At 42.8% G+C, this 121896-nt stretch overlaps 11 protein-coding genes across 14 annotated transcripts; 7 read left to right on the top strand and 4 right to left on the bottom strand.

Annotated features, from left to right (window-relative positions):
• Positions 1–625: 625 nt before the first annotated feature.
• LOC122624780 (obg-like ATPase 1) lies at positions 626–3706 on the top strand. Of its 2 annotated transcripts, none has more exons than XM_043804479.1 (6): positions 626–725; positions 793–837; positions 968–1158; positions 2221–2281; positions 2434–2815; positions 2931–3706. In XM_043804479.1, exons 3-6 carry the CDS (start codon positions 978–980, stop codon positions 3498–3500), a joined length of 1194 nt encoding a protein of 397 aa, XP_043660414.1. In that variant the 5' UTR covers positions 626–725; positions 793–837; positions 968–977; the 3' UTR covers positions 3501–3706. The 2 variants fall into 2 exon arrangements, with proteins under 2 accessions (XP_043660414.1, XP_043660415.1); XM_043804480.1 differs by having other exon boundaries at positions 635–735.
• Positions 3707–26740: 23034 nt separating this feature from the next.
• LOC122624116 (carbonic anhydrase-related protein 10) lies at positions 26741–65980 on the top strand. Its single transcript, XM_043803558.1, has 8 exons — positions 26741–26798; positions 50075–50125; positions 53964–54100; positions 54215–54427; positions 62910–63005; positions 63176–63397; positions 65659–65842; positions 65958–65980. Exons 1-8 carry the CDS (start codon positions 26741–26743, stop codon positions 65978–65980), a joined length of 984 nt encoding a protein of 327 aa, XP_043659493.1.
• Positions 65981–82465: 16485 nt separating this feature from the next.
• On the top strand, positions 82466–84415 carry LOC122623838 (serine protease easter). 2 transcript variants are annotated; one of them, XM_043803194.1, is made up of 3 exons: positions 82466–82650; positions 82711–82856; positions 83294–84415. In XM_043803194.1, the coding sequence occupies exons 1-3, from the start codon at positions 82590–82592 to the stop codon at positions 84302–84304; spliced, it is 1218 nt and encodes a 405-aa protein (XP_043659129.1). In that variant the 5' UTR covers positions 82466–82589; the 3' UTR covers positions 84305–84415. The 2 variants fall into 2 exon arrangements, with proteins under 2 accessions (XP_043659129.1, XP_043659128.1); XM_043803193.1 differs by having other exon boundaries at positions 82708–82856.
• Positions 84416–85241: 826 nt separating this feature from the next.
• On the bottom strand, positions 85242–88609 carry LOC122624664. Of its 2 annotated transcripts, none has more exons than XM_043804333.1 (2): positions 88275–88609; positions 85242–85600 (listed from the first exon to the last, which is right to left on the bottom strand). In XM_043804333.1, the coding sequence occupies exons 1-2, from the start codon at positions 88495–88497 to the stop codon at positions 85377–85379; spliced, it is 447 nt and encodes a 148-aa protein (XP_043660268.1). In that variant the 5' UTR covers positions 88498–88609; the 3' UTR covers positions 85242–85376. The 2 variants fall into 2 exon arrangements, with proteins under 2 accessions (XP_043660268.1, XP_043660267.1); XM_043804332.1 differs by lacking the exon at positions 85242–85600 and adding an exon at positions 88023–88153.
• Positions 88610–90209: 1600 nt separating this feature from the next.
• LOC122624714 lies at positions 90210–90814 on the bottom strand. The gene is made up of 2 exons (XM_043804394.1): positions 90560–90814; positions 90210–90494 (listed from the first exon to the last, which is right to left on the bottom strand). Exons 1-2 carry the CDS (start codon positions 90773–90775, stop codon positions 90486–90488), a joined length of 225 nt encoding a protein of 74 aa, XP_043660329.1. The 5' UTR covers positions 90776–90814; the 3' UTR covers positions 90210–90485.
• A 443-nt stretch (positions 90815–91257) lies between these two features.
• On the bottom strand, positions 91258–93620 carry LOC122624008. Its single transcript, XM_043803426.1, has 2 exons — positions 91621–93620; positions 91258–91528 (listed from the first exon to the last, which is right to left on the bottom strand). Exons 1-2 carry the CDS (start codon positions 92603–92605, stop codon positions 91464–91466), a joined length of 1050 nt encoding a protein of 349 aa, XP_043659361.1. The 5' UTR covers positions 92606–93620; the 3' UTR covers positions 91258–91463.
• Positions 93621–95409: 1789 nt separating this feature from the next.
• LOC122624135 (zinc metalloproteinase nas-14) lies at positions 95410–96438 on the top strand. Its single transcript, XM_043803577.1, has 3 exons — positions 95410–95687; positions 95740–95934; positions 95995–96438. Exons 1-3 carry the CDS (start codon positions 95435–95437, stop codon positions 96336–96338), a joined length of 792 nt encoding a protein of 263 aa, XP_043659512.1. The 5' UTR covers positions 95410–95434; the 3' UTR covers positions 96339–96438.
• A 533-nt stretch (positions 96439–96971) lies between these two features.
• LOC122624136 lies at positions 96972–97603 on the top strand. Its single transcript, XM_043803578.1, has one exon. It carries the CDS (start codon positions 97062–97064, stop codon positions 97548–97550), a length of 489 nt encoding a protein of 162 aa, XP_043659513.1. The 5' UTR covers positions 96972–97061; the 3' UTR covers positions 97551–97603.
• Positions 97604–100109: 2506 nt separating this feature from the next.
• LOC122624640 lies at positions 100110–100878 on the top strand. Its single transcript, XM_043804299.1, has one exon. The coding sequence runs from the start codon at positions 100238–100240 to the stop codon at positions 100775–100777; it is 540 nt and encodes a 179-aa protein (XP_043660234.1). The 5' UTR covers positions 100110–100237; the 3' UTR covers positions 100778–100878.
• A 1823-nt stretch (positions 100879–102701) lies between these two features.
• On the top strand, positions 102702–103247 carry LOC122624567. Its single transcript, XM_043804206.1, has one exon. The coding sequence runs from the start codon at positions 102735–102737 to the stop codon at positions 103101–103103; it is 369 nt and encodes a 122-aa protein (XP_043660141.1). The 5' UTR covers positions 102702–102734; the 3' UTR covers positions 103104–103247.
• A 3092-nt stretch (positions 103248–106339) lies between these two features.
• Positions 106340–107372, bottom strand: LOC122624115. The gene is made up of 4 exons (XM_043803557.1): positions 107187–107372; positions 107000–107116; positions 106779–106931; positions 106340–106697 (listed from the first exon to the last, which is right to left on the bottom strand). Exons 1-4 carry the CDS (start codon positions 107370–107372, stop codon positions 106593–106595), a joined length of 561 nt encoding a protein of 186 aa, XP_043659492.1. The 3' UTR covers positions 106340–106592.
• Between the last annotated feature and the right edge of the window lie 14524 nt (positions 107373–121896).

Genomic DNA, 121896 nt, shown 5'->3' with positions numbered 1-121896 from the left:
ATCGATCCGCCGATCGGTTCGCTAATTATGCGAAATTATTGATTATTGCGGGCTTTTCACTAAACCGCCAAATTGCGTGTACGTGCGTCGGCCCGACGACCTTGACAGTTAACTTGATCGCTTTTACCTGAAGAGAGAAGGCCAGAAAAAGACGTTGCCATGAGGTAGATGGGTATCTAGACAAAATTAAACCATCAAATTGATCGAATTGTGGAAATACTTGGCAGCGTTATTGCATAGTTAACAATAAAAATATTGTACAAAATATAATAGAAAATATAGAAAACACACAGCAGTATTTTAAGCACAATATATTGGCTATTGTGTAATTGGAAGCATTTAATTAGTAAGTAATAAAACAATATAGTACTATAAATAGTATTCTTTTATTAACCCATTCATTTTAAGATAAGCGACTCTTCCGCAAAATGCATGCCCACATAATGATAATAATATAATAGGACCAAGCAAACCTGTTGTAAAATGCAGAAATGCCAGCACGATAATAATATAGCCCTCGAGCGAAATTCAAATTACGCGCCCTGCCCGCTGGCGCCCCCTACCGCCTGCGGTGCCAAGCCGCGCCGCCCATTTAATCCGCCCGGCGGCGCTAGTCAGCATGCAACCCTGCGCGCGGCGACAGCTGACTGCGCTCTAGCCATCTCGCTCGCTCTCTTTCCTTCCACGCCGTCAGCCGCAAAAACACAGCGGACGCCCAAATATTCGTAAATATTTGTAAATAACAGAGAGTAAAGTGCATTTGGCATTAACTAAATGAAACTTTATCCACAGCTGCAGCTGAGTTCAGCGGATAGCGTCCACGCGATTATTGAAAAGGTGCGTTAGCAGCCGGCAAAGTGAGGTTATGTCCGGCAGCATATAAATAGTTGCCACCTAAATGCATATATATACATATATATATATTTATTTGATTAATTGGATATAACTAACTAACTAATCACCGCAGATCAACGAAGATGCCGCCCAAGAAGCACGACGAGCCGGAGCGCAAGCCACTGATCGGCAGAATTGGAACGAACCTGAGAATCGGCATCGTTGGCGTTCCCAACGTGGGCAAGTCCACTTTTTTCAACGTTCTCACCCAAAGTGCCGCCCCCGCGGAGAACTTCCCCTTCTGCACCATCAAGCCGAATGAGAATAAGTATTCCCCAATATCTATATACCACATATATATATATATATATATATATACATATATATATATGGCCAATTATCAGGCGAAGCTGCAGGCGGTGGCAATTTCCTCGATCATTGTAATCATCTCGTGGAATATAATTTTTATGCCGGCGATGCAGCGATGCAGCGATGGCCTCCAGGAGCAACCGCCGCCGCTTCTAATTCCAAATTGCTCTCTTGACTGGACCTTCTAAAATAGCCACAGTGGAGCCTCGCTAGCCTGTATCGTAGTCAGATATCTCAGAGAATCGCAGACTATATGGAGTTAGGAACTCAGTTCTAGACTATGCTCATTATAACTTCTGTATATCATGCAGTTTTCCATATACATTGTCGCAAATCAGAGATAATTCTTAGTTTGTAGCTTTGTAACTTTAATAAGCCATGCCACACTTGCAATCTCAGCAAACAGCGTGCTGTATCTTATAGATTATGTCTGTATCTTATAGATTATCCTTTCTATGCACCTAATACACTGTGCTCTCATGTTTCCCGTTGTTTTGGAGTATAGAACATAGAATAGTCTATCTGCATCTTTGCCATCTTTGCAACATCTTCCATTTAAGTCTACAGCTTAGTTAGGAAACCTTTATTTATTCATTAAAGGCACCTTTGTAGCTGTTGAGACAACCATGTTCCACTGTCTGTCGGTTTGGGGGCGTGTCGCGGCCTTAGCAATTTTATCAGATCCAGTTCCCAATATGCAAATTGCCTCCGCCTTCGGTTCGCTTCGGTTTCATTTTCCTGGGCTTTTTATTTGTGAGCGACTTCATTTTGGTTTCGCTGCCCCTTTTGCGGATGGCGCAAAATTATAGAAAATTGCCATGATTGGCCGCCGATGCTGCCGGGCTGCCAGCCAAGCCAGCCAGTCAGTCAGTCAATCGTTTTTGGCTTTTGGTTTTTGTTTTCATATTTTTGTATCTTTGCAACCAGCCAAGTCAAACCGACTAACATGCGTCTCACCTCTTCTTTTCATCTGCTCCTGCTGATGCTGATGCCTTCTGCCCTTTGCCTTACCCACACGTCGTGTTCCGGTGCCCGATGAGCGCTTCGATTACCTGGTGGAGTACCACAAGCCGGCCAGGTGAGTTGAAACATCCGAATGCCTTCCATTTTAGTTTGCCCTCGCTTGTAAATGACATGTACTTACATCAAAAGACACACTTAACACGCGTAACAAGTTGCATTCTTTGTTAAGTTCATTATTCATAAACAAACTTATATGTACGAATCTAGTGTGGTGCCTGCCTATTTGAACGTCGTGGACATTGCTGGCTTGGTGAAGGGAGCCGCCGAGGGTCAGGGACTTGGAAACGACTTCCTCTCGCACATCAGCGCCTGCGATGCCATTTTCCATTTGTGTCGCGCCTTCGAGGATCCGGATGTGACCCACGTGGAGGGCGAGGTGGATCCAGTGCGCGATCTGGAGATCATCTCCGAGGAGCTGCGCCTCAAGGACGAGGAGAATCTGCTCAAGAACTTGGACAAACTGGAGAAGGTGGTGGCCCGTGGCGGCGACAAGAAGCTCAAGCCCGAATACGATTCGATGCTGAAGATCAAGGAAATCCTCATCGATCAGAAGCGTCATCTGCGCTTCGAGGACTGGAATGCCCATGATGTAAGTACGAAAGCACAAAAGGGACAGAATCTGTGGATATTTTTTGTGTGACCTTGTGATTTTTCGATTTTCCCTCCCGTTCTTATTAACGCTGCCCACAACGTTGCTCTTTCAGATTGAGGCTTTGAACAAGTATCTGTTCCTGACCTCCAAGCCGGTCATCTACCTGGTGAACCTCTCTGACAAGGACTTTATCCGCAAGAAGAACAAGTGGCTGCCGAAGATCAAGGAGTGGATCGACAAGAACGATCCCGGTGCACTGCTCATTCCCTTCTCCGGCGCCTTCGAGCACCAGCTGAGCGAAAAGGACGAGCTGGAGCGCAAGGCCTACGAGACGGAGACCAAGTGCAAGAGCATGCTGGAGAAGATCGTTGTGACGGGCTACAAGGGCCTGCAGCTGGAGTACTTCTTCACCGCCGGACCGGATGAAGTGAAGGCCTGGACCATCCAGAAGGGCACCAAGGCACCGCAGGCGGCCGGTCGCATTCACACCGACTTCGAGAAGGGCTTCATTATGGCCGAGGTGATGCACTTCGAGGACTTCAAGGCGGAGGGCAGTGAGGTGAATGCCAAGGCCGCTGGCAAGTATCGCCAACAGGGACGCAACTACACCGTCGAGGACGGCGACATCATTTTCTTTAAGTTCAACGCCGGCGCTGGCCTCAAGGATGCCAAGAAGAAATGATACCATTTGGTCGTGATCATCGCCATGTCCACCGTTCTGTACATTAACTTGATCTTATACTCCCAGATGTTTTGCTTCGCCAGAGGCTAGCTCCTCATTACCAACACCCCTTGCGCCCCTCACTCTCATGTTCGAGGCCTGAAAATGCATTTTGAATTTCCTTTTTTTTTGTACGCTATGTAAACACGCTTATGACACACACACTATCAGTCGTTGTTGTTTGTTATGGCAGCAGGCGGGTTTTGAATCCGAAATGATACTTGTATTTTGTATACGAATGGATACTTATCTTTCTGGTCAAGAAAGTAATAAAATCAGTACGGAGTGCTATCCTTCTGGTCCTGGCTAGCAATAAACAATAAGCATTGTCACATCCCTGCCTGTCAGCCATTGGCATGTGCTGGTAGCCGAAGTCTCGGATTTCTATTGCTGCGCTGCGGTAAAAGTTTTTAATCATGCTGGCAAAGTTGCTGCTGGAAACACCTGTGCAAACCTCTTGTTGCCACCAGAGCCACCAGGAAAGGCGGCCAAGTGCAAGGAGCACTCAAAAGAGGAGGGGAGGTGCAGTGCGGTGCGGTGGGTGCTCTGTGCAAATGCAGCTGCATGCAGTGTGCACCACAAAGGATCGGGTGGCTGAGGTGGCTGGTTGGCTGCCTGGCTGGTTGCACTGACTCTGGTCGCAGCGGCAACTTGCTAAGCACATAATTTGGTTTACCACATGGCCAAACATGCGCCGCCAGAAACACGCACATCCCCATCCCCAACCCCCTAAATCCCTATCCCAAACCCTTTTTGGTTTTGGGCTCTGCGTTCTGTTAATCTTTGCCGAAAGAAACTTTTCTTGTGCACCGTGTGGCGATTTCGAAATGGTCTGCAATTAAAGTAAGTTTTTAAATCAGGGCTTGAAAATGTTCTCTACATGCTAGGATTATATTTCAAGTGCAGGAAGTATGCCTCAAAATGTATTTTATTATTATTTTATTATCATCTTATAGAGGAAGTGATTCATTAGTGAAAGCCTTTATGTTTACAACCAATTCATTAGGAAATGTACACATAAATGTATTCCCGAGCTATTCTTTACAAATAAATTGTATTTAGCAAATATATTCCATGTTTTCCGTGCCTTTTAATGGAGTAAATAATAAAATAAAAACAGTTCCACTGTGCGCCACTGCATTGCATCCTTGTGTGTGGGCAAAAGTTTTTTGCGTGAGCTCGACAACTTTTCATATGAAATGTGCAAAATTACACACTTCCCCGGTCCAAGAAACGAGCCGACAAAAATATTTTGAATGTTTTATTAGCTCACAACAAAAAAAACAACAAAAACTAGCCGAAATGTGGGCGTGGCAGTTGGAGTTGCGCTGGAAATGGAATGGAGAAATCCAATTGCACTGGCTGTGTAGTTAATTAAAGTGTAATGTCCTGCCCCACGAACGACGACATCCAAACGGAGGACTACCAGTCGAAGGAGGAGCAGGGGGAGCAGTAGCAGGAGCAGGGGGAGGAGCAGTAGCAGGAGCAGGGGGAGGAGCAGTAGCAGGAGCAGGAGGAGGAGCAGGGGGGGTGTCCACGTTGACAAGGCCCATCAGAGGAGCGTGAAATATGGCCACTTTGGAGTCCGGCCAAATGGCCCGTTTGCCGTGGAGCCGCTCTGTCCTCGACGTTCGTCAACAAAGGGGCCCAGAAAAAAAAAACACAAATCATTCGGAATAGAACCATTCGCAAAAATGGGTAACTACAGGTGAGCGAATGGGTAATACCCTATACAAACGAACGGATTCAAATTGAAATCTTCGATGCATCTTACTTGTGCCTAAAAGTATGCAGCACTATATGCTTAAGTTGCATATTCAAGGATTCACCGCAATGAATGGGTTTTCTTTATTGTGCTGCATACTTTTAGGCAGTTTATGCGAGTAGTTATGTGCCAACATCCATGGAATAGAACAATCGCCCGATCCTGTCAGGATAACGATAACAAAGCCAACTAGTCGCAGCGCCAGCGTCATTCATGCTGCACTCAATTCAGAAATTCATTCAATTCAATTGAAAAATGGCGCTTGAATATTTGACGCATGCTAAATGGGTGGCTGGAGGTGGGGGTGGGTGTGGTTCTTAGAGGGCGTTAGAGCGTTTTGAGTGGGCGGTGGGCGTGGCACGCCGTCAGCATCAACTGTCACTTGCAGGGCATCGTGGGCAGCAAAGCGTTAAAAATGACTGTCATAAATTAATGAGCGACGAATCCGGAGTGACGCATCGAAATTGAATTGAATATATTTTTCGCTGAATTGGCGTTCATTATTCATTTACAGCTGTCTCTAGACATTCGCCGATTTATCTATATATCTTTCTGTATATACATATGTACATACATACATACATATGTATCTATGCCGACTATCTTTAATTGCTTGTAAAAAGTGCATTGCACCGTAAGCTGCAACACCCACATTTAAGCCAAGCCCGTCGTCTCAATTTCAATCCCAATCTGGCCATAAACGTGACAATAATATAAATCAGCAGATTGCGCCGCACTCACTCACTCACTCGATGGGCTCCACCGGCAGATGCGGCGGAATGCGGAATAGGGAATCCGGAACCTTATCGTCATAATCACGTATTCGCCATCCGCCACCCCCCTTATTATCATCATTATCATGATGATGGGCAGAACCCATCATCATTGTTCCTGTCGTCTACGCCGGCATTTAACTTAATGCCCACATGCGGCGACAGCGTAAAACGATTTGAGTCCCCGGGATTAGATTCCCAGCTGCAGCAACAGGAGTTTCCAGTGGGTGTGGCAACCCAGATGGGTGTGGGCGGGCGGAGTGGGGGGAGTGAGGTCAGGGGTCAGGCGCGCAGTGGCGCTGCAGCCAAGGTAAAACGTGCCGTTCATGGAAATAAAGCGTGTAATTGTTTTGGCAGCTGCCGAAACGTTTTAACAGCTAATTAAGAAGCCATCCGACACAGCGAAATGGTTAGAGAAAGTAGAAAAAGCTGCTGGTTCTGAGAGAAAGTTGAAACCATGGCATCAAAATTTTAAACTGCAGACTAGCAGGAACTTGACTTACAATGACTTAATATACTCATTCTCATAACTTAGAACTTCCCATTAAAAACTGTACATTTTTGCCACATATAAGGCGTACTATTTTTTATTTAAGAATATAGACTTTAAATGGTACTTAAATGATCATAAGCATTGCTAGGTATGATGCATTTAATAAATGTTCTAATGGGTTATAGTTCTTTTTCTGCAGTTGTCACGACTTTCAGCACTTGAAAGTCGCAGCAAGCAAAGCAATTTCATCAACACCTTCGCTGGAGTAATTAAATTCGCTGGGCGGAAGTTGGTATCCGATGCTCCCGATGCTCCCGATGCTCGACTTTGCCTTTGACACTAATAAGCGAGAGATCATTTCGTGGTCTGCGAGTATTTTCGTCCTGGCCTCCTGGGAACCGAAACTCGAAATCAGAACGCTGAAATCCGTGAGTCAAAAGCTGAAAGTCGAGAGTCAGCGCTGGAAAACAATACATTAAGCGACTTTCCATCTCCCATCTTCCAACTCCCAGTGGGTGGTCTCAGTGTGACTCAGTGCGTCTCAGTGTGTGTGTGTGTGTGCTTCTCTCCCAGTGTGAGTGTGTGTGTGTGAGTGCAAACAGACTCACACACACACACACGGGTAGAGGCGCTCACGTATGGCACCGGAAAATGTGTTCATTTCCGGTGTCAGTGTCAGAAGCAACAATGGGGCAGCATCTCGCCAACTTTTGCCCGCCGTGACTTTGATGAAAAATCGCGAAGCTGACGCTGCCAGTCGACCTACGAAACGTGTGTGTAAGTATGTGAGTGTGTGTGTGTGTGTCCTTGGCGATGGCAGCGTGACACGAAGCGCAATAGGGTCAGCCGATGGTCAATGGCCTCCTTAGATGTTGTTTGGCATAATAAACAATAATTAATATTCAAACAATAACTTAAACAATGTAATTCATGTTTGTATGCATTTTTACTACTAAGAAATGTTGTTTACTTTAAATGACCTCAAAACAGATATTTCTGTGCCAGTTTCGAGGTTATTTTAACTGATGAGTTACAATAGTTTGGCATCTCTAGGACTTGCACATACACCCACACACCCACACACTCGACTCCCCTATGTGCGATGCACTTCATTCAGGCGAAAAGAGAAGAGACATCATAATAATGTGGCCCATGTGGAAAACAAAGCAAACAAGCAAACAAAACCCAACCAACAAGTGAGCAGACAAAAAGAGCCTGGCGAATGCCAAAAAGTAGGCAACACATCCTGTCCCACACACACCCATGCACACACACCCACACACACACATAGACACAGACACACTCAGGCAAACGAAAGAGAGCTGCCCAAATGCAGCATATATTTTTAATTTCCTCTTATACATATGCAACCTATGGAATAAAAGGATAGGTGGGGTCCAGCACGGCAACCGCAATCTATACTTACGAACCGCTCTAAGTCCACATGCACATATCATACATACATCATACATCCCATGTGTGTGTTTGTTTGTGGGTTAGGAACCCATAATTAAAAGCAGCACAGCTACCGACAAATGGGAATGATGGCAACAATGCGATTTGGCCTCGAGCGAAGTAAGTCGATAACTTATAAAGGGCGCATGTTGCAGGTTACATGTTGCATGAGAAGTCGTACGTTGCTTACGAGTATTTAAATGATATAAAACACTGCTGGCTTTTCTAAAATTTGTATTTGCAAACACAGGTAATCAATCTAGAACTGGGCAGTATAATCATTTGAACTAACGTACTTATTGCTTAGGTATAAATTACTGCCCAGTTAGCGAGGGCTACTTAAGTATTTTATAGGCTACTTTAAAGTAGCTGTTAATTCCATCTTTAATCGCATCATTTTCCCCTGCTTTCCTCCAGCTGGCCGCTTTAATTCGCTTTCCTCGACTTTCGATTGCATTTACCGCGAGTGTCGTCGGGCGATCTGAGGCATGACTAATAAGGAGCCAAGTGGGGGCTTTTCATGCCTGACTGGGCCATCGATGTGGAGTCTGCTCGGCCACGCCCCCAACTTGTGTCCTGCACTGCACTGCCCCGCCCCCCCCGATCCGCCCACCGTTTGGGCCGTTTCGCTTTGTCGAAACACACACACATCTGAGTGTGCGTGTGTGTGTGTGTGTGGCTGTAAAGTTATTTATGACCAACTCCCTTGGCTTCCATATGCCTGATTTATGGCTGTTATTGAAAAATTCGTAGTGCAGCTTTTAATTATGAGGCGAGGTGCAAACAGAAAATGGCGAAATATTACAACAACATACAAATAAAGAGCGCAAAAATAAACAACATGCATATATAACATATATACTATAGTGCAGAGTGAATAGTGCTGACTGCCAATCCCCTGGCAGACAAATAAAATTGGAAAGTGGGCAAAACTGAACCAGAAATTATGTGACTCCAGAGGCAATACTCCCAAAAAAAAACCAAAAAATAAAAAAAAATGAAAACTTCGAGTGTCACGACTGCAAAATTAGTGTTCATTTCATTTTACTTGATATATATTTTGTACAATTTTTTTCATCGCCTCTCAGCGATCCAGCAGAATGTTACTCGTGTGGTGCCGTATGCGTTTTAATTTGCCGGAAATGAAGCGGGCATAAAAAAGCTACCTTACCCCAAAAAAAAAGGAAAAAAAATGGAAAAAATAAAAAGGAAAAAGAAACGCTGAGAAAAGAAGCAAGGGAGCAAAGGAGCTGGGCGACAAAACGAGTTACATGGCAAAACACGCGCCATTGCACAAAAGAGGGTAGCAGGGGGTGGTGGGTGGCGAATTTCCCAAGGACGGGGTATGGGAAGGGGGGAGGGGGGCAGGTGCCGTGTGACATGCATGGCGCAAGTGTTTTAACACAATTTAATATGGCCCGACGATGACGACAGGGACAACGGGAGATGACACTGTGCAGAAAAGCGAGGGGAAAGCGGCGGGAAAAGCGGCGGGAAAAGCGGCGGGAGGGGTGAGACAACTTTTCCCAGCGATGACATGCACCAGAGCCAGATAATGTGAGCGCCCGACGAGGCCCAAGACGACAACAACGCCCAGACCAAAAACCAGCTCAAAAAAAGCACTGGAAAAAAATGGTGTTAATATCCTAAGAATGTTTTTAACCAGGAAAATAACAGAAAATGCTAGCAGCTAACATGCAACCTTCTTTTTGGCATATCAATAGAAATTGGTAAAAGAAAATAAAAATTAAAAAAAATGTAATTTAATTGAAAAGTAATTAGGTTTCTTGCTTACAAATTTCTTCTAGTTGCACCTTCTATATTTAACACATTTAAATAGTAATTTTAATTAGGCAACTCAAATGTGTCATGCAAATCATTTAGCATTTTCTCTGATACATGCTTCTAGTTGCACCTTCTATATTTATCACATTTAAATAGTAATTTTAATTAGGCAACTCAAATTTGTCATGCAAATCATTTAGCATTTTCTCTGATACATGCTTCTAGTTGCACCTTCTATATTTAACACATTTAAATAGTAATTTTAATTAGGCAACTCAAGTTTGTCATGCCAATTATTTAGCATTTTCTCTGATACATGCTCTTGATTTCTGCCAGTGCAACCAATTCAGCGCCCAGCCAACGAGCACGTTGTTGTTGGTAATGTGCATGGGTGGCTGTGGGGGCTGCGAAAAGGGGGTGAGAAGAAAGGGGGTCGCACACCCATGCAACGTTATTAAATCATAAAGCGCAAGCTGCCGCCGCCGTCTGATGTTCGTCCCCATATTAGGGTTCCTCGAAAAGAACAAATAACATATGATTGTAAGAAACCTTAGTACAATTTGTTAGGAACTGAGAATACCATATAAATGTAATTTGATTTAAAATTAATTGTATAAGATAACATCTTGGGAAGTGTAGGCAAGATGAGGAAAAGAGTACCAGTTTTTCCGAGTGTTAATCGAGTTCAGCAATACGAAATCGCAAAATACTGATAGCAGAACAATTATAAATTATATTAAATGGTAAAAATACAAACCATACACATTATTCTTCTTAATCATCTTTTTCGTGGTATATTTTTTTTAAAAAGCGTGTGTGGAGATTTTATTGCGTAAACAGTCGTAGTCTCTCTACATTCATCTCGCAATATGCACGCATTGCGTCTGGTTTTCTTGGCCATTTTCTTGGGACGGATGGCGGAACAAGACACAAAACCCATAGAGATCCCCAACTCGACTGGTCAAGTATCATTCATTGCATTGGGAAACCAAGCCAGCATATGGGAGGGACATGTTAAAAGTGCTCCTCGCAGAACTACACCGAAACCCGATTCAACGAACCCGATGAATAAAACAGAGCTGCAAAGTGCAATTTTCTTAGCTGGCAAACTGCTGTCTATACTGCTCTAAACTGTTTGTGATCCTAATTTTGGTGACAGGATTTTATTGTATTTTTACCACGATTCTTCTACTGTGGAGTCGGGATATGATGACCGCTTATTGATAACATTTATTCAACGACACAAGGCAGATAGCATATAATCCGCGATCCGCCTCGAAGGACTCGAAGGACCCTTGCTGGCAGCTTTGTGGATGCAGCCAAGATCAGAGGAGCATTTTGAAGGGAGTGTAGAAAGGAGTGGCCTCACGAGGCACCAAGATTTATACACCAATTTGCCAAGTTGTATTGTAAAACTAATAAATTGTCGCCGCTAACTTGAATAATGTGTGAGAAGGACTCTCGTTTTGTATATGTGTGTGTGTGTGTGTGTGTGTGTGCGGCAAGTGTCTGTGTGGGGAAAAGTATCTGTGTGGGGAAAAGTATCTGTGTGGGAAAAGTATCTGCGTCTGCCGCTTCAGAGGCGGCACAATTATTATCCTGCTTGGTTGGCTGGCTTTCCTGGCAGCCAAAAGAGCGGGCCGTGGCATAACTTTTAAATAAACTTTCATAATTTTGCATACTTGAGATAACAAATTGCATGTTGCAAGTCCTTTCCGCCTCGCCATATCCCTTTCTCTCGCTGCTCTCTTCACTCCTTGTCTCTCTCTCTCTCTCGCCCTGCCGCATCGCATCGCATCGCGTCGTCTCTTTCACTTTCTCGGCTGTGTACATTTGTTGTTTGGCTCGCAACTTGTAAACTTTAAATTAGATTGTTTCTTTCCTCAACGTTTCCATTTCAGTGTCCCTGCTGTGACTACTGTGACTGCTGTGACTGCGACTTGTGCACTAAGTTGTGTCTCACAGCTCGACTGACCTTTGATCTCCGATAAGACAGCCTGAAATCTATTCAATTGCCAGGTTTTGTGTAGCTAACGGGGTACATTAAAAGGAAATAATGAATAATACTAATACTAAATAATTCTAATTAGTAAATACTAAATAATACTAAGTAGTAAATACTAAATAATACTAAATACTAAATAATAGTAAGTAGTAAATACTAAATAATACTAAATACTAAATAATACTAAATACTTAATACTAAATAATACCAAAATACATGTGCCCTTCTCTGCGCTTCTCAAAAGTCCTACTTAAGCAAACCACTTATTCGATGTTTTTTTTAAAAAAACTAATTGTGAGTGAGTGGTGCAATGATATGTGATATTTCGACCTACTGGAGGAAGTGCCTGAGCTACCTATTTTCCAGGAGCTACAACCAGCTGTCAGCGCTGACGTGGAAAGAGCGGAAGAGAGGAAAGGGGTGAGTACCTGGGGGCAAGGGTATCTGATAGTCGGGTTTCTCTCTTCTTTTATTACCTTTTCGATTGGAATTAAGAATTGAGTGGGTTTTCCTATAATCCGCATTACCTTGTGCTACCCATTAGGCCGCCCTGCTTGATTCCAATTTGATTTCGAGACCATAGAACGCTTGCACGCATGTGTGTGTGTTGGTGTGTGTGCAATTGCTGGTGTGCGGTTGAAGTGTACTTAAATTCAGCAGATTGCAATTTAAACAGCAGCCGATTATATTAATTGCATATCATTGCTATCATTGCTACCAAAAACAGAAAACAGAAGGCAGACGCACACGAAAGGGGCGTGGCGGGGCGGGGCGGGGTCAAAGCAATTAGCAAACTGTGGGTGGTCCATTAGTTACACTACACGCCCGCCTTGAGGCCAGACAAAAAGGCAATTAACAAAGATTTTGTGGCCAATAGTTGTCAACAGATTGTTTAATTTGTGCCAAGTGCCGCAGCAGCATTACAAAGCAGTCCAGCTGCAGTACAGCAGCCCGCAGACCAAATGATCAAATGACCAAATGATCAAATGACCAAATGACCAAATGACCAAGTGACCAAATGACCAACTAACCAAACACATGCTGCGACACAGAGAATATAATGTCATATTTAACGCAGGTCCTGCGCTCCTTGCACTGCACGTGTGTGTCTGTATCCACATATATTCCTGTTTTTCAGCAGCTTTGTTTCAACAAAAGTGAAGGAAAAAAAAAGTAAATAAAAAGGATCAAAATATATAAGAAAATGCATAAATACCATTGGATTATGATTGGCAATTCGCATATATGCGAAATATATATGAAATATGTGGTTTTCCGCTTCCTCAGTGGCAGTGCAAATTTGGGTATTGAGTAAATTGACCCTCGTGGCTTACTCAATGGGAGTTTTGTTGTTCTTTGGAGGATCTCCACCCCCCGCCCCCCCTTTCCCCCCTCGGTGATATAGGGCTCCACATGACGTGGAACTCGCTGCACTTGGCAAAGTTTTTGGGGCCAGAAAACCGCAGCAAAAGTGGCCCAAAACCTCCAACCGCCTCTTCTCCACATGCACATGTTGTTGTAAACACACACATATATAGTACATACATATGCATAGAGCGGGAGAGAGGGAGAGAGGGTTGGGGGGGAACTTCAAGTGTCAAGTCGGAGACATGCATAACTGTATAGATATAGATAGTTAGATAGATATGGACAAAGACTGTGAAGTTCGTTGCTGTTCTCTTTCTGCTTCAGTTTCTGTTTCAGTTTCAGTTTCGGTTTTAGCCCCAGCATATGTCTTAATTTTTGACCGAACTTTGCTAAAAACCCCCGCAATCCCCCCTCCCCCCATTTTGTGCTGCTGTTGGTGTTTGAAATAAACTTTAATGAGTTTTCTGCTTTTCAGCCACAAAAACCACTTAACCGGCACATATGCAAGCAGAGGGCTGGAAAAACGGGAAAACGGGAAAACGGGGGGCGTGTTGGCCATCAGACGAGGCTGCCAGGGATGCTGCACAAACTTTAGCCGGCTCTCAACATTTTTGGCTAGCCAAGTTAACACTGCACACACATTTGTTGCCTTAAATATATTATGCACATATGTATATATATATATATGTATATATAGGCAATGACCAGCGGCTGGCAAAAGAACAGAAAAAAGCGGCGACTAAAAATTTGAGCGCATGTAAATTCTTGTGGTGCAGGAAAAACAGGGGCACTAAAAAAAAAGTAAAGAAAGGCTGCTGGTGTCTAACCGACATTTATGGCAAGCAAATTTCCCGCTTAGTGCTAACCAATCAACTGTGGCCAGTCCAGTTCCATTTTCTGGCCCAGCAGCCACCATCCGAGCCACTTGCTCCAAACCCAATCCCTACATGAATCCTAGCCCATGAATAACCCCAATCCCATTCCCAATCGCAATCTCGACCTGTCGATTCAGCCGGCGCTTCGTAAATGTAATTTTTGTCGTATGAGTAATGCATATTCTTGTAGGCCACTTTTTTTTATTACTTTTCTTCGCTTTTTTCCCTTCCTTGTTCTCTGTTAGCCAGGATTCAAATGTCACTTGGCTAATAAAGCGGTCATTCACTGGGGCGTAAAAAACAAGTGGGCACAGTGCGGGGGCGAAGGCGAAAGGGGCTGCTCCGGAAGGGGGCGTGGCTGGTGGGCATTGTCAAAGTTTTATGAGCGGTCAAGCTCGCGCATTTCAAGCGTCATTCGCTTAATTACATTTGCCGCACATTCACTGCGACTCGCTGAATACCCTATATAAATATATTAGGAGTATAAGGATGAGCTGAAAATTTTGTCAGATTTTTTAGCTTATGCGAATACCTTTTCTAAAGAATTCGTTGTAATATTTTTAATAGAATCGTTTGTAATATTTTTAATAGAATCGTTTGTAATATTTTTAATAGAATCGTTTGTAATATTTTTAATAGAATCGTTTGTAATATTTTTAATAGAGTCCTTTGTAATATACAGTATAATTGTAAAAGACCTAGATTTATCAGCAAAGTTCTGTACAAATTGTATTATTTTGTTTAATATTCAAATCAAATTTTGTTTTTATACAGGCAACAGTACAGGGTACTACTGACCTCCATTGGGCACCCCAAAAATCCAAATGCAATTTCTCGCTACCCAGTTTCATAACTCGCTCAATATGTGTGGCTGTGTGGCGCCGCAAGTCGCCGCATGGCAGACTGGCCATGTACAGACATCTGTCGTTTGGCTGGTCATTTCCCAAGCTATACACTGCTTCTGTTTTTTTTTCAGTGCTGGCCCTGCAATTACTTTGTGGCCAAAGCCAAAAACTAAATGTGAACGCGACGCAGCTGCCGTTAGCATAAAGTAATCAAAAAAGTTTTGCTTTATTGTGGGGCAGCCCACTCATCATCATCAGCATCATCATCGTAGAAGCTGCAGAAATGCCATAGCTTTCCACATTCGCTTCATCTCTATGTATGTAGGTATTTCGACATGTATTTTTGTGGCTGGTTTTTATTAATTTTCTTCATTTTTTGTTTTTCTTTTTTCTATTTTCCTTTCTTTGCCACGGCACGGAAAGTGCAACCTTGAGCGAACTTAATGCGGCACGGGAATGCAATAAAAAATTGATAAGTTTTGCTCACCGATATCTGGGGTTTGTCTTAGTTTTCCACTTGGCTGCTAAACTTAATTGTACACTGACTGGCAGCGACTGGAGGAAAATAGAAAAGCGCTACGGTAGATAGAGACGGGAATGGAGGGCACTTTCGTATTATTCGCACGTAATTCGATGAAATTTTAATAATCCAGCTACGAAGGTAATAAAGAACTTTTGGACATGTGGGGCTGAAGGCCGTTTCCTGTCTCACGTGTGCCACTTGCCACTTGCCAGGGTAGCCGCGGTAGCAGGGTATGCCGGCACAGTGGGGCAGTTCAACACAATAATGTTTGTAACATTTGCATTTATTTAATTAAACATACTACTATATATAACACGTCGTTCTTCTTTTACTTTATTATACCTATTTATCAAGTTAAAACTACAGGGTACTTTGCTTTTCCGCACCATTTTTTTCATGGGGCCCAACACCTGCAGTTCGCACCACTCTCAACCACTGAACCACCCAAATACTCAGCACCCCCCCAACTATTGCCCCACTATTGAAACAACTTGATTGGGCTTTTGACTTGATTTCGCATTGATTGCAATTGCAATTTTAGCTTTTGGCCGAACAGCAAAGGGGGGAGTGGGGGGGCGCGGGAAATTAATTAAAATTACTTACCGACTGGCAAACATTTTACTTGACTTCTCCATTATTATTGGGCGCCAATTAATTTGCTTTAAATTTCGTGCCAAACAAAACACGAGCAATGCTAAAAATTTAATTAAAATTGCGCAAACAAACAAACATTCGACGGCCAGCTAGTTAGACCAGTTCAGCTCAGTTCAGTTCAGTTCAGTTGAGTTCTGTTTGGTTCGTTTGGGTTCTCAGTTCAGTTTCGGTTTAGCTCAGTTGAGTTCGGTTTATGTAGCACTTTGTAGGGGGGAAATTGGGGGAAGGGGGGAGAGGGGGAAGTTCTTCAGAACTCATCCTACGCCACAGAGAACAAGTGGAGTGCAAACACATGACGCATACGCCGTGGCGGCCCAAAAAAGCGAATTTCACTTGTGGCAAATGGCAGCAAACTAAATTGCTCAAAAGAGCCAACAGGGGGCACACGAACAAACACTCACACACACACAGCCACACACACACACATAGCACAGAGTGTGGCAAGTTAAAAGCGTTTCTGGCCAAGACTGGCCAGAATCTCGGCGCTCGGCAGTCGGCACACCACTCGACACCTCCCCAAACCAAGTCCACTTACTTGCTCTTATTAAAAGTTGCCGGCATTCTTGTGTTTACCTAGCACAAATGTCAAATCAGATGGAAAAATGCGCACGAAATGCAGGCAGAACGGAAGCCGAGACTCACAACGCTGGACTCGGAACTCTGGACTCAGAAAACTCTGGACTCAGGACTCAGGAGTCCAAATCTAAGGGTAGCAGGAGCCGGGACTGAGGTTGCATCTGCCAGATACTTTTGCATTTTCCGGATGCGGAAGGAGCTGCAAAAAAATGCTCAGCCAAGTCTTAAACTGTCGGCGTGGGAGTTTAATTTTATTTAAAATTGTAGAGGTATGCTATTGTTGTATTATGCAATGCAAACGTAAAAACAACATACTTTAGTTACGAAATATTGCTTCTTAGTGCTCAAAAATATTCATAGCAAAATAACATTTTTTTTTTAATATTTAAACTATAAAAGATTTTTGCAATAACTCACCGAGTAAGTTATTAAACGTATTTCGAATTTAAGGCAATTTGGGCAAGGCCACTTCGTGTGAATCCTTAGAATTTAATCCTCTGTTTTGAAACTCGCTGCTCGGCTGCCAGTCAATAAAATCAGCTCCTCAATGGCACTTGCCAACATTCCATTTCCGTCTAACGACGCTGCGATTCAACGAACTCCTGAATTGAACTCCTGGCGTAACCCCATGCTTCGTCCTTTTTTTTATTGTGCTCCTTTTTCCATGGCAGCCACGTGTTTCCAGTTTCCAGTTGCCATCGTGGAATGTAAACACAAAACGTAAACAAACTCTCTCCGTCGCCGGCTAAATGAAATTCACCACGAGGTGGATGAGCACTCGTACTTCGGCTCGGCTGGCAAATCGTTTGCATTCGGCTCGAGTCCTTTCGTGCATTCGGCTGGCCGTCGGCCAGGAAATTGAGGATGGGGCGCAGGCGCCGATGGCCAGTTTTGTAAACAGGAAGCGATAGCAAGGGCCGCCGGACTGTTCCACAGCCAACGGCAGTCCTCAAGGATCCGATTGCCAGCCGAAGGACCCTTCGGCTGCCACTGTGGAGCCATCGGAGCCGAGGGCCGCCTGCCAAGTCCTGGCAAGGATTCGACTTTGTTGTGGCGTCTTCTTCAGCCGCGCAACAGTTTTGTTTGAAGCGTCAACACGTGCGGTAGTCACTCGTCCTTGGTCCTGCTGCCCGAATTTTGTCAAACTTTTGTGAAAGGACTCGCTGACTTTCGCGTAGCGCGAATTCAAATACACTTATTGCAATCGAATCGAATTGAATAAAGTCTCAAGTGCTGGGCTGAGTCAGAAATACAAACAAAAATAAGGAAAACACAAAGCTTCCAATTCAACCGATTTATTAATGATTTTTGTTGTTTTTGTTGCGTGCGCCGGCATTAATACAAAATAGAAAATAGAAAATAAATACAGAATCAGCCGAAGCAAAAGGGCAAGTCGGGCGGCTGTATTAATCAAATTAAAAGGTAAAGCCAATGAAATTCCTCGACCAACTAATGAGAGGCCCCACAAAAACACACAAAGCCACACACACTCACACACAGAGAGAAAAAGCTGGGGCTTGTGTCAAAAAACAAATTGCAACCGCAACCGAATCAAAGCGAACCCCAAAAAGGCAACGAATCAACGTAATTTGTGCTCATTATAATCAAGCAGGCAAAACAAACTCACATGCGTTTGCCGCGTTGCCTGGTAATTTTCATTAGCCAACTTAACGCCCACTTTTCAACTCCCCAAAAATATACCTACAGATGTACATATATATATATATATATATATATATATATGTAGTATGTAGCGATTTTGCCAATGGCAGGAAATCGAAGACAAAGCCAAACGTTTGTTGACTAATCGTTTCTCGATTGCATTTTAAATGGGAAACTTCGAGTGGCCGGAAACGGAAGTGCAGCCACCCCACAAACTCCGCCATTTTCTCGGCTCCAGAAAACTGGCATTCAAATCCAAGATTTCCGCTGCCCAGAGTGTTTGTTTGATGTGAAGTGAATGTTGCAAGTGTTTCCTCTGTCAACTATTTATGCAGATTTTGCATGAGCTAAGTTTGGTTTAATAATATTTATTAATAAAACCTAGACGTGTTTATAGCAAAATGTAGAAGAAAATTCGATTCATTTGCAGTACTCTAATAGTTAATAATAAATTAAAACCCCTAGCTAACTACATTTTGAAGATGTTTTCCAAATGTGTAATAAATTCAGTAACTTAAGTTGCAATTTATTGCATATGCAGCTTATCTTCCAATAACATAATCGCCTTTAATCGCAGTTACTACTTAAGAGTCGTGTTTATTTGCCATTTCAATTCGATTAGCCGAAATCAGGCAAATGCAACCTGATAAGCGCCCCACACTTGAGGCTTAATTTAATAATTGTAAAATATAAATGAGTGCCCTAATTACGAGTGATTATGATAAGCGGCCGGGTCGCAACTTCCCATAATGGCCATCGTAATGGTTTTATTGACGCGGATTAGTTGCCTCGGCGCGCTTTTGTAAGGAATGAAAGGCGGCGGGCGGCGGAGTGCTCTTCATGCGAATATTTATGGCAAATATATTCCATCAAATTTTCATCAATCAAATGGCCAATTTTTGAGCAAACAACCGTTTCGTTTTCCTCACACACACATGCGAGCAGCAATTTTGGGTAAAACAGCAAAACAAAAAGCAGCAAAATATAAAAAAAAAAGAAAGGAAATTTGCACAAATATTTGCCAACAATTTCGGCGAACAGCGTCGCGCCATCATCAACATCATCAGTCTGCCCGACAATAAAATCAAGCTGGCAATTTATTTTGGGATTTTTTCCCATGTTTTCCACGACGCTCACACTCCGAACATAGCCAAACGAAATCAAAACGAAATTAATAAAAAGAATTTTCATAACAATTTTGCCGCGCTGCATGCGCGTGTATGTAGAACTTCCTCTACTTCCATCTTCCTACCGTCGAAATGGAGCTATTGTCTGTCGCTGGAGTTGCCAATCAAGTTGCATTCACCATTCACCAGGAGCAAACGTATCCTGCAATCCGCCGTCACAGGCTTAGAGTCCTTTGTACCGACTGACTTGGCTACTCGACACAACAGCACTGCCATTTGTGATTTATCGTCGATTCATTGCCGCGTTTATTTTGCAGTTTTTTGAAGAAGTTAATGGCTGTTTTAATAGGATTTACATGTTGCGGTTAAACTCTGAATTATGCCTTTCTACAGTAAATATGCCTAAGAAATTTCGATTGGCTTGCTGTGTGTTATTTTTATCTATTTAAGTTCAAGTGCTGGTTTACCTTTTAACGCAATATTCAATTCAACGTAATCACCTTATTATAAAATATTAAAAAGAAAAGCTGTGCGAAAAATGTTGAAAAGCGTGTATGAAATTGATCAATTCAAAACATTGTGTGAATTTTGAAATTATTTTTTGATATAATATTTATGAAATATACTTTATAATTATCAACACAACATATTCTTTCAGCTTTTCACTCAGCTAAAGCATTATTTGTATGTATTGCGTTTGTTTTTTGTTTTGTTTTGTTTACGTAGAGATTTAATGTTTATAAATCAAATATTTTTGTTGGAACGGTGCTTGATTGAAAATTTCAACTAAAATTGCCATTTATCAAATTAAATGCTGCAGCCGCAGAAGGGATCAAATTTATTTGAACAACTGGCAACTGGAGTGCTTTCGATTCGCTATTTCAACCTGCTGTGATAATTTCGGGCTATATATTATATATTACAAATGTACTTCCAACGCAGAAATGGTAAAATGGTAAAATAGTAAAATGGTAAAATGGCTAAATGCCACCTTTTTTTACCCTTCGGCCCTTTTGTTCGCTCTTTTTGGCCATTTGCGTGTTCATGACGCAACGTTTGCGGTTGTTTATGTTTTTGAGGTCGCATATCGTGGTTGGCCAATTGTTATGCGCATTTCGTTTAATTGCACACACTCCCATACACACACTCACTCACACACACTCCCATACACACTCGCACACTCACTCACACACACAGGAGGGTTTTGTGGTGACATCCTCGTCGTCATCGTTATTTCGTCCGTTTAGGTGTTAATATTTCAATTAGCAGTCGTTTAGGTTTACGTATCGCCAGGAATTTGCCGTAATGCTTCACGCAACTGTTACGCCAAAAAAGCTCGTAACGCACACGCCATGTGCGGCTGTGAGTGGCTGTATATTTATTTATTTATTTATTTTTTATATATTTACGCTGAGATTTAGCTTAGGCAGTTAAGGCTGCCGCATTTTATGGTAGCACATCATCTGGGCGATCTGTGGCCAAGTGCTAAATCCAGCGTAAAATGGCCCAAAAAGTAAGTTGAAGCGAAGCCAACAAACTAGTTGGCTCAACTTGGCCGGAAAGCGAAGTTCTAAGGCTGCCGTCGGAAAATGTAATTAGTTGCGAAAAATCCTGGGAAAAACTGGTGGTGGAGTAAAGGATTCAGTTTTAAAAGTTTAACTGCAGATTTGCTTGGTAAATTTCTCGTTTTCTCGCAAAATAACCATATAAATTCATGGCAGGAATTCAATACTTTTCCAAAATAATTAAATCTCTAAATTATTTTCGAAGCAACGTGCAAAAGTATTTATGTAAATAATCTCCAAATAGGAATAATCGTAATTAATCCCCAAGCAAGTGTAAACTAACCAACCAAAGACAAGGCTCTTCGATATAATAGTTTGCTTTTGGGCTCAGCAGCAACAAAAAATGCAAAGAAATGAACAATTTATTTGCCATATAGCATTGTAATCTCTCTTTGCAACTAATAGTACGATCTCTTGAGGCCGTTCTTGCGGACAATGGTCTTCTGGTCGACTTATTTGCAAATAAATTGATTCCAAACTGAAATAATTGCGTGCGATGCGGGCGAACAAATAAATGCAATGAAATGCAATGCAATGCAATGGAATTATTTGATCCCTCAAGGAAATCGCCATGCATAGCCACTGTAATGCATATATATTTATATATATATAAACTATATATATAGTAGATTTTAAAACATTTGCTTATCACTTTTATTATGAGTTGTAGGCGGCGGGGACAGAAAAACTTTTCAATAATGAATATGCAACAGTAAATGGCCAGCGAGAGGTGGTTTCACTGTGTGTGTGTCTGTGTTTTTTGAACATTTTAATATGCATGGCAGGGCTCGACACATTGTGAAAATGAAAAGAACAAAAGCTGGCGGGGGGCGGGTGCGGGGGTTTGGATTTTCCAGGGGCTCGGAAAAACCAAGCGGGGGCGGGGGGGGGGGTGGCGGGTGGCGGGAAAGAAAAACCGCCGGCGGCAAACGAAATAAATTTGTCAGCCATTGCAATATTCTTCTTCGCGGGCCGCAAATGAAACTGGAATGGGTTGCTATGGTATGGAATGGAATGGAATGGCTGTGTGGAGCTGGTCAATAAATAAATATGCAAAAGTAAAATATATATATATATATGTATATATATATTTATATGGATATACATATAAATGCAGCGCACTGCAGGCAGATGAAAATGCAACGCATACAAGGCTGAAATTGTGCATGAAAAATATGAAAAGACATTTTCGGTTAACGTATTGCCCCTCCCCTTCCCTACCCCTCCATCCTGTCCCGCCCATTTTTCCCAACCTTTTGCCAAGCTGACAATAAATGTCATTTAGTTGCGGGGAAAAATGGTTCTGGAGATTCTGCAGCTGCTCAGCTGCATGGCAATGCCAATAAAATTTATTTAAAGCAAATTAAGGATCCAATGGCCTGCGAATGATTTGTGTCCTCCCCGTTTTGGAGTTCGAAGGACCTGCGTCCTGTGTGCTGTGTCCCCTGTCCTGCGTCCTGCGGCTAATCGGACACATGCAGATATCCCTGGGGATTAAGTTTCATTTACAAGTTAAGCCCAATTGTCAGTAATCCGAAATTAAATGTTTTCAATAATTCAGGGCTTTCATCGTGGCGTCTGCTGTTTGTTTGCCCACTCATTTGAGGCCAAGAAGAATGTCAAATTCCCAACGCTTTTATTGTTAAATATAAACATATATATATCTATATATATAATATATATATATATAAACAAAACATATGTGCAAATGCGGCGTAGACTTAAAGCCCCAAAAAGAGCGATACATTTAAGTCGGCAACTTCGGAAAACATCTCAATTATTTATGGAATAAATGCAGCTCGATTGTGCTTTAATTCTGGGGGATTTTCAATTCGTTTCTCTAGCATAAAAGCAACTTATTAAAATTCAAAATAAAATGTGTAAACTGTGCGACAAATGCCTGAAATGCTAGATAAGTCTGCATTCAAATTGCATAATCTGCTGCCATTGTTGTGCGTCTTCGTGTGTCTTCGAGTTTTTTGTTTTTTGTCTGTTTTTTTCTATTTGTTTGTTTGTTGCACAAAAAGTTAATTGAGAAGTGCAGTTTAATTTTTGGCCTACTCGTTTTCGGTGTGCCAAATCGTCGTACAGCAATAGTTGGCCAAATGAATTTCACTTATCGTAAGAGCCGGATCAAATGGAATGCCGAGTGTTTTGTTTTGTTTTGGTTTTGGTTTTGTTTCGTTTCGTTTTGTTTGGTGAAAAATGGACAATCTGGCAAACTAGTTTCAACGCAAAGTTGTTCAATAATAAAGACCTTTGGTTTTAATTTGTTTTCGTTGCACTTTATGAATTTCGATTTTATTTATAATATGTATTCACAACGAAAACGTTTTTGTTTATTTGCCATGCATTTCAAATTTACTAAATTGGCTTGCCAAAATATTTGTTTTCCACTTTTCTTGATTCGATTGCACGATATTTTCTGTAATATATTTTTTTTAATTATTTAATGGTAACATTATTATGGAATAAATAGTTAGGATATCTTTATAACTGAATATTACACCTATATTATTTTGCCAAACATTCAAGTGACTTATTTTCTCTATTGCAAAAATTAAAATTGTTGCTTTTTTTTCAAGTGACTTATTTTTCTTTGTTGGTAAAATTGTAATTATTTTTTTATATTTTAATTTCGCACAATGGCTTCATTAGCTTCGATCTGTGATTAGCTTGGTGCCCAGACGCAAACATCGCAGAGTTTGGGGTAAATTTCAATTACGTCCGTGACATGACGTAAATTAAGGCAGCAACGTCTAAAAGCCTGGTCAAAACAGGGGCGCCGAAAGGGGGTGGTTGGGGGGGTAACGCTTGATTTGCTCTGACATAAGTGGAGGTCCTGTTTGGAGTTGTTGGACTGGCTGGCTGGTCGCCTTATTGTTACGCCTACAACGAAGCCATTCCGGCCGGCATTCCTGGCATTCAGCATTCGCCATTTGCTGCTCGAGGTTTTTCCAGCCATGTCTGTGTGGTCTTTTGCCTCTTTATGTGTGCTGTGTGTGGCTGTGCCTCTGAGTGTGACAGTGTGTGTGTGTGTGAGAGTGTGTGTGTGTGAGAGAGAGTGTGTGTGTGTTGGCCAACAGCGACGAGTGCATGTTAAGTGCCTTATTATCCTGTTTATGTAACCGTGCAGTTTTGTCCGGGCGAAAGAGCGGTCACATGTCCCGCTGCCGTTTTCCCGCTGCCGTTTTCCCGCCGCCGTTGTCCCGTTGTTTTCCATTTTCATGTTTTATTCAGGCCTAGTTTACAAATTGTCGCAACGGCTCTGTGGAACGTGGCTAGCACGAAATGAATATTTTGAATACAAATAACTTAAAGGCGGACATTTCGAATGGCACAAGCACAAACTACGAACTCGGACTCCAAATGGCTCAATTCGCCAAACAAAATGAAAAAAATAAACAAAAAACTAAAAGCGAAGAGAGTACTTGTTGCCCAATGTTTTTCCGCCATCACAAAAGTGGACTTTTCGGTTAAATAATTCCGATGCCAGCATAGTTTCAAGTTCGCTTTCGACTCCATGGAGAGTAACTTCATCAGGCCGACCGAATTTTGAGGTTTCCGAAAATGTTTCTGCTTTTGCCGGCAAGTCTGTGGGCTTAATTAAAGTGTCTGCTTATTACACTTGCAGGAAGCTGAACAAGTTAAGCACATGGTAATAAAACTAACCGACATTTTCAAATTAACTGCAATGCCAGAAAAAAACGTTGCATTCATTCAAAGGCAATGCAATAGTTTCCAAAGGGTTTTTCATTTAGGGTTTTGCATTTTAAATGCCAACTTTAAACAGCTAATTACGTAACAGTTTTTGAAGCATTTGGGGAAATTAATTTTTGGATCAATTTTCATCAGCAAAATTGGCCACAAATTTGCAAAAAAATATAATTACCAATTTTGAACACGAAGTTGAGTACGAAGTTAGCGAGATATGTTTAAAGTTATGGCCAAAAAACTGCCAATTTTTGAAAAATCAGGATAATAAATTTGCACTATTTCCTAATCATGACTGAAACTGGTCAGTTAGCTAAGTGAATCACTGTTTTGATACGCTTGTATTTAAATAGTTTAATATTAATATCCATGATGTTGTTCTTTCTTCCCTTTGCCATGAATATGAAATCGAATTGGCATCTGAAGAAGTTCTTTTGTTGTTGCGCAAGCTCTTTGGGAAATCGCAGTTTGTTATACGGAAATCCTTAATCGTTGATCGATTGCAGTCCTCACCTTTTCCCATTTCGATTAGCAGCTGCTGTAAAGTTTTTACCCCCCAGCCAAGTTTCTAGGGGCAGCGTACTTTGCCGTAGTTTTCCGTACTTTTTCCGTACTTTTCCCGTACTTTTCCGTACTTTCCACCGCCCAGCCGAGTGTATTTATCATGATTTAGATCCGTACGTTGAGGAACTTCGCTTCAGTTGGGAGTTCTGTGTTCTGAGTTGGAATACTACGACCATTGGCATTTCTATCTCACTCACTCATTCACTTCTTCGACGGCGCTCTCTTTCAAGCACTTTAGTGCAGGCTAATTACAAAAAGTGAAAACACAATTCATTTTGCTTGTGGTTTATGCGATTTCCTTGCTGCCACCGTACACCATCCATTGGCCACTGGCCACGCCCACTTTTCCGCATTTTTCCGCCCCGCGCCGCCTTGCAGCGTTATAAAAATGTTTATGGCTGACGTTTGTTGCCATAAAAATGCGAAGTTGTCGGGGGAGGTGGGGGGTGGGGCTACCGCTGCTACCGTTGCGAATGCGATTACTTGACGACCAGAAAGGTCACTCAGCCGTGGCCATTGAAGCCATTGAAGCCATTGTGTTGTTCTGGTTGTTGTTCGCCGTGTCCTTGCTGCCACACCACCCACCATCTATCAACCGCCCACCGCCCACCGCCCACTCACTCATGCGTGTGTGTATGTCAGTCAGTGGGTGTGTGTATTTACGGCATTGTGTTTGTTAATAACATTTGCAGCGAGTGCATTCCATCTCTGACGTAATGCCCCCGAAGGACTAGACCCCGCACCGCGCATCCTGCGCCATTTAATGGCCAATACAAGTCCAACTTGATAGTTGTGATTAAAGGATATTAAAGAATATTTCACTTTAAACATAAAATTATATTTTTAAACCAATCAAACATCAAACAAAGTAATGAGTGCATCGTCCATATGCATATTACATAGATTTTTTATGAGGAGAAGTACTCTCTACAGGGTACACCCTTAGTCCGCAGACCACTCGAAACACTGCTCGTTGCCATGTTGTTCTAATTAATTTAAGTTCCTCCCCGCAATCTAGGCACCGTTCACTCATTTTCCATCGCTCTTCTGGTTTTCTTTGCAGCACTTGGCCGTGCAATTACGCAGAATGCCGTTTGCCTTTTAAGTTGCATATTGTTCGGCGATCGAAGGAGCAGTTGGAGCAGTGGGAGCAGACTGCAGCACAGCGGAGTGCACCGGACTGGACTGGAGTAGAGTGGAGAGAAGCGGAGTGGAGTGCAGCAGAGTGGAGTAGCGGAAAAGCGGAAAAACGAACGTTAAGCAGGCAAGGCGAGGCGAGGCGAGGCGAGGCGCTGTAAGGTGAGGTGCAGTGCGGAGCGGTGCGGTGAGGTGAAGTGAGGTGAGGTGCGGTGGAGAAGAAGTGCCACTGACAGTGGCAGTAAGTTACGGGCCAAGTTTCGCCGGAGTCGCCTTGTCGCTGGCGCAACTGGCATAACTCAGTGCTGATGAAATATGGAGCTGCTGCAGGCCCTCTGCTGTACGCTGCTCCTGCTTCTGGCCCGGATGCAAGGTGAGTCCAACTCCTCAGTCCGCAGTTCTCCATCCTCAGTCTTTAGTTTTCAGTCTTCAGTAGCGTAGTCTATTGCCGCATGGCAGCGTGACATGTAGCCTGCCATTTGGTTAATATTTGCCCGCTGTCAGCGCATCCGCTTTGATCTAGTCAAAAATTGAATAATTCGTGCCCATTCCCCTACCATTCCGAGCATTCTGCCATCTAACATCCACCATCTACCATCGTGCCATCCGCCCAGCTGCCACGCCCCTTTGGGGTCAGTGTCAACCGTGTCAACGATATGCGATATGCAAATTTTCCACATCAACCTGACACGAGCTTGCATAACTTGCAACACAGCAAGTTGGGAAAACAACAAGTAGAACATCGGCATGAGCAGCAGCAATAGCAACATTAATGCACTCAAAGAAAATAGTGCAACCATTAAAACATGCATCTTACATCTTAAAAGTATATTTTAAAGTGGCATTATAAAGTAGTACTGTTTTATATTAAATGTAACTAAAAGTTCGTTACATGATTTGTTGTTATGGTCACCACTTTTTCGTGCAGTGCAGTGCAACTTGCAGTCACGTCCTCCGATAAGCTTCCTGTGCATTTGAGGTTAGTTTCTGTGGTCTGGGAGTGCCGCCTGCTGTCTTATCAATGCCACAGATCTGTCATCGTAAATTTAACATTAATTGCGAAGCACTGTCCCTCAGTCCCCTTGCCACAGATAATGAGCAACAGAATAAATAAATAAATTGCACCTAAAATTCGCAGTAGCCAGCCCAGCTAACCCACCACCCCCCAAAAATTACCAGAAGCGGATGCAAGTGGCCCAAAAAGTTTGCACATTAATCGAGGCTACTTAGGTCAAGTTGCAGAAGGAAATCAGTGGGCATCTTCATTTGCATTCGGAAACTCAAATCGATAGATGCAAATGGCTAAAAGTTTTAACGGCGTCGCGAACCCAAAAAAAAAACCACATTTCGTTTTAAATTTGATCAAATTTGAAATCAAATGAATGGCAATTGGTCTATAGAAATAGTAAAAGAAATGCCATTTGGCAAATCATAAATTAAAGTGAGCGAACAATTATAAAACTCGTTGGGCAGACAGTAGATTTTTTTAGTTTTAGATTTAGTTTAGATTAAGGCAGTAGATAAAAATATATATATATGCATATATATTGTAGCTTACTTTCAGACAGCTTGGTGATTTCTCGATGCTGAAAAGGTGATTTAGAACTTGAACCATTGGCTATGACCTACAGACTCGCAACCGACACTCATAAAAGTTGCAGCTGCTAAATATTTACTTCCAGAGCCCGCCATAACTATGGGCCGACTTTAAGACATACATACATACATTTATACAATTGCATATATGTATATACAAATACAAGTGTATAGGTGTGCGCTGCATTTCATACTCCTGCGATATATAGACAACTATATAGCCGACGGCCGCACGAAAATTCAGCACGTTGAAAAAGCATAGAGCCAACAAAAAAAAAACTATATACTATTCTACTATAAGTATATATACATATATATATATATATGTATGTATATGGGAAAAACGAAAATATCACGAAGATGAGGAAAAGGAAAAAAATGCAAAAAACAGGAGGGAAAAAGAAATGTTCATGCAATAAATTCACGTTGAAATTTTGCAATAGTTGCGTCTGCGAGTTGCAGCAGTAAACGCTCGAGGAGAAGAGCAAGAGCGGCGGCTGGTGGAAATAAAAAGGGGGGGAGGGAGGGGGTGGGTGGCAAGGACCCCTTAAGCCCAGCCAGCCCCCTAAAAAATAAAACCCCCCACAGCCCCCCGAACAGCCCGCCGCACCGAGCCAAACCATCCGACTTTGAGTTGAGTGGTTCCTGCTGCTGCTTAATTTTGCAGCACCTCCTGTGCTTAAGTAAACTTTTCCATCCTTGCGGGTGGCAGGGGGCAGGGGGGGGGTTGGGAGGGTGTTGCCACCAAAAGAGGGCGGTGGGCGGTTGGGCGAATGGGCGTACTCGGCTGGCCAGCGATAAGCAGGCCGCTCTCTGCACAATTTTTGTTTGCCCCATTCGATTAAACTAAACATAAATTTCATGGACGATAAATCAGCCGTGAGCGTTGGGACAGTTGCACCTGCAGCTTGCAACCTGCCGCTGCCCCTTGCCCCCTTGCCCCCGCTCCACGCTTTACGCTCCTCGAAAAAGCTTGGTAGCTTAACCCATGACCTCCTCCTCTCCCCCCTCCTCCCTGTGCACGTGTGGGAAATCAAAAGAGTGCAGAAAGAGATGGAATCTGCTGCAGTTGAAGGAGAGCATCAGCCCCTCAAGGCTTAATAAATTAATTCGCTCTCGGCGAGATGCATCTAAATAATACCCTTTTATTGGGCATTTCACTAAACTGAAGCCCCTTTAGCGACGTCCCTGCTGATTTGCCGCGAAAATCAAATGGCAAACGCGAAATTGAGAGAACAATTTCTAAAATGATTTCTGCTGGAGTCGCAGCTGCCGCTGTCGGTTCGTGTCGGAAATAAACAAAATTCCAAAGTGGCAACAAGCTGCCGGCCAAAAGTTGAATGCCCCTTACAGTGCGTTGCGGCAGTGTAAGGCGCTGCTTGGGCGCAGCTTCGCCATCAAAATAGTAAAATTATACATTTGATTATTTTGATACTACAAAGAATAGCCACTTTTCTAAAATCTTAAAGCGTACTATATTACTGCGTTAATAACTTGTTATTTATTAATTTAAAAAATTAGCAAAAAAGCGAGCTTTGTTGAACTTCTAGATTACTTCATCTGTTAGTAGTTTTTGAGAGGCTATTGAACCGCTTTTAACCCTAAAGTGCCTCGGTATTGCCTACTATAAGCTTGCTTACTTTAACTTATTGCCGCTTGACTATAAATATGAGCAACACAAAAATAGTTGCTTCTTTTAGTGCAGCTAACCTGGTTTTTGTTTTGTTTTGTTTTTTTTTTTGGTTTATTCTGTAGTCCTATAAATTTGTGCACATTTTTGGGAGTCTGGCTCACCAGTCGGCTACGTAATGTGGCACGTAGCAAGCAGGGGCATGGATCTTCGGTCATTCAGAGGGGGCAGAGTGGAGGGGGGGATTGGGAGGTAGGCTCCAAAGTTTGTTAGCTCCTGTGCAATGGCTACAATAACAACAACAACAGCATTGCTACGCCTGTCTGTGTGTTTGTTTCTCTGTGTGTGAGTGTGTGTGTTAATGCTAAATTAAGTTGCTGCACGTCGAAACATATACGGTGTTTTCTACGTATATGTGTGTCTGCGAGAGGTTGGTTTTTCCAGTTGGAAAATGGGAAAATCGGTGGGTGGCTGGGTGGGTGGTTGGTTCTGGGGCTTGTACGCTCGACCGCCGGCAGGCTGTAATCCCAAAAACATTAAACTGGCCGCGTCAGGACATTGATTTTCGCTTTTGCCCAATATTTAGCCAGCTCTGCTCCTTATCTGTGCCTCGTAAGCTTCTCTCCGCCACATACCATATACATATATCTACTATATATGTATGTACATACATATATATGGACTTATGTATGTGTAGTATGTGTGGGAATGGTGCTGCTACTTTTTTTCATCTCCATTCTGCTTTTGTGCAAATGAAAATTCAATTTGAAATGGAAATTATACTTTTTCTTCACTTATTTTCGCATTGTTATACTTGTTGTTGCTTGTTTGTTATTCTCTCCCAGCCAGTGGTTCCTGTTTTTTGGCCTTACTTCAGATTTTCCAGATTTTTCACTGTGTGTGTGTGTTGCATTTGAAAATCGTTTTGATTTGCTGTTTGCGAGTGTGTGTGTGCTGAGCAGACTTCAAAATAGCAGATGGAAATATGATTGCGAAATGCTCTACACGGTGGGAAACCGGTTTGAAAGCTATCTCTAAAATCGTGATAGTTGCTTTTGCCTTTTTAATTGTTTAATGCTGTGCCGCAAACCAAATTGAAATTTATGTAACATACTTTCGTGGGCTGCGTATTCGCAATATTACGTAGCCGCCGTGTGGACAACTAAAAATACGAATATTTACATGTCTTGTAAGTTTTTAGCTTGTAATTGGTTTGAAAAGTATTATGGCGACTTTATGCTCACATAGATTAATCGGCTTAAGTCGCATTGCATTACACAAATTACGTATACGCAGTGTTGACATGTAAGAAATATTTTCTCGTTGTGTGCATTGCTCTTTCGTGTCTTTTATCTTGCAACATTTTTCCTTTTTAATAGTGCTCGTAGGAGTGCCAAACAGTTTTCTCGTTGTGGCAATTCAATTGCTGCCCAAACAATGTCCAGATATGCCTCTTCACTTTCGAAATTGTTTATTTATTAAGTTAATCAGGGAGTAACGGGGAGGGGCAGGGGAAGGGGGTGAATGATGGTTGAGTGGGTGGCTGGTGACTTCTCATGCATGGCCAATAATCCTCGAATGGAGACATAAAACAATGGCCGACGAGCATAACATAATTTCCAGCACTTAACCATGGCCAACTGCTGAACTGCTGAACTGTTGAACCCCGTCGCCAGCCCCTTTGCCCCCCCCCCCTTGTCCGCTCCCCCCCCTCCCCCTTTGTCCGCTCATCCGGTTTTTGGCCTCGGTCGAAGTCCAAGCGGGTCATGCATTTTTCCGCTTCGCTTGTTTTCAAACTGATTTCAATCTGTTTCTGCTGTCTTTCGATCTTCCTTCCTTCCGACTTTTCCGACTCCGTCTCTGCCACGCCCCCGCGGGACCACACCCCCACTTTTTGCCCACGTTTTTTCTCCTTTTGTTTCATTGTTGCCGAAAAGTCGTTGTTTTTCTGCTTCTGTTGTTACTGTCGCGCTTGGCCTGTCGGTCATCATCATCAGCCTCATCGTTGGCATTTTGCTTCCAATTTGTGGCCAGAATTGAAAGAGAAAACAACCCTTCAAGACGACCCCCCACCTCCACTGACCTCTCACCCCTTCTTCTACTTGTCCACAAATCGCTAAAGTTGCCACGCCTTGTGCGCTAATGAAAAGCTACTGCCAGTTGTTGCCCACGGATGGCATTTCGGTTTTTTTCTTTTCGAGCTATTGAAACATCCGTGTGGAGTTGGCTAAGAATAATACATTGTAGTCTTCGGTATACTGCCAACTTTAAGTACAAGTTATTTGAACTGAAAATCGAAATTTTTATAATTTAATATTTATACTCAATAATATTATTCCATAACCCACGATCAGCTCACGCACTTAGCCCATTAGTTATTATTAAATGCTCACATTTCCAGCAAGGGCATTTTGTGGACGGACTTTTCTTCAATGGCGTTTTGCTCATTCCTTTGCTTTCTTCATCATTTGGCATTTCTTTTTTTTTTTTTTTGATTCGGCTTGAACAATGAAAATTAGCAGGAGAAATAATCAAGTGCAGTTTTAATTTGCACAATGGCCCAGCTCTCCGTAGCTTTTCCAACTCTTTCCCCCTGGGCTTTTCTCCGCCATTTCGCCGCTCGCCTGCTACCCCTTTCCCCCCAGTTTTTCCTATAGTTTTTCCCATTTCCCCGCGGAACCAGCGTCATCTTCTGGTGCCGAAACAAAGGAATCGCAGAGACAAAGAGCCGCCAGGACGCTTCTTTCTTTCTCTTCTTGTCGCTTTTATTCCCCACTCTTGTTTTTTTTTTGTCCTTTTTTTTTTTACTTATTTTTTAACCCCACACTTTTTTTTGTATTTTTTTTTTGTGTTTTTGCTGTCTTTCTGTTTGGGGTCCAGTGCGGTCACAAATAATTGGCCCGATGCCGCTTTGACGTTTAAATTTTATTGAATGGCAGCTGCAATTGGCAGTTGGCAGTTGGCAGTTTGCTGGCCGAGAGTTTCCAGTTGAGTTCTAAGCTCGCTTAATTGTTCCCAATGGCTGGAACAATGGCATGGCAACAATGGCCGCCCCCAAAGTGGGCGCTTGTGCGGGGGCGTGGCTCTGAAGCCTGCATAATTCTTTTACGCCTCATCGATGGGGGGAGTGGGTGAGGGGAGGGTGAGGAGGGAGGTATGTTAGATTGTGCAAAGGAATGAACGAGCACTGAAAAACTTGGCTAATAAATGATCCCGGCCAGACATAATAATTTTCCCAACTCCCCATTAGCCTGCACTTGTGTGTGTGTGTATGTGTGAGCTATGTTATGTATGGCACACACATGCACACACACACATGTGCATTATTCACGCCTCATTTGGCCTGTTGCCTTGGGCTTCGGGGCTAATTTGCCTTTAAAAGTGCGACAGCATTTTACGCTTAATTTGGCATTGATAACATTTCGCCCAAGACACCTGTTGTATGCGTGTGTGGTGGTTTTTAGGCATTACTACGTGTGTGTGTGTGTGAGTGTGTGTGAGTGTGTGACCCTAAAAATGGCCTACACATTTTTCAACTCACAGTCAAGCTCACAAAAGCACTTCAGCTACAACAAAAAAAAAGAAGAAAAAAAAACAGCAGCAACAATCATAACAATAATCATAACAAAATGTGAGAGACAGTCTGAAGTGGCTCCCCTGTACAGTAGTAACCCCTCGTCGTTTAACGACCCCAAGCCAGTCCGTCGTAACAGTACAGTGGAGCGAAGCCAAGTGAAACCTACTGCAATTGGTGGTCTATTAATAATCTACTTTAATATCTAATAATTATGATTTTTATAATCATTTTGTATGTAAAGGATTTGTGAAAATATTTATATTTATTTTGATTAATTTTTATATTTAAATATATGTATATTACGCTGTTTGCCCCACTGTGCATGGAGTAAGGAATCTGGCATGCTGACATTGATACCTCGCCAGTGCGTGCTGCTAAAATTTTATGATGTGGGCCAGGCGCACTTACCGCCCTGGATTTTCCCCCTCTTTTCCCCCACGCGAAGCTTTCCCACGGGAAATGGGCCGCCCAGGTGGCGGCAAATTGATGCTGTTATTGTCAACGGGCGACGTCGTCTCCTTGGTCCTTCGTCCTGCGTCGTCCTTAGAGGGTAGGAAGAGTGCCAAAACGCCAAACGCTGTCAACTGTCATTTGGGGGCCTCCCTTATCGACGTCCCTTATGGAATTTCGGAATTTCCACCATTTCCACCTTCGCCACCATCTACACATTTCCACTGTGTCATGTCAGGCGGCCATAATCATCGACATTCATACATAATGGACTCATTGATATTCGCTGGCAACAACAAAAGGTCAAGTGGCTTTGCCCCGCCCACACTTTGCCACACTTCGCCCCACTCCCACTCCAACTTCAACTCCGAACTGCGACTTTATTGTTGTTCTCTCTCGCTGGGGTCATAACGGTAATTGCCAACAAAACGAGTGATTAACCTGACAATACGCTCGCACGCACACATGGCGGTCCATCTGCAATCACCCACCACCCACCGCCCGCTGGCCTTTTGACCTTGCCCATGGGTGATCCGCCCTTTACAGTTTTCCCACCCAAATGCACTTGCATCCCATGTGTGTGTGTGTGTGTGTGTGACTTTGACACGACACACTGGCACAATGGCACAGAACGGGAGCGGGGAGCGGTGGAGGGGGGGAAAAGCTATGCAGAGCGGGAAAGCTAGAGAGGAAAAGTCCCGGCAGGTCAAACACGAGTGCCAAGCCAAGCCAAGTCAAGTCAAGTCGAGTCGAGGGGACAAATTTCAGCGCATGTGGCTGGTCATGGAGTCAGCATTTAAACTGACCATTAAATAAGGCTGCCAGCCATAAAAATTTCGCAACAAAGCGAGCTGGAAAAACCGCAGACTAACCGGAAAAATTAGTGCTACAAGCCAAGGGACATTAAACAAAAAGTAAAAATTACATTTTACTATCAAGTGTGTGTGTGTGTGCGATGAATTGGTACTTTAACAACATTTTTTACGATACCTTATCTGAGCTTAAACTTAAACAAATAAGTTTTAAATTCGTTTAAAATGTAAGCTAAATTCCCACGAGAGTAAAAAAATGAAAATTTCATTCCGTGAAAAATACATGCACTCATGTTTTCTGCAGCTGCATTTGAATTTTGTGCATTTATGCCATTTTATCTTAGCCTTATTGCCCGCTGCTGGTTTTCATTTGCAGGCCAATTACGATTTGTTAGGGCCATCATTTATGAAACATTATGCTGCATTATTAACCGATTCAATTATTAAGTGAGCAGTGCAGTGCAGTAGTGCCCAAAATGGCCATCAGCTGGGCCCATTAATTATTCGTGGTGTGTGGAAATAAAAACGATTTGCCCCCTAATTGCCGGCTGAGTTTCACTCGCTTTTCCTCACCTGTCGACGCTTTCCCACCCTTTCGATTCCCTGCTTTTCCTGCTTTTCCTGCTTTTCCTGCGCTCCATTTCAAATGTCCGTGAGGCGGGCAAGCAAATCACTCAAAGGGGATCAGCAGCGGCTCGCTTTGATTTCCAGAGCCAACAAATTATTGAGCAGACAGCCGGAGGGATGGAAGAGCTTGGAAAATCTGAAAAAAAGCGGCAAGAAAAATCAGGGGTAAGGCGGCTGACTAAGATTGGCAGGCGATTGAAAGAAGTAGGGACTGAAAAAACACAAAAAACAAAGTTTGCACTCTCGCTCTTTGGGTTTTCCAGATTGGCCGAAAATGTGTTGAAGAAAATTCGGCAGAAAACTATTTCTAAAATATTTAAAGCGGTTAAAGGTTCAGCTTGCCAAATTGGCTAAACATGCAGATTTTCGACCAAATTTGTTGAAGCTTTTATTAGCAGTTTTACTTTGCCCATTTTATGTTTTCTCACAATTCTGTGCATAGGATTTTTAAAAAGAGCGCTTAGATTTCTTTACATCTATTATTTGTATAGACCAAATTAATTACGTTCTTCTGGATTACTTTCGCCAATTCTTGGCAGTAGTATTTTCTAAGAACTCTTGCCCTGCAAAGTTTGCATTTCTATATATTTCTCATAGGTTGTAAAACCATCTTATCAAAGGCTTATCGTTGTGTGCATCCGCATTTTGCATCGGATTCTTTGAATTTAATTTTCTCCGGTGGGCGAGCATAGGCGAGGCCAAAATGCAAATGAAATTCGTTTATTTAATTTGGGCTACCTAATTCTGTAGCCGTTTGACAACAAAAAAAAACAGAAAAAACCAAAACCAAGTTGCAGGTGCAGTGGCATGCGTGACGAGAGCAGGAGTCAAAGTTTTCCTCATTTTCCAGCCCCTCAGACGAACGTGCAACTTTGTGGCTTTTCAACGCCTTGGCTTGGACCTCTAAATCTGCCGCCCATTTTCCCATTTTCCGTGTGTGTGTGTCTTTGAAGCAGTTAGAGGCTAAATTAAAATTACAACTTTTCGACAGCACGTTGACGATGTTGCTGCTTTGCGTGTGCCCCCAAAAAACAGAAGACAGAAGAAAATCGGAGGGAAAGCCAAAACGGAAAATAAAAGAAAGAAAGCAGGCGAAAGGCTGCCTAATAAAATTGGCCCAAGTACGTTTTGTAAAATTGCCAAAAATTTGCTTGAGAAAATTTCCAACTTCCGGCACGAACGAAGTCGAGATGTTGTAGTATTTGTAGAAGTTTCCGTGTTTGTTTGGTGAGATTCGCATGCAAAACATGTGTAAAATTGAAGCATCGACTGACCAACAAAAAAAAAAACAAAAAAACAGAAAAAAAGGATTGGGTATTTTTCCTCCCAGCTTTTCCTTTTTGGCTTTTCCTTCGGCCAAGTGTGGACGTGCCAACGTCATCGTCATTGGCCACTTTGGTCAAGTCTTTTTAGTGTTTTTATTTTTTTTTTCTTGCCGATTTTTTGCCTCCTGGCCAAGATATGCTTGGCTGGTCAAATTTAATAGCAATGCGATTTGATTTCCAAGTGTCTTCAGTGCCTCTGATTCTTGGATTCTGAATGCGATTGCGAAGACGAAGACGACTCTGCTGTAAATGCACATAAAAAGTGATGACACGACAGTCCCCAAATAAATCGAAATTAAAAGCTAAGAAGTCCCTGAACTCAAATTGCACATTGTAGATAGCAATCATATTTTACAATTATTTTTAAATATTTTCCACAGCTTTCTAAAAAGTAATATTTAAAATCGCAGAAAAACAGAAAATCGATTTCCGCGAAAATTTCAAAATCATCATCAAAAATTGCAAAATAAATGGAAAAAAATCGAATTTTTTCTGTGAACACAGTTTTATTGGAAATTTAATTACGAACTCAACGAGGTATGACATTCCATATTTGGACCAATATTTCGAATGTTCTGATCAAAATAGTGATATTTAAATCGCAAAATAACAGAAAATCAGTTTTCTGCAAAAATCCAAAAATCATCATCAAAAATTGGAAAAAATTTGAAAAAAAATTTAATTTTTTCTGTGAACACAGTTTTATTGGAAATTTAATTACGAACTCAACGAGGTATGACATTCCATATTTGGACCAATATTTCGAATGTTCTGATCAAAATAGTGATATTTAAATCGCAAAATAACAGAAAATCAGTTTTCTGCAAAAATCCAAAAATCATCATCAAAAATTGGAAAAAATTTGAAAAAAAATTTAATTTTTTCTGTGAACACAGTTTTATTGGAAATTTAATTTCGAACTCATCGAGGTATGACATTCCATATTTGGATCAATATTTCGAATGTTCTGATCAAAATAGTTATATTTAAATCGCAAAAAAAGGGAAAATCGATTTTCTGCAAAAATTCCAATATCATCATCAAAAATTGGAAAAAATTTGACAAAAAAATCGACTTTTTTCTGTGAACACAGTTTTATTGGAAATTTAATTACGAACTCAACGAGGTATGACATTCCATATTTGGACCAATATTTCGAATGTTCTGATCAAAATAGTGATATTTATAATCGCAGAAAAACAGAAAATCGATTTTCGGCCAAAATCCAAAAATCATCATCAAAAATTGGAAAAAATTTGAAAAAAAATTTAATTTTTTCTGTGAACACAGTTTTATTGGAAATTTAATTTCGAACTCAACGAGGTATGACATTCCATATTTGGACCAATATTTCGAATGTTCTGATCAAAATAGTGATATTTAAATCGCAAGAAAACAGAAAATCAATTTTCTGCATAAATCCAAAAATCATCATCAAAAATTGAAAAAAATTTGAAAAAAAAATGAATTTTTTCTGTGAACACAGTTTTGTTGGAAATTTAATTACGAACTCAACGAGGTATGACATTCCATATTTGGACCAATATTTCGAATGTTCTGATCAAAATAGTGATATTTAAATCGCAAAATAACAGAAAATCAGTTTTCTGCAAAAATCCAAAAATCATCATCAAAAATTGGAAAAAATTTGAAAAAAAATTTAATTTTTTCTGTGAACACAGTTTTATTGGAAATTTAATTTCGAACTCAACGAGGTATGACATTCCATATTTGGACCAATATTTCGAATGTTCTGATCAAAATACTGATATTTAAATCGCAAAATAACAGAAAATCAGTTTTCTGCAAAAATCCAAAAATCATCATCAAAAATTGGAAAAAATTTGAAAAAAAATTTAATTTTTTCTGTGAACACAGTTTTATTGGAAATTTAATTTCGAACTCAACGAGGTATGACATTCCATATTTGGACCAATATTTCGAATGTTCTGATCAAAATAGTGATATTTAAATCGCAAAATAACAGAAAATCAGTTTTCTGCAAAAATCCAAAAATCATCATCAAAAATTGGAAAAAATTTGAAAAAAAATTTAATTTTTTCTGTGAACACAGTTTTATTGGAAATTTAATTACGAACTCAACGAGGTATGACATTCCATATTTGGACCAATATTTCGAAAGTTCTGATCAAAATAGTGATATTTTAATCGCAGAAAAACAGAAAATCGATTTTCGGCGAAAATTCCAAAATAATCATCAAAAATTGGAAAAAAACTTGAAAAAAAAATTGAATTTTTTCTGTGAACACAGTTTTATTGGAAATTTAATTACGAACTCAACGAGGTATGACATTCCATATTTGGACCAATATTTCGAATGTTCTGATCAAAATAGTGATATTTAAATCGCAAAAAAACAGAAAATCGATTTTCGGCCAAAATCCAAAAATCATCATCAAAAATTGGAAAAAATTTGAAAAAAAATTTAATTTTTTCTGTGAACACAGTTTTATTGGAAATTTAATTACGAACTCAACGAGGTATGACATTCCATATTTGGACCAATATTTCGAATGTTCTGATCAAAATAGTGATATTTAAATCGCAAAAAAACAGAAAATCGATTTTCGGCGAAAATTCCAAACTCATACTTACTTTTACCTTCAATTTTAAACACATATTTAATTCGCACAACGTTGAGCCAAAACTTGCAGCCACTCGTCGGTTATTTATACAGATCCCAAACCCTCTTTTTGTGTAAAATAACTAAGCCACAAGGTCGTGGCTTTCGCACGCCGATGGAATGGCAAAAAAAAAAGAAAAAGAAATTGGCATAATTTCCTTTGGCTCGGCAACAAATCAAGAGTGTTCAAGGTGCTGTGGCCACATTAGCGCCACCTGTACGCGCTTAGATGAACTAGCAGCAGACGCTTTCCTTTTCTTCTTTTGCTGCCGGAAAATGCGAAATGTAATTTTCAGTGGGCTGGCTGAAAAATCAGCAGACATCGATTTCTTGGGCAGCAAACCAAACGAAGTGAAACTGAAACGAAAATAAATGCCAATGGCTCATTTATCATGGCCAACACATGTACACACACACGCACTCACACACGCACACATACACATACACAAGGGCACACAAATACAGTTGCCCCTTTAGGCCCTTGAAAATGGTAGCATACTTTGCAGCGTTTGCCGCAGGAAAAAACCTCGGAGAAAAATGTGCCGCGCGGCTAATGAAGAATGTGTGTTCTTCGACGACGCTGCGGGAAACTTTGCACCACCCACCACTCCTGACACCACCCACCGACACTACCGACATAACCCAACCACAAAAGGCCACCCTTAACCCCTTGCCGCCCTAAACCATTTAAGCACCCCGTCCCTGGCGTAATGATGATTTCGAAAGAATTGCAAATGTTTGGCCAACAGTTTGTGGGTCTCCCGTTGGGAGATATTCAAGGTCTCCCCTCCATTTCATTCATTCCACACCCGCTGTTTATTCACATTCGTTTTTATTTTTGGTCTCTGGGTTTTTGGTGAGGGATGCCAGTTAACTGCATTATGAGTGGCCCCTCAAGGTGAAAGCAAAATCCGATTGCAGTGCAAAGTGAAAATTCATTCGGAAAACATTAGCTTAAATCGAAGCGATGGCATGTGTGTGAAATGTAATTCGAATACCCACACGGCAAGTGAATAATAATTTGAGTTACGCTACAAGACTAGTTTAAAACTTAGAAAATATCATATTTTGTGATAAATTTAAAATATTTGTATCAGCAAAAATTTAATGTTCGAAATCTAAAAGCAAATTCATGAGCTCATTTCAAATCTTGCGGATTTTCTTCGCCTTTGTGAGCACTCACTTGCAAGGCGACTCTAAAGAATACAAATGAATACACCCAGCTTGGATCCTTCAGCGGTCGAGTCCTCGAGAGTCCTTCTTCAATCCGCTTCAGTGTCTGAACCAGAGTTGAGGATAATAAAGGATAAGTACTGGTTGAGAGGAGGTCCTAGAATGGTGAAGAAAATTTGTACTGGTAACATAGTTTCCTTGATCGGCATTAATTAAGAAATTAAGTTTAACTAAAGGTTATGGGAAGGTGACACAAAATTAATTAGGGTCCCTGACAGATTCTAAAATTCTGATTTTTATTTAGCGGCATATTTTGTTTTTAAACTATTTGATACCCATACTTAGCTCTTTCAGTTGACGAAATCGTAGAAACTATTGATTTAGCTTACCCTGTAAAAACTTGAAGCCGCAACACGCTCACTGCCCATTTTAAATGGCAACAGCCGAAAAGTGAACAGCAATTGGCAGCAGCCACCAATTCAGCAGAGGCTTCACAGAATGGACACAGAAGTGCTGTGAAAGGGGTGGTGAGGGTGTGGGGGTGTGGAGAAGCTGGTGGAGAAAGCAGAAGAGCAGCTAGTGAAAGTAGCAATTGGGGGCAACAATGGAGAGTGGGGAGTGCTTGAAGTTTGTGCACCCAGTTCCACTTAGACTAATTAACTGCGCCGTCACTTGGCTGCTGCTATGCTGCCCTCTCTGTCCGTCCGTCCGTTCCGCTGTCCGCTGTCCGCTTGTCCGTTCGTTTCTCTGTCCGTCCGTTGGAGTTTCCGGCTATCAAAAGTGCACCAGGGCAAAAATGTTGCACCAAAGCTGGTTGAGCCTAGCAAATACATTTTATACATTAATTATTATTTATTTATTTATTTAAATAATAAACAAATAAAATGATAAAGAAATGCAATTTTGTATAGAGTTCTATTATATTTGTATTATTATCGCAGTTAGTAGAACTTTGAATATCAAAACTGAAAGCTTCTATAGCTACAAAATTACTTTTATATTAATGCAAATAATTTTCTTGTAAGATTTCCTCTTTCTTCGCCCGAAATGAGAGCAATGGAATTAGAGGCTATTCGCTAGAGTTAGCTGCTGCTTTCTCCCGCTACTTTCTCCTGCTACTTTCACCCCCATAGATTTCGCCCTGCTGATGCTGCGGTCATCCGGTCACTCAGCGGTGCAGCTGCAAGTGAAGCCGGAGACAGTCGAGCAACATCATTAAAAGTCCGGGAAAGTGGGGACGTTGGGAAAATGACACCAGAAATGAGCCCGCTTAACTTTTCACTGCTTGCTCTCTTGCTTGGCCATTTGGCCATTTGGCACTGGCAATTTGAGTGCCTTTCCCACCTACCAGAAGTTGGGGATGGCAACGTTTTTGGGTTGTAACTGCTATATCCACAGATTCGGGCCACATCTATGGATGCAGGCGCCCCCAAGTATGCAGCACAACATTTTTAGGCAGGCAGGTAGGCAGCAGCAGTAGCAGCAGCAGCAGCAAAAGCTTCATTTTCCAGGGGATTTTCATTGTCCTTTTCCCCGTGTGGTTGTGTCTGTGTAGTAGTGTAGTTGTGTAACCCAAATGAGTAGAATGTGTAAAAGGCAACTTGACAATAATGAGTGCACCAGCAGTAACAGCAGCAGCAGCAGCAGCAGCAGCAACAAACTCTTGCCGAAGTTTAAGTGCAAGAAAGGTGGGCAAAATGAGGAGGGTCCTGCGGCGGCAGGATGCCAAGTTACTGCTCTCGGAAGCAAACAAGCAATGTCAGTCAGTTGTTCAGCTATTTTTGGGCACTGCGCAAATTTAGTCAGTTATTTAAGTGGTATGAATATGAAATAACAATTATAAATTATCAATAATTTACAGAAAGAAATACTTACTATATATTTAAGATAATTTTTGGTTTTAATTCTCATTATGTTCCATATATTGAGAGTTATCTTTTCACCTCCGTTTGTAAGCAAAGGCAACAAATCAGTGTCAGTGGAAAATTTACGCTTAAGCCTGACAGTCTCGCCTTCTCTTTCTCTTTTTCTGCTTCCCTCTCTTTCTGGCTAGTGGTGAAAGCAAAACTTTTGCTAATAGTTAAGTGCAACCTTTTTTTGGCTATTCATTTTCCCTAAGCTCTTTTCTTCGTCTGAGGTGCGTTTTCTTTGGCCGCTCTTATATTTTTTCAGTTTGTTCTGTTTTTTGTTTTTTGTTGTTTTTTATTTTTCGGACGTTTGTTTTGTTTATTTGTGGGCTTAGCGAATGAGGAAGTCTGGCGGAGAACAGATCCCCAAAGACTAAGCCTCGCCACCTGTTGCCAAATGCAAGTGCCATTCCTCCCGATTTCTCGCAGTTTCCCATGCAACTACAACTTTCTTCCATCAACCATCACACACACACACACAGTCACACATATGCAGAGGAGCCCCCGGAAAAGCCAAGCTCACAAAAAATGCAAAGCCAAAGTGACTGTGGTTCCTCTCTGCAATACTGCTTTTCCCTTGGAAAGCTGAGCGGAAAATGGGACTGGAAAAGTGAGGTGAAGCGGGCTACGGTTACAAATGCACGTAACAGCTGAGTGCACGAAAGGCTGAGCCCAGCGCGATTTATCTGAGTCGATTCCGCTTTTGATACCCTATATTTGAGTATCTAAATAAAAGTATAGAAAACTAAATTCAATAAAAATTATATAACAAAATCATAAAAATCAAAAAATAAAATCATACTGATGTATTTTAAATTGTATTTATATATATTTATAGTTTCTTAAAGCTATTCATTTCATTAAACTGCTTTTCTATTTATTTCTGTTGTTAAAGGATAAAAGATCATTCTTATTTTCTTTAAATACTTTACAAATTGCCATAGATATTTTGATTTAATTTAAGGGTATTTTCCATGTCGTTCATTTCAAGGTATACATTTTTTCGTCGAAGTTCCTTTCGTGTTCGGTTATTGTTACTATTGCCGTTGTCGTCGCTGGTGACTTTTTGACTTGCTGGCGCGCCTATTGGCAGTTTGAGTAGTGACAAATGCAAAAAGAGGCAACAAAGGTGGCGAAAACAACGGGTAACGAAATGAGCTCACAAAGTTTTCGCTTTTTTTCGTCAACTTCTCTGTCTTGTTTTTATACCCGTTACTCGTAGAGTAAAAGGGTATACTAGATTCGTTGAAAAGTATGTAACAGGCAGAAGGAAGCGTTTCCGACCATATAAAGTATATATATTCATGATCAGGATCAATAGCCGAGTCGATCTGGCCATGTCCGTCTGTCCGTCCGTCTGTCCGTCTGTCCGTCTGTCCGTCTGTCCGTCTGTCCGTCTGTCCGTCCGTATGAACGTCGAGATCTCAGGAACTACAAAAGGTAGAAAGTTGAGATTAAGCATACTGACTCCTGAGACATAGACGCAGCGCAAGTTTGTCGATTCATGTTGCCACGCCCACTCTAACGCCCACAAACCGCCCAAAACTGCCACGCCCACACTATTGAAAAATGTTTTGATATTTTTTCATTTTTGTATTAGTCTTATAAATTTCTATCGATTTGCCAAAAAACCTTTTTGCCACGCCCACTCTAACGCCCACAAACCGCCCAAAGCTGCTACGCCCACACTTTTGAAAAATGTTTTGATATTTTTTCATTTTTGTATTAGTCTTATAAATTTCTATCGATTTGCTAAAAAACTTTTTGCCACGCCCACTCTAGCGCCCACAAACCGCCAAAAACTGTCAGTGCTGAAGACTCCTTTGCACTTTCACTAGCTGAGTAACGGGTATCAGATAGTCGGGGAACTCGACTATAGCGTTTTCTCTTGTTGTTTTTTGACAGGTGTTTTGCGTGCCATTTGTTTCCAACACACACACACACTTTCAAAAGGTGCAAGTGTCACTTGGCAGCGGAAAAAAAAGAAAAAAACAAAACAGGCATTTCAAAAGGCCAGAAAAAAAGGAAAACGAAAAAAAGGCAGATGAATTCTGATTTGTTTTCTTTGGTGCGGATGCGTTTTTTCATCCAAGGTTTTGCTCTAGTTTCTACAAATTTTTGCAAAAACGAAAGAAAATCAGCGGCTTTAGGTCACAATGTTGTTTAAGCACGCTTAAGTTTATATTGTGAATTTTATAATAGTAGAAAAACAGATAAGCATTGAAGGCTATTTGAAAGAGGCCATTTTTAAATGAATCATTTTCCCTGCGCTTGCCAGCATTTCTTGTAGCAATTGAGCTGGTTCTTTGCCATGGAAAAGCGGCCTCTATGGCGTCCGATTGATGATGTTTGATTATGGCCGCACCCCTCATATACCATATACCCATCCAAAGCCCCCACCACCCCACCAGCCCCATGAAAATCCACCCCTCGCATTGTGCAAATGCACTTAAAGCGCAAATGGAAATCGACAAAGCAAAAAACAGACGAACAACGTTGACTGGCCGCATAAAATTTTAGTACTGTGTACGTAATTGAAATGGCATTTACCATTAGCCTGGCGAAGGGCAATGGGAGTGGCAGCCGAGGAGGGGGCAGGGGGTTAAAGGTTACGGGGGCGTAGCAAGGCGTGGCCGCGGACAGGATATGGACAAACGGACACGAGCACCCGGACACACACACAAAAGCTAAAAACCCAGTCGACAAAACTTAATAAAAATCAAAGAACTAGGTGTGGCTATGTTATGCGAGGCCAGCGGGGGGGGCGGTGGGTGTTGTGTGTCCAAAAGGGGTGGTAAGTGGGTGGCGGAGGCGGCAAATGGAAATGGTTACTTGAGCTCGCAACAAGGCAAGCCAAACCAAACTGAAACGGAACTAAAAAATGAAATCGTAGCGATAGAAATTAAAAGCCAAAGCTGGACACAAAAACAGAGGCGTGTAAGCTCGCTTGTGGGGGGTGGGGAGGAGGGGCATGAAAAGTGGGTGGGGCAGGGGGGGGGGTGAGGTCGCCTGACGAGCAAACGACATTGATTGAAAGCTTTCACTTGCTTGCGCTTTTAAAAACAGAACCACCGTTCCATGTTCCTTCAGATCTCTCCCTCTCTCTCTCTCTCTCACTCACCCATTTTTCAGCATATCCTTCGATTTTTTGCTCCTGATTTGAGTGAACACGCCTTGGGCTATTTGCATATTACTATTCTACTCCTGTCCTCTGTGTCTTGGTTCATACAAATCAAATGAATTAGAAGCGGTGGGTAGCAAAGTGTGCGGAAGTCAGGGCATTTGCTACAATCAATTAAAACACAAATGAAATATTCCTCTTAAATCCTCTTATTCAAAGAAATATTCATCTGCATTATGTATCAATTTGTTTCTGTAATACCAAAAAAAACTTAAACACAAATTGTTTTAAAAAGTTAACAGTGCGTATACGTGATAACTTTATAAAGGTTTTCGGCAACGTTACGTATACTTAACATCTGGCTGGAAATGTATATAAAATAGTTCCCTAGAAAAAAATTACCACTTGAATTATTCACACGAATCACAGGCCCACGTAAACATGTGGGCAATTTACAAAAACCTCACCGCCCTTTACATACATACATACATATGTACATACATGTTCATTATAGCGCTCGTCATTTAATTCCATTTTGTAAGCATATCCTTTTGGTCCAATCTGTTGTGTTGACACTTGTTTTTCGGGCTGTTCTGCGGTTCGCCGGAAAATTTGCATATGTCTCAAAAGTGCTGGGTGTGCTAGCCGCCACATATGTACATATATTATGATAGTGATAGATATAATCAAGTTGGGCAAACATCAACAAAATATTAAGTTACCCGCGGGCAGAGTTTTGCACGCTGATGTCCCGATGTCCCGATGTCTGATGTCCTGATATGCTCGTGTCCCTCACACATGTCGTGCATGCAGACATACATATATCCTTTCGCTTCTCCTTACAACAACAACAACAGCAACAAGAACAACAGCAACAACAAAAACAATCAGCTAAAATGGCAAAAAGGCAAAAAAGCCGCGACAGCGTGACTAAAATGCGCACGTCAATCCTTTTCCCTCCCATATTTTTTCTCCACACTCACCCCCCCTCACCCATTACCACACCTCTTGGTCCTTTCACCATTTTTGTTGTTATTGTTTAATATTTTGTTGTTCTTGTTCTTCTTGTTCTTGTTGTTCTTGTTGTTGTTATTATTGTTGTTGTTGATTTGGGCGCGCCAGAAGTCGGCTATGTTTACGTGCTTTTTAAATAGACAAGCGACTACGACGACAGCAAACAAATAAAAAATAGCTCACAAAAAAAAACAAGAAAAGCCAGCGAGACCCACGAAAAGCGAACACAAAGCAAAGAAAACAGATGGAAAAAATGGAGCCGGAAAATGGGGATATATTACATGCATCGAAGTTCTTAAAACTCTTTAAGTCGACCAACAATTTACAAAAAAAAGAGAGAAAATATTGACCACGTGTGAAATGCTAGCAGTCAAACTTTCAAGCCATATAAAAGTTGCAATCAAAATGAGAGTGAAATTAAAGGTTGAAAACCAGAGTTCTCAGATTTCTCATTAATTTATAAAACATTTCCAGCCAGACGTTAAGTACTTAAAAATGCAATAAGGATTGGCATTGGCAACACATTGATTATTAAGGAAATACAACTATTTGGTTTAGGTATTTATTACCCAAATTCCAACTTGTTAGTCTACAGTGACAGAAATAGCAATAGATTCGGCTGACGGGAAAGTCAAAGCATATTGAGCGAAACTAAAGTGTGGCCATTAATTTGCTGCAGGAAACCCAATACGAAATACGAAAAACGAAATGAAATACTAAATACGAAATGAAACTCGGCGTTGAAGCTGAAATTGAAAACGTCGAGAAGGAAGCCCAAGGAGATGGCTGCTGACAATTAGCACGCATTGGCCATAACAATAAACGGCAAACAGCAATTAGCAGCAACTATTTTTGCTTATTGGCCCTAAACTAGACGAGGTCCTGCTGGGCAGTTGGGGCAGTGAGGGGAATGCGGGGGAAAATGACAAGGGGGGTGACCCAGACGGGCCAGCAGACAGAAAGTTGTCAACGGCAACAGAAATGATAAGAAAATTTCATTTGTAATTAATACTAAAAGGCGCGACGGCGAAAAACAGGGAGAGCAAATTTTAGGCGGGGCGGCAAATGGCAGGCAGCCACAAAAGCGACAACCACAAGCCGACAAACGAGCGTTGAGCGGGGGGAGGGGGGGATGGCGGGGGCGTCCAGACGACTGTGCTGCCATGACATTGCCTGCACTGAAAGAAATCAATGCCACTGCAATTGATGTCTGGAAGTTAATACAAACAAAGAAATTAAGCATCAGTTAAATGGAATGATACACACGCGACATAAAAAGTGCAGGTAAAGCCTAGCATATTATAAAAAGTGCAAGTAAAGCCTAGCATATTAAATATTCCGCAATGACTTTTGTTATTTAAAGTGAGGGAATATTTCTTGCAGTGCATCCTAGCGACTGGCGACTTTTTGCTCTGCTCTCTCGCTTTGTCACTCGCTGTTGCTTTGTGCAGCCATAAAAATTTGCTCAACATTTTGTTGCCTTTTATGATTGCGAATGCGAGACGCAGGCGGAGTGGCAGAGGGCCAAGAAGAAGCCAACGCAAGGATCAGGTGTAAAAGGGGGCGTGGCAAGGGGTGGGGGGGAGAGGAGAGCGTGCAGCCAGGTGAAAATTTATAAATAGAATTCAATGAACAAACAAAAACCGACGAGGGGCGAAGGGAAGGCGGCAGGAGAGCTAGCAAATTGAATAGAAATTATTCGAGATGTTTTCTCCTATTTTTTGTTCGTGTATATTTGAGAGAATTAAAAAAAACATCTCGAGCTGAATGGGATATTCGAGATAAGGTGATTAAATAAACTTGGCTTTGGGGGTGCTTTTAATCTCATGTAAAATCACTTAAAATATTAAAACGTATTTAAGCAATCAGCATTTACCTTAAGCTAATCTGCATTTTAGCTTTGCTGTGTTATTGCTGTTTTATAAATCAAAAAAATCCCCAAGTGCGCTGCAAAACTTATAAATGGCACAAGGGAATTCCATGAATCGCAGCGAGCAACATTCAGTCAAAGCCACAAATTGTTAACACCCAAACCCCCATTTGCCTTGAACCCCTACACACAGCTGCCAAAGGGTTAAGAGTCGAGTGCGGGCGACTGCAATGACGCTGAGCATTTAGAAATCCATTAATTTCAATCATTGCCCATGACTTTGCATTATTATTATTATTATTGTTATTACTCTCGTTGATGTTGCTCTTGTCGCTGCCTTTTACTTTTTACTTTCCGCTTTTCGCTTTTCCCTCGTCACAAATTTACAAGGTTTTTCTTTTTTGTTCGTCTCGACTTTTTGCACTTTTTATCAAGTATTTCAAAAGGGGTGAAACAAAAAGCAGCGAAGTCTGGGTTGTTTTGACCCAAAGTTCGGGTTGGCGAAATAGTTACGTGGGAAAGTTTAGATTTTAGTTAATTATAATTTTTATGCCATGATATATATATATAAATATCATTGAGAATTTTTTTATTTTATGTCTCAGATTCCTTGGTAAATATACCCTAGCCTAACTAATAACACACTCTGCAAACTTTCGCAAGAATATCTGGAGAGGAACTTGAGTTCGTTGAGGTTTTGCCCGTGTCTGAGGAACTCTTTGCCGGAAACTACAGTGCATTTCGCACTGCACTTTGTGGGGAAGCCCCAAGGAGTGGGGGGTGAGGAGATGAGGGGTGGTAACGCGTTTTAATGACTCAACATTTCTTGACTTTGATTCGAGTCGCGGAAGGAAGGAATGAGTGCAGTTTGCTGGTCGAAAAAGAAGGGGTTGCTTCTGGCCAAAAGGCATTGGCCCGCTTTTTGTCGGGCTGTCAAAATAACAAAGTGCTTCAGCTGCATTCCCCTTTTCGCCAAGCCAGAAAAAAGTGAGGTAGAACAAAAAAAAAAATAAAACAAAAACAGCAAAAAAAACAGGGCCAAAAGGCAAAAAGTGTCGATGAATGTTAAAGTTAACAAGTGACGGAAGTGAATTTACGGGGCGAGCAAAAAGAGCAAAGCAGCCGCCAAACAAAAACGAGCCAACGAACCGGCGAACAAAAAGGCAAAAACCAACTCGAACACGAAAAAATTAAAAGGCAAGTAAGCAAAAATCATTTTCACAAAGTGCAGGACACGAAGGACCTGCCAAAAAAGCGCAGGACCAAACTGTTGATGCTCTATCATTATTGCAGCAAAGCTGCAGTAAATAACTAACTCAGTAACTCAATAACCTAGCTTGTGAATTAGCAATTAAATAATCAATGAAATAATCAATGAAATATTCAAAAAAATAATCAATGAAATATTCAAAAAAATAATCAATGAAATAATCAATGAAATAATCAATGAAATAATCACTGAAATAATCAATGAAATAATCAATGAAATAATCAATTAAATAATCAATTAAATAATCAATTTAATATTTCTTTAACCAATTATAATGACATAAGTTCAAATTATAAAAGCGAAATGTGAATAATAATGGAGGTGGAAATCAATGAATTTTTCCATTAAGTTTTAAATTCCAAAGATGGGAAAAAATGTATTTGAAATGAATGTGAATGTTGCCCGTATACATACAAGTCATTAAAATGTGAAATCCACTACAATCTTTGTCACATTTTCACTGCTTGCATGTGCGCTTTTCCGACCGAAAAACATTATAAGGTATTAAAGCTCGGCATACGAATATATATTGACCCAATCAGATCCTTGACATTTTCGCGGCTTATATTCCATTTACCCAAAAACTGGAAATCTGATATCTGATGCACTTTCCATCTCGCCGTCTCTTTGCAGTTCTGCTCGCCGTCAGCTGGGAGGATTGGTGGACATACGATGGCATCTCAGGTAAGCTTTTCCGCCTGATCCGGCCCCGCCCACTTTTCAACGCCTCCGCTTAAGTTTCATAAATACCAACAACAAAGTAAATTTTAATCAAAGCTCAACAATAACCACGGACGGAAGCGGAAAGTAAAATTTCAGCCAACGAGCAGCACGCGTGGCTCCAGCAACAAAGTTGGTTTGAGTTCCAAATGGGGGAAAATTCAGCGGAGTGAGGGGTTTATTTTTCACCTGCTCGAGGGTCGCGGAAAAGCCAGGGCGATTGCCATTTGTTGTTGTTGCTGTTGCTGCTGGTGTAAAACGATTTTCTCAGCGACTGAAGCTGCACGCGTGAAATGCATGGAAAAAGTGCCAAAGGAAAATGGCTTTGAGGGAGGATGGGTTGGGAAACGGGAAATGGAAATGGGTGGGGAAAAAGGCAGAGACGAAGCCGATTTGCAGCTGTCAAATGGAAAGGCAGACAAAGTATTCAAAGAACCCTGGCGGAGAAAGAGAGCGAACTTTCCATTCCTTTCCTTTTTTTCTTTTCCATTGTCTGGCGTTGAAACGTGATAAGCAGGCGACCAGACGAGGAAAGCGAGAGAGAGAGAGAGAGAGAGAGAGCTGGCAGTGAGCGAAAGAGAGGGTAGATGGGAAATGGGAGCTCCGAAATGGAAAACAGTTCGCCATGTGTCACAACTGGCGGCGAAATCGGGGCAAAGGTCCATGGAGATTATGTCCAGACAGGACGGCAGACAGCCGATAAGCGTTGCTCCGTCTCCCTCACTCTCTCGCTTCTCACTCCCAGCCACGCCCACCGCCACTGACGCCCATGCCGCATTCCGCCTTCGGTGGCAGCATCTTTCTTAATCTTATTAGAGACACAACGGCGTCGCCATTTGCACAAGACAAATGCATAAATAAGTTCAAGTGCTTTGAATTTTGAATTGAATTCGGCGAGCGGGGAAAAAAAAAAGTGGAGAGTGCAAGTGCAAGATAGATCGCACAAAAATCAAACTGAAACTTAAAGTCAAAGAAAAGCGAGCAGGAAAATGTAGTGATTGAAAGAAGAAATGCTGAATTTGAAAGAAAAAGATGAGAATTTAATGTGTACACCTGCCTGTAAAGATGCATTTGAAATATTTTGCATAGACTGGTGGTCCAAGTCGATCATATTAAACATCAAATACAACATCGAGTTACACGATCATATTAAACATCAAATATGTATCCATTTCTCGCCGTGTAAGAGCCCGAAAGCAGGGGTATCTTGTAACACGTGTTGTCAACAAATTGCAACCGAAATCCGAGGCGAACTTTGTGTCTCTTTTGGCATAAATAAATTTACATAAGCATTGCATGCATGTCGGCTGAGGGACTTCAAATCCCTCGTCAGGGGAGCACCACTGAGTGTGGCTCAATGGGTTTGGGTTTGGGAAGGAGAAGGATCCATGGAATTGGCAAAAGGTTGCCCCGAAAAGACGGCTTAGCCTCAGCTGCAGTTGCAGTTGCAGCTGCAACGTGCCACTTGTTTAACGTGATTTGCACTCCCAACGAGCCAAATAAAGGCGGCCAAACGGAATGAAACGAAGCGTGCTTCATGCCACCGTCTTTTGCCATTGCCACCACCACCCAGCCACCCAACCACCCAACCACCAACGAGCTATTTGGCTTAAGAAAGGAGGAGGAAAAACCCCACCACCTGCACTGGTGGAAACATCAACCACCCACTGGGGCCCACAGATCCCGGATGCAGTCAGCCAAGCCACTAATGTTGTTAATGGCTGCTAAAATCGTTTGGCAATTGCCTCATTGACTCGACTCCAGACCGCAATTTAATAGACTCGACGCGACTGCAACATCCTTCGCGGCGTTATCTAGAGTCTTCAACTTGTATCCTCCGATTTTACTTATCCTTCTCAACGCGCAATGCTCTGGTGATGAGCACGTGACACGAGTGCAAAGTTCTCAATTTCTCATTCTCTCAATAATACTGACATTATTCAAAAGAATGTAGGTATTGGGGATACACTTAAGACGAAGGCTTCCAATCGAAAATTCATTATGTTAAATCCATTATGTTAAATCCATTATGTTAAATGCATTATGTTAAATCCATAATGTTAAATCCATTATGTTAAATCTAAAAAATAATTAAATTAAAAGTTTGTGCTTATAATTAAGCTATACCAATGAAAATGTAAATCTACATGACTAAGTGAAATTATTCCTTTTTAATTTAGCCGTATTTTCGCATTTCAACTTATCTTCTTGAGCGAATCGAAAAAAATGGAAAATTATAAGATCGCCACGCTCTGGAGAGTTAATTGCCTAACCCATTTAATGCCCGTAGCATCTCCAGTTTTTCATCGGGTTACTTTTTCCACTCGTGGGATTATTATTTTCGCCCCGTTCCTCATTTTTCCCCTTTATTTTTATCCGCTTTTCTTTTCTTTTTGGCTAATGCGATGGCGTCGTTGAGGTCAACAATCGCTTAAACGCGAGTACGTGGCATATCTATGATTGAAGCTCCTGATTGCGGCCTCGCAGCGAACGTGTTGATTCCCATGGCCCCCCTTTCCTTCCCCCCCTTTAACGCCGCCCCTGCCAGCCAGCCAGTTAGCCAGACGTACGTACTACGTGTCGTATACGCAATGCGACTGCAGGCGAAGCATTTTTATGGATACGTCAGAGAATGGAAAATGCAAGAGCGCAGGAGGAGGAGTGGTGGGGGAAAAACTTTCGGAATGTGTGCCATAAATGGGATTACAAGTGGCTGGAACGGAAAGCAACGGACTCGAATGGAATGCCCTAGAAGAGATTTTCATAATTGGCTGATCCTTGAGCAAGCAAGCAAATAACAAATAACAATGGGCAACGCAAGGATAAGCGAGGAATATAAATAAAAACCATAAACTCAATTAAGGCGCTGAAATGAAATGAAACACCTGGCACTAGGTGATATTTAACAACATGGATTAACCCCTGTTACTTGTTCTTCAACTGAAACAAGAAACAAGAACATCAAATAACTAGAATTGCTAGAATTTAGCACCACAGACTGCGACTTTGTTTCGAGGAAGATTTGGGTATTCACACTCACAGCCAGAACTCAAATGAAACACTTTCAATTGCTGAAAATACAACGGCCATAGATTAAATCAACTCAACAATAGCAGCAAACGTACTGGCCACTGGGCAATAAAAAAGCTGGCCTATTGTTTTTTCGGCTTCAGCTCGGCTTGATTTCATATTGCCATAAATTAAGCTGCCCGAGCTGCCAGATAAAGTTGCTCAAAGCCAGGAGCGAATGAGATAGCAGCACAGGGACGAGGGAGACGCCAGATAAAGCTGCAATTTTACTGTTACAGTGGGTGGTGATGGTGTTGCTGTTGCTGTGGGTGGGGGGGTTATAAAAATGGGGCTGTGATTGGGGGGAGGAAAACTAAGTAAACCGCACGAAATTAAACAAGTGTGGGGGACTTTTTGGGCAGCAGGGCTAGATGGCTTAGTTGTGTGTGGCCAGAATCAAACAGACGCAGAACCAACAAAAAAAAAAAGGAAATAAATGAACAAAAACCAAAACAGTGGCAGAGGCCAACACCTATGCAGATGCAGACAAATATTGTAATGGCCTCTGGCCCCCATGACTTTTTGCCACCACCCACCACCCACCAACCCGTTTGCCATTATGCAATTTGTGGCAGGTTTTTGCAGCACAGCCCACAATTGTGGTCGGCAAGGCAACTTTGGAAACAGTTTGAGGCGTTCACTGGGTTCATAAATCTCCTTGCCACCACCAGCACCAACAGCACCCATTTTTGGGGCATGAATCGATTGAAAGCATACTCACTCTTCGTTTCAGGTCCTGCCTTTTGGGGCCTCATCAATCCGGAGTGGTCGCTGTGCAACAAGGGTCGTCGCCAGTCGCCGGTCAATCTGGAGCCCCAACGCCTGCTATTTGATCCCAACTTGAGGCCCATGCACATAGACAAGCACAGGGTGAGTGCCAAATGCTTCACACTTACCTTTTGCCATATATAGGGTATATACCCTTACATATACCCTTACATTCAGCTTGTTATAAACTTGATTTACATTATCTTTCTTCGGCAGATTTCCGGACTGATCACTAATACGGGCCACAGCGTCATCTTCACGGCCGGCAACGATACGGTGGCCAACTACGACGGCATGCAGACGCCGGTGAACATCTCGGGCGGACCGCTGTCGTACCGCTACCGCTTCCACGAGATCCACATGCACTACGGCCTGAACGACCAATTTGGATCCGAGCACAGTGTCGAGGGCTACACGTTCCCCGCGGAGGTGAGTTATATACTATATACTACATACTACATACTATATACTATAGTATATCCATGGCCATGCCTACTTAGGCTGCCTACTTTCCACTGGTGTCACTCTCAATTTTCGGCGCCAGGGTGAGGCCCAAATTTGGCATGGGACACTTTGACACTTGCTCGGGCTCAAGGCGTCCCATGGATTCTATTTCGGTTCTTTTGCCTGTCAACAGATTTCCCTCTTTAACAATTCAATTGTGTATCTTGCCTCTTGTCTTCCTTCCTCTCTGGGCAATGGAATGTGAGGGGGAGTTTTTCAACTTTTCCTGCGTCATTTCATTGCCTGCGCCACTGGCTGTAAACTTGTTAGCCCGCCCGCTCAAATATTTACACAGATAAACGAGCGGAAGTGTATTTGATCAGCATTTAATGCAGCAAATGTCGATTTGTCGCTGACGAAAAAAAAACAACAAAAAAATCTCAAAAAACACAAAAAAAAAGAGAACATAAGAGTGGGAGTTATAAAATAAATAACAAAGTCAAAGAAGCCAAGAGCGTCGGCGTCTTTGTCTGCTGTTCACGACGTTATCATCAACGTCGCCAGGTTCAACATGTTGGAAACTCACCCCCTCACCCCCCCACTTCACTTGTCTGCCGCTTTGATTTGATGCCCCAGCCTCCCACTTTCCACCACTTTTCCGCTTTGCCGCCCCCGCGTTGGCGTCATTCACACTCTTGCGTTGCGGAATTTCCACACAGGCAGCTCTTCACAGCTCAGCTCAGGTTACCTATTTGTTTAACTAGAAATGTGGCTTGATTTGGCAGCGTGCAAATATTTTGTAAGTAATAATATATAATCTGAAATATTTGCAAGTCAAGGAGAGTGAATGATTTGCATAGGCGCGTTTCGCCTGGCCTTTCACAGCCTGCCGCTGATGGCTGATGATTTTGTATTGTTTTATTTGTACATTGTTCTCGGGAAGCAGGCGGGACATATTTATGTGTCATATGGCAGGCGTTGTTGCGACTCGCAGACACCTTGTCTGTGCCAGCTCCTCCCCCAAACTGCTTTTCCCACACACACTTTTCCCCCACCTCCATGCATTTTCCGGCCCTGCTTGTTTTACTGTTTGTCAAATATGATTTAACCTCTCGTGTTTTGTTCATTTTGATGTCAAGTTCACACACAGCTACTCGCTTCACTTGATTTGCGAGCACGTTATTAAAAATATGTAAATACCCACGACTTTCAACAAAGGATTTCTCTACTTCACTCGCTTCTTGGCTGCTTATTTATGGCCACAGATTTATAACTAAGTGGCTGGTGGTAGTGTGTTGTCCCATTGACTCAATGACTCAATGACTCCATGGACTTGTGGAGAGCATGTGGGTGGAATGCGTAATCTCTGACAAATTCCACTGCCCAGATGTTCATTAATTAAAGCACATTTCTTCTGGACCAGCTGTTGCTGTTACAAATTGGTTATTGTCTATGGTTAATGAACCCATAACTTTTATTTGACCTCAGTTGTCGGGGGGAGGATTTATTTGTCCAATTTATAACTAACTATGATATCATTTAAATTGGGAAACAGCACTTACATGTGCTAAACTCAAACATTGCGTTAGTAAAAGAAAAGTCAATTGAGTTAATAAATGCTATAATTTGTAGATATTAGCTCGTTTCCGAAATCACGAAGCTTAAGAATCTCTCTGGTGGCAAAGAGTCCTCCGTTCTCCGCTCCCAAAGGACTTATCCTGTCGTGCATCCTTCTGATCCTTGGCCACTTGACTTGACTTGAGTTGAGTTGAGTTGAGTTGAGTGGAGTTGGGTTGAGTCCGCGCTGCGATTTCCTGAGTGATGTGCGACACAGTTTTCATTTTCATTTTCATTTCTGCAGTTCCATTTCCATTTCCATGCCATTTGCCGTTTCGGTCGTGCGGCGCTTTTGTCTGCTTTTCCGCCCGATTTTCCAGCAGCTTTTCCTTGTCGCTGCTAGGCAATCAAAAAAGCGAGCCGCAGCTGCCACAACAAACTGCAGTCCGTCGACGGCAGACGACAAACGAATAACGTTATAAATCTGTTGCATGTCAGCAGTTGGTAACAACCTTTAACCCCCTTTAGCCCCCCTTAACCCCCTCACGGCCGACTTTTTCACTTTCGACTCTCGACTTTTGACTTCTGACTTTTGAGTTCGACTACCAACTGTCAACGACTACCAATGTCAGTGTAAATTAATTTGAATTTCGCCCCGGGCTGGAAGTCGTTCCACTTTCGCTATTGACACAGCACGCCCTGCATTGCGCTTAAATTACTTCGACTGCCAAGGAATCGCAGACTCTAATTTCCCCGCCTCGGCATCCTGGGAATTCGACAATTCAACAATTCTCAACACTCAACACTCAACGGCCCACAAATTGTTCTCTCGTATAAACAATCGGGTGATTAAAACGCAGTCTGCCAGTCCGCCAGCTTGATTTAAGCCCAAAGTGACAAACGATTGCCAAACTGAAATGGGAGATTGAGAAGGCGGCGAGCAGCCACTTGAATGTATTTTTAAAAGCGCCTCGAGGTACACAGAAAAAAGAAATCCCAAAATAAACTATCAATAAGGATGGCTGTGTTCAGTGGAAAATCAGGAATTTAAACTAGGAACTAAAACTCAGGAACTAAACATAGTCAATTGTTTGCCTAATAATTTAATTTAATTTAAAAATTTAAAGAAAAAATATATATGGAAAATGTTTAATTAATACATTAGGAACCATGTCCATGTGGCAATGTGGCTCAATTAAATCATCGCCGAAATATGGCCAAAGCAACCAGTTTCCCGCTTATCAGTGCCCAGTTCCCAGTTCCCAGTTCGCAGTGCCCAGTTTTCCGGAAGCCGGCAATGTAGGGCATTTTCCGGCCGTAACGAAAGCCGCCTTAATGGGCCCCGCCTCGGAATTTGATCTGCCTTAATGAATTCGTAATTGGCAATTTTAATTAATCCCCCTGAAATCCGCACAAGATTGCAGCCGTGTCTTGGATTTCGGTAGCCCGTTGTCATTGGATGCCACTGCCGTACACCTGAAGGGTGTGCCAAACGCTGGTGGTGCTGGTGATTGGGGGGATAGGGTGATGAGGGGGGCGGGGTGGTGTAGTTTTCCGGCGGGGGATTTTCCGAAAGTGGGAACCAGATATGCGTTATTTCTATTTGCAATGCACAGTTGCCTGGTTTTGATTTGTTTTGCGCCGCGGTAATTTAGCACTTGTCTTGTGGCTAAAATTTAATCACCAGGGGGTTTTCGGTTTTCTGGGTGGCTGTTGGCTGGGGGTGGTGACTTAGCGATGGTCGCGTGAGGCAGCCAAATTATAGCGAAAAACTATCGGATTTGAGTGCGTGATTTGGCAGCAGATTTTCACCACACTCTGCGGACGATTTGCTGCCTTTCGGCGGCAGTCACGTGCTCATCGGCGGCAGGCGCACTGATCTAATGGACTGTGATGCGTCCGCCCATTAACCCACTGGCCTCCCCCCCTCCCCCTTTCGTTCTGGTCAGCCCTCTTAACCCCTCACTGACCCCTGGCTGAGTGCGGTTGCGAAACCACGGGCAACACAACCCAAACGACCAACAAGCGGCAATGGCTTAACCATTAATTTACGCGCTAACCATGAAGTACTTAAATATACAAATGTATCTGTGTATCCGTGTATCCGTGTATCTGTGTATCTGTGTATCTGTAGCTCTATCTGTTTGTGTGCCTGAGTGACTGAGCACGAACGAACGCCAAAATATTTGCTGCTAATGAGGTCGTGCTGTAATTTTAGCAGTCTACCAACCCCCCGGAAAATGTCCTTTTGCAAAATCCGTTATCCGTTTAAAGGATAACCAAGCCGGCAAGCAGGCAGCGATTAAAGCCAGCGTTTTTTGCCACCTTTTAAAACACGCCACTACATAAGTCGTTAATGGGGACTGAGTGGATTTTCAGCGGGCGGGTAATGAGTTCGGTGAAGTTCTTGATTGGATTATGATGCCGGGCAAGTCAGGTGCCCAGACGGCGCTTAAAGCGGCTGGCTAAGAGGACTTTGCAAGTGGGGCTTTGCAATGTCTAGCGAACTCGCCTAGAAGTTACTTACAAGGCGGTTGATTAAAGCGCGATCTATATAGTTAGGGAAATTAAAAGATTAAATTGTAAAAGAATCTACTAGATGTGTTCCTGTTTTACTCTTTAGTTTTGCAATCATCATGGTATTTTCGCTGGCTTTTGCCAGGCCATCTCAAGTGTCCTTGTTATCCTGCAGCACCACCTTTGCACACTCAGCATTTCCATTTGGTCGCGCTTTCAACGCCAGCAAATCGCGTTGCCTGGGCTCATTTCCATGTTTTCCAGTTGCTCTTCTTTATCTTTGGCCCTAGTGCCGGGCATAATTAGCCGAAAGTGCTACAAGTGCATCGGTAAAGTGCCACAGGAAGGGGTTTTTACCGAGACCAGCCATGACAAACTGCGGCCAGAAATGGAGCGATGTTGGTCTCCGGAAAATCGGCTCCTTCCTCCGATGCTCCTCCGTTTGCGGCCGTTGGTGTGCGTGTTTGACAATGTCCCCAGTGCGTTGTTAAGCTAATTTGCTTCATTTGTCTAGAAAACTGACACAGAGCAAAAGGGGCAGAAGGATGGGGCAGGCCATACATAGGCGGCAAAGTGTTGACATGAGCCCATGTTCTCGGCCTAAACCACCAAGCTTCTGCCACTGCCTCTGCCTCTGCTTTTGCCTCTGCTGCTGGTTCTGTTGGCCATGGCCAATATTATCGTGCCCGGTCAGTGCAGAACGAAAGCCAAGTCAAGCGGCTGAAGGGCCAAGAATGTTGCTCCACCTCGTCCCGAGTCCTTCCAGCTCCATCTCCGTCTCCACCCCCCCGCAGCTACATGTACTACATCCCCCAGCCAAACCAATAAGCCCACTGCTACCTCTGCTATAGAAAATCTTTATGCACAGTGGAACTTGGAATTAATAGCATTGGTATTTTTATTAAAAAGTATTATTCAAAGGACATTAGCTAGCTGTGGCTCAAGCATGATTAATGATTGGAGCTAAAAAGACATACATCGAGTGCCAGTTGAACATAAACTTGCCCCACTGTGCAGCCCGGCTTATTGACTGCGGATGTGGCTGGGCGATGGGGTTCATGAGGCAGAAGGACCCACTGTGCTGGCCAGGCAAAGTTTCAGCAGCTGGCGTCGCGCCGGTCGCTTTGACTCCTGCTCCTTCTCCTGCTGCTGCTGCTGTTGGGTTGAAGTGGGCAGGGGTTACAGCAAGGACTACAGGACGACGCAGGACTACGGACTGAGGACAGAGGACTGAGGACTGAGGACTAGGCCTGAGTCTGGGGCTCTCCGCTCTGTGGAATCCATGCAGTGAAAACATGTGTAATTGATCTGATTAAGTTGCCTTTGCCTCTGCGTGTGGGTATTCCTGTGAGTGGCTGTGTGTGTGTCTCTGTCTGTGTGTGTTTGTGTGCTTGTATGTATGCATGTGCTGGCCAAGAAATATGCCAGAGGAGCTGGCTTTGTTCAAACAAATACTAGAGGGAGAGGGGGGCATCCCCAACACCGCTTAGGCTTTTGGCTCTTTGCGTTTTGGCCGGCTTGTTGTCCGGCTATTTGCTGGTACTTACACTATTTGCCCTGCTTGTTGTTGTTTCTGTTACTGTTGTTATTGCCCATTTTTGTTGCTGGCTGTCTTTATCCGCATGTATCGCATTTGTTGTTGCTGCCCGCCCAGACACACAACACACACACCGCACACACACTGCTCGTATTTATTTGCTTTGCCACAGGCTTTGACTGTTTAATGAAACGGAAATATAACATTTTAGTTTGCGGTCAAATATTGTATAATATTCCCTCAGCCCCACTGAGCACACAGAATGGCGAAGATGGGGTAATTCATTGCCTTTATGATTCAATTTCATAGATATTAAGCCCAAGGTGTGAAGGCATTGGCAATTGAGTCCCGGGTAAGGGTCGAGTTGAGATTTACGCATTACGAAATGCGATTTATTTGTTCTGCGGATAGGAAGATTTTAATGTGATTTAAAGACTATTTATTGCACAGAAGATTTAATTGGGTCGACGGTGTGGGTGACCGCCGCCCAGACTTAATCTATTTACAGGTTACATTTTATTCAATTAACTAATCGGATTGCGAGACCGATTAAAGGGGAGGCTAAAAGTCAACAGGTTCTTAAATTCAGCTTTAAACATATCAAAATCATATATGCTACGAAATTGATGGGATTCATTTCTCGCAAATTTATTATTAAATACTAGTTTAAATCGTACTGCAGCCACTTGTGCAGTTTGGCAACTAGTTTTTTATGTTTAATTTTTAATTACCAACCGAAAGTGCGCCATCTGGCGTTCAAGTGGCAAAGCTGCTTGGTTGTTCGGTTATTCAGTTGTTTGGTTGTTCGGTTTTCTCATGCAGTTAACGCCCAGGATCTGCCCATATTTTGGGCAGAAAGCCTTTTTTTGGACTGTGGCCACTGCTCAAGTTGAAAATGAGTGCTATTGGGACTTTCCCATCTTCAGTTTGCCATGGTCTCGTCGAATTTTCATTTGCTGCACTTAAGTATATGAACATTCACGCAGGGACAGTGCGTTTCGCAAGTGACGTGAGTTTTTGGTAATTTCCCTACCATTAAATATTTTCAAAAAATTAAACTGATATATAACATATACATAATATATGTACAGTGCAGCCATATTAATATGTAGCACTTTGAAAGTGAATGTTTACTTGCGAAACGCACTGTTTGCCGTCGAGTTCTCTTCGTTTTGATAGAAACTTCAGTTCTATTTGCATTAGTTGCCATTTTTACCACCCCGCCCCCCGCCCCCCGCTTCCGCTACTCCGGCAATTGCAACTTCACCAAACACTCGGGAAAAGGAACTTTGGGAAATTTTAATTTAATTTAATTTTTATTTGCCCGACTGGGCACACATTAAAATTGCAGCATGTAGTTTTTTAATATTTAAATGCACGCCTCGTCGCCCACCGTCGCCCTTCAATTCGTCCTGTTTCTGTTCCTGTTCCTCTTCCTGTTCCCTGTTCCTCTTCCTGTTCCCTGTTTTCCCCGCTCCTGTCAGCCATTCTCCTTTCGCTCCTTGCAATTCCCAGAAGCGAGAAGAGTTGAAACTCGGGACAGGTCCTGGGGGGAGGGAGAAGGGGGGCGAGGGGAGTTCAGCTGGCAGGACTACTACTATTAACTGCCCAGCGCCTATGGCCACGCCCACTGGCCATCGGTGTGTGCTCTCTGCTATTATTATTATTATTTCCACTATTGTCTGCAGCATTTCCTTCCGCTCGGTGCGTCTGGTCTGCGCTGGTCAGCCAGCTCATGCACTCACACCTATGCCATTTGCCACACACACACTCTTACAGAGACACACACTCGCACACAGACACACACTCTCACACAGACACACACTCTCGCACAGACACACAAACACACAAATGCAGGCCGAGAAACAAATATATCGCAGACCAAAATCCCTCCGAAAATCCATGTATACTTGCACATGTTACACAAGCTCACAAAAAATCGCTCGAGGTGCCTGCCAAGTAAACTCAAAGAAATTTTTAGTGCAAAATTATAATTTTAAAAAATTATATGGAACGGTAGAAGTATCTAGAAATTTAAAGGATATTTTAGCTGCCTGAAAGTTTCCAGCTGTTAATTTTAAAATAAACTTGCATTGTACATTTTTTTTCTTTTTTTTAATCGCTAGTAATTTTTGCAAATTTAGTATTCATTGAGCAGCACTCGCTTTATGCATTTGCTTAGAATTCGTTTTGTGGTGTCGACTGCTGCTTACCCCTTTCTACTTTCTACTTTCTCCTTGCCCTCTCCTTTCTCCACTTTCTCCTGATGCTGCTGCAGCTGTAGGCGTTTTGCTGCCGACATGAAACAAAAGTGCAAATTCACATGAGCCTTCACGTGTATGTGTGTGTCTGTGTCTGTGTTTGTGTGCTGGTGGGTGGTAAGGCATAATCTTGGCCCTTTTGGTGTCTTGGCTGAAAGCAAAATATTTGCCGTTCTTGTTGCTTGATCTTCTCTCCAAACTATAAATGTTTGTGTGTGTGTGTGTGTGTGTTTTTGCCCACGTGTTCCAACGTGTTTGTGTTTGTATTTGTGTGCATTTTGTTGATAGTTGGGATTATTTTGGGGCAATTTATGCGAAACAAGGCGAAAGCTTTCGTTGACCCGTGCCACGCCCCCTCGTTGTTGTCGTGTGCTGGCTGTCACCGCCTCTGTATGCATTTGGGCTTAAATTGAGCAACAACAAAGTTTTGGCCACACAGCACATAAAGAATTGTGCGAGAGAAACGAGCATCCAACGAAGAAAGTTTGCGAAAGGGTTCCCTAGCACTTAACCATATCTCACTCTGTCTGCTTTTACTTGCATATTGTATCTCCCTTGCTGACTCCTCAATTCTTCGCTTCTTCTGTGCTTGCAGATACAAATATTCGGCTACAATTCCCAGCTGTATGCAAATTTCTCGGATGCCCTCAATCGCGCCCAGGGCATCGTGGGCGTCTCCATTCTGCTGCAGGTAAGTGTCATGCCCCAAGGTGTGGCAATAGCTAAGAGCAATGCGCTTTAGATACGAAATACTCATGCTTATGGATAATGCTCTTTAGATACGAAATACTCATACTTATGGATAATGTATCTAAGTTCTATTTACGAGCTTATATCTTTCGATTATCTTGTATCCATTAGCTGGGAGACCTCTCGAATGCGGAACTGCGCATGCTCACCGATCAGCTGGAGAGGATTCGCTATGGCGGCGATGAGGCGTTCGTGAAGCGGCTCTCCATCCGCGGACTGCTGCCGGACACGGATCACTATATGACCTACGATGGATCCACAACGGCGCCTGCCTGCCACGAAACAGTCACCTGGGTGGTGCTGAACAAGCCCATCTACATCACAAAGCAACAGGTATGTTCTACATATATAATATATTATAGATATATATATAATATAATTAGATATGTTTGCTAGTTTGCTGTTTTTCATTATTTAATAATACGAGCGCACTCTAGTTGGCGACAATTCCCAGCACAAAGTGAAGCAGTCAACAGAATACTTTTTTTCCAAGCGAATTCATCAAGTTGCTCTAGTTCTACCTTTTTCTTCTCATTCCGCCCCCAAAAATAGAAAAGAAAGAAAAAAGAGAAAACATTTTGAGCGATGAGCACCTTAATGTTTGTTAATTAGTATACAGTGCTGCGATGTCCGCTGGTCGCCGGCTTCTTCTGTTTTATTAGCTAATTTCATTTAAGTTTTAAATTGAGTTGCTGCTGCTTCCGCTGCTGGAGGAGCAACAAAGTGGATAGCGTCCATAACTCAAAGGAATGGCGACCAGCGAAGAGCGAGCTGCACACACACATCCACACACACACACACACACATGCAGTGGAAAACAGAGGGAGAAAAAATGTAACACAAATGTTTATTAAGTGCAGCGCTGTAATAAAGACGCCAACGGTGGGCGGTGGTCGGTGGGTGGTGGTGGTGGTTGGTGGGGGATAAGTGGTTTTCTGGAGCGGTTGAATGGTGGCCAGCGGCATACGTGTAAACAATGTAAACAGGGAAAGAGACAGAGAGAGAGAGAGAGAGAGGGAGCACACATGCACATGCGACTGCAGCAGGCAGACTCATAAAAACTTCAACAAGCTCAATGGCACCCATGGGCACATGATTACAACTTGTGGCAGCCACGGAGCACTCCGGTCCACCAGTTTCCCAGTCTCCCAGCAACGTAATTTACTGGCTGCACACCGCACACTCACCAGCTCACACACCAACACACACACTCGCACACACTCGCAGGCGAAGAAAGAGACGGCAAGGGCGAGGGCAGAAAGAGAGAGCAGAAGACAGCACCTTGCTGGCAAAACATAATTTACCAAATTAAAGTAACACCGGCGTGGAGGGGGAGTGGAGTGAAGGGGGTGCAGCTGAAAGCACAGGAAGCTGCGCGACATGAGCTGAAATTGCAATTAACCCATTAACGTGCGCTCTCTGTCACAGCCGGAAAGGGAAAAGAAGATAGCGTGCCATGGGTTAAGCCGAGTCACAGATCGCTGCAAAGTCGCCGTCAAGAGTTGTTAATAATACTAATTATTATAGGATGTGATGAAGAAAGTGATGAAGCTTAGAGTACTTCGAGTTATATACTCGTATAAAACATTTAGTTTTTTCCATTTCAAATACTTGGTCTTAATATCTCCGTTTAAATTTCCGGCTTAGGCTGCCTTGTGTTTTTTGGCAAAAATGTTTTGCTTCGTTTTAAAACCACAATACAATCCAACCGGAAACGGACTTTAATCCTTGAGTGCCATTTAGTGTTGCATACTTTCGGGACATCACACACACACACAGGCACATACACGTATACCCAACTTAATTCACACTTGAACGGGCACTGGGGGAGGGGGTGAATGGGACCCCTTAACCCTCGACAGCCCCCGCTCTCCTCAATCAATATCAGCCCGGCCACGTTGTCGTGAAAAGCGATTTTGACGGAAGTCAATTGATAAACAGATTGAGTAGATTAAGTGTTATTGACTCGTTGTCGTGGTTGTTGTTGCTGCTGCTCCTGTCGCCTCTCTCTCTCTCTCTGTAAGTGTGTGTGTGTGTGTGTGCGGGTCCTTAGTGTTTCCTCTTTTTTGAGTTTTTTGTTCAGCGAGCGCTTATTTTTAGGATTAGCAATTTGTGTCAAGCTTGATTTTTTGCCAAAGTGCGGATCGATGATGTTGTGTGTGCGCAAAAGTTTATAATTATGCAACGTTAAACGCTCGACAGACGGGCTAAAATCGGTTGGTTGGTTGGTTTGGATGGGCTCTCTGGCTTATCTCCATCGGCTGTTTGGCTTATTGTCGAGCCATTGTTGATCTACTTCCGTGTCTCGATGGTGCTGAAGGCACTGCAGCAATGATGTTTGCCTTAAAGCGAAAGCATTCAAACATTTCCTCATAGTTAACTTTTAGTCATATGTAGTAATGAATGCAAAGCAGCTACTTTAAAAGCTATTACGCATACGCACTGTGGACAGCAATTATTATTATTATTTGGCAGCCGCTTTAAGCAGCTTACAGTTGGGTTCAGTTAATTACCTATGCACTAACTAAAATAGTTATTCATTTACAATTGAATTGAAGTAGCCATTAATGCGATTGCCCTTAATTCCATTGCAGTTGCACGCCCTGCGTCGCCTCATGCAGGGCAGCCCCGACCACCCGAAGGCGCCCCTGGGCAACAATTACCGGCCGCCCCAGCCGCTCCTGCACCGGCCCATCCGCACCAACATTGATTTCAAGACGACGAAGTCGAACGGCAAGGCCGCCTGCCCCACCATGTACCGCGAGGTCTACTACAAAGGTAAGCAGTTTCCTTTTTGCAAGGATTAAGATCCTAAGATTAAGATATTTTTGAAATATTTCCATAATTTACCTTACCAATTCTTAATGCCTTATTGTCACCATTTGCGTTGCAGCGACCAGTTGGAAACAGAACTAGAAGTCAGTGACGTGATGGCGTAACGTAACGTATCGTAAGCGTAAGCGTATGACGTAAGTAGCGAGCGGCGTGCAACAGGAGCTTCCACTAAACATACATATAGACAAGGCGATGAACGGAAGGATTCAGATGGAAGAGGGATGAGGGATGAGGGACAAAGGATCACAAAGGAATCAGTGCAGCAGCAGCGGCCAAAAACTGGCGATTGGAATTACACACATCTATATATATAAATAGGCAAAGGAATAATATGAATAGCGATTACCAATTACGAATTACGATAATTAGCATTAAATGTGCATTTTTTTGTCTCCCCCAAAACGTAAATCAATCTCAGACCACGATTGCAGTCAGAGGTAACTTTTTTTTTGTGTGTGCATAGCGTAAGTACAATAACGATAAAGAAAAAAAAAGAGCAAAAAAAAAAAACAGCGATGACTAGTAATCATAATTACCGACATAACCATTAACGTAATCCACAAAACCAAATACTATTGTATATTTTAAGTTAGGCCGGACAACGTGAAAAGATCAAAATAATATATATATACAGAATACACAATACAGAATACAAAATACGAGTATCGATAGTTGGCAAAGTGTTATGGCAGGCATTATGCAAAACCCACCCAAAGAATAAACCTTAAATCCGAACCCAAACCGTTGGATGTGTGAAAACATTCTGTTTATGCCCCCTAAATGTGTATAGAGCGGACTTTGTGTGTGTGTGTGTGTTTGTGGACATTAGGTAATAACATTAACAATAATCAAGTGTTAATCTTTATGAGAGAGAGAGAAAAAACGCCACAATACTATTAATTTCCATTGCAGGCGTTGCATAGTCAGATATTTACATATATTGCGGTTTATATTTAAAATTGTAATCCTATAGTTTAATAACGTAACATATTTTTGGTTATTGAAAAATATATTTATTTACCTTATGCCTGTTTTTTACATTAATTTAATGCTTCAGCTGATTATTTCAGTGTCTAAAAAGAAGACTTGTGCATTTGTTTACAAATTCAATTAGTATAACAAAACGTGACGAACTACTAATATATTGGCCAATTTGCTGGGCTTAAAAAGGTCAACGGGTGAGGAGTTAAAATACTGGCGCACATTTAATTGCAATTTTAAAATTATGATTTTGGTGCACTTTTAATACGTAATCCCGAAATGTGGAGGCGCCACCAACAACGTTGCAGTGTCGCCACAAACGCGTGCATTTTGCATTTTAAATGCACTTGACCGCAGAGCATTCACTGCCATTCCGCCAGTTGCCCAGTTTCCCAGTTCCCCCACCGGCTTGTGTAACCGGGGACCTTATCGAAACAACTCACCCGGCATCCTGCATCATCCTCGAGCACCCAGATGCCACCCTGCACCACCCAGCACCACCCTGCACCACCCAGCACCAGCCAGCACCACCCGGAACCATCCGAAAACCACCCGGGAATGTCGGGCTGTCGCTTATCGAACGGCAAATGCAACATGAAACCACAAAATCTGTTGCGGTTATTTAAAATCACGTTTAAATGCGAAAGTGCTGGCTGTCTCTCGCTTCGCTTGGGTTTTTCGGCCAGTATTAAAATCAACTTTTTAATGGCCGAAAGGAAAATGATTACGTATACGCCGCGTGGCCGGGGACATGGCCGAAAACTGGCCAACTTTTGTGTGTGTGTGTGTCTTTTTTTTTTCTTGTTTTTTGTTGCTCTAAATACCCCTTTTTGCAAAAATCACATAATAATTTGTATAAACATTTGCATTATTTGCACAAGTTGACATTTTGCAGTTCTGTTTTTGTTCGTCGGCATTCGACTGAAACTTTTTCAGCTCTTTGTTTCATTTAGTTGGTTTTCAGTTTATGCATTGTTATGTTTGTTGTTGTTTTTATCTTTTTATTCTACTAGCATAGTTTTTTGTTTTTTGTTTTCTGCTTGTGCATCGAGGGATTTGCCAATGGGAAATTATGACTTAAATTAATACATGGAAAGTGTAATTTATTTGAGTGAATCAACTGGCAGCTGCTGCCTCGAACTGATACCCTGCATAGTAAGTTGGTTTAAAGTTCTTAAATTTTAAACGCACTTTAGAAAAATGTCACCCTGTTCAAAAGATGAAGAATAGTTTTGTATAAAATAGTGATTTTTGAATTTGTTTTCAATGTGGCTGCCAAAAACCCACTACTTTCCTGTATTTGCATGGTATTTGCAAATAGCATTAGTTGGCCAGCGGCGTGACCTAATTAGCCTGGCCAGGGCATTACGCAGTCCATCAGTTTATTTGCAGCAAACTCGATTCCAACTTGGGCTGACTTTCAATCAATCAAATGGTTTGGCCGAGGCGGGGCAACTCCGGCCAAACTGATTTGCGGTGAGTTCCGCACGCTGCAGCATAACTGCAGCACAAGTGGGCGTAGAGGCGGGGCCGGGGGCGGTGGAAGGGGGCGTGGCTGACCACTGGAGCTGGACAGATGGGGCTAACCCGACACATTTGTACATTGGCAGGAAACGAGTGAGTGGCTGCAAAGTGCAGGTGTAGCAGTATTAACTTAAATTTGGATTTCAACAGGCAGCAGAGAAGCCTCTTAAATGAAATGCGTCTTTCGAATTAGTCATTTTTATTCAAATGTATATAATTTACAGGGTATGCTGCCTGTCTCATGCTGAGATCCTTTCTTTATAGTGGAAACTACCATTTTATCGCCACCCCAAAAATTGTATGGCGGTATGATTTATACACGGGGTAGAAGTACTACTTTTTACAACATTTCATTTTCATGCATATGTGCATATGCTGTATGCGATTGCAGTTGGCCACTTCGACTATTGGCCATTTCGGTGATTATTTTTAATACATTGAAATTGTGGGTGGCTTGGTCTGCGTTTCAAACGCAGATAAAGGACAACATCGATCATGACAGTCGGAGGGAGAGCAAAACCATTCGGAACAGACCTGCAAATATTGCAATTTGACAAAGTGACAAATTCGCCGCCATTCATTTCACTGTGTGTGTGTGTGTGAGCAAATCAGGGTACCGACTCTGTAGTGCCCTGTAAAAATATCAAATAATTATATACTAGCTACATTTGTGGACTGCTTGGCCATAATTGTAAAATGCTTAGCCATTTTATTTTATCTTATATTGTTTATCTAATATTTAAACCCGCATAACTCAAACCAATAATAATAGGTATTTAATAATTAGAAAAAAAGTAATATTTTCATGAATTTGCAATTTTCCCCATTAACTAGTTTCCCAGTTTTTTTGCTATTCCCAGAAAAGCTGGGCATAAAAAATGTGTAAAGTGTTGCAGTATTTTTATGAGCAGCCATCAAGCGATTGGAAATTGCAGTGTCAGCCGTTTAAGGCAGCAAACCGATGAATGGGAAAGTGAGCTGGTGATGTAACAATATTCCATAGATACAGATATTTATCTATCTATAGATAGAGATAGATAGTTTCCAACCGATCAGATTTCCTTGAGGCGTATTATCATATCTCGTTGTTGTTTTCAAAAGCTCGAAACCGAACCGGAAAACAAGGCAGATGAGCAAGGCCAAACCACTTTTGCACCACCACCAGTTATGCAAATGGCCCCAAGTACAGAGGGGTGCTCAAACCCCAATCGCAATTGCATTCCCAAACCCAAACCCAACCCAAACCCAACTTAACCCATCCACAACACAATGAATCCAGCACAACCCATTGGAAGCTTAAATAACACAGGGCAAAGCCCACTTCCGCACTTCCCTTTGGGGCTATCGCTGCTGTCCACACAAGACTAATTAAATTATGGAAATTAAATTGAATCGAGCATATTTGTTGTTTGCAGTTCATAAATTTGCGCAGCTAAAATGTCCGGAGCAGCTAATGTTTCGCCCCTTCGGCCGTCACGCCATGTAAATCATTTCACAATAAAACGCACAGCGCAGCAGCAGCAACACGCAGCAGCAACAACAGCAACAGCAGCAACACACTTAATTATGACATCATTAATTTTTAATAATGACAATTTTGCGACAATAAATCACTTAACTAACACAAATGCGCCGTAGCAGCAATATGCATGAAATTAGTAAACTTTAAACAATGCGCGTGTGATTGCCAGTGTGTTTGTGTGCGTGTGTGTGTGTGTGTCTGTGTGCGTGCGTGTGTGTGCGGGTGTAAGTGTCAGGATGGGGGCATCAATGGGTTAAGTTGGGCTGGATAAGCAAATAAACAGATAGACTGTCCCCATTGCCTTGTCCTGGCATTGAGTGATGCCAGCCAACAGGAGGATGTTGCCGCTGGGCAGCGATGTTGCTGCGGGGCAGCAGTAGCAACAACAGCAGCAGCAACAACAACAGCAGCAGCAACAACAGCAGCAGCAACAACTGCAGATGCAACAGCAATTGCGAGTGCGAGTGTCGTGCATGGGATGAATTTAATTAATCTCGCTACCGTCAGTTGCACACAATTGCAATTAACTTGCAACACTCGCATAATTACAGGCGACCTCATGTTTTGCTACTTATCAGCATCAACATTGACCCAACGACAGCAACATCCAGCTGCAATCGCTGGCAATTGCGATGGGCAGTCGCTGATACCCTGTACTAGTAAACGGAGCAGCTTCTGTCTCTTGATTATTGGACATTTTTAACAGACTCTTTGTGCAGTTCATTTAAAAACAGAATCGAGTTACATCTTACACACTTATTCTATGCATAAAGTCGTAACTTATAGTCGCAAGTTCATAGCCAACTCATATCCCACTGAAATGCCTAGAAGTATGCAATGGTATTTTGTAGTTGGTTTAACTGGAAATACGCTTGTACTTCTAAGCCTTTCAGAGATTTGAAAAGCAGTTTTTCAATTGGAAAAACGTACTTATATACATAATTATTTGACCGATTTTCCGCAGTCGCGTATACCCGCTTTTTGTACTCTCCCCAAGGGGCATAACGAGCGACAAGCTTGCCCTGACACATGGTCTACTCTCAATCTCTCCCCATCTCCCTCTCTGTCTGTCTGTCCATCCATCCATGTGTGTGCGTGTGTGGGTGGCTGAGTGTGTGTGTGTGTGTGTGTGTGTCTGTCTGTGTATGGGCAGTGGTTGGCTCATTGGTCATTTGGTTGCAGCTCGGTTGGTGTTAGCGGTTGCTCGTCATCGTCATCATCAAACTGCTGCTGCTGCTGCTGTTGTTGTTGTTGTTGCTGTTCGGCGACTGATTGCAAATGTTGTTGTTGTTGTTGCTGGTGCTGCTGCTGTTTGTTAATGCCTGTAGAGCACAAAGCTGCTGCCTTGTGGTCAGTAGAGGCACCTGCCGCAATGCCACCACCCCACTGCAAACCACCCGCTGCCATCCACCCATCCACCTATCATTCACCACCCACCACCCATCCACCCACCGCCCACCGCATCGCCGACCGCCCGCCAATGTCACTGCAAATTAACATTTTGTAACGCGTTTCGGTTGCTGCCGTGTTTTCATTTCACACTTTGGGCATTTGTCCACGTGTGTGTGCGTGTGTGTGGGTGTGTGTGTGTAGGTGAGACATGCATTTGACACAGGAACTGGACAAGGCAATTGCCCAGGAACCACCACCCACCGCCCACTCTGTGGCAAATTTGTTGTATTTGCGCCTGATTGCCAAATCAAATATTTGGCATACACTGCCACAAAATGCCAAGCTAATGCACGCAAATCGAGGGAACTTAAGTCAAGTTAATTTGCATAATTTATCATCAATCAGTTTATCATTTCAGTCATCTTAAGTTATCATTATTTTCATATATTTTAGTTACATTTTTTATTGAATAACAATGCTTAGCACATATTGTTTGCGGTGTACTTTAGGCCAAGGGTCAGTAAACAAAGGGGGAAGAGTTTGGCTTCCATTTCACACGTAAATAAATAATAGACTTTCGAAAGGAGCGAAGGGCCGCCCATTTTTGGATTTCAATTTGGAAAACAAAAAAAAAGAAAACTGTTTAATTTGCACAAACAAATTTGGTTCGAGTTGTGCTCACAATTCGCTGATTGTTGGGCAAATTTTGTTGATTTCTTGTTTGCCCATGAATTCCGAAACAAACCAGCAGCACTCCCACACACACACACAAACACACACACACACACACACACACACATACAAGCGAGTCAATGGAAAAGAATTCATTTGGGTCAAGCACCCAATAAGCAAAGATAACCAATCGAACTAGACGATATCCCAATGTAACTAGGCAGAGCAGCACACACACATACTCGCTGTAAGATTTATGTATAATGAACCATGCAACAATGCAACAAAGGCAACCAAAAATAGTTCACTTAGCGGCGTAGTAGTGTAAATTTTTTTGGAGCAGCAGAAACTCCACCGAATAATCCTATATTTAATACCATATAGCGTAATTAAACCAATACGAATATGACATATACATATATTCATCACATAGTGAAAACCAAACTAAATGCTTTGTATGTTTAACGAATTAAGTAGCGAAAACCAAGGCGAACACCAAGTGTGTAGTGTATAGCTAACAGATATATATATATATATATAGATATATACATATATGTAAACTCCCAGAAATCAGCTTGCCCCCATTGTTGTGTGTTGAAATCCCTCGAATATAGTGCTATATACTGACATGTGTAAAAAGATTTGCAGGCCACAAATTATATATAATTATATACATACATCCCTAATGCTATATATATATATATATATAGATATATATATGTGTATATGAGGACAACAAATATACGAGTATATATATATAGAAGGACTCCGTTTTTTGTCTCTGCTCGGGGGCTAATCCTTGGATCCTTGGCCGGGGAGGAAATTACCTGTAACAGCAGAACAATTACTTATTTCCGAAAGCCTTCACCTCGTCGCTTTAACGCACAACAAAGGAGCCCACGGAGGCGCAGGATAATGGAGATCCGGGGGCGTGGCACACGCTGTCGCCTACAAAAACTAATTTCCGCCACGACCACCAAACACAACAATAAACATGCGCCGTTTTGTCGCCCCCATAAGAGGCACAAATTAAAAATGACATCGAAGGTGGAGAAGCACACTTTCGGATACTCTGGATAGGTGCTAAAAAAATATGAAAAAATCCATTGGTTCAGTTGTGTATTATTAAGTAAAGGTGAGTTACTCGTTTCCTTTTTGGGTAAGTAATCTGCGAAAGGATTGGGTTTTGATCTTTATAGCAGCTTTAAATGTAATCAATAAACAACAAAACCTTTCGTATTTATGGGGCCACCATATAATTGTTTTCGACAGCCAATTACACCACCGAAAATGCGGGAATCCGAGAATCGTATTGTGTAATCCATATTCCCGAATCCATAGCCCCCAAAAGTACGCAACGCTGTCCATTGAAATCCCAGGACTCTGGCGTGTAATCAAAAGCGATGAGCAAGCAAGCCAAACAGCAGTTTATTTAATAGTTTGCTTTGCACACAAGACACAAGGTGGACCGGAAAATAAATAAATATAATAATAATAATAATAATAATAAGATGATAAAATGGATTTTCGTGTTGGCCGAGTTTATGCGTTCTGCTGCCGGACGATAAAAATCTCTTTCATTTCCCATTTGAATTTGCTGGCATATGTTTTCGCTTCTCTTCCGTTTTTTTTCGACGGTTGGCGGGGGTTGGCGGGGTCCGCGGGGAGGCTGTTATCAGGGTGTCTTATCAGGGCATAAAAAACGGAAGAGCGACGAGGACGAAATAAATGCCGGATATCCTGGCTCTGGCGCGCTGCTTCCTCCCGTTTCTGTTTTACTTGTCCCTGTATTTTTTTTTGGTTTTTTTTTTTTGGAGCCTCCCCAGGATGCGACAGCAACAACAACAGCCGTGTGTTAATGGGCAGCGCGCAAATTTGTTGAACAAACGCCCCCTAAGTCCCGGAGATTCCAAGACTTGGCTTTAATAGATTTGCCGGATTTTTTGCGAGTTCGGCCCACGGGTTCAATGGCCATTTCGGCGGCCTATCGATTATTTCCCCGCGCCCCCTCGATTTCTCCCTCTAATTTGCGGCTGCCGTTTTCAATTTCACGGGCAAACACAAAAACCACAAAAAAAAAAATAAAGGGAAAAAACAAAAAACTTGGTGAAAGGGGAGTTGGATGCTCGTCGTCGCTTGATGATGACGTTCCCAGACATTTCACTTTTCCTCGCCTGCAATCGGATTACACATGCAAAACCAAAAAGAAGCACACCGAGATTAAAGGAAGAGCCCCTCCGGAAAAAACAAGAAATACAAAAAAAAAACCAAAAAAAACCAAACACAAACACAAACGAATCCTGCCCAGCTGCATTTTCAATTTCGAAACTAAAAAGCGCCACAGAATCAAATCGAAACTCGACATCGGCCTGCGGAGAACTTTTGGGGCAGCCAAACTAGTGAATGCACTTGCAACGGCTTACTTTTTGGGGGGCCGGAAAACTTGTGGCAAGGATTGATGTTAAAAGTAAAAAATATTTACGCCAAATGTTATGCTAATAATATGACAATATTTCTGCGCTAATTTGCCAAATACTTTATGGTCATCGATTACAGTAGCTTGGTGGCAATATATTTATATAAATTGTTGCAGTTATCCTATACGAGTGTGGATTGAAATTCAGCGAAAGTATTGTGTAGTCAACATGGACAGGCGATAAAGATTGATTTCATGCTCCGAAAGAAAAAAACACACACAAAACTAAATGCAAAACCTAAACCACATATGAGCAATTTGCAATTAGGAGTGGCAACAAATTAACGTACGCCCGATTTCGTTTTTCTTGGGTGATTAGTTTGTGGTATTTGCAATTTCACCCGGCACATTCCACCATCCACCATCTACTTTCCACTTTCGATCAGGGCGGACATCCTGTGGGGACCACAAAGCAAATGGACCCCAGTTTCGGTCCGCAGGGCTGTCAAGCGCGTGGCCAGCCGGCAAATTGGAAATATGAAAACGGCAAACTGGCGGACAGAGGGGCGAGTCAACAAACCGATCGAACTCAGGTGGCAGGTGGCAGGTAGCAGGTATCAGGTGGCAGGTGGCGGGCAGGTGGCCACCAGAAGCAGAACGAGAACCAGGAGCAAACGCAGAATCAAAATCAAAATCAGAGCCAGCGCCAAAGCCAAAGCCTGGCCTGGTCGCTCCTGGCTGGCGAGCCGGATGTTAACGGCCAGCAGCTACAGTTGCAGCAGGAAGTGGCCAAAAAATCGGGACGCATGCCGGGTTAGCGGGGGGTGGTGGTGGGGGGGGGTTGATTCCCAGCCCTGACCAGACCAAACAAAAGAGGAAATTAAAATATGCAGACCGAAAACCGCGCGTTTTGAATTTTCGCGCGCGTTTTTTGTGCCACGCCCCCCACCCCTCCCGTCCACCGCTTTTGCATAAATTCAGGGCGTGCAGTTTGCCGCCCACTTTTTTTTTGTTTTGGGGCGTGTGGCATCAGCGGAGCGAGAGAGTCATGTATCATCAAAATATGCAAATCCCGGACACGCGGACACTCGGACATTGCGACTCGGATTTCGCATTCGGCCACGCTCGATTCGGTTACGGGTTACGGACTATGGACTATGGACTATGGACTCCGAGCTACGGGTTATGGGTTATGGGTCATGGGTCACAGGGGTCGGGAATCGGTACTCGGTTGTCAGGAATCGCTGTTTGCTATTGCTGGGCCCTGCCCCGTGGGAACTACTAGCAGTAAATAATGCCGACGGTTCGCTCCGCAGGCGGGTTGCCCAAATGTCATTGCCTCGGGCTGCAGCACTATAGCCATCCAGCTTGGGCTCCTCCTCCTCCTCCTGCTCCTCCTCCTCCGCCAAAAGGTCACGTTGCCGGCTAATCAGTGGCGGTGTGTCGGTCACTCAAAAAAGGGGTCGCACATCAGTTGCTCCTTGACTTCCGCGTTGCGAATGGAAACAAACTGCGAAGGAGGCACCAAGTTAGCCACTTGAATGTTTGGTTGCAGCATAAATGCATAATTGCAGTTGCAGATTTTCTAAGAAGCTTACTAACTCACTAATATTATAAAAATTGTTATACTTTTAAGTAAGCTATAAAAGCTATAAACCATAATATGCTCCCCATCGAACTGCCCCGGCGAACTCTCAGTTTTCGCCACACTTGAGACACTGGCATTAAATTTAACCACAAATACAATTTCCTCACGGAACCCAGCACCTTGCACCCAGTCGCTATATATACACATACATACATATATACATATATATATATGGAATCCAGATTCCGCCACGATTTATGCACATGTTCGGTGCTCGATGTTCCGATGTTGCGATGTTGCGTAGTCCGGGGTGCAGCAGCAGCAGCGGCAACAGCAGCAGCAGGGTCGTTTCGACACAGTGGGCCAGCCAAGGGTTAAGGCGGCCGACCAGGGGCATGTGGCAAAGCGATTTATGCGCTGCCAGATAGAAATCGATTGAACTATGTGGGTGGCTGGCGCTGCACGGAGGTGGAGTGTGGTGAGTGTTTAGATTGAATGTAAACTGCACTTATGACAATGAACAAGTGACCCGGTTGCCACCCACCCACCTGGAATGCCGAGGGGCAGAAGTCGAGCCAGGCAAGGTTCAGGTTCAAATCCAGCTGTGGTACAGTGGATACTCGCTGGCGGCAACGGCATACTGAGTAACCATAGGTGTTGCATTAGAACTTTTTACAAAAGTCGTTCTCCGTTTGGAGTTAAACTAATTATTGAATTAATGTACATATTATTATTTATTATTATCATAGATTCTTGTTAGCGGAATGTCACTGTATGTTCAGGTGAGCCGCCCCGCCCCCTTTTGCAGCACCTTCCCCGCCAACGCCGCCTTCATTGCAGTGGAGAAACAGTCCATGGCTGCAGCAATTTCTATTTCTTTTTATGATTTATGGCGCTGAAATATTAGTTTTGCTTATTTCATATAGACGAGGGGCCAGTCTCGGCTGCCACGCCCCCACACGCCCTCAACCGCCCCCGACAGGCACTTTAACCCCTTGCCTCCGCTTAACCCGCCTGCGTCCCCGGGGGTTCAGGTGGCAGCAATGGCAGCAGCCACGTCTGAGTTGCATAGCTCATTTTGTGTGCGCCAGTTGAGCGTTTATTATAATCGAAGGTGGGGAGGTGGGAAAATCAAGAGTGGGCAAAGAGGGAGAGAGGGGGTGGGTCTTAAGGAAAAGCCTGGCACATGCTGCCTGCCACCTGGAAATGGGAGAAGGCAACTCGGGTTGCGGTTCTTCGGTCTACGTTCCCAGATAAAATTGTTTCGATCGAGCTGCTGCGTTGCCATCTTGCAATTGATGCAAAAATCCTTCATATCTATGTGCTTGTGTCTATGTGCTTGTGTCTATGTGTGTGTGTGTGCATCGGATGCATGGGTGTGTTAGTGCTCGAGTTGAATGTGTTAATAAATTGCCACTTGCGGCTATTTTGCAGCCATGGCAAATTGGCTTTTATGCAATTGGCAATCGCTTGGATGCCACAAAGTATGCAAAGGCCAAAGTCACTTGTCTCCCTCAATTCTCAGCCCGTTCCACTTATTTTGGTTCAAGTGTTTGCCATAAAATTTGATTATGACCTTTGCTAGCTAACCCAAGCCCCCCCAGCTGTATCCTCTATCCTGTATACTGTATCCTTCTGTATACCGAGTCCTCCCAACTGTCTGCCACTTACTCAAACGCAAATTGACGCAGGAAATGGAGCGTTGCACCGCTGGCGATGGCAACGTGAGAATTGTTGTAAAATCGTGTAATTTATATATTTTAAATATGAATCATAATATTTAATACGGTACAAGGTGCTAAAAACGAATTTATTGATAAGCAACTGTCATAAATATTAATATTAAATTAGTTACCATAGTTACTATACTATAAACATACTGTAAAATATGTAAAGAATTATAATTAAATTTTAAATTCATCATGCAGTTAAGCTCTCAATTGTCATCTCAATTTTTCCGGCTGAGCTCCCCTCGTTGCATGTCAATTGTCGCTTTGGCTTTCCTTTCCGCTTTTCCAGCGGGAGGCGGCTCATTAAAAGCGGCACAAGTTTAAGGCCTACTAAACACTTTTCCGCCCCCCATCCACACCCTCTCGCATAAGAAGCACACACGCACATGGGCAATTTTCTTTGGCTTTTCCCCACGTGCGTGTGTGGGTGTGGGTGTGTTGGTTGTTATGAGTTCGCCGACGCAGTTAACATATTCATTTTGTCACACCTCGAAATATGAGCAAAGACAAAAGGGCCATCTTAAGGCGGGGAAAAGTCGTCGGAAAAGCGGGAAAAGCTGGAAAAGCTGCTGCCTGGCCAAAGGTGCGTGTCAATAGGCTGATGTGTTTATTTGCCAGGCCAAGCAGCGATAATCGATGCGTGTGACAATTAGGGCCAGGCACAACAAAAAATTGCATTTCCCGAAAAATGCGGATATGAGTTTTCCACAGAGATCTTTTCCCTGAAGGAGCAGTTGCCTGGGGGCGAAAATCGAAGTTTGCGCTGGAAGTGAAATTTAATTTTATGACTCATTATTTTACACACGCACACCTCGCTACCCACACAAAGGTGTATTTTTTGTTGTGGGGGAGCTTTGGGGCTAGAGGCAGCCACTCACACGCGTAGAAGGCACATAAATATCGTTTGCTTGGATGGGAGGCCGTTAAATGAGCTCCGTGAGACATTTTCCGTTCCGCCTCGATTGTCAACAACCCAGCCAAAAAAAAAAAGAAAGAAAAGAAAACCAACCTCCCCTAACCCCCTGTTGGCCCCATTGAACTCACGTATTTTCTCCTTGTTTATTTGGCTTATTTATTTCGCCTTAGCTGCCGTCGTTTTATGCACACTTTCACTTTTACTTGCCCTAACAATTGCCTTTTGTGTCTCCACGTGCATGAGTGTGTGGGTGTGTGTGTGTGTGTGTGTGTGTGCGTCATGCAGGACCTCCTTAGCATGTGTGTGTGTGTGGAATCAGCGGGGAGTCGTGTCTATTTAAATCGAAGCGAAATCAATTTCGGGACTCGCGCTTTATGCACAAGGCAAACATAAAAAGCGCGCATGAAGACAGCTTAACCTTTCGTTCCCGCTACAAAAAAACCCCCCTTTTAGCCATTGAAGCCCCAACGCCACCCTCCCCCCCATTCCCCGCATTACCCACTTAAATGGGGGGAAAAGGGGAGCGGACTGAAGTGGTTTCAGTAGCTGATGCATTCACATTTGAGCACATTGTTGACAATTGAAATGTTCTGTGTGTGCGCTCGTGTTTGAACTGCTTAACGGCGGCCAGAGGCGTCGTTTTCCAGGGGGGGCCTCATTCGATTAAGCGGCGATCTTAAATTATGATAATACCCATTGAGTGGCTTAACGCGGCTTGTGCGAATCGGACTTGCAGGTAGTTTTATCTGCAGACTTTAGCAGCCACAAAGAAAATATATTGATTAACATAAAGACATTTGTGAGCTTGCATATCTCATGCAGCTTGTCCCCCTTTTCCAGGTGAGCCACCCGTGCAAATGTGTGTCCTTCTGCCCCCAAAACTCGTCCTTTCGAAGAACCCCACTACCACTGAGCCGAGTTGGCTGTGCAAAAATAATCGCATTTCCGATTCGCGATTTGTGATTAGCGTGCGATAAACATTCGCTCGCTGCCTTTGTGCGTTTCCTTTATGTTGCCACCGATTTTGCCATAAACGGGTATATCCCCCAAGTAACCAAAACCCGAGAATTCCCTGTTTACTGGGGCATAAATATTACACGTTGACTTCAAGTGAATTGGAAACTTTTATTTATTTACTCGGCGCACTCGTACTTGATTCTATTTATGCTGTCGCCTTTGCAGCGTTTTGTTCGATTTTTTGTTTGTTTATGCGGTGATAAAAGTGTTGGCGCCCTTCTTTCGACCCACATTTGCACACCAACAGCAACACGATGACGACTTGAATTTTCAATTAAAACGAAAAAAAAAAAAAAACTTTCTATGCGAAGGAGACATTTCTGAATGGTTATTCATAAGCACGCTGCCGGGCCATGAATCAATGCTGAAAGTGCAAAGTCCAAAGTCCAGCAAGGGGTTTTTGCAAACGGAGAGGGTGTCGTCGTCTGGCCAAGTGACAGTCATTGTAGCAGAAATTATTCTACTAAAATGTTATCAGTATTCTCTTGAACTTTGGCCCCCCAGCAAGGGGTTAGGCTGCCAGAAGCGAGGAGTTCTGGTTGGCAGTCGTGCGTGATTCTTCCAGAACTTCTGGTGATATTTCATCAGTTTTGAGAATAAAGAGCAATATTAGAAAATATATATGTCTAGATATCTATAAATATATGTAAATATAGCGCAATAGTATTTCACTTATTAACTAAAAGTAGAGCTAACTTTTATGCATTCTTGGCGCAACTCACGATTTCATCTCTTGGCGCCTCGCACACTTGCATGTTGCTGACAGAGGCGGCAACATTATCGCCAGCAACATTATTCATTATCGTTTACCAGCTGCCACGCCCCTTTCCCCCCTACCCTCCCCTAGCCAGCAGCCCACGCTGCTTTTGGCCATTTCAAGTCGGTGACATTGCAACAGATACTTCTGCGCTGCCTCAAGTTTGGCTTCCTGCCCCCTGCCACGCCCACCCGCAACGCACGCTGTGCCCAATGAAGCCCACGACCGCCCACTTTTAAGTCAGAGCTGTGGACAAAGTTTTGCGTGCTGTGAAAAAATAATAATAATAAAGGACGAGCAGGACTACAAAACAGTGAAGTGAAGTAAAGTGAAGCAAAAGTAAAGTAAAGCCAAGGCACAGACGCATCTCGGTTGGGCAGGAAAACTTCCGTTTCGAGTTGTGGCCTGGAAATTGGCAACTGCAATCAAGTGGAAGGATCCAATGGAATACGCTCGTGGGTTCCGAAAGCCAAAAACCGAAAGCCGGCCAATAAATATGAAATTAATCTGGCTGTGTGTATTACCAGGAAATAGCCGGCAAAATTCGCATAGAAACGGATGAAAAATGAGGGGGCAATTTGTAAAATTTGTGGAGATCATTAGAAAGTATATAATTACTATATATATATATAATATTTTGTATTAGCTGTGTTATATTTTTTTATGTTGTCATATAGAGGTAAGTAGTTAGTTGACTTTTAAAGAGGTAGCACAAGTTTTAAATTATTGTTGCTGTTGACCAGGCAGCTGCAACATTTCAAATTTCGTATCCTGCGTGCGGACATATCGCCCCGGTTTTCCCCCGTTTTTCCCCCCCGTTTTTCCCCCGGTTTTTCTCCCCATTTTCCCAGACAGATTTTCATAGCTGGCACAGTTTGAGCCTTGAATATTTTGCATTTATGCAAAAGGCAGCAGACAAAAAGAAGATTCTAATAGAGCACAGCTTGCTGTGGACCAAGAAGAAGCAGAATGGCCAAAAGGAGAAGGCGCCATCTGCCACGCCCACTGGGCAAAAAGTTGCAACTTTTGTGTTGCGTGCGGTTTTTGCAGTGACATTTTCGTAGATTTCGCTGTGAGTCTTTCGGGGGAAAATGAGAAGAGTGGGAAATGGTGGGAAATGGGTCCAGTGTTGTACTTGAAATACATTTTAGCGAATTTATGTTCGTTCTTGGCCAAAAGCGAAAGTCGAAATAGTAATAGTAATAGTAATATGGCAGCAATATCATTAAATGGTCACGGTTATTGATTCATCTGGGTATTGCATTCGATGCGGGTTTTCTCCAGAAGTCTCTGGGGTTAAGGTGTCGAGTTGGGGAAAACCAGAATAAGAGTTTCCCAGGCAGCTATCACTAATTCACGATTAGCTGGTCGGTCACCAATTAATCTATGCGAAACAGTTATCAGAACCTGATCTTACAGCCCATATATTTAGTCAGGGAAATAATAAATCAATATGTATTTAAATATGGCTTTTCTTTGTTTACTTCGATTATGCATTTAAAGTCTTAAATCAACACAAAATATGCAAAAATAGGTATTTACTTACAATTAAATAATAACGTATAAACAACTCAATTCAAAGAAACTCTTCTTTTCATCTCGCTATTGAAATATTTTTATTAAGGTTTTTTGTTTTTTGGTTTAATCCGCTTATCAAGCGATTGTACTGCATATATTTGCAAAATAAACACAAAGAGAATCGGTCATTCTCCAAATGCGCATACGAACGCTCACACTTTCCCGGCTTTACGACCTGATAACTGAAACAAAAAAGAAATAAAAAGAAATACGAGTATGCAACGCAATGCAGTGGATTTTTGCGGTGCCAGTTGGCGAGTATACATGTGTAATTACAAGTATTTTATTCAATTTATTGAGCGACTGGAAGAGCGACTGGAAGGCGGCAACGGGTTTTCCCGCCCAGCCGCAATCAATGAGAATCGATCGCAGCTAATCAACGCAGCCAGCCACGCTGATGGAAAAGCCAAAGCCATAGTCAATCTCGGAGATTGAAAAGCTGCCGAGGGTCGCGGCTTGAGAATGCCGATCGCCAGAGATCAGTAGTTGATTGCCAGCCCCCGGGGACGCAGCTTTCGATAATCAATCGGAGCGGAAAATAGGAAAATCGAAAATTGAGCATTGATAGAAAACAGACAGTTAGGCAAACCTCGCAACATGCTCCTGCTTATACCGCTTTTCCTGGCCCTCTTGGGGGCAGAGGCCCAGCAATTTGGCAGTGAGTTTTCCCCCCACCAAGCCACTAACCGCTTTCCTAATCCATTTTCCCATTTAGAAGCCATCATGCATTTTGGCAACTGCAACTCGGTGGAATTCGGCAGGGGCACCTGCATCGAGAAGAAGGACTGCGATTTCTATGCCGTCGACAAGCTCATGGAGTTGGCCAGCAAACAGCAGTGCTTCTCCCGCCAGCGACCCGATCTGGTAAGTTTATACTATATATACTATATATATTCGTGTTCAGCAAACATGTTTCGCACCATTAACCTGTTTGCCACGCTACGCGGAGATCTTCTTCACCTGAAAAATAGCTTTTTATTAGCATTTACAGCTAACTGATAATTTATTATTATAAGACGTCCGTTTATTTACGTCTTACGGAAAAGACAAAAGAAAAGAAAATCGTGTGCTTCGTAACTCACTGAATACATAGTATTTTGCTCAGGCGATCATAATTAGCAGTATATCGAAATATTTCAAAAGAATATCTAAATGTTCCCAACAAAACTCGGCTCAAACGTCAGGTTTTTATTTGGCGACTTTGTACATAAATGTTGTTAGTACATTTGCCAAAAATGTGCCTATGTATATAATACATATTAATGCTAAATTCTAAAAAATTCCCATTGATTTTCCATCAGGTGTGTTGCCCCCGTGAGACGAATATTATACCGCCACTGGGACCCAGGATCAGCAATGAGACCACGAACCTCACAACCGCGGCGGTGAACAACAACAACAACAACAACACCACTCCGCTGAAGCTGCTGGCCCGCACCACGCCACGCCCACCCAGCGGCATTGACCAGTTGCCGCAGCATCCGTACTGCGGCTCCGCCTTCTCGTTCCGCCTGGTGGGTGGTCACAATACGGGACTCTTCGAGTTCCCGTGGACCACGCTGCTGGAGTACGACACCGTGGGCGGTGGCAAGGACTACGCCTGCGGCGCATCCTTCATTGCGCAGCGATGGCTCGTAACGGCCGCCCATTGCATCCACACGTTTGGCCGCAATCTCACCGCCGCCATTTTGGGTGAATGGAATCGGGACACGGATCCGGATTGCGAGAACGATCTGAATGGCGTGCGGGAGTGTGCGCCGCCGCACATCCGGGTGACCATCGATCGCATACTGCCGCATGCGCAGTACTCGACGGTGAACTATCGGAATGATATAGCACTGCTGCGATTGTCACGGCCGGTGAACTGGCTGCAGATGCAGTATCTGGAGCCCGTCTGCTTGCCACCGCAGCGGGGCAGGTTCGCCGATCAGTTGGCCGGCTCGGCGGCCGATGTATCCGGCTGGGGCAAGACCGAGTCCAGTGGCAGCAGCAAGATCAAGCGCAAGGCGATGCTGCACATCCAGCCGCAGGATCAGTGCCAGGAGGCCTTCTACAAGGACTCGAAGATTATGCTCACCGACAGCCAGATGTGTGCCGGCGGCGAGATTGGCGTGGACTCCTGCGGTGGCGACTCCGGCGGTCCACTGACCGTCGAGGCCAACACGCCCAGCGGCAATCGGTATGTGTATCTGGCCGGAGTCGTCTCCATTGGACGGGAGCGTTGTGGCACCGCGTTGTTCTCCGGCGTTTACACCCGCGTCAGCAGCTACATGGACTGGATAGAGAGCACCATTCGGGCCAATCGCGTTTGAGTGAGTTTCGTTTCCGTTTCCGGTTTGTGTTGGGCTCCCATCCAGCACTCAAAGTCAAACTCATTGTGACCTTTGATGAGAATAAAAGCAATTTTTTTTTGTAATATGTAATATCTACTGTTTTCTTTTCACATAAAGCGCAAGTGCTATCTTATTCCATCTAAAAAAACCCCTTAATGTCCAAATCCCCATATTTGATGGTTGGGGGCATATGACTTATTGGCAACGGTGCGTATGAAATGCTAAAGCAGCTACCACAAGGGGTTTCCCCCAAAGGAAGGTTTTCCCTCTCTTTTCATTTGTCTCGTTCGGCGGGTCGTCATATCACTGACGTCACTGATTTCCGGCATGCAATTTGCTAAACATGTCGCGCTACTATCGCCCACAATCTCGATTTGGGTCTAGATTAAACTGTTTGCCCATGACACCGAAACGCTTAAAATGATGATGATGTTGGTAACAGCAGATTGCTCCGATTTTCAGCGGAAATATACCGGTGACATATGGAGTGTACTTTGAAAGCTACCGATTTCCCTTTACAACGGTCTATTACTAATTTGAACGTGAATGTGAACTCTGCTCTTCCACGTGAATCATGGGATCCAAACAAAGTTTACAGGAAACTAAACAGTCATCTGCGGAATTCTTTTGGCATAACTTTCATTTTGAAAAACCCAATAGTTTCTCATCTAAGTTCTACTTAAAATAGACTTTTCTACATAAAGCACAACACTACAACTCTTTTCTTTTACAGAATTTACTGTGTTCCCCTTGCATTAAACCATTTGTTCAACTTTTTGCAGCTTATTCAGAGTTATCTCAGTGCAAACTACTCGTATTTGTTGCATAAATATCTATTCTTATGCCTTGGCAAAACATTCAGGGTGTAATACACGGGCGGCGACACCATTTGTTGTTATCTTTATCGACATCGGTTTATTACTTATCATTATTACTAGCTACAAAATAAATATTGTAATAAATACTTCGACGGTCACATTGTGACGCAACTACGACTAAAATAAGTTAGCTTACGACTAGGTCAAAAAAAAAATAAAGAAAAAGAGATTTTTCAGGTGCTGCGTCCAAAGATGACGGCTCGACGACATCGATCCCGGTGATCCCTCATTTTGCCGGCGGGACAGGGTTTGGTGAGCCTGCGGGACACGAGGAGCTGGCTGGTGAGTGGCTTGGTGTGCGGATTGTAGAAGATCAGGCGGCGGGCCTCCGTAATCCGCGGACTCTGGGCCAGGATCATGGCCAGCACGACAAAGGTCAGGATGAGCAGACGCTGGACTTGCATTTTCAAATGGATGTTTAAACTGTATTCCTCGCTTGTCTTGTTCACGTTCTATGAATATTCGTGCCAGTTAGCTGGTATGTAGTTTGCGTCGCGATTTTATATTTTTTCGTGGGTGTTCGATCCGCTTGGGAGTCGCTTTTATGACTGGCGTTGCTCTCGGGGCTTGTGCCTGCCGATATTCAACGGCGATAGCCAAAGACGGCGACCGCCGGCCCGCATATTGATAAGATAAGCCCCAAAGGTATTCCGCTGGCACGCGATAAGATATTGGCGCTATAGCCGCAACCCTATGGTTGCCCACATGTATTCATACTGTATTCATACCTACTTACTTGCCTATTGTCTGCGGTCCGCAATTCGTGTGGGCTGCCCCTGGTACTACGTTACTATGGTACTGGTAATGGTACTCGAACTGGCACTGGAGGTACTCGAACCCCATTGGCTGCTATTTTCGATCCTCGCCATGACGAAGGCGCAGGGGAATTTACGATTGGGAATTACGAGGCTCGATGTAGTAAAATTCCACCGTCATGCGTCGGCGCCCCCAAAAGCGACGGCGGCGTGGAGTTGGTGTCCCTGGGCACTTCGTCATCGGGTGGATCACTGACCAGCGCTCTTATCGCCCCAATGACGCCCCATCCGGTGGGATCTACGCTGGAGGTAGGTCCCTGGTTCAGCCTGAAACTATGCAGTGCCATCTGCTGTCTGCACTCGGGAACGATGTAGAAATCACTGTTCTCGCGGCCTTTCGACTTGTCAAGTACACGTTTTATCAGCCCAGCCAGTGGCAGGTAGAAGATAATTAAGAGCTCATTAAAATGGCAGAATTCTAATGTATAATGTATTGAGTGTGGTTTCTAAGTTTGGTTTAGCCAAAGAGTCTATGCTTGGTTTAGTCAAAGAGTCTATGTTTGGCTTAGCCAAAGAGTCTAAGTTTGGCTTAGCCAACGAGTCTAAGTTTGATTTAGTTAAAGATTCTAAGTTTGGTTTAGCCAACAACTCTAGGAAAGCATGGAGCTTAACCCATCATTTCCATCATTGTTGGAAAATCGAATGTATTTAATGCTCTCCTTTTCTTTCGATTTTCCCTTTTCAAATCAAATTGAAACCAAAACCTTTTAGTGTTGGTTAAGTGCTCAATTTGCGTGGTCAGTTGTGAAATGGGTAGTTCATTCAGTAATTAACTCCCAATCCAACCAGCTGACATGTCGATAAGGCGTGTTGATGTATCTGAAACGAAGCCGAATCGAAGTCGAATCGAAGTCGAATCACCTGCGGACCGCTGATACCCGATTAGTCGCCGGCCCCTCCCCCAGCTGACGTAGCGGTACAAAGTTTGGCGGACGTCTGACCAGCGGCCCTTGGCTCCCAAACCGCCCAGCGTTGTGCATATGTGAAAACATTGCCCGATCTTGACGAGCCTTTTGGCACATTCGAGTGATCGATAGACGATCGACGAGTGTGACGCATGAAAAAGTACGTTAATTCACATTAAATGGACGGCGGTATTAGCAGAATCGATGGGGTCTATTCTGAATAGGATACAACTCAGAATTACATTTCGAGTGATAAGAGTTAGTGTCTAAAATCGTCATAGCATCGTAAGAAACATCAAAAATGCATAACTGTTCTGAGTAGCTAGTTGCCCATTCTTATTGATTCAATTAGATGGGAAACCAATCAGTTTGCAGAAGATAGAATTCCCATTTTTGAATACAGTTCGTTTGGGAATTTAATTCATATGTTATTTGCTAAGTTTAGAGTTTCAGCTTCCCTGCAATTGAAAAATGCTAATTAGCTAAATTTTAATCAAATAATGACACTAATTTACGGCACCAATCAATCTCAAACTACGCTACCTGATGGAATTATGGCTGGACTACGATAACGACGGTATAAATTTTGGGGAAAGGAGTCATAGGCAACCACCTGCTGCAGGTGAGAACGATTAATGTCCGATAATTGGCCAACGAAGGCGTTTGCGTCAAGTCGGCATTATAATGTTAAATCAAATATTTCCGATTCCACTCGAGGAGCTGATATCATAAATACGCTATTATAGAAATCCACAGCCCAATGCACATTTGGGTGATAAGAAACAGAATACAGGCCTTAAAAGTGCCGAAAACCTATCGGATATAGGATATAGCATAAAGGATATAGCAAATATAGGATATATCATATAAAATATAGCATATAGGATATAGCATATAGGATATAGCATATAGGATATAGCATATAGGATATAGCATATAGCATATAGGATATAGCATATAGCACATCCTTGGAATGCAATCGTAATATGCACACACTCCTGTCGACTGACAATCAATTGAAAGTGCATTCCGCAATTCACACACTGGAAAACACATGCAAAAAATAAATAAACACTCGAACTAAACGGTGGCTTTGGTTTTATTATTAAAATGTGTAGCGTGCGAGGCAGATAAATAGGATAAATAAATAGGGTTTGGTTGAGAGAGTGCGAGATTCGTTCGATGATTGGACTTGGTTTCACTTCGGATCACTTCAGCAGCGCACGCCATCTGCAAAATACACACAACACTGATTAGTATAAGTATTTTTCACTCCAAAACGTGACAAATGTCGTTTACGGTGCGTATACGTAATGCGTATGCGCGATATCCGTCAATGTGCAACACCCACCTGCATTGTAAGCTATGATGCGCCTGCAGTTGCCACGATGGTCCAGCATGTGGCACTTGGGGCAGATCTTCTCCATGCCATGCGTTGCCAGGATCTGGCCGCGATGTATGCCATTCGGCTTCAGGAAGATCACGCGACGGGATTCACTGGGAGTTGGGGCACAAAACACGACCACGGCCCAAAGGCAAAGTGAGTACAGCAGCAGCTGGTGCATCGACCTCATCTCTCTCCTATTTATACTGTATATATATAAAAATATATATATATATATATTGTATAGACGTAACTCCGAAGGGCGCGATAAACAAAAAAAGTTGAGCTAACCAAGTGGCTTGCTCCAGTGCCGGCAGTTAACTGATTTTATACAAGCTTCGGGTAGCACTTCTTAAGTGCTCTGCCCGCTTGTCTTTTCATTGAGTTGATAAACTGGCTACAGGGTGCCCTGGCCCATTCTTCGCTAGGCGGGCCCATACATTTCCACCGTTGGTAGTACAGCACCCTGTTATTCGCATGGGGAAAATCTTATCTGGGCCTCCATGCCATTTGCAATCAGTGTAATTGAGTGCTTCGCTGGCCCAGCACTGATTTCGATTCCCGCCCCGATGCAAAGTCGAGCGGTTGCCTGGGGATCGGGTTGCGCATGGGTATCTAGACACATGGAGACCATGAAACTCCCGTAACCTCCTGCATTTGCATACGACGTGGCCATACTCACCATATACACCCTCTTCGAGTCGAAATCTCCGGAGCTTTCGGGGCTTTGTTTGGCGTTCTCTGCGGAAGATAGAATGGGGGATTTTTTGCCACTCTTCTCCGAATTCTACAAGACTTAGCCGAACCAGCATATCACCTATAGCCAGGTTTTTAAAGTGAAACAGCGTAACTAGAGTATTTTTCGTAATAACAAGTTAATAACCAATTATATTTAAACACTCCTATCTAAAGAAGTAAAAGCCCCGTCTTCTGCCGAGATTAGCACGGAGTGAAACCTATCACCAAGAGATTGAGCAGCCAACTTTCCTGAAACCAAACCATTGACATAGATAACCCTTATTTTTAGAGCTGAGTAAGAAAGGAACATGGGTTAATTGGCTTGGGCTCCCCGTATTTTTGATGAGTTAGCCATAATAACTATCTATCTGACTTGGCACAGATAGCACACACTTCCCAAAAGCGTTTTGAACTTTGACAAAACAAAAAATCCGTAACGATCGCCGCGAAGTGAGCCATGCGAAATTCCGTGTAAAATTGTATTTTGGCTAATCATCCAGGGGCTTTCTGGAAAGCGTGTGTGGAGTGTGTGGTGGTGGTGTTGTTGGTGGTGTTGGTGGTGGTGTTGGTGGTGGTGTTGGTGGTGGTGTTGGTGGTTGTGATGGTGGTTGTATGGGTGGTTGTGTTGACCACGCGACAAACCATTGAGCATTTAACGGCAATTACGGAACGAGGGACGTCACAGATCCAACATATTTACCCGCCTTATCGCACCGCACACCCGCTGAAATTTCCCGAAAATGTGACCGAATAATGGTCTTGGCAGAGCCAAGAGCAACTGACTCGTATTATTATAGCGCTGAGTCAGAAGTGTTCCTCGACTCATCGTTATCTCATTGACGCCGCCGAAGTTGTCGGCTCTAGTGCTCCAGTTGTATGATATCTTGTACATTGTATCTTGTATCTTGCATCTGCGTTTGTATCTGCACAAGCCCACGAAGCCCAGTATTTCATCATACTTTTCGTGACCGGCGACACGTGATGTGACGTAGTTTCAATTTCATGACGGGGCGAAAGGGTTAATGTCCATTACGATCTATTACCATTTGGGATTTTTGGATTTTGGGATTCTACATGTGATACATACTTATAGTTTCAGCAAACGGCTTTAGATCGCTTTCTGTGTAGAACAACTACTTTCCTTTAGAAATATATATTATATGTACATATTTAACAACTATTATGAAGGCTTAAATAATAACTAAATTAATGGTTATTCGGGAAATTATTTATACATTTAAGAGAATAACCCTTCTAATTAAAATCTTATCTTGAAATGCTGTTGCCAAGCAGGAACATATTCACAATATTCGCGTAACTTGCTGTTATCTGTCATATCGTTTTTACAAAATCTGTAGACGGTTTTAATCTCGGCTGGCAAACAGACTTAAAAATAAACACGCATTTAAATTTAACTCTGCCCAGTGGGGGAGTCCAATATCAGACACGCTGAGTGGGTAAACAAGTTAAAATTAGCAAAATAAACACACAACCAAGATTAATGGAGCACTCACCCTTCTGCAACGCCCATGATGATCGCGAACGTACCCACGTTGGCAGCGATTTCCCCGCATATCGAGCAGCATTCCCTTGCCCAGGGCATCGGTGTTGTTGTTGGCCGCCTCCTCGGCTTGTGTGCTATTCAGTTGATTGAAGTAGATCACCCTGCCGCATTCGATGCACGCGGAGCCGAGCAGCAGAACCAGGAGCAGCAGCAGTACAGATCGCATCTCGTTCCAAGGGTTTCGGTCGCACTGGCTTCACTGATCTCAAACTGAAACTGGCCCGACGACCGGCTTATCATCACCTGCTGATTAGCTTGTTTACTGGGAGCCACGAGTGGCCAAGTGTCGCACTGGACACTCTGACTCTGGCATCGAATCTCACAGTCAAATTATCTCAATATGCTTGCGAGCAGAATTGCAGACTTTGCTGCATACTTTTAGGCTGCTTTACACTTTCTTAGTTTCAAACATAACAGTTTATAATAATTGAATATAGCTTTATTTGTTTATATTTAATGACTGCAAGGGCTGAGAGACCTTTTTGGCAACCCAATGCTAAGAATGTTCGGCACTTCAAGGGGACAAATGTCAAAGTATGACAACGTAAGAGCATTGCGCTAATGGGTTTTGATAGACAAGTTTTCTGGCACCGAGAAACCCATTATGTGTTTACCTTAATTAATGTGAAAAAATTACTGCTGTGGCCGAGTTTTAGGTATTGGCTTTATTTGCATACGTTTAATCGTCTTACATCACATGGAGGAACTCTAGTTTAGTCTGTTCTCGTACTGCCCGCATCTCCTGGCATCCTGTGCGGTTAGAAAACTATACCCCATCTCATCGTCCTGGGTGGCTTTCTCTCTTACTTTCTTTCCTTCTTTTTGGGGGGGTGTGGGGTCTGGTAGCTATTCTTCTATCTTGCGGTGGCGCCCGGCGCTGCTCGATATACACAATTATCGGGATCCACGGTGATGAGCTCTGCGAAGGGTGCAAGGATTGAAAGGTGCAAGTTAAATGTAAGTTTCAAGTTGGGAAAAGCATTACTACTAAGTTACAGATTGCAAACTCACCCTGAGCCGCATCCTTGCCGCAGCTGCGCTGGCTCGTGTTCCTGGGCCTGCCCCTGGATCTGCGCGGCTCCTGCGCCGCCTCCCGCGTCTCCTCCTCCGAGGTGGAGAGTGTCCTCTCCGGCGCTCTCCTCGCTCGCGTCGTGGCCTGCACGACACAGCTGGCTGGCGGCTCCTGCTCCTGCTCCTGCAGGATATTCTCGTGGGAGGAGTGCTTTGGAGGACGACGACGCCGCTGTCTCAGCTTCTGGGAACTGAAGCTCTCCTCGCGAATCACCAGGGTGCCCGCCTTGCTGGTACGCAGGTAGTAGCGCGGCGCCTTCACCACGTCCTCCTCCTGCGCGAACTCCGGCGAGGAGTGGCGGCCCTTCGAGAGGCTGAATCTCTCCAGGATGGAGCTTTGCGAGCGGCGGTAGCGTCGCTTCTCCCGCGGTCCCGAGCTCGACGAGTTCAGCGTGGATGTGGAGGGGGGCGTGGGGTAGACGGGCAGCTCCTCCGTCTCCTGGAAGCGAACGCCGCGCAGCGAACTGGAGCGCCGCGAGCTCAGCGATGGCTCCCAGTTGGGCAGCTCGTGGGTGCTGAAGTCAATGCAGCTGCCGTGCGTTTTCCGCCGCCCACTCTCCCGACTCGAACTGGGCGTGGCCTCGCTGGGCGTTACCGTGGGCGTGGGCGTGGGCGTGGCCTCTGCTATCCGCAGGCCATGGAAATTGCGCTCCAAATTGGCGGTGGCCGAACGCTTGCGACGCCGCTGCGACTCCCTGGATGTGTAGATCTCCTCCTGGTGGCCATCGGCATCCACCAGAAGATTGCCCGTGTGGTCGTATAGCAAGATCCTGGGCAGAGCAATGTTGCTGCAGCTGCGCGAGGTGCTCAGCTCCCAGTTCCAGTGCGGTGGCTTCTTCAGCTTCAGACTGAGCAAATTGGCCAGCGGATCTTGCTCCTCCTCCTCCTGCAGAGCCTCCTCATCTTCGGCGGCTTCCTGGGACATGACGCCTCATCAGCTGTGATCCCTCTCCCTTTTTTTTTTTTGAGTGTGCACTTAGAGATCAGGGGTTTGATCTTTTTTGGGTCTTAGTTTCCTTCCACCTGTTGGTTGTCCGTTGTCCGTTGTTCTCTTGTTTGATCTGCCTTTATCTGCTGCTGCTGCTTCTTCTTCTTCGTTCACGGCTGATCTGCTGCTTCTTCTTGTTTTTCTGGTTGCTGCTTTGGCCTTTGGCCAATTTATTGTTTATCCCAACTATGTCTGTACAGGCGGCACTCGCTAAGAGGGCTTTGTCTTTCACTTTAGTATCCTTCCTTTTCCATTTGAATGTTTTCCATTTTCCATTTTTGTTTCGCTTTTCTTTGTTTGCTATGGAAGTGTTTTGATTTATCTTTATTTTTCTTCGCTTTCTTTTGTATTTACAACTTATTTTGCTTGTCCCATGCTCACTGTATTTACAACTTATTTGGCTTGTCCCATGTTCACTGTAGCCCGGCTTGACTGTCCTTTGAATGCTGCCCACGCTTCAATTATTTTTGGCTTCTTTTTGTCAGTATTCGCTCTCTCTCTCTCTCTCGTTTATGTTCTGCTATTAATAGTTGATCCGCTCCCAAAGGCGTTCCCGAACGCTTTCCCAATTTTCCCAAACTTTCCCCCTCACCCCCCGCGCGCTCACTGGCGACACTTGAGTGGGACACACTGTGCCACTTTTTAGGGTCGTCACGGGAAAAACAAAAAAAAAAAGTTCCAAGAACACAACACACAGAAACTGAGTTTTATGGGCTGGCAAACAAAAACAGAGTGGGGAAAACAGAGCGATAGTTTCCACAGTCGATCTTCTTTATGCGTGTGTGTATGCCAATGCTGTCTCTCTCTCTCTCTCTCGCTCTCTCTCTCTGTCACACCTTGGGGCTGCCCCAAGCTCCCAAGCACGCCGTCTCGCTCCGACTCGCGTCTGCCGTCCCGCTCTTTTCTATGACCGGCGATCAGCTGCGATCGCGTTGAGTTCCGCCCGCCAACGTGCCTCGTAGCCAACTGTTCGTCTTGGCCGCATCTAGTGGGCCCAAAAAAGCCGCCCCTGCCCCTGCCCCCGCCCCCTTGCGCACCCCTCCCCCCCCAACACATCCACCCCCTGGGAAGATCCACTGGCAATTTGCATATTTCACGCTCTCACAACGAAAACATTTTCGAAAAAGATCAGCCAGGGAAATATCAGTATGAATACCCTAGCATATCAGTTTCATAATCTTAAACATCATTTATAATTTAACAAAAACTGATTGAGCTACATAGCTAATATAATTAGCTATAAAAAAAATAAAATAAAAGAAGTGAGTTCGAAAGAAATTACCTAACAATCAATAATTATAATAAAATAAAATAAAAGAAGTGAGTTCGAAAGAAATTACCTATCAATGCTCAGAATGACAATTTGAATGCATTGCAATTGTTAATTTAAATAAACGTTAGTTGTTAGTACCTTAAACTACCTTTGCCAGGCACTGCAACTTTTTGATTCTTATCACACTTTTAGATCAGAGAAATACGATGAGGCATTTTAGGAATTTTAAGAAAGCATTTCCCCCTAAACACGACAGTTCTACCATTTTGACAATAGCAATCCGCGTAATCTCCGCAAACATGTCAGCAATTAATAATTCACAAATATATTTTTTAAGCTGTCACTGACCACAGATCAAAGTGATAATGCCTCTTGAATAAGTAGCGTATGCATGTATTCAGTGTGCTGCTCTACACAACACTTTTGTTTATCTATCCCGTGCCACGCCCCGCGGCCGCCCACTTTTCGCGGCGAGGCAAACACACACGGTTTGCTATGTTATGTTATTGGGAAATGACTGAAACATATGTGGCCGCCGTTGCTCGGCTAATTTGCACCACCCCCCCCGCCAATCCGCCAACATTTTGCCATTGAAAAATGACAAACAAACAGGGGCAAAATGAAAAAGTGGCATCAAGAAAATGGGGAGATGGTAAAGTGAGGCGGAAAGTGAGGGAAAATATGTATGGGGAAAATGACTTTTCACATATTTCTCATCAGCTCGTCGAGCATATCGATGTGCGAGGTCCTGACACTTGCCGCTGAGTCAGCTGCTCGGCAATGCGGAGACCAAGGAAACAGATCGAATTAAAAAGGGAACAAAATATATATTATCAAATGTATTCCCCATTTAGTAGGTTAAGAACTGAAGAACTCACAGCTTCCTGCATGCAAGTGTGCAGTAAGAATGTCTCACAATCGGAGGAAAGATTCGATGGCATCAATGAGTTAATTGTTTCTATGAGATCCTATCTTTCCATTCGATTTTTGACAGCATTTTCACAACATGAGCAAACTGAAGATTTGTGCTACACATAGTACAAGTAGCAATATTTGTGGATTTATTAATTATGTGCCTCGCTGACTCCGAGATGGCCAAGAGAACAGGCGGCTGAATGCTCGACCCATTTCCGCCATCTGTCGCAGATTTCCCCTCCCCCGTCAAGAAGGCGGGGGGGTGGGGCTTTTAGCCAAGCTCGAGGCAATTATGTTTGCGGCTAATTTGTTGCGCGTCCGTGGTGGAAATCTAATTTATGCGGACATTGATGCATCGTCACGAGGCGTGAGCCGCAATTATGCGCAACGGACCGAAAGTATGCAACATTCTGCTTCTCGTTCTTCAGCAATTCTTCCCCCCCACTCCCCCCCCGCCTCAGCCCATGGTCCAAGGTCAGAAGGTTATCGCATTTGATAAGCTTCCGCACAGTTTTGGTTGCGTGCGCGAAGCTTGCGGAGCGAAGCTGCCCCAAAGTAGTAAAGCTGCAGACAACGCGATGAGCAGATCCCTGTTTCTAATCCTACTCCTGGGTATCTCCTGCCTGGAGCTTCACCAGGCTCGCTCTCTGCCGGAGCACAAGCGTCAGAGATTCGTGCGCAGACGCATATCCCCCGACGATCCCGATCTGGAGATCATCGAGGTCAAGGAGGTGTACTATGTGCGGCGGCCCAAGAAGGTGGTCGTGCCACTCGATGATGACGAATTGGACTGGAGGATTCGCTGCGATTTCGATCCAAGTCTCGCGGAGTGTAAGAAACAGTTTAAAAATCATTGAAGAAAGCATCATTCATTCGATTTTAGGTGTGGATTATGTAAAGAAGCCCGTCGCCGCCACCAGGCCACCCACAACCACAACTACAACCACCACTGCGGCGCCCACCACCACCACCAGCACCACCACAACCACTCGCAGACCCACCACCACCACCACAGAGCCTGCGGATGAGTCTCTCGAGCGTAGGATTCGCTGTGAATTCGATCCCACAGCAGAGGAATGTGAGAATATTATGCGAATACCTTCGATCTCAGATCTACAAAGGTGTTGTTTGATTTCAGGTGCACCATCAACCACTTCTACAACACCATCAACCACCAGCACCACAACCACTACGGAAATACCTGTTCCTTCCGAATCGGATGACTATATACCCAGCCTAGAAGTCACAGAGAATACTAGAGTTTCTGATTACGTGGAAGTGGAAGAGAAGGTCTCGGAGGGTACAGATTCAGATGAGGAAATCCCACTGGTAGGCCCCTTCAGCGACGAGGAGCCGGAAGATCAAGTGGATCAAGAAGATCTAGAAGATCAGGAGGATGACGCTGATATGGATGCGGCTTACGACCTGAACGACAGCGAAATGCGCTCAATTGGCGCACATGATGACGGCAACTGGAATTAGAGCCGAAATGGAAAGCAGCAAATGAAAGCAGCAGGAAATTGCAATTCGATTTGATCTGTTACCTTAATTAAACGTCAATAAAATGGCAATTGCGGAACTACGAGATACATGCTCATACTTTAAGAACTTTTAGTACCTTTATCCGTATTAAGGTCTCTCCCTCGAATACTCGCAGTTTTTCGAGAATGTTTTGGCCTCGCCAGTTGTTATGTAATATCACTAGTAGCAGTAGCTCGTGCCATTGTGGGTCAATTCCAGATAAGTGCGTCCGAGTCGAGTGTAAATACCAATTGAACGCATCTCGTCTAGTATATAGTATGAATACTATACTATGTGGTCTATTTATATGCCATATTTGTCACAGCTTCCGGCTTAACGAGGAAATAATCGTATTTATTTACGAAATCGCAGCGATACAGGGATATATTTATATGTATTTGAAAGGGCAACATTATCTGGATGTGGAATCATCGGCCTGCAGCTGTATCTCCATCTATATCATTGTGTATTTGTATCTTTGTCGAGTGGTGCTTAAATCAGCGCACAATTGCAATTCTCGCCAATTGAATTAAAGAAAATGCGAAGCAAGTGACACACAAAGGCGACGGCGATTCGAATAAAATGGGTGGAAATCGAGGCGCCCCAGGTCAGTCCAGTATCAGTGGAGTCAACGTTCAGTCTGGTTTTTCGTGTGTGGATAAAGCCAAAGGAACTCGCAACAAGATGAATAGCTTGCAAGGATCGCTGCTGCTCCTGCTGCTCGCCGGCGCTTTTCTTCAGGGTCAGGCGGGACTCTTCGATTGCGAGGACAAGATACCCGGACTGGGAGATGTGACCGATAAGATATCGGAGATAACGGGCAGCAGCACCAGTTCGGAGCATGAGGTGCGCGACTTCTTCAAGAACGTGGGCTGCCACATCAAGGAGGGCGCCAAGAAGCTGGGCGAGAAGGCCAAGGGCCTGGGCACGGAACTCAAGGAGGGCGCCCAGAAGCTGGGCGAGAAGGCCAAGGTCCTAGGTAGCGATCTCAAGGATCGCTTCGACGACTTTCGCGACAAGCTGGCCAAGGACTCCGCCGAGGAGATGAGCAAGGATCGCGGCTTCCTGGCCAACGTGGAGATCATCAATCCGGACATCCTCAAGGGCGAGCAACAGTGCGGCCATGGCCACATCCTGGATGCCTTGGGCAACTGCAGCAAGTTGAGGAAATAGTCCATCGAGAGTCCCTTTCCCCTCCCGTTAACGTTTAAGTTTTTTTTATGATTTTTTTTTTTTTGTGTAAATAAAAATGGAAAGTAAAAATACAAATGTGGAAGAGCACTATTACTTGGGTTAGTAATTGATTACGCCATCGATGGGCATCCAAATTTGGATACTTTATTTTTTTGTCATTTTTGAGACTTTTCATCAGTTTTTTGGCCACAATTTTTATAATGATTTTTGGATTTTGGCCGAATTTTCTGTGTTTTTGCGATTTAAATATCAGTATTTTGATCAGAACATTCAAAATATTGGCCCAAATATGGAATGTCAAATCTCGTTGAATTCGTAATTAAATTTCCAATAAAACTGTGTTCACAGAAAAAATTCAGTTTTTTCCACATTTTTTTGGAAATTTTGATGATGGTACCCCTTACAAAAAATGCGAAATTTTGGCCAAAAATTATTTTGACAAAGGCGGTCCAAAAGTTAAATGTTTGGTTAGTATTGGTAATTAGGAGTAAAAAAATGTAATTTTTTTTAATTTCCGACCATTTTTGGCCAAGTTATACCGAAAATACCATAATTAGGAGTAAAAAGATGTAATTTTTTTAACTTTCCGACCATTTTTGGCCAAGTTTAACCGAAAATACCACCCGCACTCCGCACCCAATTTTTTGCAAATTTTAATGATGGTACCCCTTACAAAAAATGCGAAAATTTGGCCAAAAATGATTTTGACAAAGTCGGTCCAAAAGTTATATTTTTGGTTAGTATTGGTAATTAGGAGTAAAAATATGTACTTTTTTTTAACTTTCCGACCATTTTTGGCCAAGTTATACCGAAAATACCACCCGCACCCCGCACCCATTTTTTTGCAAATTTTGATGATGGTACCCCTTACAAAAAATGCGAAAATTTGGTCAAAAATTATTTTGACAAAGTCGGTCCAAAAGTTATATTTTTGGTTAGTATTGGTAATTAGGAGTAAGAATATGTAATTTTTTTAACTTTCCGACCATTTTTGGCCAAGTTATACCGAAAATACCACCCGCACCCATTTTTTTGCAAATTTTGATGATGGTACCCCTTACAAAAAATGCGAAAATTTGGCCAAAAATTATTTTGACAAAGTCGGTCCAAAAGTTATATTTTTGGTTAGTATTGGTAATTAGGAGTAAAAAGATGTAATTTTTTTAACTTTCCGACCATTTTTGGCCAAGTTTAACCGAAAATACCACCCGCACTCCGCACCCAATTTTTTGCAAATTTTGATGATGGTACCCCTTACAAAAAATGCGAAAATTTGGCCAAAAATTATTTTGACAAAGTCGGTCCAAAAGTTATATTTTTGGTTAGTATTGGTAATTAGGAGTAAAAATATGTAATTTTTTTAACTTTCCGACCATTTTTGGCCAAGTTATACCGAAAATACCACCCGCACCCCGCACCCATTTTTTTGCAAATTTTGATGATGGTACCCCTTACAAAAAATGCGAAAATTTGGCCAAAAATTATTTTGACAAAGTCGGTCCAAAAGTTATATTTTTGGTTAGTATTGGTAATTAGGAGTAAAAATATGTAATTTTTTTAACTTTCCGACCATTTTTGGCCAAGTTATACCGAAAATACCACCCGCACCCCGCACCCATTTTTTTTGCAAATTTTGATGATGGTACCCCTAACAAAAAATGCGAAAATTTGGCCAAAAATTATTTTGACAAAGTCGGTCCAAAAGTTATATTTTTGGTTAGTATTGGTAATTAGGAGTAAAAAGATGTAATTTTTTTAACTTTCCGACCATTTTTGGCCAAGTTTAACCGAAAATACCACCCGCACCCCGCACCCATTTTTTTTGCAAATTTTGATGATGGTACCCCTTACAAAAACTGCGAAAATGGACCCAAAAATTAATTTCCCAAAATCCGTCAAAAAGTGATAGGGATAGTTAGCATTGGTAATTAGCTGCCCAAAACAGTTATTCTTTCATCTTTATGATCATTTTTGGAAAAATTATAACGAAGTCTATCTTCATAAATATCGAATTCTGCGAAAAGCCGTATTTTCATCATTAAATTATTAGTTTTTTGGCCATAACTTTAATAATATTTGTCTGAATATAAAATGCCTTGCCTCGCTGAGCTCGTTATTTAGTTCCCAATTAAAATTTGTTCTTAAATGGGAATTAAATTGTTTTGCAAATTATTATGAAGTTATTCTTTAGTCGTATTAGGAATGTAAATAATGATTGTATAGGTGAGAGGCCGAGTGTAAGTTGAACTTGATAGATTAGTCACCTTTACCATTGCACTAAGTTCGCATACATATTTCTCCTTTCCCATTTTTCTCTATTACATTCTGGAGAATTCTCTGGCTCTCCGGCCCCTCTCGCCTCTCGCCTTTCCCATTTCCCCCCGTCCAGTCTCAGTTTCTCTAGGCCTCTCTTTTCGCTCGCCGAAAATGCATTTCTGTTGCCCGACGACTTTCTCGCCGAGTTTCGCCGCTCGCCAACCCAAAGGCCCAGCCCAAAAGCCACAAGATACAAAGAACTTGGTCAAGTGCCTACGACTGCGGCTGCAAACGGGTTTCAGTCGATTGCGGGGCCTCAGAGGCGATACACGATATTCGAGATTCGAAATTTGAGATTTCAGATTTGAGACTTAAGACTTAAGACTTCAAATTCGAGATCCACAATTGAGATGACTAACTCATTGACCATCGCCGTGTTGCTTTTGGCCAGCCTGTGCCTCTTCGCCAGCTTTGGCCCACTGCAGGCAGCCTCCATTGTCTGCGGATCGGAGGCAAAGTCTGCAGAGGATGCAGAGGACGCGGTGACCACTCCCAGTCCCAGTGAGGTCAACAAGTTCGTCCACAGCCTGCAGTGCACGCTGGAGAAGGCCAAGCCCTGGATAGCCAACATCGAGAAGGAGGCCAAGATATTGGAGGAGAAGGCCAGGGATGTCACCAGGTCGCTCTTCCAGCGCATCAATAAGCTGGTCAATGTGCTCGCCTCACCGGCCAACTCTGAAAAGGATAAGGAGAAGGACAAGGATGAGGAGAAGGAGAAGGATAAGGAACCGGAGGAGGTCACCACCACCACCAGCACTTCCACTTCGGAGGCTTCGAGTTCGTCCAAAAATGATCTGAAGGAGGAACTGACCACCTCTGGGCCCTCCGTTCACTTGGACTGGCTGGAGGATCATGCCAATGAGGTGGACTACATACCGGAGAAGAATTAACGCAGCACTAGGTTAAGCCATATGCTAATGAATATGTATACCAATTAATAAATTATTTTGCTCTCTATTGGATGAGCAACTCCTATTTATTAAATCATAAACTAAGTGTATTAATCAAATGGGAAGAGTGGGAATTCGTTGGCTGATTCATCTTTGCAACTGGTTTACATATGGGTAAGTTCAACATATTTCATACATGATTACTTCTAATACATCATATTTTTGTTTGCAGAATTTACTTCAATAGCAACAGTTGATTAGTTGAAATCAAAAGGGTCAATGTGTTTGTAGTTCAAAGTCTTGAATTTAGCATAACTGGAAGCCGAAAACTTGTTGCGACCACAGAGCCAATTGGGTTTAAGTTCTTAATGAACCGCTTCCTCCACTCGGGTGACTCAGTTCACTTGTGATTCTTTTCCGACTTTCTCTTCTGGACTTTTCTTCCCGCTGTGCTGGTGGTGCTGGTGGTGTGGTGGTTATTGGCCAAAAATAAACAAACAGCCTGCTAACTGAAGCCCTGCAACTCTGGCATAACTTGTGAGCCGGTTTTGGTGTCAACGGATCAGTGAGTGAATCAGTGATTCACTGAATCAGTGAATAAGTGAATCAACCCAGCGACAGGAGGCTCTTTGGCCCGATCTCACTGGATGGGCTTCAATTGCTAATTGCCAGTCGTCGGGAAAGATGCAGCTTCTGGGCACCTGCGGACTGCTGATCGTCATCATCGTCATCGCCACCCTGTCATTGCCCATCCATATCCAGGGTATGGTCTGGTCCGGATTCACGTGCTCTGCAAGGGATCATCGCGGCTGCTGCTACAATTGGGTTTACCCCACGCGACCAAGACCGCCATGTGCTCCTCCAATCAGTCGCAATCCGGGGCGAAAAAATGGCACACCGAAATGAGTACAAGTAATACTATTTGTTCTTAATTTGTAAGAAACAAAACAATGCATAAATACAAGTGCAACACCACAAAGAAAATACAGACTCACGCAAATAACAACTGCAGTCAGTTATATTATAAATATAAGGTTTTTTTTTGTAGCGTGAATAAAGAAATAATGGTATAATGATTGCTGAGAATCCATATCAGAAATCAAATGATGGTTTTTCTTTCACAAGTTATCTGTGTTAGGGGAGAACAAATTGGGCTGCAAATAATATCAAATTGAGCGTTGGTTGACAACATTTGATAGTTTTGTGAAATATAATCACGCTTCCGTTGGCTTCGGCAATTTTAGTTGATTATCCATCAATTTCGCGTAAAATTTGTGTAAACAATAAGTAAACATTTAATGGAGCACACATGTACAACACATTTAACTTGGAAAACGAGAATGTCATACTTGTATAATTTTCTATAAAATTAAACAAAAATTACAACACTTTTTTTGCAATTCAATTGAACAAGCTTTATGAACTATTTAAAAGTAATTACTTGTTAATTGTAAGTTTCTTGGACGACTATTATTTTGCAATTATATGCATAAATATTCTAATACATTGACAAAAAACTTATAGTCTCAAAAAATCTAATTCATTTCAACAAGCTGAGAGGGCACTATGAATTGATTTGAATTATGAATGATTTAGATGAACATTAAGTCAGAATAATGCCATTGTTCTACTGTTTGCACGTTAGCTGCTCTTTTCAGGGTCTTTCAGCACTGCTATCTTGTTTCTCGCAGTGCACTGGAGCTGCCACTGCGAAAAAGCTAGAGCAGTTCGCATTGAGTGACCGCCGAACAAGCGATCGCACGAACGCAACTTGTTTGGGCTTTAGTTGGCAGCCATGGTGGATGGGGGGTGACTGGGGGGGGCTGTATAGATGGGGGGGAATGGAACCGGTTGGAGATCGGAGAACCGAGATTTCAGATCGTAGACCGCCGTCTCGGAGCGGAGCGGACCGGACCGGTCGGTCAGTCAGTCGCGTTGACAAGCTGAAAGCGTCGAGATGAAATCGCTCGTGGTGTTTTGCTCCTTGATCGGATTGGTCCTGCTGATGGCCGCTGGCCAGGTGCGCGCCGAGTGCGACGAGGCCAAGAGTCCCGAGGACAGCGACTTCAAGCACTTCTTCAAGAACCTCGGCTGCAAGGTCAACCAGGGGGCCAAGGAGGTGGCCGAGGCTGCCAAGCCCTACACCGACAAGATCGGCGAGGGCGCCAAGGAGTTTGGCAGCTCGGTGGCCCACAAGTACGACGAACTGAAGCACAAGCTCACCGACGATCCCTCGACCACGCCCAAGGTGCCAGTCGCCTATGACGCCCCCACCGAGAAGGTCCTTTTGGCCCCCATCGGCGGACCCAGCACCCCCATCCCATGAGGTCAGCCAGCCAAGATCCCAGTTCATTACAGGGATTTTGCAATCGGTTGAAGATCGCCTCCTTCGTGTTGCATAAGATTTCTTTGTTTTTTTTTTGCTTTGTGATCTATATTAATAAAAACTGAAGTGATGTTGGAATCGTGAGCTCTGTGTGTTTTGCGATTCAAAATATAAAATATAGCTGATAAACGGGGATCACAGATCGATGGTTATCAGCAAGGGGCTAATTAAGTTAGACGCACAAGGGAAACCACAAATCAATTGAAATGGGATCACTGATAAACCATTCACCCAAAACCACGTACACAATCAAGGAGAAAAACAAAATCTAAGCCATATTAAATTGAAGAAACTATGTACATGCAGTAGAAATGTCTGCTAATAATCATTCATTTTGTACAACAGAGACAGTTCAATGTACCATTTTCTCAAGTAGACAATGTTTTGATGTTGAATTATTGGGTAAAAACAAGGCAAAGTAGACAAAGTTTTGATGTTGAGTTATTGGGTAAAAACAAGGCAACAAAAAAGCGACAGATTAAAGCCATAAAAAGTGGACGGCAAAGCGAGCCGCAAGTGATTTACATTTGAATCGTAATTATGCAAATTATTACCGCACTGTAAACATTTGCTTCTGAGAACTAAAGTCGAGCACAGAGACAAACACTCAGCTGTGATCATAAAGACAACACCCCCCCTTCCCCTCCATAAACACTGTCGATCCATCAGCAACCTTCATTCACCGCCGATCGAAATTATATAGCCGAGATGCTGCTGATCAGCCACCATGACGAGTGGAGTAGTCCGTTTATTTGGCAGGCCTATAATTTATGGGGGATTTAATCGAGTTCGCATCGGGGAATCCACGAACTACATTGTCAAGCAGCTAATTAATATATGTATTTAAAAAGCGATCTACTTTTGAGTTGGCATGCTCTTTTGTCGCGGAGAAACCAATTGTAACTAGAGTAGATTTAAGCTAAATACATATGATATGATATGATATGATATGATGGGAATCAGAAAAGAGGGAAGCGAACATGCAAATATAAGATAACAAATACGTTTTGGGCAAGAACAAATATTTATTTGTGATTGCAGCTTAGCGTAATATTTTAGAAATTGCCTTTAAATGTTTAGTTTGTATTTTACTTAGCTATTTAAGTTGTTTTTTAACTGCTAGGTTCCCCATGACATAAATTTTAGGTACTTAACACCAGTAGTGCCCTCTGCCCTCCAGTAATCTGCGTTATTTCTGGGAAAGTTCCCAGTTTGTAGACGTGTGTAATATATATTTTTTATAGCCTCTAGACATTTGTCAGTCGCAGCTTGTTTACATTTCGGTCAGCTTCTATTTGATCGACTTGCCTTCATTTAGCTAATTCATTTACTCACTTATGAGTGCGGATGTCCCAATGTCAAGCGGGCAAAAAAAGCGTACATTTTTCAATGAATGTCGTGACATTTGCCGCATGCCAAGTGGGATTTCCCGATCGATTGATCGAATTACCACTTGTTTTTGCCCCCAATTGGATGATCTTATGTAAGTGGGGGGATTACTCATCATAGTGCCTGAACTTTAGCACTTTAGCACGCAGTTTTTTATTTGGGATGAGGCTGTTCTATGTGGGATTTCCGCAATGGCGCGACTTCACTTCACTTTTTTGTGGCTACTGTGAACTGGTTGTTGGGCTGTTAGACTAATTGTTCTATTGTGCAAATTACTCATGATTGCACATGCGTCGCAGTGTCGAAACCCGAAACAATTAAGGCAATCAGCATACACACACATACACACAGGCAACTGACTCACATGTCACAATTAACAAATAAAAACTGCCAACGAAAATAAACACTTCACATAAATCAGATTTTCGCTTTGGGTTTCTGAAAGCCGAGTTCAAATTGCAGCTGAATGTGAAGAGGATTTGTTTTCTGAACAGAACGGGAGTGTCACTTGTTTAAGGGCAAATGACCAGAACAATATTTTTATTGCAATTCACACACAAAGAGTAATAAATTATTCACTTACGAACTTTAGTTCGTACGCTGTGCGCCTTCAAATGTTTATTTCACAAATTCAGTTCAGTTTCTCGCCTGCAGATAGTAGAGGATATTTATTTGTAATACTCAAATGCTGGATAAAATATTCATCAACCGAAATGTGACACAAACTGTAAATTTTAATTACATTGAAAAACTAATATTTATTCATAAAAACTTAAATGGAATTGTAATGCCCCGAAGCATTACACTATGTTAATCAAATTGTGGAATTACTCGTAATATTAAAGTGTAGAGGAATCTGTTTATCTGAGAGCTGTAGCTGCAGCTGCAACTCCGCGCCACTTTCGATAAGTTTCCGGCTGGTATTTTTTGGCTTTTCCCTTGTTTCCCCCCCCTCCCTCGACAGAACTTTGCAGACAAGGCAGGTTGCTCATACGCACAGTTGCACCGCCAGGCTGTTTTTTTTGGGGGTGGGAGGGAGAGGGGGAGGGGCAGGGGCAGGGTGACTTTCGAGGACTAGGAGAACGACAGTCATTACCGCCAAAGTTTTGTCGGCCAACGTACTTTCGAGACAGCCATCTCATGGGCATCGAATTATGACACTTTTAGTGGTTTCTGCTAACTATGCTGCGCCCAAAGGAGCAAACAGGACGAGGCGAAAGCAGATCCTGCCACGGGACAGACGGAGACCCCAAAAACTGTCTTTGTATTTTAGCAAGTTTTGCCTTTCGGATTTGTTTGCAACTTTACTTCGATTTCAGCCAACACAAACTTGCAACAATTGTTGGCGGGGCAACGCCGAAGTGGAATGTGGAATCTCATATTCACTGAAAATTTCAGTACAAATAAAAGCTGAAAAATTCCAATAAAAAATATGTGATCCCTTTTATTACATAGTTTATTTTAAAATTGATGCGGCTAAAATCAGTTGAGCATTATTAACTGATCCCGTTTTGAAGCCAAATTGGATCGTATATTTGTGCGGTATAAGTCTTAAAGTTTATTTTCAATTTGTTTACCATTACACATATATTTCGAATACTATTTAAACTAAACTAATAAATACACCCGTAGAAAACCCAACAAATAACACAACAGGACTTCAATTTGTGTATAGTTTTACCCAGCAGCTTTTCCGTCTCCCAATGTTTTCATTTTCATACTTGTCCTTTCTCTTACTCTCATCCGCTTCGGTGTTTGTTTTTTTCGTTTTTTTTCGGTGCTGCTGCTTCTTTTTTAACTTAAAAGTTTATCAATAAAATTATGACAGAAAACTTTTTAATTTGACACACAATAGTCGTAGACACGAATCCGTATGCGTTTGGGGACACTTTCCCCAACCGCATCCACATCCGCTTTTTATTCGATGTCGGGAGGCGAACAAATAAATAAGCAAAAAAAAAATAGAATTACGGGGAATATGCAGTCATCAGCCTATCACAGAGATAACTATCAGTAGGCACTGGGAAAAGGGGGCGTGGCTCAGCCCGTGAGACTCTTCAGCTTGTTCTTCTTCTCCACCGCCAAGCTGTTGGCAAACTGTTTATCCGCCTCGGATTTGTACTCGGCCAGATTGTACTTGGTGGCCTGCAAGCCAAGTGTGTTTAGAAGTCAAATATTTGCTCAACAAATATGTTAGATACTATACTAAATAGTACTAATACTTACGTTCAGGGCCGTGCTGAACTCGCTCATGGCCAACTTCTGAAGACCCCGGAAGTTCCGGCCCAGAATGCGACCCAGTTCATAGCGCGAGATCTGGAAGGCCTCCGTGGTCGTGGGCTCCTCGCTGTTGCTGCCACTCTCCTCGCCACTAATGGACTTTGTGGAAGAGAAGGGATTTGTTAGCTATATACTGATACATTCCTGGCCCAGTAGGTAGGACTCACAGTCTTCTCCGTTGTCACCCGGGGACGAATGGTGGGTTTCTCGGGACCTGGATCACTGAATTGTTCGTTGACAGTATTGTAGATGTCGTTCAGCGTGTTGCGCGTGTCCGTGTATTGCTATACAAATGGTATGCACATGTGTAATATAGATGATTTTAATATAATGTTTCTGATATAACGAACTTACATCCACTATGAGATTCTTGGTGATGACCATCTTCTGGAAGAAGTCCCAGAAGATTCCGCGCTTGTGTCGCACATGCGGCGCATCCTGGGCACTCGCATCCTTGCCCTCCACCAAAACCAGGCCCATCAGCAGCATGCCGCCAATCAACAGGGTCGACCTTAACTTTCCACTTGGCCCAAGCTGCATGCTGTGAACAGGAAAAAAACAGAAGATATTTCATTATTGTAGTGCTCTTTGTGTGATTAATCCATTGCAAATTGCATCGATCAATGGCAGATTCTGTCATCGGCCAGCAAAAAAAAAAAAACAAAACCGAAGGCAATAGAAGTGCCACGCCCCCGCAGAGGCGGTGCATAAATCATTTTCGGCGACAGCTCTTTCAAAAAGGAGCACAGCAACGCCAGCAGGCGATATTGAAATGAAAATCGGTGGGGGGATTGCGAATGGGAAATGGGAAATGGAAAAGTGGGGAGTACCGCGAAAATAGAGGTCAATAGCAAAGGGAAAATGCATTCAAATAAACACCAACAAATGCCGTGAATAAATGTTACAATTACTTTTCAAAATTGTTTAAATATTTAACTAAATCATGTAGACTTTCATGAGTTTAAATTGAATTGATTTATTTTCCCTTGCACTAAGAGTAAGAAAAAAATTCCTACGCAGAAAGTTCATTTTCAAAATTAATATAACGCGCTAACTACAAGAAATGCTAATTGTCCAACTTGTCCAGTGGAAAATGGGAAAAAATTGCCCCTGAAAGTATGCAGCCGAAATTGCGTGACAATCAAATTTGCAATATTTAGTCAACTTTCGCGCTGCTCTGGGCGCAACTCCCTGGCAAATTGTGTAAACTGCTCATTTTTTTCACTATTTGTTTTTAATGCGCCTAATTAGGAAAATTCGGAAAGTAGCTTAATAAATTTTTACATTTTAATTGCATTCTGCATTTGTGCTGGCCAAATGCAATGCGCGCAAAATATTCAAATGCCATTTAATGTCACAATGCGGCGGTGTTTTTGCGCTATTTAAGCCCCTTTGGGCTAAAAGAGTTAATAGAAAACAGCAATTGGCCAAAAACTGGCCGCTTAATTGTTTGCCCATAATTTCCAGCGCAATGTGAAAATAATTTAAATTATTTCAATGCCACCCCAACTCAGCAATGCCAACCAAAAGTATATGTATGTATGTATATACATTGATTATATTATATTTGCTACATTTTGCCGCATTTTGCGTTCGATTATGCTGCAATTGAAAATGCAATGGCCAGAATTGATGAAATTATAGCCCGAATAAATGGCACAAACTATGTAAAAATATTATTGAAATCATTCGAATCACTTGCGGGGCTTTGTGTGCACTCCCATTTGCCAAATGAAATGTAATTACAGCAAAATAGTTACAATATTGCAAGAAATTGAATCAAATTGATAGAATTCTTGGTATATAATTTCTTCCTACTTATCTGAAATTTGCTGCATTTTTCTAGCAGTGTGGCTAATTGAGCAGCTGTCGGCTGAATTGGCGCATTTGTTTTGATTGCCGGCCATTTGGCGAAAACGTTGGCACTTCATTTTCCCCCAACACGCAGGAAAATCTGATTGATGGTCGAGGGGTGTTGTGCAGGGTATAAATTTCCCGACAATGGGCTTGAGGTCAAGTCAGCTGAGTACCGGTGCCGAATCGAAATACCCAATCAAAATCTGAAGCACTGAAATTACACTACGAATGTGTACTTTTCGATATGTGCGCTGAGTGAGCGGCCAAATCTGATACCCTATATAAGGGATAAGGGATTCGGGTAACTTCAATATAAATAGAAATTGTAGGAAGCTTCACAATTGCAGCAAAATAAGTTAGCTGGAAAGTGCAATTCGCCGTGTGGCGTATTTTTTCAGCACGAAATCAATATCTAAAGTTTATACATATTTCAAACCTATTTACAGGGAGTGTCAAGTGTCGTTTGTGGATTATATTACCATAATTTCCCCGCTGCCTGGGCAACCAATTTCGAAGTGGATATCCCATCGCACTACACATATTCCTGGGTATCGTTGAGCGGAGAAGTCAATTGCCGTTGGCTCCGTAGACAATCGTTTGATGCTTTAATGCTACTCAAGTGCTCAAACTCTTTTGCCAGGCGAATGATGATGCAACAGCAACAACAACAACAGCAACAATAACGACGGGAAGAAGAACAACAACAGCAAATTGCCAAAAATAAAAAACAGTGCCAAGAAGCAGAGCGAAAAAAGTACTTGAAGTGAAAACTTTTGCTTTTTCGAGAGCGTTCTATGCTATCCTTCCTATACACTCCTCCCCAGTCTCCAAAAAAAAAACCAAAAAAAAAACTAAAAAAAAAAAAAGGAGTGCCATAAAAATGCATGGCCCACACACACTGCACACATATGCATATCTTTATTCCCATAGATTGCCTGTTGTAGCGTAAGGCAATCAGCAGGAAAAGCAGAAGGAGCATCTCCTCTACGCCCGCCTCCCAAAAAAAGGACGAAAACGAAACGGAACGAAACGAAACGAAACGGTACATATAACAGACAAACATTTCATTGAGTTGAGTTGCGACGAGTTGAGTTGAGACGAGTTCTCCGGATGGGTAGTGCACTTGAGCTCTGCCAGCGTCTTTGCAGCCCAAGTTGCACGCCCACTTGCCGCCTCCATTGCATCCACTGCATCCACATGCCCCCAAGCTGAGCAGCCAAAATTTCTTTGCATATGAGCGAAGTGATTGCTTAATTGCCAAAATTCATTGCACAGATTGATAAAGGGGCAAAAAAGAATGGCGCCAATCTAAGGGGAAAACAGTGAAGTCCTCTTTGAAGTCCTTATTGCCAATTCCATGCCAAATGGACAGCACATGCACGTTGCACACAGCTGTCATGGAAATGGGAAATGTTATCGAGAACTATGATGGGAAATTAGCATTGGGGGAATACATCAAAATGGATTTGTTTGCGAGCTTATGTACGTTACTTGAAGCATTTCAAAATGCCGAGCAATTGCGCACAATTTAATTATAATTTGATCTTTATTTTTAAAACGATTAAATGGGATTGTAAATATTTTTTAAAAACCATTCAAAGCTGGGTTTTCTTCCTGCGCATATGTTGTACCATACTTTCAGATACTTCAAACTGGTTCTCCATTTCTAAAGGATCACTAGAGGCGAGGACTTGATCATGCCCCCATTCTGACGCCCCTGCTTTCCAGTGCCCCCCCCCCCCCTTTCTAAGCCATCTCTTTCTAACCCATCTCTTTCTAAGCCATCTCTTTCTAAGCCATCTCTTTCTAACCCACCTCTTTCTAACCCTTCCCTTTCTAAGCCATCTCTTTCTAAGCCCTATCTTTCTAAGCCATCTCTTTCTTAGCCATCTCTTTCTAAGCCATCTCTTTGTAGACCATTTCTGTTTGCCTTGGCAACTTTGTCGCCGCTCAACCGCTTTCTTCCGCTCACCTGCGCTTGCAGCTCCTTTCACCTGACATTTCCTTCTTCTCGTTCAGCGTGTTGTCCTTATCAGCGTCTTGGCCGCACTTGTTGTTGTTGTTGCTGGGACTTCTGCAGCTCGGAGCATTTTAATTATGCCCTAATGGCGCATAATAGCTATCTCTGTCCCTCTCCCCCCTCCCTCACCACACCGCCGATCTACTGTCCCATTCTGGCCGACTCTCATTACGACAGGACTAAAGGCATTGGCATTTTTGGACGCCCGCTTCCGTTTGCCAACTTTGCCCATTTTTCGACTAGATTTCCGGTTAAGTTTGTCGACTCCACCCACCACTTCCCCTACCCCTTGCCCCTCCGCTCCTGTCTTCAGGTAAATTTGCACTGCCCCGCAGCTGGGCTAACCCTTTTCTCACTGCCCGAATACCCTGTAAGTTGAGCAGTTCCGACATGGCATATACATTCAAAGTATTTACAGGTTTTGCAAAGAGGAAAGCCAAAACTGGGTCATTCTGATTTGAGAACCTCTAAGCTGAAGTGCTTGCTTATCTTGAACACATCATACCTCTGTTGCCAGGCTGATACCCCTTCTTTTTTGTCCTGTGCCTTTTTGGCTTTTTGCACTATTTGGATGACGGCAACGCCACCCTTTCCTTTCTTTTCTTTCTGCTTTTCTGCCTTTCTGGCTTTCTCCTTCATTTTGCTTACTTTTGTTACCAGTTTTTCGGCAATTCTCGTTGCACTTTTGTGCACGCTTTGATTATTTTATTGCCCTCCCCCCGTTGCCCACGCCCCTGTTCAAACTTCATTTGAAATTAAAACTTTTTCGGCGGTGCAAGCGAGATGGCAATGGAAAATGGAGAATGGAAAATGGAGAACGGCAAAATCGCATTCTTGATTATGTTTTCCAACTGGCTCATCAACTGGCCAACAAAACTTTGTAATTATATCAATGAGAGCTGGCCGCAGGGAAATTTGGGTGTTTGGGGGTGGAGAAAACAGGGGGGGGAGTTGGCATTTGAATCGGACTTTTCGATGGCTAGCCGAAAATCAATCAATTTTCGTCTCTGCTCTCAAAATATTTTTGCATGGCATTTCAATTAAATTTGATTTGATTTGATGCAATGCTATGTGATTCCATTCGCTTCGCTCTCTCAGGCTTTGGTTGCAGTGCACTGAGCGAAACGGTTGTCAGCCCATTCATCTCGATTAATATTTAATGGCGCATTAACTATTAGTTTCAGGTTACCTCCAAAAACGTGCATAATAAATTGAGAGCTACTGCCTGTAGGTGAATTATTTAAGAGCTTTATTGAAAATAGTAAAATTGAGTATTAAAATCCCCTTCTTCCTACCAACGAGCTCATGATTTTAAAATGCTCAAAAAAAGGACACAAGCGGATTTTATTAAGGATCTGCATGCTTTTGGGGCTTTGACAAGTGCTTGTTTGATTTTCCCTGTGTGGCCAGAACTCTCTTTGTGCGCTTGTGTTGGTAAACACACTTGAGCAGAGCAGCTGAAAAGGAGGAAAAGAGAAGGGAAATGAGCAAGGACAACAGAGAGAGGAGAAGGGAGAAAGGAGAAAGTAGAAAGGGTTTCAACGCCTGAGACAACGAAAGCAACTCAAACTGACGATGTGCCTGGCATATTGTTCATGTAACTAATGATACACACACACACACATGCTTACACGCAAGGACCAAGCACACAAGGACACGCAAAAAGCAAGGGGTATAGGTATAGGGGGAGAGAAATAGAGAGAGAGAGAGAGAAAGAGATAGACAGAGCTAGAGAGACAGTGCGACAATTGCTGCCTTGGATGTCGCCTCATTTTGCATTTGCATGCTAAGTACCAATTAAACGAGACTTAAGAGCGATTTAAATGTCCTCGATATGTTGCCGACGCCGACAGCGACGCCAGCAGAGATTTACCGTTGTATGCGCTCCTAGGTGTGTGCCTGCATGCGTGTGTGTGTGTGTGTGTGCGTGTGTGTTCTAGTGGTTGTCCCAGGAAATATTCCCCAAGTTCCCAAAGGTCTACAGTGGCATTTGAAGGTTCAATTCAGACAGCTGAATTTAATATGATTTATAACATTTAAATAACATTTATTTACTTTGCAAAACACTTAACTAGTTTAACTGAAATTCCTTGCAGTATGCAAGCACTTCTGGTGTTAGTTGCCAAATGAAAGAATTTATTGAATAAAGAAAGAATACTATTGGCGCCCACTGTGCCACCATAGTGGCAGCATAAATTATGCGAATCGATGGCATCTTATCAACATTTGTCACTACTGCACACTGGCGCCCGACTACGCACACACAGCCACATTTGTCCACCTGAAAATGCATTTTCCCACCACCCCTCCCCCACCCGTTTTCCGCCCCGTTTCCCTAATTTCCCTCAGCCCTCAGCCAAGCAAACCCGAATCGCAATGCCATCCGGAATCTAGAATCCAAAATCCAGAATCCAGCATTTGCCGTGCTGCAATTCGATTTCCATTTCGGCAATTTCAGTTTCGGTTTCAGGGTTTCGATTTCTGTTGCTGTTTCTGTTTCGATTTCTGTTTCGGTGTTTTGGTTTCGGTTCGAGTGCATTGCTGTGTGTGAGCGAAATTATCGAGTTACATTTTGCCAATTTTTGTTGATTACACACACGAAGCAATACAAACACACACAAGCCCTTAACCCATTACAGCAAAAGCAAGCATCAAGCCATCCAATTGATTCAACCCGTTGAGTTTTGAAGTTTGGCCCCCGCACTTGGCGTAATGTAATGAAAAATAAATAAATCCTACGTGGCCATAAACCTGGGCAGTCATAAAATGTGCGTTTATTGAAATTAAAACCTGGCCAACATGGGTTAAGGGGCGACTTTAGGTGTCGAGTCGGAAGCGATCATAAAACTAAAACAGAAACAGAAACAGAGACACAAACTTGACCGAGGCAAAGTCTTGCATAATAAATGCTAATAAAGCTTTACGATGATGGCCTGGACAAGGGGATGGGTGGGTGTTTCTGGGATATACCCATATACCTCCCCCCCCACTGACCCAAGGACACACATATGTTCCACGCCCCCTCCCATGAAATCCCCGCCTCACAACGTGGTGGCCACGTAAAAGTTAAACAACACGAAATTCCATTAAGCGAATGGATTGCCATTCATAACTGTCCTCGGGAATGTGTGTCTGTCCGTAGGTGAGTGTGTGTGTGTCTGTCCGTAGGTGAGTGTGTGTCTGTCTGTGGGTGAGTGTGTGTGTCGGTGTGCACGTGGGTGTGTGCATGGGCGGGTGTATCTGTAGGTGTAGTCGTGTAAACAACACCAACTAGCGCAGGGCAACAAAAGTTGCCCGAAAATGAATGGCAACCATTTATTGATATCCAGAAGGGAGGCCGAAAAGGTCCTGAAAAAATATACATATGAGCACAAGGATACGTTTCGAGCCAACTGTTTAAAGTTATTTTATTCAGAAATATGTATGGAATATATACAAGCCGTAAGATACGTGTAACCGCCCGAAAAACAGTAGACAGTAGTAGTAGCTCCTGTTCTAGTACTAGTAAGTTATGTTTCTAGCTATTTCGAGCGCGTATTAAGTATCTCTCAATTTCATTAATAATTAACAACGCTACGTGTACGTTAAATGATCGACAATCAGAATTGTGATGCAATTGAATGTAATCAAAGCTAAATAGGGCTTCAGTTGAATGCCGAGACAGCAGAGCGAGCAAACCACAGGCCACCACTAAAACAGGACCGCATCCACCCAAAATACATCCAAAATACATCCAAATACATCCAAATACACACAGACCAACACACAACCCGCCCGCACACATGCATAACTAAGGAGTCCACGGAGGCAAACAAGCAAACAAACAAACAAGGATACACCACCCCAGGATAACCCCCTGGAAACCCCCTCGGAACCCGCTTTTCGCATTGCTTTCATGTGTTTACTTTGGCCATCGCATAAAGGTGACCAGACTCTGTGATATGTCATTTATTTTCAGCGCTGGCCGCGCCCGCCATTTGTAAACTCAACCGGAAAATTGCTTTTCTCAGCGCGTAGTGTTTCACCGCCCCGAACCCTTTCCCCCCCACCCTCCACACAGTTTTCGCTTTAGTTTTTCCGCTGCTAATGGCTGGCTACAAAAACAACAAAAAAAAATAAAGAAAACAAACTGGAAAATACAAAATATGGCATTCAAAAGTGTGCTGTTTCGCCATGGTTTAAAAAATAAGAGCACAAAGAATTTGGAGCTGTTTACAGTTGTAATTAAATTCACAATCGCGGGGGCCTTCTATTTAATTGTGGGGCATCAACATTATTTCAAGTGGCAAGCGGCAAGTGGCAGAAGGAGCAGGACAGCAGGACAGCGGGGTGCCACAGCAGCCATAGGGGGCGTATACGTGATCGGCGAGGCAAGCTCATAACTCATAATACGTATACGCCCCATCGTCTTGGGCCGGCTACGTGCCAACTGTCAAAAGGCGGCATCCTGCAGCGTGGCATGCCCTTTCCCCCTCCCTCTCACGTTCCCATTTTCGCAGCAAGTCAATAAATAAAACATACATATTGATATTGCCGTGTTTTTTGTGCCGCTAGCTGGAGCAGCAGCACTTTAAGTTATCCCTTTGCAGAAATATATACGAACCTTGGCGTACAGTTTTTAATCCCATTCCCCCCTCCCCCCGCTGGCTGCATTGGGAAACTGCTCTTAATTTTGCAGTGCAGCTGCATAAACACATTTGTTAGTCTACCGATTACTTATCGCTCCACAACATTTTATCTGCAACTGTCGGATTTCCCACACTCAAAATGTGAAAATGTGGGAAAAAAAAAAAACACTAGGAAATGCCAAACGGCGGGAAAATGAAAAGCAAAATTAGTTGAGACCAAAAACCATGTTATGCACGCAATAAAAACTGCCAACATCTTGATTTGAATTGGTTGAAAATGTTCTTATTCACCACGAAGATGCTACGTAAAATTACATTAAGGCATTGACTACCTAGCAAATAAAATTCAAAAATAACTATTTCTTGTTGAGAGAGAATAAAAAACAATTAACCTTCGTGCTGCTATGACTCATATCAAAGGTAATTATATATCCATTTATAGTGGCCATATGTTCAATATACGCCAATCGTTTTGATTGACAGTATAAATATCTTCTTGGCTAATCAATTTATATATGTCTCCACGTCGATGACACCCATAAAATGCGCTCGAAAAAAACTATAAGCAATAAAAAAAAGCCCTCAAAGTGGAATTGAAAATATAAAACAAAACAGAAAAAAAAAAGAAAAAAATAGAAAACAAACAACAATGGCTAATGCTAATCATGAAACAACTATCGAGCGAAGCGCAACCTTGACTTTCATACCAAAAACCCAAGCGACAAACCCCGATTCACCCGCCTCAAGGTCAACCGCCGGTTTTCTCCGAATATTTCGGCTGGATTTGGATTCTTTTGGCCAATTGTCGTGTCGCTTTTGGCCGCAAATGGAAACCGGTAAGTGGAGAAGCCAGCGATGCGGCCACATTGACAGGTGGTAATTGATGGGCGAGGGCCGAGGACCGAGTTGTTACTTGGCTTTTGGCTTTTTTGCATTTTGATTAACATTCGCTTGGTCAGTTGGTCAATTGAAATTTTTGGTTGGCCTTCTGTGGGCGAAGGGAGGATGGATTTATTTGCATTGTACGGTGATAGTTGGGAAATTATTTGCCTCTGTGCTGACGCATTTGTTGGTTGGTTAAATTGATTTGGCTTAAATGCCACAATGGCACGTAGTTATTCGCATGGCAGTTTTTCCATAATCACTTTCGAACTTCATCAATTGAGCTGCATAATAGACAAACGAATTTTCGTTATATATACACTTTGATAACCAGGAAATTTGCATTAATGAAAACCCAAAAGGAAACTTCGTGTTGCAATTCATTTGACTCAATTTTCGTTCGGTGTCTGCACGGCAAATTTCCCGTCTCATGCGTCAGACTTGTAGATTTTTTTGCACTGCCACATTTCCTCAAGCTGCGTAATGGGAAAAGCCGCCCCCCTTTTGCTTGCCACCACATGTGGCGCCTATCAATTTGCACACATTGCACACACACTTGCCACTCATATGTTAATCTCCCTCGCCAGTTGCATAACCAACTGCATTTTACCGATGCAGCCAGCAATTTGCCGAAAGATGAGGCAATTGGGTCACTATTGTTTACACGCCGCTGCGCATGCGTCGCTGCCTTCAGCTGACTTGAAAACGACGAGAAAGAAAACCCAGCAATGCCGATTTAAAATTCACCAAAAATTCAAAACCCAACCAATTTTTATTTATTCGCCTTTGTGTGGAATTTTGTTGATGCTGATGTTGATGTTGATCTTTCGGCTTTTGAGCTTTTCAAGGCCGTTGGAGATTTCGTGGGATTTGTTGACTCTATCTTGTTAACTGGCCAATGTGCGATGTTCACCTGTCGAACTCTGTAAGACCCCACACACAAAAAACTGGAGCAAGGGAAACCGGCTTTAAGCGGTTAATAGGGGCCAAATCATTGCGATGCATTTATTGAAAAAATGCCGATAAATGTAGGTTGCACTGCTTTTTATGGCATTATTATTATTATCATTCAGTTATATTTTGTTCAAGGAACTTTGACTTATTTATCAATTAATTGCGACACACAGCCATATCACTTAACATCGTAGTTATTGGAAAAAAAATTAAATTCTAAGCTAAAATGAATAGGTTCCACACACACACACACACACACAATTGAAAGCCACAACAATTGAAATAGTTTATTATTTAAAATGTTTAGACCCAATACAGCACGTACTTTGTTTTCCAATTAACGAATTTCCATTACACACGTTTTTTGCATACTTTTGCATCACACACTCGTTAAAATCCTTGCCCAACACACGCGTTAAAAGGCAGAGGTCAGCCATGGGTTAATGTTTGCGCCGCTTGCCAAACTGACGCAGCCAAAAAAATATTTCCAAAAAAAAAGGAAAAAATATGTGTAACTTGGAATGCAGCACGGCGGCAAAAATAACCAGAAAAAATGAAAATAAATGGAAAAAACAAACAATGAAACTCACTTTCACGTGGCGCGCTAATCAATCGGCCAATCAATCGAGCACTTTGAAATAGATCTATAACACTTCAATGCAGAGCAATCGAGTTCGAAACCGAAACAAAATTGCGTTTGAACCAAAAATCAGAAATCAAAAAACAGAAATCCGAAATCGAAGCTCAAACTGAAACTGAAACTGAAATGTATTTTTTCGGGCCGGCAACTTGTTAAGTTGGTTACTTGGTTTTGGCGCACGCGAAAGAGAACTAAACGCGAGCGGTGGCCAAATTGTTTAAACTTTATGCAGCCTCAAAAAACACTACAGAAAAACATAAAACTGACGTCGCTGTCGACGGCAACGGCAACGCCGACCGAGGCCACTTCAAAGAGCCAAACGAGGCGGTACAGAGCCCAAAACCTGAAACGTATTGAGGCGCCGGCACAGTGAACACTGCTCTGCATGACTGGCTAATTGAAAAATAATCATTATGCTCGAAAGTCGCTTGTAAATGTTATGCTTACAGATATATTATATTAATTATATGCTTCTGATAATCAAAACATATATATATTTTAATGTCAACATTCTTGCAAAGCTCTGTAAATATTCAATAAAATATAGCAAATTTTGAAAAAGAGTTATCACTTTAATGATATTATTTAGAGCACTTTTTGGCCAATTGCGCCCACTGTGCCAAGTCAGGCTTGAGAAGTGCAGTCAAATAGACTTCGCAGTCGACGTCGCAGCCGACGCTGGCAGAGGCAGCGCAGCTCGCACGAAGCTGTAAAGTAAACGCTGTAAACGGCACAAGCTGCAAATGCTGCGGAGCACAGCAACAACAACGATGTGGCTAAGACAACAGAGAGCCACGTTAAGAGCTCAGCTGACGCGGCTAAATGCTGCTGGCATTGCATAACTGCTGGCTAATGGACAACCGCACCATGGGCCTTGGCCAGAGATCAGGAATCATGTAAAGTCATTGGAATTTCAGAACTAGAGTTAACTGGAGACCAACGCCACAGCCAAGTATTTCACTTGAAACTGTTCGGCAAATAAATGTGAATAAATTCAACAAGACACTTGCAAAACGACCCGCAATTCATAGAGAAAGAAGCCAGCGAACCGGCGATTTTGTTTGTTGTATTTTTTGGTTTGTTAAATTGTAAGCGACAGCAATGAGTTTTTAGACGCTTTTGTTGCTTCTGTTGTTTATGCAATAATCGCACTAATTGAAACGTTTTGTCAGGAGCCAGAGCAATAGCAACAATAGCGATAACACCATCAAACACAGAGACAAAAGACCCCCTCGTTTAATTGCCTTCATTTTTATGATAGTGCAAAAAAATAGTTACAAAAAATAGTCACAAAAAATAGTTACAAAAAATAGTTACAAAAAAAATAGAGGAAATGCTTAAAAGCGACACATTTTTTGCACTTTACTTTTTGTATAAAACTAACCTTTATTTTTGCTTTTTTTTGTGATATGTTTATCACAATAACAGCGGCAGCCGAAACGAGAGCAAAACGCAAGCAACTGAAATTAAATAAAATGAAAACATTTTCGCGCCGGATGTGCCTGCAATGTAAGTCTGGGCACCGACATTTAAAAACCGGAACTGAATTGCTAAAAATTCACCCAAATTCATACAAACCAGGCCGGCCAAAAAGGTGAAACACGGCTCTTAACCTGGAGATACCTATTGAGTTCAATAAAGTATTCAGTGCTCAAATTACAGGGGTGCAAGAATTTGTGGCAAATTACAAACTGAATTTGCCCTAACCATTTGGGCCAAATATGCACCATATTGGTAACAATGAAATCATTGGGATATATGAACATTTCTGGTAAATGTAAATTTCTGCTTTCATGAGCTGCGGATAATTGACTGTTTAATGTTCAAATTCCTTATTCATTTTCGCTCTTTTGCGATTCATTAAGTAAAATGCAGACTACAGTTGGCTAGTGTAAATGAAAGATCCCAATTACACAAAATACTCTCAATTAAGCCGTCTGCCGGCTGCCGTCTGTGTATAAACAAATGCATTTTTATTTAATTTAAATAACGAAAATAAAAGTAAAATATTCACACACTGCGACACATTTGCAGATAAACTTTTATGGCATTAAATGCAAAAATGCCAACAGATGCAATGGACTAACGCAGCCACCCGCCCACTTGCCACGCCCATTTGGGCTGCAGGGCTTAACGAATATTAAAAAAGTACATGGCTAGAATGTTAATGTTGGCAAAATGTTAATAAATTATTTATGGTATATTCGAGGGTATCCTTTTGCTTTTCGGAGAATCGCCGCCCATCGTTTTCGATTTGTTTAGATCCCTGTGGGCCTTGCATTGTGCAATTGTATTTATGCATTTGTTTTGGGCATAAATGAAATATGCATATCGTAATATGCAGTTGGTAAAATGTCGGTTTTCGGTATTCGTTAAAGTATTTTGTCGGCCTTTTCATATGATTGTTTTTGCTTCCGATCCACTTGGTCCCCTCTGTCGCCACGAAGGTATATTTCCAATATTTCTGCATTTTTTAAATACTCGTATATTAATTTTCCCACAACAGCAAAACTAAAACAGCAAAAAAAATGTGTGCCATATTCACACAACAAACAAGTAGAATTCCCCCATTTTGTTGCACCATTTTCATTAGATTTCAATTTGATTGCCAACCAAAAAAATTCCCATTCCTAAGTCTCGATATTTTTTATTTTTGTCACTTTTCAGCCATTTGCGACACAGCAAAGGGATAAATAAAATTTAGCCAAAGCTGGCAAAATTCCTCGAGCCGAAATAAAATGTCATATTTGCCAATTGCTTTTAATTGTGTGAATTATTAGGCTGCTCAGTTGCAATCTGCACAAATGTGTTTGTTTTAAATAAATGCTGCCAATTGTTAATGGCCATCGATAAAACTTACGCCAGTTGGGAATCAAAGGGAAAATCTATGATTTATTCTTTATTGGCTCTTCAATTACTTCATCTATACGAATAATATGTTAAAACTAAACACTTTACAAATTTAAAACTTTGAGAAAGTATAATTATATTAACAACTCTACTTGGTATATTTTTGGACTTTAATCTTATAAACTCTATATTTATAAACTTATTTTGTGTAATATATTTACAACTCTGCCTTGTACATTTTTTGACTTTAATCACAAATGTATATATTTTCAGAGAATATATTTCTAAATATTATTCTTGTGGTTATAAACCAATTTGGGTGTTTTTTTCTATAATTTAATAAAGGTTATTTTACAGTTCGCTCGCTTTGCCTTCCAGAACTTCCAGTATCCACTTGTTGATTCAATCTATCTCTCGCGCTCTCTCAGTGGAAAACTCACCACAGCCCAAACTCAACACCACCACGCTCCACAGGACACACGAAGCAGGGTCCTTTGGCATTCGTCTTCAGTTGCTTTGGGCCATTTAAACCGGCCACACTGACTGGGCAACACAAACGATGTGCCCAGCAATTTATTGGCAGCTTTTCGAAAATGGGGAAAACTATTGGGGAATGGGCGTCCCGATGGGGCTGCCTTCGGACCCACTACATAACAATGAAAATATAATTTTAGTGCCTAGTAAAAATCCATGGGCATGGATAAAACTGTTCGTTACGCTTCGGCTTCCCTTGCTGGAGTTTTCCTTGTCTTTTCCCAATTTCCCTTTGCGTGCAGCACAAAAAAAAAAGGGGACATAAAAAGCGGGCGGAAAAAAAGGTAACATAAAAAGATTATTAGGCAAAAGAGCTACGAAAACAAAAGAAAAATCACGCTGGAAAAACTATGAATGATATCGGGGCAAGTCAAATTTAATTTCACGCTTTGCTAGTCCGTTCTAACCCCCTCTAAAAAATATTAATAAAATAAAATTCTAATAAACTATGTTTGGGAATGGCAAAAACGGGCAGGCAAACATTGTATTTTATGAAAGCCAGGATACGTAGTATCCTTACTTCTACTGCTTGCCTAAAATAATCGTATTTACGTTAAGGACTTTGGGGCTGCTTGAAAAGGCTTTCAATCTGAAATCTTCATTGTTATAAGAAAATTGTTTTATTTTATTGTGACATTATTAGAAGAAAAGATTTAGTTACCTTAAATATTAGGTACTTTTCTAAGCCCTTGAAAATCC

The sequence above is a fragment of the Drosophila teissieri genome, chromosome X, assembly GCF_016746235.2.
Source record: "Drosophila teissieri strain GT53w chromosome X, Prin_Dtei_1.1, whole genome shotgun sequence".
NCBI classification, from domain to species: Eukaryota; Metazoa; Arthropoda; class Insecta; order Diptera; family Drosophilidae; genus Drosophila; species Drosophila teissieri.
This window is presented reverse-complemented; position numbering and strand designations above follow the sequence as displayed.

Bases quoted from the DNA above. Each gene is read 5' to 3' on its own strand.
- LOC122624567 (XM_043804206.1), top strand. From the start codon at position 102,735: ATGAAATCGCTCGTGGTGTTTTGCTCCTTGATCGGATTGGTCCTGCTG.
- LOC122624008 (XM_043803426.1), bottom strand. From the start codon at position 92,605: ATGTCCCAGGAAGCCGCCGAAGATGAGGAGGCTCTGCAGGAGGAGGAG. The intron at 91,529-91,620 runs GTGAGTTTGCAA...CACCCTTCGCAG, and splicing joins CGGCAAGGATGCGGCTCAGG to AGCTCATCACCGTGGATCCC.
- LOC122624115 (XM_043803557.1), bottom strand. From the start codon at position 107,372: ATGCAGCTTGGGCCAAGTGGAAAGTTAAGGTCGACCCTGTTGATTGGC. The intron at 107,117-107,186 runs GTAAGTTCGTTA...CCATTTGTATAG, and splicing joins CCAAGAATCTCATAGTGGAT to CAATACACGGACACGCGCAA. The intron at 106,698-106,778 runs GTAAGTATTAGT...CTTGGCTTGCAG, and splicing joins AGTTCAGCACGGCCCTGAAC to GCCACCAAGTACAATCTGGC.
- LOC122624116 (XM_043803558.1), top strand. From the start codon at position 26,741: ATGGAGCTGCTGCAGGCCCTCTGCTGTACGCTGCTCCTGCTTCTGGCC. The intron at 50,126-53,963 runs GTAAGCTTTTCC...TCTTCGTTTCAG, and splicing joins GACATACGATGGCATCTCAG to GTCCTGCCTTTTGGGGCCTC. The intron at 54,101-54,214 runs GTGAGTGCCAAA...TTTCTTCGGCAG, and splicing joins TGCACATAGACAAGCACAGG to ATTTCCGGACTGATCACTAA.
- LOC122623838 (XM_043803193.1), top strand. From the start codon at position 82,590: ATGCTCCTGCTTATACCGCTTTTCCTGGCCCTCTTGGGGGCAGAGGCC. The intron at 82,651-82,707 runs GTGAGTTTTCCC...TTTCCCATTTAG, and splicing joins AGAGGCCCAGCAATTTGGCA to AAGCCATCATGCATTTTGGC. The intron at 82,857-83,293 runs GTAAGTTTATAC...ATTTTCCATCAG, and splicing joins CCCGCCAGCGACCCGATCTG to GTGTGTTGCCCCCGTGAGAC.
- LOC122624640 (XM_043804299.1), top strand. From the start codon at position 100,238: ATGACTAACTCATTGACCATCGCCGTGTTGCTTTTGGCCAGCCTGTGC.
- LOC122624664 (XM_043804333.1), bottom strand. From the start codon at position 88,497: ATGAGGTCGATGCACCAGCTGCTGCTGTACTCACTTTGCCTTTGGGCC. The intron at 85,601-88,274 runs GTGGGTGTTGCA...TGAAAATGCAAG, and splicing joins CATCATAGCTTACAATGCAG to TCCAGCGTCTGCTCATCCTG.
- LOC122624136 (XM_043803578.1), top strand. From the start codon at position 97,062: ATGAATAGCTTGCAAGGATCGCTGCTGCTCCTGCTGCTCGCCGGCGCT.
- LOC122624135 (XM_043803577.1), top strand. From the start codon at position 95,435: ATGAGCAGATCCCTGTTTCTAATCCTACTCCTGGGTATCTCCTGCCTG. The intron at 95,688-95,739 runs GTAAGAAACAGT...ATTCGATTTTAG, and splicing joins CGATCCAAGTCTCGCGGAGT to GTGTGGATTATGTAAAGAAG. The intron at 95,935-95,994 runs GTGAGAATATTA...GTTTGATTTCAG, and splicing joins CGATCCCACAGCAGAGGAAT to GTGCACCATCAACCACTTCT.
- LOC122624714 (XM_043804394.1), bottom strand. From the start codon at position 90,775: ATGCGATCTGTACTGCTGCTGCTCCTGGTTCTGCTGCTCGGCTCCGCG.
- LOC122624780 (XM_043804479.1), top strand. From the start codon at position 978: ATGCCGCCCAAGAAGCACGACGAGCCGGAGCGCAAGCCACTGATCGGC. The intron at 1,159-2,220 runs ATAAGTATTCCC...CCTTACCCACAC, and splicing joins CACCATCAAGCCGAATGAGA to GTCGTGTTCCGGTGCCCGAT. The intron at 2,282-2,433 runs GTGAGTTGAAAC...GTACGAATCTAG, and splicing joins GAGTACCACAAGCCGGCCAG to TGTGGTGCCTGCCTATTTGA.